This window comes from Mesoplodon mirus, assembly GCF_964341445.2.
Source record: "Mesoplodon mirus genome assembly, chromosome: X".
Taxonomy (NCBI): Eukaryota; Metazoa; Chordata; class Mammalia; order Artiodactyla; family Ziphiidae; genus Mesoplodon; species Mesoplodon mirus.
Window position 1 is genome coordinate 2,019,919 of NC_138981.1, and position 144,179 is coordinate 2,164,097.

At 45.9% G+C, this 144,179-nt stretch overlaps 1 protein-coding gene across 2 annotated transcripts; it reads right to left on the bottom strand.

The window, feature by feature from the left end:
• Positions 1-33,316: 33,316 nt before the first annotated feature.
• Positions 33,317-115,363, bottom strand: PRKX (protein kinase cAMP-dependent X-linked catalytic subunit; the record flags this gene model as incomplete). 2 transcript variants are annotated; one of them, XM_082610652.1, is made up of 9 exons in its annotated part: positions 33,317-33,449; positions 35,961-36,108; positions 37,893-37,970; positions 41,260-41,317; positions 46,852-46,947; positions 54,137-54,256; positions 65,882-66,145; positions 83,138-83,306; positions 115,198-115,363. In XM_082610652.1, 8 exons carry the CDS (start codon positions 115,361-115,363, stop codon positions 35,983-35,985), a joined length of 1,077 nt encoding a protein of 358 aa, XP_082466778.1. In that variant the 3' UTR covers positions 33,317-33,449; positions 35,961-35,982. The 2 variants fall into 2 exon arrangements, with proteins under 2 accessions (XP_082466778.1, XP_082466779.1); XM_082610653.1 differs by lacking the exon at positions 115,198-115,363 and adding an exon at positions 105,843-106,548.
• Positions 115,364-144,179: the final 28,816 nt, after the last annotated feature.

Genomic DNA, 144,179 nt, shown 5'->3' on the forward strand with positions numbered 1-144,179 from the left:
AGCTCTGAGAGTAGGCTCCAAAGAGCTCAGGGAAGAGCCTGGGTATATAGGAGATTTTGCTGGAAAAAAAAAAAACACCCCAAAACACATGCAGTTGAACATCATAATTACATCTAATCACAAAAAAAACAGACATCTCAGGTTAATGAGTTTTGCACTTTTCTATGTACGGGAAGATGCAAGAGTCTGCAGTGGCTGATGGCTTGATGGCAGGAAACATTCATTGTTTATCAGAATGGCAGGTGGTATTCTTTGTTCACAGTGGTCCTTTGAAAAAACAATTCAAACACATCCTATATTTGGAAACTAAAAATAGAGTTGTCATATGATCCAGCAATCCCACTCCCGGGCATATATCCAGATGAAACTCTAATTCAAAAAGATCCACGCACCCCCATGTTCATGGCAGCACGATTTACAATAGCCAAGACATGGAAGCCACCTAAGTGTCCATCAACAAGTGATTGGTTAAAGAAGATGTGGTACATATATACACAATGTAATATTACTCAGCCATAAAAAAGAAGGAAATCATGCCATTTGCAGCCATGTGGATGGACTTGGAGAGCATTATGTTCAGTCAAACAAGTCAAAGACACAGACAAATACTGTATGATCTCACTTATACATGGAATCTAAAAAATACAACAAACTAATGAATATAACAAAACAGAAGCAGACTCACACATATAGAGAACAAACCAGTGGTTCCCAGTGGGGAGAGGGAAGGGGGGGCAGGATAGGGGGAGGGGAGTAAGAGGTACAAACTATTATGTAGAAAATAAATAAGCTACATGGATCTATTGTACAGCACAGGGAATAGAGCCAATATTTTGTAATAACTGGAAGTAGAAAGTAACCTTCAAAAATTACATAAAATTTAAAAAAATCATTTTTAAAAAAAGTGAAGTATTCAAGGGCATTTAGCACATTCACAATATTGTTCAGCCACCACCTCTTTCTGGTTCCAGAACGTGCTCATTCCCCCAAAGGAGACCCCATCCCCATGAGCCGTCACTCCCCATTCCCCTGCCCCCAGCCCCTGGCACCACAAACCCACTTTCTGTGTCTGTGGACTGGCCTGTTCTGGACGTTTCCTGTCAATGGAATCACACACTGTGTGTCCTTCTGGGTCTGGCTTCTCTCGCTAAGCATCATGGATTTGAGGCTCACCCACATGGGAACAGAGATCCGAGTTTCATTCTTTCTTTTTAGGAGGCTTGGTAGGGAAAGGGCTGCTGGCTGCTCTGAGCCTTCCAGGGGAGTGTCTCTGGATCCCTCTGGGGACCGATCATCCCCACATGGCTTGACTTAACGTGGATGGTGAAAAGACTCTCATCTCCACTCTGGAGCCATGGATCCACTTCTCCACCCACTTATGACAATTAAGAGAAAGGAGGAAGCTCTCGTCAGATCCTAGAACATTCTACTCCCTTCCCCTAAATATATCTGGAGGTTTGAATTGGTTTCAGCACATCGTTACATGTTTCCCTTACACACACCCATCTGTTCTCTGCATATTTTCCCTTAACCTGCCACATAATAAATTATATGACTCTTGAAAACTTAGGAAACAGAGGGAAGCACACATGTTAGAAACCTCTGTGTGAAACCTGATTTTGCATTACATATTGCTGGGAAGGGAGATGTTGGAAACCAACCGAACCAACAGACTTGCAGTCTTCCGAGGTTAAGGGAAAAGTGGGAAAATACATGCAATATCTTCCCCCAGTGACGATCTGATTGCCGAAGGGTTTATAAGAACATATAAAGAGAAGCTCAAAAACGTGAGGCATTTCTATAGGGATGTCAAGGCAGGTGTCTGGAGTTGTCATAATATTAGGATTCTGCGTCTACACAAAAAAGCATTGAGGAAAATGCCATGTTTTCACTCGGATTTCGTTATCCTACTTTGGAGGAAGTTAACCACGTTTTAGGGAAAAAAATATTTCCAAAAATAGGGGCTACAAATGGCTATCTGTTCCTTCAGCGCTGCACTGAAGATAAGCGGCAACGCTTCCAGGGGTGAGGACGGTGGAGGATGTTATGGAAACAACTGCCAAGGACAAAGCAGCCAAGGCAGATTTCTGGATTGTCAAAGCTACGGTCAAAACTCATCTACCCCCTGTTTTATTGTTGTTTGCCCTGTATTGGAAAGGAGACGTTTTAGATAGATAGCAAATAGATATAGATAGACAGGTAATCGATGAAGAGATAGATAGATGGTAGAGATGATAGATTGATAGATGGGTACGTAGATAGATAGATGATAGGTAGGTAGATAGATAGATGATAGATAGATAGGTGATAGATAGTAGATAGATGATAGATGTAGATAGATGATAGATAGATAGATATAGATAGATGATAGACAGATAGGTGATAGATAGATGATATAGATAGATATAGATACATAGGTGATAGATGAATAGGTAGATAGATACATACATATATAGATATGTAGGTGACAGAGATGATAGATAAACAGAGAGATATTTACATGTATAGCTAACACTTTATCCGCTGTGGCAATGGCAGAGGTATCAGCCTGCTTATTTTTTTTCTCAGTATAGAACCTGACGGTAACATGAGCACATGGCTACAGGGATAACTTCCATTTGTTAATAACACACCCCAAGGCACCTGCACGAGACAAGCACACACTGCGTCTTCCTTCCTGAGTTTAAGAGAATTTCTCTTTTTTTTTTTTTACTTTTACTTCACTGTGGTAAGAACACCGCTTGAGACTCACCCTCTTTAACACACTTTTAAGCATACGATTCGTCAGTATTGAGCATAGGCAGGGTGTTGTATAGCAGAGCTGTAGAAGCCAGTCATCCTCCTAATTTTCCCCAAAGTCAGCAGTTTGGAAACCTAATTAATAGGTCACCAAAATATATACACAATGGAATACCACTCAGCCATAAAAAAAGAATGAGATAATGCCATTTGCAGCAACATGGATGGACCTAGAGGTGATCATACTAAGTGAAGTAAGTCAGACAAAGACAAATATCGTATGATATCACTCATGTGTGGAATTTTAAAAAATGATACATATGAACTTATTTACAAAACAGAAACAGACTCACAGACATAGAAAACAAACTTATGGTTACCAAAGTGGAAAGCGGGGGAGGGACAAATTAGGAGTTTGGGATTAACAGACACACACTACTATGTATAAAATAGATAATCGATAAGGACCTACTGTATAGCACAGGGAAATATATTCAATATCTTGTAATAAACTATGATGGAGAGAATCTAAAAAAGAATATATATACATGACTGAATCCCTTTGCCGTGCACCAGAAACTACCACAACATTATAAACCAACTATACTTCAATTAAAAAAAAAATTTAGAAAAAGGTCACTAAAGACCATTGTCTTCAGGTGGCATCCACCATGCTTTCTGTGTCAGTGAATAACCTAACAAAAACTCAGATGATATCCACCCGACTGTATTAATTCTGCATTAGTCGTCACAACATTCCTCAGCTACATATGTCGGGGAGAAAACACTGTTTTATGACCTAAAGGGTTAATCAAGCAGTGGTCTCCAAAGAGGGGTGATTGTCTTCACCAGCGGACACTCGGGCAACGTCTACAGACGTTTTTGGTTGTCCCACAGTGGGGAGGGGGTGCTCCTGGCACCTGGCGGGTGGAGACCAGGGATGCTGCTCCGCCCCCCACAGGGCACAGCACGCCTCACAACAAGGAGTTCCCTGGCCCAAAATGTCAACAGCACTGAGACTGAGAAACCGTGACCTAAAGAATATATTTAGAAATAACTGGAGCGTGACATTTATGCAAAGGATGTTAACAAAAGAGCCAGCTTTAAAACTTCCTTTATTTTTTGAAGTGAATGTTATTCTCAGAAAGGCATCTCAGATTTCTCTGCAAACGTACCTCAATTCTGGAGAGTTCAAAGCAGAAGTGAACTACTCAAAGGAAATGAAAACAGGATCTTGAAGAGATAGCTGCACCCCGATGTTCACGGTGGCCTTATTTATTCACAGTAGCCAAGATATGGAAACCACCTAAGTGTCGGTCTCGAATGAATGGATAAAGAAGATGTGGTCTATATACAATGGAATAACACTTGAGCCATTAGCAAGAAGGAAATTCTGCCACTGGTGACACCACGGATGGACCTCGAAGGCATTATGCTAAGTAAGGTAAGTTAGGGAGAGAAAGACAAATACTATCTGATCTCAGTTACGTATGGAATCTCAAAAAGAGCTGACCTTGTAAACATACAGAGTACAACGGCGGTCATGAAGAGCTGGGAGGGTGGGTGAATTGGGGAGATGGTAAAGAGTATAAATGTCTGACCAGGAGATCAATTAACTCCTGGAGATCTAATGCAAAACGTAGCGATGACAGACAATACGGTGTTACAAACATCAAACTTGCTAAGAGACTAGATCTTAATATTTCCATCACAAAAAAGAAACAATCATTATATGATGATGTGATAAAGTCACTAACTGTGCCTCCAAGGGCAGAATGTGCGATACATGTGTCAGGTCAACATGTTACACACCTGAAATTCACGCAATGTGACATGTCAAATATATTTCAACTTAAAAAGTGTGAGTTGAAAGGCGGGAATGAAAGCGTCCGGGTCACCAACCTGGAATATTAGGGTATTTGGGGCATGGTACATAGCAGGCAGCACGCTCCTTCTTAGAGAAAACGGAGAAAGTTATAACAGACACATCTGATGGTGCAGGGAGGGTCCCTCGGACCCATCCAGGTCCCCATCATTTCCAGAAGGAAGCTGGGTTTCTCACCCAGACCCCGTCTGTCCCCGCAGGCCACAGCCCCACCACTGATCGCAGCCCTCAGAACGGCTGCCTCGGACCTGCCGCATCTTCACGTCCCCTCCTTCCTGGCCTCAGGTCAAGGCTCCAAAAGCCAGTTCATCAGAGGGTCGATTCCTAGAAACGATCTGTTTTACTGACTTACCAAAAACATGTTCCTAGGGTAGCCCTCACCCCCGGGAGGCCGAGCTGCAGGCTGGGCTGGGTGCTCATTCACCTGACTGTCTGTCTGTCTCTCCTGGGGCAGTGGGACGGTCTGCCCCAGCTCACTCCTTGGTAGCAGCTGAGAGCTGGGACACAGATAATCAGACATCCCTTAGAGAGCTTTTAGGAAAATAAAATAAAACCGGTCAAGGAACAGCTACTAGGCTTCTTCATCTTAAATCATCCGATGTGACAGGAATTGCCATACACTTCATGAACGGTAAAAATGGTCAAACATTCACCAAAATCTCTGAGAGCTGTTAAAATCATCTATCTATCTATCTATCTATCTATCATGTATCTATCTCTATCATCTTTCTATCATCAGTTTCTATCATCTATCACCTGTTTCTATTATCTCTCTACCTATTCTCTATGTAGGTAGATGTATTTCTATCATCTATGTACGTATGTATGTATGTATGTATCTTATCACCTATCTTTTTCTATATATCACTGATCTATTTCTATCATCTTTCTATCCATCATGTTTCTATCATCACCTACATGTTTCTATCTATAATCTATCTGTCTACCTGTTGTCTATTTCTATCATCTACCTATCTACCTATCTAATCTATCATCTATCTATCTATCTATCTATATTATGCATCTATCTACCTATCTACTTGTTTCTATTATCTAGGTAACTAGATAGCTGGCTACCTAGCTAATATCTGTCACCAATCTGCTATATATCTATGTCTATCTACCTATCTACAATTTATCTAACCTAGCTACTCTCTTTCATATTATATATTATGATCTATCTATTCTATTTATCCTTATTTATTATTAAATTATATATACTCATAGATAGGTAGGTACTTATAGATAGATAGATAGATAGATAGATAGATAGATAGGTAGATAGATAATTTGTAAAACGTAGAAGTACTTAAAATGCAACATTTTTGGGGGGTGAAATGGGTGACTTGGTAATTGCCGAAATGGCTCTTGGAGGACTTAGTGATGGGTCTGATTCCCTTTTGATTCACTCCTGCACCCAGCCCTGCTGGGGGCATGCCTGGGACACCTCCCCCATTCGCTCTGCCCACCTCAGCCTCCCATCCCTGCACCCTGGCCAGCCTGGCTTTGCAGAGCCCCTGCTCCCTCCCTGTCCCCCCAACACCTCTGGTTCCATTCTTTATCCTGTCCACTCTGGTTGGCGGTCGTCTGTCCATCCCTCCCAAGCCCCCCCACCCCGAAACCTCTGGAAAGCACCCCAGAGGCACACAGGTTTTCCTCAACTTGTTTTCCCCATACCGGGCCCAACGTTGTCAACAATGACCACGCTGTAAACGTCCAAGTAAATGCTCTCACTACTTAGTTCTTTCTACAGCTGCCACTGAAGGAGTCATAAATGACGGTGCTCATTTCTAACTCCTATGATCCAATCCACAATACACAGGGAGTATACTTCCAGTTCCAGAAAATGGCTTTTAGGCAGCCCATTCCTAAAAGTCCCTTGAGCATAATGTGCAATAAAATAGAAGTCCTGCAGTGTCTTTTCAGCCAGACCTTCCCCCACCATGAATCCAGTGCATCTGGTTCTATTTCAGGGCGAAGGAATTTAAGTGTGCTTTGTTAGAAGGCTTCACGGCACACATGTGTACGTATCAGGGTGCTTTGGGGGACTTTTCTGATATTTGCTAGTGGAGGGGGTGGGACAATTTGTGTCCCTGATTCCGCAGGTCTCCCCCATTGACATATGTGTAAAGAACTGGATGTAAATTTCATTTTCATATCTCTGTTTTTCCTTATTTTGTTCAATTCCTACTTTCTCACTGGAAGAAACACGATCCAATTTTCCTGAAAAATCATCACGAGATTTAAATCCTATATATCTTTTAAGTATCTCCTTATGTCCAGGGGGAAAAAAAACTTAAAATTATCATTGAGATTATTTACATATTTTTGAATGTTTTAATGAGGTTACATAGGATTGGTAGGAAAAATCAGGGAATCGTATGCAGATTTTTGAAAAAAAAAAGAGTGTACATTTCGTGCAACGCCAGGGAGTCCAAATCCGACTTTCTCCTAAAATAAAAGAGACTCCAGAAATTCTTTTCTCCAAGTTTAGAAACCATTCTAAAACTTCATGAGTTTGCTGTTTTGATCATAATTTAAATTTCTTCCAGATTTGTACCCTTAGGAAAAAAAATATGGCTTCATGCTTTTAGTGAAGAAAGATCAAAATAGTATATTAAATGCTCTCAGAAGACTTTCTGTACATAGAAAAGATATTCAGTGAGTTAATATAAAATAAATTAGAAACAGACTGATTCTCCCTGAGATTACACAAGCATTTCAGTGTTAAGAAGATGAAGGATAAAAATGAGAAGCTCAATGAAAAAATATCGATTACCCAAGAGAAACATTTTAAAGGCTTTAATTACGGTTCAGACACCCAACTCCCAACAAAAGCCAAAACGTCGTGTCTTTGTTCTTTAAACAAGGTGGAATCTTAACCAGGTACATTTTCAGTGCTTGGCTGGAAAACCTAAGGCAGGGGAAATTGGCTGGGTCACCACCTTGGATTAGGCAGCAAAGTCATTTTACAAAATCCAAGTCAAGTAATAAACAAAATCTTGTCTAAAACAAATACTTTCTTTTCCCTCTGTCCAACTTCCCCTATTCTAAGGGAATTCCCTTCAGAAACCCAAGCTGACCTTGGTCCAGCTCTACAACTGAGCCACTTTGGAGGGATATGCCCACCCATGAAGGTACAGCAACTAAAACGAGCTTCTACCTGCCCCAAATCTCCCCTTGACCCTCATGGCACTTCCAACCCCACGAGATCCAAGGGTGACTTCTCCTCCATCTTAGAATTAATTATAAACAGAAGGCATGAGAGCTCCCAAGTTTCCATGAAATTAGCTGCTTGTTCGTTAAGGATCCTTATGAGATCACCGGGTAACAACCAACCCCAATACTTAGTCACCAAAGATGACCACCATTTTACTTGCTCACGTTTCTATGGGTTGGCCGTTTAGACTGGGCTCAACTGGGTTGCCTTTCTCTTGGTCTTGTCTAGGGTGTGTCACATGGCCATAGTCACCCGGCAGTTTTAACCAATGATGGATGACCCAAGCTGGAGCCCCTTGTCTAGGCTGACGGATGGAATCACCCAATAGGCGTATGTGTGCATCTATTCTAGACCATCCATTCTCATCCAGACCATCCAGAGGATGGCAGCTCCAAAACTGACCCCAGTCCAGACCAACAGAAGGACGTCCCAGTGGACAGACCCAGTTGCTGATTCACAGCATTACAAGCAAATCCAGGATTTGTTATATTGAGCAAACTGGTGCTCAGGGAATTTAACTAACTGGCCCACACTCACCAAGACCAGAAGCGATATTAGTTTCTTAGAGCTGCTGTGAGAAATGACCCCAAACTTTGTGAGTTTAAGCAACACAGAGTTATTATTCTGCAATTGTAGAGGTCAGAGGTCCGGGACCGATGTCACAGAGCTAAAATCAAGGCGCGGGCAGGGTTGCATTCCTTCTGGAGGATCCAGGGATCAATGTGTTCCTTTGTCTTTTCCAGCTCCTCGAGGCTGCTGGCCACTTGCTTTGGGGCCCCTTCCGCTGTCTTCAAAGCCAGCAGTGGTGGGTTGAGTCCTTCTCACCTAGACTCACTCTGGTCTCCTGTCTCCCTCCTCCCCTTTTAGGAAGTGATACCGCCGAGCCCACGGGATGATCCATGATCATCCTATTTTAAGGGCCAGTTAATGAACAACCTTCACCCCATCAGCAGCCTTTATTTGGTCACATAACCAGATATATTCACAGGTTCTGGGGACAAGGAGGTAGACATATTCAGTGGGGAAAACCATCACCGCACCCACCACAAAAGCAAAGGAATGGAACACATCACCAGACCGTGAGCTGTGTTATGACTGCCAGGCAGGGCAGTGGCAGGGATTTGGGTTAGAGCTGGGAGAACCAAGGGTGCCCATCTCTCCCCAGCTCCCTGTTCCATGACGTCACGTGGGTATCCTGGAGTTGGCCATGGTGCAGGGAAATTGGCACGAGCTCTCAACCCCAGTTCCCCAGTACCGGCTGAGAACAGTTCCTAGGATATATCCACACATCACTGGGTGTGACACAGAACAGGAGAGCAGGGTAGTGTTCTGGGGGAAGGTTTTATCCGAAAGCTGAGACTTGCTAAAGAAACCCAAGGGAGGCTCCCAGCCATGCATTGGAAGGCTTGGTGGAAGAAGTCAAGAGTGGAAGGAGGGGAAGGGGTGAGACAGGTGGAGGGGTTCGTCCAGACAGGAGATGTGAACACTGCACATCTGGAAACATGGTTCATAGATTTACAGAAGTGGCTGGTAAACGGGGAACAGAGGGGGAACAGGTATAGTCGCCCTCTTTAGGAGCCTGGGATGAACGAGCAGGAAGTACGCATTTTCGTCACGGTGACCTGAACGCATGTATTTTAAGAACTCATTGATACAACATTGTAGATCAAATGTCTTGCAAACAGGAGGCATGAAAAACCAAAAGTAGTCGATTACGTCTTGTGGTTTTTCCATTAAGATGTGACAGCTCATCACGCCAACTCTATTCAATTCACGATGGTCCTGAACACGCAGGCAGTGTGGTTGCCCGTGAAGAATTCAATGTTGCTCAAGATATAGAAGATGCACACAGAGTCTGGTCTAGATTTTAGTCCACTTTTTCTTGACCCTGAGATTCATCATGCCACAAGAAGGGAGAAAAATCCCACAACTAAATCTAACACAAAAGCAAGAGAGCTCTTGAAAGAGAAAGGAGAAGGAGTATTGTGTGTTTTGTCAATACAGAGGGTGATTCTTCTCGACAGGAGGCTTGTCTGGGGCTGTCAAGGAAAGGGCCCCAACAGGGCAGAGGAAAGCTCACCAGGGAGGAATCCAGCGGCCGCTCTGCCGTTCTCATGGCTTGGGCGGGACACGTAATAGATCAAGTCACCTCTCTACATGGTTGAACCCACACTGTTGGCAACAAACAGGCTCCCCCTACGTTTCAACCGTCTGAACATTCATTTCCGCCACGAAAGCAAGTTTTAAAAATGGAAGTTCAAGCTGCTGCATCTGGACACCACGTGTCCAGAAGAATGACTGTTCTTAGACATGAGTTATGTCTTCAATGGCTTCAGCTGGTGGAATGTTTGTCCTGATACTCATGTACCTTTGGGATTCACAGTCCACTGGGGAAATAAGGTACTAGAAGCTGGCAGGTGATACCTGGGTACAAGCTATATAAACCACGCATGATGGGAAAAGGAGAGAGCTTCCTAGGAACCCAAGATGGGTCTATGGAGGAAGACCCATGCATACCCGGTGTTGAAAAATGGATTTTATTTGCACACAAGACACAGAGAATCATCACTCTTGAGGAAACTCATGGGGACAAAGCAAGGCATGAAGCATGTTTACAGAAAAGTAAAAACATCGAATTCAGGTGTCATGGAGGGCAGGTTACTGGAGTAATAAGTCAATAATAATGATGAATGGATAAAGATGTGGTGTATATATACAAAGGAATACTACTCAACCATAAACAAAGAATGAGATAATGACATTTACAGCAACATGCATGGATTTGGAAGGCATTATGCTAAGTGAAATAAGTCAGACAGAATCTAAAAAATAAAACAAACTAGTGAATATAACAAAAAAGAAGCAAACTCACAGATACAGAGAACAAATTAGTGGTTCCCAGTGGGGAGAGGGAAGGGGGGAGGGGCAAGATAGGGGAAAGGGATTAAGAGATACAAACTACTATGTATAAAATACGTAAGCCACAAGGATACATTGAACAGCACATGGGATATAGCCAATGTTTTCTAATGACTACAAGTGAAGTATAACCTTTAAAAGCTGTGAATCACTATATTGTACACCAACTATACTTCCACTGAAAAATAATAAAAATTTTTAAAAGAATTTATAAAGAAAAAATAAGTCAATAATAATGACAATACTAATAATACGTATAGGAAGGAACCCATTTTCGAAGGCTTTGTCACTGAAACTAAGAGGTACATACTCGATTCTGTTGAAACCAGAAGCCATTGACGCATCTGGACAGAAACCTTGTCTTGATCATGTGAACTTCTGAGAGATGAAACTCTTTCCAGTGTTTCTCACACTGAATATGTGGGGATGCATGTATACGTATAGCTGATTCACTTTGTTATAAAGCAGAAACTAACACATCATTGTAAAGCAATTATACTCCAATAAAGATGTTTAAAAAAAAGTATTTTAATTCCACTCCAGATGTTAACATACTGCAAGAGATGATATGGAAGGAAAACAATAATATTCCAAAGAAATCTTCTGATGCCCACATACAACCCTGTTTGAGTCTGTTCTCCTTTTTGAAACCCACACCCTACACATTTGTTGGTGCAGACAGATCGTGTGACAATCAGTCCCAAACGCACATACTCTAGAGATGAGCCAAAGCGCAATTCATATCAGCTTCTTAAGTACATTTTTAGTATGTCAAAGTCTTCAGCAAATGTTACCTTCTCGAAAGCAGCGAGAAATGTGCTGTGAATATCTCCAGCATGACCGAAAAGGGGTTTATCGGATCCTTGTCCAATCTGCCCCTTGAAATCTTTTAGGGGATGCTGTCTAGCCACGCGTGTTTCTCTCTGCAGAAGGGAATCCACGTTTTCCAGAGAGGAGGATCAACTTGGGTTTTCTGTGCAATTTGGAGCCCCCTTGAGCATCAGATGAAGACGCCTGTGGGATTCACGCCCGGATGTTGCAGCTGATGGGGAAACAGATGGTGGGGCTCAAGCCGTCCTTTGGAAAATATCAGTAAAATCGCTGCAAACACCACAAAGCGAAGTCGGAGAGATGTTTGCAATCCGTGTCAGATACTGGGTCTTTCTAGTTCCATATGGCCTTTGACTTTTCCCAAGAATCGTTTATAATAAAGTCAGCATGATGCCTTTTTCTGGACCAACCACACCTAACATTTGCAAACTGATGACCATCGCCCAGTGGTCTGCAAAGGACAGCTGTTTGCGGTTAAAGGCAGCAACGGCATTTCCACGGGTGTCATCCTTTTCCTCGGGCTCCATCCCTGCAGCTCGTTTTCTCAAGTTTGGGACCCAGCCTTTACGTTTCAGGTCTCAGCCCACAAAGGTCGCCCCGTCGGACACGAAAAATTACATTTACATTGGATCAATTTTGAGAAAAGAAAAAAAAGACTTTTGATTTTACTCTTTCTTTAGCAAATTTGTCTTAGTTGAGGTAATCCACCCTCCCCTGCCCCCCTTGCTTTTGTTCACATCAGCAACTTTCCACCCAGAAGGATCTCATCAAGAACATGCTGCATTTTCTCGAGTGCAAGGATGAAGTGGAATATCTTGCTGGGGTTTTTTGTCTGCTGTTAACAAGAAAATTTAGCCTTTTCTAAGCCAAAGTAACAGACAAATAATTATTTTTTTCTCTTTCTAAGAAATTTTTTTATTGCAGTACAGTTGATTTACAATGCTGTGTTAGTTTCTGCTGTACAGCAAAGTGAATCAGTTATACATATAGATATATATCCACTTTTTTAAAGATTATTTTCCCATATAGCTCATTACAGAGCATTGAATAGAGCTCCCTGTGCTACACAGTAGGTCCTTATTAGTTATCTGTTTTATATATAGTCGTGTGTATATGTCAATCCCAATCTCCCAATTTATCCCTCCCCCGCCCTTACCCCCAGTAACCATAAGTTTGTTTTCTACGTCTGTGACTCTATTTCTGTTTTGTAGATAAGTTCAAGAGACGAACAATGATTAAGCCTTGCCTTATCTTGGGCACAGTGTGAAATAAACTTAACAATAGCAGAACGAAGTCAGAAAGAGAAAAAACAAATACCGTAGGCTAACACATATATATGGAATCTAAAAAGAAAAGGTTCTGAAGAACCTAGGGGCAGGACAGGAATAAAAATGCAGACGTAGAGAAAGGACTTGAGGACACGGGGAGGGGGAAGGGTAAGCTGGGACGAAGTGAGAGAGTGGCATGGACATATATACACTACCAAATGTAAAACAGATAGCTAGTGGGAAGCAGGTGTATAGCACAGGGAGATCAGCTCGGTGCTCTGTGACGACCTAGAGGGGTGGGATAGGGAGGGTGGGAGGGAGACGCAAGAGGGAGGAGATACGGTGAAATGTGTATATGTGTAGCTGATTCACTTTGTTATAAAGCAGAAACTAACACACCATTGTAAAGCAATTATACTCCAATAAAGATGTTAAAAAAATGCTTTTAAGACCTCATCCTGTAGCTGAAACTCCAACTATGGTAAGATATATCTGTCTGTAGCATGTGTCTACCGTGTTTTACGAGCTTCATGGGGTGATGACCACCTAGGACAGCCTGGAATGCCCTAAACCACATGAAATACCTGAGATACGTCACCTTACACACTTCTGTAAGAACTCCTCTGGGATTTATACCTACAATGGATAGGGCTGGGTCATGAGATGTCCACGTATTTATTGAACATCTAAAGTCTGGCCAGACGCTCTTCACAAGGTCAGCTACAAGAAATGCAGTATCCTGCTGGACCCCAGTGGTTGTGGTCTCACACAGATGAGCGTTTCATACTATTCTGTACTGTGGAATCACACACACACGATGAAATACACAATATATGCACGGTTGCTAAAATTGTAATTAAACCTTTCATTCGTTTTTTCAATCATTTTGAAACTATACCATCTCTTCCAGCCATATATGAACCTATGTTGTGCCATCTCTCTTACACAACGTATTTCCAAAAAGGGTAGAGACGTAATATTATTATTACCTTCCTCCCACAATAGAGGTTTTCGGTGGCATATATGTTGGGTACCAATGGTCACGATGGCATCGTCTCAGACCAGAAAAAGAACGAAAAGGAAAAGAAGGTGTGGTTCGCTAAACTAGGGCAGGGGTAACCTCCCCACCTCCTCCTCTGTGGGGCTCATGGCTTCTGTCCATCTTTCTCTGTCCTTCCTCCTTGGCTTCCTAAAAACTTGCTTCTTTTCTGGGGCTCACGGCTCCCCCTGCAAATAAAGTACCGTCACATAAATCCTCGAAAACCCGGTGTCCTCTGGTCCCAAAATAGCAAGAATCTAAGGTAACCAAAAGGAGGATTGATCCCGTTACCTCTGGTTCAAGCTTCCTTTCCATCAATTAAAACCACGTGTGTGTATTACAGCCATGAGATCCAGATGTCCGTGCGGTAGGGGATCTCTGTAAGAGCCACGCAATCCGCTATAGTCCCCGACGTGGTATTTCAGCGCATATGTGTCTACAGAAAACTGCCACAGGTGATGGTCAGCTGGTAGGACTTTATATGAACACGGAGCCACACCCTGGACGCAAGGTTCCGACGTCCCGAACCCATAAAGGCAAGTTCCCTAAGTGGTGACACAAACGCCCCCTTAGCCCATTCACCTGACGCTTCGTCCGTCCATCCGATGAATTTTGGAAGTCTGTGAACCACCATCATCCCGTCAACTGGACCCTGAATACGCCACACCAATATTCATCTCCTTTCCATCTTTTTTTTAAGAGCAGGAAAGCAGGCAACAGACAGTGGGAAGACACGTACTGTGGCTTGCCTTCTCTCTTTTCTAGAATCTCGACGAAAATTTGGTTGTCCCCAAAGTCCCGGGGATACATACATTTCAATCTGTTGTAACGATTTTGTCTGCAAAACACACTTCACCAGGTGCCCTACATGAATGAGGAGCCAGTGCCTAGTGCATGTCCACTGTGTTGGCAGCCACTGTGCTAGCTGCTGGTTTCAAGGAAAAACAACGTTAAAGCACTTGGATTAAATGTAGACTTTTGCTTTCTAGGTCATTGTTTCATGAAAATAAAATGTCACAGAAGACAGAAAGCCACAGCCTGCATTCTTTCAAAATGTTTGCCTTTGCCCAGAGAAACAAGCTCCATCTGTATAAATATTAGGTGGCCAGGAAAGAACCGTTTACTTATTATTATAAAGCCTTAAAGGCAGCAGGAAGAAGAATGTCGTGTTTATTTTTCAACACGAAATAATATTTAAAGCCACTGCAGTGACAAGAGGAGATGGGAGAATCTAAGTCGATAGGAATAGTTATAAAAGTGTTACAAGTGCCCAGATGTATCATCTGGTAGCTATTTTGCATAATGCTGACCTCACTTAGGGTTTCTCATGGGGTAGGACTGTCGGTGAATGGTCAGCTCAGACACAAACTGAAGCCCAATCTAGTTTTTCTCTCCAAGGTTCACAGAGCTGCCAACGGGGATGAATGCCAGCCCAAAGAAGAGGAGGACACTGTTAGCAAAGAACCACGATGACATCCTGGGCGGACTGACGGACGGTGTCATTCTTCAAGCTATTTTAGAGGGTCGTTTCTTTGTCTGCCAGTCCTCCCTCTTTCGAGAAGGAGAGGCTTGTCCTCTTATTTGTTAATGTTTGTTATCTTTAAGTCGACCCTATTTAGACTTCTTTCTGAGTAAAAGCATCTGGGGATCGCTAGATGATTATCCCTCTGTCACAAACAATTTGCAACAGTGCCCTTTATGGATGGCTGCTGCTTTAGCAAAAAAACAAGGGACAGGATGTCCGCAAGTATAAGGATGTCCCAGATAGTGCCTTGGACACGCTTAACAGTTACCACTAGTCTACTGACCAGCGACATTTGAAGCTGGGGCAAATAGTGAATAGTTTTTTTTTAAGTACATACGTTAATTGGGGACAGGCTTATGCTTTAAAAAATTATTCAGCATTTACCCCAACTTCAAATGTAACTGGGCTTCCTGTATTTCATTTGGCTACCCTGCCTTTAGGAGCCCTTTCTGGGAGCGGGGGGGATGTGCAGAGCAGATGGTACTATAATAATAACCATTTTGGTCTTGAGGAAATAGTTAAGCCTGGTCCTTCTGAAGCTACTTTTGAAAGCCAGCCAGGATGCTGCGTTAACTATCTTTTACTTTCTAGCAGCGATAATTTGCTCGGGGCGTGGATGGGGGTGGGGGGGTCACCCGCAGCTTTGAACGTCCACGCCAATCACCTGTCACTAAACCAACGACCATCTGACTGTGGAGTACAACCTGCAGCCGTTTAAACTCCCTGAGACAGGAGACGATGGGCAACAATAAATCTTTCGAGGCCGTCCACAGGCTGGCCCGATGCGTACGGAAATCCTGCCCCGCATTCCTGATACCTTCCTTCCCGAGACATCCACCCCTCCGCCCCCCGCCCCCCCAATCTACCAGCAACCTCTTCGCAAGCTTGTCTACGCGGGTCCCAGACAAGAGCAGGCTCAGAACATCCAGTTGTTCTACCGCGGAAAGAAAAACGGGTGCTGGCCTCAGACCCAAGGTTAACAGCTGACTGGGTCCCATCCTCACCCTTTGGGGGCGTCACCTTCATTCTCTGCGACTGGATAAAGGTTTGTGCCCTTTCCAGAGCGGGCGCTGGTTACCGGGGATGCTGCAAACAGGCGAAAAGAACCTTGTGGGGAATGTGGGCATTGCTGAGGCTGTGGATTCCAGCGAGCTTGGCGACCTAAGCTACACATAAACGCCAGTTGGATAACAGTCCCTACCCGAGAGGCTCCGGGTTGGGGCAGTGGGGGTTGTGGTGCAAGAATAAAGAATTTAGAAAATGCCTTGCCCCCCCCCCACCCCCCGAGCTCGGATGCCGTGGCTGCCCATTCACAGCGGAGGAGTATTTGAGGAATAAAAGTTGCCCGAAGCCAGCTTGACATGGGACAAGAGAAAACAGAGTTACTTCATTGGTTCTGACTTCTCTTCTTGGGTCTGGACACGTTAAATTACTTTGTTTGCTTCTGTGGCAGATCCATGAAATGGAAGCGATACTTCCAATAAGGTTTTCACCCCAAAACAGTGAAAATTGGTTTTGGCATTCGAAGGGCAAGCTTTCTAGAACTGGATCCGATGAGAAAGAGCACGTTTCCGAATAAAACAGGAGAAATGAGGTTTCAGTTCCTGCTTTACATTCTTGGATAACAACACGGGCAAGGCGGTGGGTACGCACATGCCCTGCGTGACATTAGTGACCATACAATGTCTAATGGAAGAAATATGACTCTCGCCTTTTATGGATCCCCAAAGCACCGGAAATACCAACATCCCGCCGCCATTATAAATAATTATAGGATGTATTGGTGACGTTGAAATTACTTATTTACAAGTCGTCCTAGCAGCCTGGGAGTCCATTCCTGGTCATAGCTAATACTTTTAAAATTAACTACAGAGACCTCTTTGGACCAGCCCTGTCTGTGAACTACACATACAGTACAGTGTCCTGTGGTTTTAATAATTATGGTTCTGGTCTCTGTGATTGATGTTTGGTCTTTATTCTTTGCTATCCATTGTTTTTCAATGAATAGCGCAGAAGAGAATTTCAGGTAGGAAGGTCTTTTACCTAATGAAAGATGAGAAATGCAATCGTGGAAGGTTTGGCATATTCCTTTCGCTGGTAAATACTCTTTTGAAGTTGTGTTCATTGTCTATTAACTGTTAAATTGCTCAGCTGGGTTTGGCTTGAAAATAAACGCTTTACTAGCTACTTCCCTAACGAGAGACTCTGTGGCCCAATTAAATACTGAGAGTCTTACATTTCAGTCTATTTCTCCAGAAATAGTAGCTCAGAGTGTGATCTCACATTTTTTGGTTTTTCACACCTGAACAGTGCGTTCTCCTTATTTGCAGGAAAGATGGACTTTAGGATCCGCTCAAGCCCAAACCCATGTCAATTTTTAACTCAAATCTCTGTTGGTTGGCCCAACCACTGTGAAAAGAACACATCTTTTAAACACATGAGTGAATACTTATGATGGAATCAAAATGTGTTTTAGAAATGCACATTGCCTTCAAGTCCCAGAAGTTTCTGAAATAAATTAAAACATGAGTTTGTCAGATGCCACAGACACCACATTATAACCCCAAAATAGATCCTACAGCGATCTGGCATGAGGCATTTATGAAATAATGAACAGACCTTAGATCTGATAGCCCTATAAAAAAAAAGAAATCATAAAAACCTATAATAATAATAATAATCATTCTCCCTTTCATGAGCCAAAATCAGAATGGAATCACCCCTGATAATCTGTAATTAGCTGGTTATAGAGCAAAATGTTACAAACTTTATACTCTTGCTCGGAATCTGTAATTATTTGGACTGAAATGTTTAATAATAGTCGTTTTCCAATTATTCCGATTTAAGAGGAGTCCTATGCCTACTTTTAAGGATTGTAATTTATCCTTTTCCTCAATAATTTCCTTGCGCGTGCATGATTATAATGCTTAACACGTGTGCCTCTCGCCCAGTGATGAAGACAGGGCTGTAAAAAAGTAGGTATTCCATCTAACTCTGCTGACATCAAACAAACAAATCATCCAAGTGAATGCACAGGATATTTTTAGAACGCACAAGGGGTCCACAGCACCAGGCCGGGGCCACACAGCTAAAGAGCATGTGTGATATCTTCCTGTAAAAAGTTTGCAATCCAAGACAAAGATCCCTCGACCCAAGTTGAGACAGCCTGGCATGATGGTGATAAGGGAGGGGCAGAAAGCAGGGGAGGTGTTTCAAGGCAAAGAGAGGCTTCATCGAAAAATGCTACCAAGAAAGCAGCCTACCCAGATGGCCACGCATGGGCAGGGCTGCATGTTGGAATCCTACACGCCAAGACAAAGGAAGCCACCAGATAAAATCAGAGATGTGAAATCTCAGGCACTTCGAATGCTATGGTCGTTTCAATTCTGGCAGTCATATTTAATTTGGGGTTTGGTTTCAAAACTCAAACCACGGAGGAATAAAAGGGAATAAATCCAAAGTTTTTCTTTACAATCTCCCTCAATTTCCCTCAGCTGTTATCTGTTTGATGTGTATCTTTCTAGACCTTTTCTATGGATTGGGGTCCATAAATATAGGAACGTGCTGAAAAATGTGTCGTTTCCCGAGGTGCATCATTTTCACCCCCAAAACGAAACACAACGGATTCGCCTGAGTAAATTCTAAATTCACTTTTCCACATACCAATATATCTTAGAAATCTTCCCTTGACCCAAAATACAGGCCTTCCACGGCTTTTTTTTTTTTAACCCCCCTGAAGCTTATTCTGTATATGGCTGTACTCTGGTTTATTTTCAAATCTCGCCCTAATTTTATGATTCTTTCTCAGGCCCCTTTTTTCTTGTTTTGGTTGTTAGTGTATTCCTTAGTACGTTTAATACAAAAGACTCAAAGAACCCAAACTATCTGGTAATTCCAGCACACAGAAATGTGTGTTGCCATTCTCTATAGTAAGTTATGTACGCCCATGGCAAGAAAACTCAAACCATATGGAATTCCCACTTTATCGTATGTTTTGCATATATAAATTATTAGGAAAAGATAACCAAAAAAGAGGCAGATGGTATAAGTTATCTCACCCATTTCAAAGCAACATGAAGAACATAACATATAACAGATGGTCAACTTGGTTCCTTTAAAAATGCACATCAATGACTTGGAGGGCACTGTGCTTGGTGAGATAAGTGAGACAAAGGCAAATTCTGTACGACACCCCTTATACGTGGAATCTAAAAAATTACAAGAACCTAGTGAATATGACAAAAAAGAAACAGACTTGCAGAGATAGAGAACCAACTAGTGGTTCCCAGTAGGGAGAGGGAAGTGGGGAGGGGCAAGATAGAAGAAGGGGATTAAGAGGTACAAACGAGTAGGTATAAAATAAATAAGCCACAAGGATGTACGGTACAGCACAGGGAATACAGCCAATATTTTGTAATAACTGTGAATGGGGTGTAACCATTAAAAATGGTATAAAAAATAACAATGGAAAAAAGAAAACCAAAGAGGTCACCCGACAAAAAACATTTTTAGATGCGTATCAAGGTGAAATAGATTTTACCTACGTAGTTAGCCAAAAAACCCTTAAAAGGAACTTTAAAGTACATGGCAGTAAAGATCCGAAGAAAAGCTTTTTTTTTTTTAATGACTGAATGAGTAGAAACAGGAAGAATATTTTCTGAAGGCCAATTTGCCAAGCTGTATCAGAATTTAACATGTAGGTGAGCAGGAAGTTTGGAGGAGGAGAGATGAAGAGTGAGGCGTTTTTCTATTTCCCCTTCGTGTGTTCACGGTTCAAGTTAAAATCCTAGAGGTAGAGAGAGAAGGAAAGGGTGGGAAAGGCACATTTGTGCCCCAGCCCTGGGGCTCCTGCACTGGGGGGAAAGGTGCAGACTGGCTCTGCCTACCAGCGGGTGGGACATCTCTTCCATGGGGGGGGGCAGGCAGACCCTATGTGAAGCCTCAGGAGCTCCTAGACCCACCAGGAGAAGGACAAGCAGAGGAAGACAAGTGTGGATGGAGGTTCCTCATCCCTCCAGAGACTCTAAGTCCATCCAGGACGCCTCCTTCTTGGAGCACTTGTGCTGGAGACAGTAAGAGCTGGCTTCTTCCAGCTCTGGGAGGTCCACCTTCTCCCCCAGTTGCCACCATCTGGACAGGAAGAGCTGGCTTCTTCCAGCTCTGGGAAAGGGACTTAAATTCTGAAGAACTCTGTGAGCCAGCTCTTCAACTGTCGGCAGCTTGAAATCAGTCACGGCGGGTCAAGTACTGACATCACGAACATTGGCAGAAGCTACGCGTCAGGGCCTTATTTCCCCCCGTAGAACTGGTTTATGAAGCACATCACCACCTAAGACCTTCTAAGCCTCTGTAGCACTGAACCAGAGCAAGACCCTAAGCGGCCTTCTCAGGACAGACACTCCCCCACCCGATGTCCTCCACCTGCCTCTTTTCTGTAGAAAAACCTTAGCCAAAGAGTGACTTTAATCAGAGAAGTGAGAAAATGTAGAAGCAAAGGAAAGCAGTCAAACAACACCAGAAAATAACAGTTGAGCCATTAAACAAAGTCAAGGACGTTCAGTCCCTCCTCAGGGACTACACATCGTATTCTGAGCCACGTCCTGTGAGCTGTTTGGCAGATACTGAAAACCCCCCACCCCGGATGGAAGAAGTGAACTGCACGATGACCAGGCTGTAGCCATGACATAAGCTGCCACCATTCCGAGAACTGGTCTCAAGGAAATGGGAACAAGCTGACCTCGGAACTGAAGACCAACTGTACGGAAAACAATCAAGAGGATACTGATCCGACCACCGATGACCAATTTCAAGATGACTATCAGACCTGACTGTGCTGTTTCTGCATGGAGCCCCGTCCCTCCACCTTGAAACTCCCCTTTGAAAGCTCCTGTCCACTGATCAGCAGGGGAGAGGTGGCTTTTAGACATGAGTCCACCTTCTCCCCCAGTTGCCACCATCCGGAATAAAGCAAACTTTCCTTTCTACCAATGCCTGCCTCTCGAGTACTGGCTTTAGAGTGGCAAGCAGCGAGACCTGAGTTTGGTTAACACCACTACAGCTGAGTTCTGTATTCTTGGTCTCAAGGGATTAGAGCAGCAGGCTATTTATGGGATTCATTACGCCTGTCAAGCCACTAAACGGTTTTCTAAGTATGATCAGGATACAGATGGTGGGGACTGATGGGAAAATAAATGTGGAGTGAAAATCCAGAAAGACATATTCTGAGCTACTAAATGGTGCTTAAAGCAAACTAAAAGACCCAGGAGCCTATGTGCAAATTTAGGAGACAACTGCCTTCCACTGGCAGCTTTCGGTTAAACAGAAAGCAGAAGAATAAACTTGAGAATAGGAATATTCTCCATGCGGAAACAGAATACGCTGCAACCCCCTAATGTTCAGAACAACTGGCCAGAAGAACAATAACATGCTTCAAAACCCCTGTTAGTTTACTTTCAGATGTTAGAGAAACATTGTAGATCTACATCTGCTAATGTATATGCAAACACTGCACACGGATGGTAAAACAAAGTATACAGTGGGCACTAATAAAAAAATAAAATTAATACAAGTTTTATGTGGTCTTACTAACCTAAAATAATAAGAAAACCCCTTTCCATGGGATTATTTGCTAAGTTCAGAAGTTGAAGAAACGGTGAAGGGTGATTTATAATGATTTGCTAAAAATTAAGCAAAGGACAGGCCATTCAAAAAAAAAGAAATGTGAAAGTCCAAAACATGTGACTATGTGCAAAATCTCACTCATAAATGTGGATTGAAAATATTGAGATATCACTTCTTTAAACCAATCCAGTTATCAAGAACTATAAAACTGGCCTGTCCACTTGCTGTGGACAAGGCTATGAGAAACTTTTCTATTCTCTGTTGATGGGTGTAAATTGATAAAAGTGTTTCTGGGTTGCAACGGGCAGTATCTGATCATAATTTAATTGAGCAAATCCTTTGGATCCAGCATTTTGTTTCTAGATCCTTTTCTAGAAACGACTGCTACACACACACACACACACACACACCCCAGATACACACACACACGGACCCCAGATATACACACATACACACATCAGATACACCAGCGGTCCCCAACCTTTTTGGCACCAGGGACCGGTTTCGTGGGAGACAATTTCTCCACGGACCAGGGGTCGGCAGTGGGGGGCGGGGAGCGATGGTTTCAAGATGATTCCAGTACATTACGTTTATTGTGCACTTTACTTCTATTATTAGTACGTTGTAATATATAATGAAATAATGATACAACTCACCGTAATGCAGAATCAGTGGGAGCGCTGAGCTTGTTTTCCTGCAACTAGATGGTCCCATCTGGGGGGTGATGGGAGACAGTGACACCCGACGTGAGTGGCTTAGGTCCCGTCTACTCTGTAAGACGCAGCTTCATTGTCACTTGCCCCTCACTGACAGGGTTTTGATATGAGTCTGCAAGCCATTGATTTATGATGGTCTCTGTACAGTCAAACCTCTCTGCTAATGATGTGTATTTGCAGCCGCTCCCCAGCGCCAGCATCACTGTCTCAGCTCCACCTCAGACCATCAGGCATTAGAGTCTCATAAGGAGCGTACAACCTAGATCCCTCGCACGCGCAGTTCACAGTGGGGTTCGCTCTCCCGTGAGAATCTAATGCCGCTGCTGATCTGACAGGAGGAGGAGCTCAGGCGGTAATGCGAGCGATGGGGAGCGGCTGTAAATACAGATGAAGCTTCGCTCACTTGCCCGCTGCTCACCTCCTGCTGTACGGCCCGGTTCCTAACAGGCCACGGACCAGTACCGGTCCATGGCCCGGGGGATAGGGACCCCTGCCCCACACCACACACACACACAAAGATGCAACCACATGTGTATATACATGCACGCTATTTTATATAAAGCATGGTTTGCATTGTACAAAATGCAAAAAAATTCTCTTCTTTTCAGCAATTAAATACATAAATTACATAAGGGCACCTTGCCCACGGTAGGAGACCATCTCCTCACTGCAAAGGAAAGTGCAGTAAGTTTCTCTACACGTAGTGGCAGAGAAACGACACATAACAGAGTTTTACGTGAGGATGTCCTTGCATGTACTGAGAACTGTTCCAGGCACCAGACATACAACACTGAACAAAACCAGAGACCAACGTCCCTGCCTCCATGGAGCTTGCATTATAATGGGGAGAGACGGACAATAAAGATAAGTAAGAAAAGTGTACATAACCCATTAGAAAAGAAAATATGAGTCCAGAAAGACAGAGCCTTGACAAGCATACTGTAAAATGCACAGATGAGCCTGAAGGCTGGTGTGGGCCATGGTGAACAACGGAAATGAAAGGGTAGAAAAGAGGGTCAAGTTTTAAATTCACAGACGTGATGGGAAAGAGAGCTACAGCTTTCTTCTAACCCCTCCCTAGTATTCGGTCCCTTGTGAAATCAGCAACACAGAGCTTGGAGTTCATGTGAGAAAAAAAAAGGGGGATTCAGAGCAGTCACCTATGGGTTTCCCACAAGAGACCCAAGCCTGAAATCTGGTTTCAATTCTGGATGGTTCTGCTAAATATGCCAAATAGGTTTCCCACCATGGCCACCGTAAAGGCTTGAAAAGCACGAATTAGGGGATCTCTGCTAAAGCCCCAATTCTTTAAGATGACATTCTGAAAGTGGCATAAATTCCCCCAAATAGGTCACGGGGGCTCCTTCCCTTAGGAAGGAAAAGACAACAGATTCCCAAGAAAAAGCCAAGGATCTAAACATCTGGCCAGGAAGTTCCCTGGTGGCGCAGTGGTTAAGCATCCGCCTGCCAATGCAGGGGACACGGGTGTGAGCCCTGGTCTGGGAAGATCCTACATGCCGCAGAGCAACTGAGCCCGTGCACCGCAACTACTGAGCCTGCGCTCTAGAGCCCGCGAGCCACAACTACTGAAGCCCGTGCTCCGCAACGAGAGAAGCCACCGCGATGAGAAGCCTGTGCACCGCAACGAAGAGCAGCCCCCGCTCGCCGCAACTAGAGAAAGCCCGCGTGCAGCAACAAAGTCCCAACACAGCCAAAAATAAATAATAAATTAAAAAAATTTTTAAATAAAAGGATATCAGTTTAAGAAAATAAATAAATAAGCATCTGGCCCCCGGGAAATGGAGAGTTCTCGGGTATTAGGATGTACTCTGCACAAGGCCAATCCTCCCCCTTTGCCTTTTAGGCATTGGGTCGTGATTCTCCAGCTTGACAAAAATAAGCACAGTGGATAAGAACTGCCAAAATTCCGATCTCCGTGGGCCAAATTAACCTTTGTTTTTTCCCACTTACTGAAAGGACATCACTTTAAAAACTTTGCCTTTTGTGGATTTTTGTTTTTGTTTTTTCGCTTTCTCTAAGGCACTGGTTTTAAACAGCCTGCACACAAATTCTGATTCATGAGAAAGAGCCATTGTTCAGCCAGTGGCTTCCCGAGACATCGCCCTCCCCGGGGGACTATAAAAGCGGACTGTGCAGCGGGCTCCAAGCCAGACCTTTCTCACCAGATACCAAAGCCTCAGTCTATTCTCCATGATGTTCTTGAAAACTGGAAACATTTCGGGTGAAATTCGAGACCCAGCCCCAAAGGTGGGGGCCAGGGGCAGTGGGGACAGGGGAGCAGTGGGAGGCAGTCACTCACTGTTCAACGGGTATACAGTTCGGTTATGTGAGAGCAATACGTCCTAGGGAGCTGCTGTACTGGACGGTGCCTGTGTAACAGGGAAAAGCAGTTACCTGTTCCTGGGACCTTTGTGCTCTGTTGCCTGTGCTCAGTGATGCTGGCTGCACACCTTTTGTAAAAGAATGTTGCCTGTGGCCTGAAACATACACAATGGCACAGTCTCCCGGCTCTGACCTTTACCAGTAAAACACTTTTCGGTTCATAAAGAGATAAAAGGTTGCAGAACAGAGAATAACATGTGTCTTGTTGGAGGTTTTACAGGAACATGGTGACCTAACCTACATGGACAGATGCAAGAACAGAGGATTCCAGCTCCAAGAAGGTGCCACACCCCCACCCCTCCCTCCCCTTGCCTGAAACCCTTCAGGGAGTATGGGATTTTCTGAGCACGAGCCACCCGTCTCCTGGCAAGCCCTGCAATAAACCTTTCTCTGCTCCAAGCTCCGACGTTTCGGTGCGTTTGGCCTCGCTGTACGTCGGGCACACGAACTTGCGTTCAGTAACATCTATACTTGACAATACTGTACTTTGCACTTAAAATTTGATTGAGGGTAGATCTCCTGTGATGCACTTTTTAACCACAATTTAAAAATAAAAGTTTATCTGTGCTCGTAGCTTCACAGGTTTATAAAAGGGTCTCTTGCCTGCATTTCTGGAAGGTAATTTGCCTGTTAATAACTTTGACTTTCAAAAGGATTCAAGTAGATCATGGTTTCCTGCCTTAAGACAAAGCAAAGCATCCAATTGTCCATGCTCTTATCCATCCACTGACCGGAGGTCTTCAGCATTTGACAGTTTGCCCGGCATCCAGTGTTTTCCTCCAAATATAGAGAATCTGGTTCTTTGTTTCTTCAATGACGGTCCTAATATTTTTATTATTGAAATGTCATGTGGTGCATTGGAATGAGCAGGAATCAGATGGAGTTTGAATCTCAGCTCCATGATTTATTAACTAGGAGACTCTGTGTGAATAACTTAGTCTTTCTTGGCCTCAATTTTGTTACCTATAAAGGAGGGGGCAGATATATCCTATTTTTTTTTTTTTTTTTTTTTTTTTTTTTTTTTTTTTGCTGTACGCGGGCCTCTCACTGCTGTGGCCTCTCCCGTTGCGGAGCACAGGCTCCGGACACACAGGCTCCGCGGCCATGGCTCGCGGGCCCAGCCGCTCCGCGGCATGTGGGATCTTCCGGGATCGGGGGCACGAACCCGTGTCCCCTGCATCGGCAGGCGGACTCTCAACCACTGCGCCACCAGGGAAGCCCCCTATCCTATTTTTAAATGTTAAATGGTAGCGCGGGCCCAGGAGTGGGTTTGCTGGATCATTTGGTAATTCTACTTTTAATTTCGGAGGAACCTTACCTCCATGTTGTTTTCCATAGTGGCTGCACCAGTTTATATTCCCACCCACAGCGCAGGAGGGTTCTCTCTTCTCCACACCCTCTCCAGCATTTGTTTGTTACCTTTTTGATAATAGCCATTCTGACCGGTATGAAGGTGTGAAGTCGTATCTCACTGTGGTTTTTTTTTTGTTTTTTTTTTTGCGGTACACGGGCCTCTCACTGTTGTGGCCTCTCCCGTGGCGGAGCACAGGCTCCGGACGCTCAGGCTCAGCGGCCATGGCTCACGGGCCCAGCCGCTCCGCGGCATGTGGGATCTTCCCGGACTGGGGCATGAACCCACATCCCCTGCATCGGCAGGCGGACTCTCAAGCACTGCGCCACCAGGGAAGCCCTCACTGTGGTTTTGATTTGCATTTTGAAGAGGTATCTGCACCCCCAGCATTATTCACAACAGTCAAGACGTGGAAACAACCTCAGTCTCTGTCAACAGAGGAATGCATAAAGGAGATGTGGCGTAGAGATACATACAACGGAATATTACTTGGCCATAAAAGAGGAAATCCTGCCATTCTGGATAACATAGATGGACCGAGAGGGTAGTATGCTAAGTGAAATAAGACAGACAGAGAGAGACAAATAGGGAATGATATCACTTATTTGCAGTATCTAAGAAAGTCACATTCATAGAAACAGACTTAAAAGGTGGTTACTGGGGCTGCGGGGTGGAGGGGTAATAGGAGAGATGTCGATCAGAGTATAAAGTTGCAACTAGTAGGTAAATAAGTCCTAGAGATTTAATGCAGAGCACAGTGATTACAGACAATAATATTGTATAATAAACGGCACCCTTACTAAGAGACTAGTTCTTAATTATCCCCACCACATACACACACACAAAAAAATAATTAGGTAACCTGATAGAGGTGACAGCTATCGCTACAAGGGCAATCATACTGCAATATATAAATGTATCAACCAACACGCGGAACACCTATCAGAATGTTATATGCCAACTATATTACAAAAAAAAAAAAACCCCCAAAAAAACCCTGTAAACCAGGTATCTTACTGTCCTGTATGGAGAGGAGCTCCAAAAACAGAAGAAAACCTTTTTTTCTGCAGGCGATACCTGAGGCAGCCTCGGACTGAGACCACACCTGTTTTTCCTTCATGTCTTTGAGACAAGGTTGTTGGATTCTTTAACAAGAACGCAAAATGAGATTGGCTTCCAAACTTCCATGAACAGAGTATGGTTAAGGAAAAAAAAAAAAAAAAAGGAGAAAGAAAAGAAAAGAAACCAATGAGGGCATCCAAAATGGCGGAGGAGACAGGAGAACTTAGCTCCTTCACAACACAGACTCCGTGGACAATCTCCATCCGTCCCTCAAAAACGCTCTTTCTCATTTTCTCCCAAAATATGCATGGATGTGCACGTGCGCGTACACACACTCTCTCTCTCTCTCTCTCTCTCTCTCTCTCTCTCTCTCTCTCTCCCAAACCAGAATGTCACCCCCTAAGCACCTACTCTATAGAAATTCTAGACCGTCATTCCCAGAAGGTTTGCAGCCAGACCGTAAGTTGCCGTGCCTGTCTGTGGAGACGTTCCCAAAGGAATTCCATGAGCAGAGGTGGACAAGGGTGGTCACCAAGTAATAAACAGGCTCTTATGTGACCCTCATTTTGCTGTGATGCTTGGTAACCTGGCTGTGCCAGTGTGCTATGGATGTTACAAATCACACACGGGTTGACTTACAGTGAGGAACGGGAATGCAATTTTAAAATATTTTCGTCTTTGATGACAATGACGGAGGCACATTTTGAACAAACTGCAAAGGCGACTGGCAAAGGCACCCTCGGGTACTAGATGAGAGGTTGGCAAAGCATGGCCAAATCCAGCCCCCCAGCCTCTTTTTATAAAGAAAACTTTATTGGAACACAGCCACGCCCCTTCATTGACATACTGTCTAGGGCTGCTTTTGCACACTGCTTGTCCTGCAATGCGAAAAACATTAACCATCTGGCCCTCTGAAGAAGAAAATACAACAATACTGTATCATATATTTGAAACTTGTTTTAAGGGAGAATTTGAAAGTTCTCAGCACAAGAAAAACATTTTGTAACTATGTAAGGGGACGGATGTTAAATAGACATGCTGGGGTGTTTTTCTACTACATACACATATATAGAATCATTATGCTGTAAACCTGAAACAAACATAATTTTTTGGTCAATTATATCTCAGTAAAATATAAAAAATTAAAAAGAAAAACAAAGACTTCCGACACCTAGGCTAGATGAAAGCAGAAAAGCTACAGCTTTCCCTGTGACCAAAGAAGCAGACCAGAGACAGACTTTATCTTAAAAGATACAAAGTTTTATTAAACAAACCTGGAATCAATAGTATTATTCCATAAATTAGACAGCACTAAAATTTTCCTAGGGTATATATACAAATCACAGTGATTTTCATTGTGCAAGGAATTGACAGGGATTTTTAATCCACACGAGAAGCTGGGATGACCCGGCGGGGCTCCCAGTGTGACTCACTGGGGACGTGCCACACTGGCCCAGGAGCTTCATCCCGCAAGAAGGAAGGAAGCTCTGACCGCCCTGCAGAGCTGGAAAAGCGTCTCAGGGAACCAGGAAAGACGGCCTGCAAGCAGGAAGGCTTCAAATCCCAGTTGCAAAAACAAACATGTAATGACTTGTACTTAAATAACAGAGGAGTCCACCATGGAAGATCAACAGAACGTCTTAAGACACAATAATTTAGAGGAAACCGTTACAGAGTATTTCCTTTTGATTATGAAGCACTGCTCCTTGGATGCAACCCCACAGGGTGTGCAAAAACAAGCTTGATATGAACACATTATGCTTGGTGAAAGCATCCCCCCCCATTCCACCTGCAACAAGACAGACAGACAGACAGACACACACACACACACACACAACTACTCAAATATATTAAGACAACCGTGCATGTGCTTTTCTCTGTTTTTGGTAACTCAACAACATCCACGGAAGTTGAACTAATTAGTCAGAAACAGGGATAGAGGGTACGTACAGTAGGTAGGATGTGCCCAACAGGTGTAAAATACACGCCAGGGAGACGGACCCCTGGAAAAAGAATAATGCAGGCATGTCCCTTCAAATCTCAATTGAGAGCCATCAAGGGCTTCTGTGATGGTGTGAATTTCGTGATGCAAAATCAAAGGGCTGGAAAAAAAAAATCCAATCTTTCCTGCTCCTGCAGCTAACGTGAGGATTTTGATGTCCTGATGGGATTTGGTGCAGCCTGCAGAGTTCACCTGGGTGGGCGGCCCTCGGTGCCTACAGGGCGGTGCGTCGGGGTCTCGCGTGAACAGGATGGAGCTGTATTTCACAGTTAAAGTGGTTCCAAATTGAGAGGCAACTTAGGTTGTACGTAGAAAGGGCAGATGTGTGTCACATCACTCAACTGCTCAGCGGTACGGGTGACGCTGTGGCTGGCAGGTCAGTCCCGACATACAGACGGACAGAAGGAAACAAAACAGTGCACAAGACATTTATAAACAGCTGATGGTGCAGCCGCCCCAGGAGCAGAACAGGAGGTGGTGTTTTCAAGCATGGTGATGGTGTGACATGGACACCTGTTACCTGATTACTGGAGTTTCTTTTGCCTATTTTGACATGTGGAGACCACAAATCACGATTTTTCCATTGCCGGCAAACGATACATGTCTGCTGAGTGCGATTCCAACTTCTGTGACCACGAACATTAGGCTGTATGATCAGCTGTGCTTTTATCACCTCCTCAGCTTTACAGATGCCTATGAAAGCAGGCTGGCGACAATCCCCTTAGGAAAACGAGACCCGCCTCAATCCACCTCTTGCAATAAATGTGTTTCCTAAAGACTTTTGAACTAGCATTGTCATTTACCAACTTGTCAAACTGCAGAAAACAAAAATAAATCTGTCCTTTTCCGGCTCTGAATGTTGTACTGATGGATATGAATTTTCTTCAAAACTTTGCACCCTGATTATCTTTGATCCGATGTGTGAACACCGCAGAAGGCCTCCAGGGAGTGAACTATTTTTCAGTCATACATCGGGAGCGTGCCATGTGCTTAAGACTCATTTTGATCACACCCATCTTTGTATTACGTCAGACCATTTAATTTATGCCCTGGCCACCGGCAGGGAATGCTCTGTATAATTAAACGGGCATGAGGATCTGGAAGGTGAGACAAACACCATCTGGTGCTCTTGGAATTCCTCTTCATTTTCAATGTTTTGCATGGCTGATGGTCAATGACAATGTTTTTAAAGAATCAAGTCATCAATGTATTTGAACTTTTGTTTTCCCTGCATATTTGTTCAAAATTAAGGCAGTGTGTTTTCATGCATTCTTGTACGATTTCCATCTCATAAATTAAATCCTGGACAGGTAGAGCGAACCCAAAAAAATATGCATAGGGATCGTGTGTATGTACAATTTTGCATTGTGTTCAAGAAAGGTGTTTCATTTATTTTGTATTTTTTTAAGCATAAGGTTCCAAATAATAATTTTTTTTTTTCCGGTACGCGGGCCTCTCACTGTTGTGGCCTCTCCCGTTGCGGAGCACAGGCTCCGGAAGCGCAGGCTCAGCGGCCATGGCTCACGGGCCCAGCCGCCCAATGGCACGTGGGATCTTCCCAGACCGGGGCACGAACCCGTGTCCCCTGCATCGGCAGGCGGACTCTCAACCACTGCGCCACCAGGGAAGCCCTAATTGTTTATTTTTATAGTCAGAAGACACAAGACATGTTTTTCCTCATGGGTCTACATCTCCGTGCAGGTCTGCTTTGCTGATTTGACCTTCTGACATTCAACGATGAAACAGTGCAGAAATTACATGGTAAAATGTTAGCCCCTGTTGGCCCATGGCTTCATCCAAAGAGCACAGTGCCTGAAAAGTACAGACTGAAAATACAGTTCTGTGGGAACATTTATCCAAGCGCACCCTTGGAAAATAAATTTTTATTGAGCTACTCATTGTAAAGGGTTTATTTCACTAAATTTTGGACTCACTCTCACCTATGGAGTTGGTTTCTATTTGAAGACCAGGTCATTTATGAGAAGGGGGTGATTTAGTGCCTTCAATTTAAAGCTTTTATAGGTTTAAGTTGCCTTCATGTCACCTTCAAATACACACAGCCCTTGTCTTTGGATTTGTGAGTGGAAACTGGACAAATCTGAGAGGTGACTGCATCTCCTTTGACATTTTTGCTACGGTAAAAAAAATGTATGATTTTTTGCAAATGGCAGCTCTCCACACCCCCAGATGTGCCTGCAGAAGAGAGAGGTAGGCAAGGGCTATAGGAAGAAAAGCCTTCCTGGCCCAGCACAGGAAAAACAGTGTTGATGTCAAAGAACCTGCCAGGTAACCCAAGAACACATGAGCTGCAGAGGGCTGGCAGGGGGCTGAGAGCTCAGGGGGCACCCAACACTTGACACCAACACACCTATGGGGCATATGCTGCCCCATGCCGGCGGCCCAAGGAGCTGGACCTTTCTTGGCAGGAAAAGGGAGGATGGAGGAGAGGAGATCTCGGAGATCTATTGGGTGCATCCCTGCAGCCACTGAAGGCGCTGGAACCTACATCTTAAATGCCCAGACCTCCATGGAGAAGGCCGTGGTTGAGCCGTATGATGGGATACATAACAGGTTTGAGCAATGTTGTGTTTCCAGCTGACTCACAGCCAACAGAATATGGGCGGCGCCTTTAGATTTTCTCAGCAAAATTTAGAATCAGAAAGCAGAAGCAGAGAGTAGAGAAGGAAATGCATGAGGGACCAGACAGACACCAAGGACCTCTGCCCAGGCACTGCTTCTGGGAAGACCCATATTTAAACAGCAACACACTCATGGCGACCCACTCAACACTTGGTTTTCATGATCAGTGCTAAGGGGAAGGCACAGCACAGCACTCCTCAGGGGACCCTCACCATCAAGTCCAAAGAGAAACGAATCTCATCCAATGGTTATTCTGCACAAGCCAACCAGGTCTATGAAACCAGATGAACTGAACACTGACAAGAAGTAAAACTAAGCAGAAACGAGGGAGGTTCAAACACTTCCATCGTACCCATTTTGTTTCTTACTTTTCCTAAAACCAAAGGGAAAAGAAAACATTTGCATAAGTTCACTGAGCCAATATAGAAAGCTACTAGTTTGCTTTGGGAGATGCATTATGGTCCACGGATTTAACCTGGAATATTAATAGATAGCCATCCCCCTACAGAGTATGAAATTTTTTAATGCAATAGAGAAAATTCCTTGAATAACATTCATGGTCAATGGCTAGTCTTGCACTAAAGTTCAAACCCACATCTCCCTCCCTATCGTCCTGGATTCATGACCCAAGGCTACCAGACACAAAGCATTGAAGATATTGGATATAGACCGTCGTATGATATTTTCTTCACATTAACCATAAAATGCATATAAGATGATAAAAATGCACATATCATACTTTTAAAATTTGTCCCCAAGAGGATAGATTCTTGAAAAAAAATCTGAAACATAAACACCATAGGCTCTGGAAAGTAGGAACATTTACTTCACTGCACAATTTCCCTGCTGCAGGCACACCGTCCTTTTTATACACACACACACACACACACAGGCACACACACACAATTTGTGGTTGTATCTGAACAAGTTCAGCTCACACTTATAAAGTCTACGAGAAAAAAAACCCCCAGGATATCCCAGTAGGAACACGAGCCTAAAAAGAAGATAAAATCTACAACCAAACAATTTTTCAAAATGTCCTACTGTGCAGTCGATTTCCAGTTGCTTAAATAATTCTAGGTCCACGAATGTCAATGGCTCTGCAATCTCTTTATATACATCCGGGTGTATATATATGTGGCAAAGTCCTTATCCCATTAAGAAGATGTTTCTTCAGGTCTGCCTGGGGGCAGCCATCTGTCCTAGGCAGGCTCAAATCACCCTGTTTCTGGCATGAAATTAGACAAAGGATTTTGTTAGTTTTTAAACACCTGGGTAAAGTTTGTCATCCTAAGAACAACAACAACGATAATAACGGGAAAGAAACCAAACCTTCCTTTGGAATTCTTACTGCAAAGACCCGCAAGCCTGAATGCTAAGGAGAGAAGACGCCTAGTAAGAGAAAGGGAACAGTATTCGAAAGGTGGGTTTTTAATGTTCTATGGTGTTGACAGCCACAGAACGAGCCCCTCCTCACACACGATGAGAAGGGAGATTCATCACTCAGGCAGAAACAGATCCTAGGGCTCCCCTGGTGGCGCAGCAGTTGAGAGTTGGCCTGCCAGTGCAGGGGACGCGGGTTCGTGGCCCGGTCCGGGAAGATCCCACGTGCCGCGGAGTGGCTGGGCCCGTGAGCCATGGCCTCTAAGCCTGCGCGTCCGGAGCCTGTGCTCCGCAAGGGGAGAGGCCACAACAGTGAGAGGCCCGTGTACCGCAAAAAAAAAAAACAAAAAACAACAACAACAAGAAAAAACAGATCCTAGTTTCAACGTGCTTTGCTGTAGGATTATACAACCAGAAAAAACATTTTATTTTGAAGAAAACTACAAGGCACAGAGAGGTGAGAGGTCCCCTGCCAGCTGTCTTAACATCCATCTCCACCTGCTGAAAAGCAGGAATCCACACAAAGATGCACGATTCAGTCACGTAGCTCCAGAACATAGCTCCGGAATCCTGTAATGAAGCTGAACTTGGGTCTCACCTATGGTATTAGATTTCGCTTCGTTAAAGAATATCTTTTCGCATAGAATCATCACACCTAATCGCTCAGCGGAAAATACCAGCCAGTAAAATGACTGAGATAGATTCAAATATGAATGTGTCTGGCTTTTAGAAGAAGCAAAATGCAAGCTGGTTGAATAAACAGAAAGCAATGTGATCATGAAATGATCTCCTGACTTCCAAAGGTGCATCAAGAATGTCATCAAATACTGCCCCTGCCATTGGCCAAATTATTAAAAATAATTCCACTATAAAGCTAGAAAAAAAATGATACAAATGAACTTATTTACAAAATGGAAACAGACTCACAGACACAGAAAACAAACTTATGGTTACCAAAGGGGAAAAATGGGGAGGGAATATGTTAGGAGTTCGGGATGAACAGATTCACATTACTAATGTATAAAATAGATAAACAACAAGGACCTACTGTACAGCACAGGGAACTATACTCAATGTATTGCAAAAACCTACAATGGAAAACAATCTGAAAAATATATATACATATATACAACGGAATCACTTCGCTACACCTGAAACTAACACAATATTGCAAATCAACTATACTTCAATAAAAAATAAAAATTAAAAAAATAAAAACCAACCCCTAGATACCGGGGAGAAAAATAAAAGGCAATTAAACTAACTCAAAAACTAACTAAATAAACTAGACCTTCAAAGTCAGAGAGTCATAGATCTTCAAAGGTTCGTAGAAATAAGAGACTCAAAAATCATTTCTTTTAAATCTCAAATTAACTTGAGCAAATTTCCTACGAGGTGTTCTCAGATGATTCCTTTCTAACAAAAAGAGACCCAAGAGCCCTTCTGAAAATACTTGGGAAGTATTGTGGTCTGGACCTCAGGGATTCCAGGAAGGAGCCACAGGAGCTATGCTTCTTAAATGTGTAGGCGCACCGGTCTCCTAGGAGGTGTATTTATTGGTGCAGACCCTGCCCCGGCAGGTTGGTCCGGGGAGTGAGATCCTGCTGGTGCGGCCCACACACACCGGCTGTTTCTTCTGCTGCCCTGGAAAGGGCTCTGGCTGGTTCTGCTCCAACGCTCGTGCCCGAAGTGGGGAGAGAAGCCCCATTCGGTCTATGCAAGACCTCCTGCACGTGACGTTCTGTCAACCTCGCTGATTTTTTTTTTCTTTTTTTGCGGTACGCAGGCCTCTCACTGCTGTGGCCTCTCCCATTGCGAAGCACAGGCTCCAGACGCGCAGGCTCAGCGGCCATGGCTCACGGGCCCAGCCGCTCCGCGGCATGTGGGATCTTCCCGGACTGGGGCACAAACCTGTGTCCCCTGCCTCGGCAGGCGGGCTCTCAACCACTGCACCACCAGGGAAGCCCCCTCGCTGATTTTTAACTACTAAAAATAAAGATACACCTTGTCGGTTACCCATTTTAAATACAGCAGTGTGTACATATCAATCCGAACTCCCAAGATATCCCTCCCCCCTCCCCCCGACCCTCCCCGCCTCGTAACCATAAGTTTGTTCTCTGAGTCTGCGAGTCTGTTTCTGTTTTGTAAATAAGTTCAACCAACAAGGACCGAATGTACAGCACAGGGAACTGGGCACAATATTATGTAACAGCCTAAATGGGAAAAGAATTTGAAAAGAGAATAGATACATGTATATGTTAAAAGAAAGAAAGGAAGAAAGAAACAGAATTCAACTGATAAAATTAATGAATGAAATAAGAGATGCCTTGATATTAAAAAAAAAAAAAAGATATACCTTCCAGGTGGGGAGCCCATGCTCAGAAATTCTTGAAGACTTCCAGATCTTTCTGAGACACCGGAGGGGCCGTGTTCCAGTCGTTCTCGGGATAAGCTTCGAAGTTGGAGGTGTCACCCTCGCTGCCCACTTTGGGCACGATGGGAGGCTGGGGGATTAACAAGACACAACACCGTGTTACAGACGAACAGCGCACGCCAGGATGTTACTACGCTCAGTGCACATTATTGCGCTTTGCACAGACTGTGTTTTTTACAAATGGAAGCTTTGCAGCAACCCTACCCTGAGCAAGTCTATTGGGATCCTTTTTCCCACCACACTGGCTCACTTCGTGTCTGTGTCACATTTTGACAATTCTCACAGATCACACTTTTCCACTATGATTATATTTGTGATGTTCATCTGTGACCAGTGATCTTTGATGTTACTACTGAAATTGTGGTTTTTTTTGTTTTGTTTTGTGCTTTTGAGTTAAGGTACGGACACTTGGTTTAGACATAGTGTGACTGTATGCTTAATAGACTACAGGATAGTATATATTGTACATAACTTAATTTTTTCTTCTTCTTTTTTTAAAATTTTTGGCCACGCCTTGGTTTGCGGGAATCTTAGCTCCCGGACCAGGGATCGAACCCTCACCCTTGGTAGTGAAAGCAGAGTCTGAACCACTGGACCACGAGGGAATTCCCTATACATAACTTTTATATGTGCTGCGAAACCAAAAAATTAGTGTGACTTGCTTTATTGTGCTGCTCTGGAACCAAGCTTACAGTATCTCTGAGGTCTACCCATACATCCCTCTATGTCTACAGCTTTATGTGAAAATGTAAAAAGAACTGGAAAACAACAGAGCTGCTTTTCTTTGTTTAGGAACAGGAAAAGCTTGGAATTAAGGTATTGCAAGTGACTATCCGCCTTCCAATGCAGGGGACATGGGTTCAAGCCCTGGTCAGGGAACTACGGTCCCACGTGCCGCGGGGCAACTGAGCCCGCGTGCTCTAGAGCCTGCATGCCACAACTACTGAGCCCGAGCACTCTGGAGCCCTTGCACCACAACTAGAGAGCCTGCGTGCCACAACTGAAGACCCGACACAGCCAAATAAATAAATAAATAAAAACAAATACTTTTTTTTAAAAAGGGAGAAAATAAGAATATGTGTATCCACCTGGGTTTACATTAGCATAAAGAAACTTTTAAAGGATACACAGAAGAATCTAATAAAAGTGGTTACCTATAGCCAGCTGGGAGGGGACAACCTGGCCATGTCTACATATTAATATTGATTTGGGTTTTGAACAATGCGAATATATTACCTAAGCAATTTTGTAAGTCAGTGTAATAGAATAAAATACAGAAAAGTTAAAACCTTGAACAAAATGAATATCAGCTCCGCCCCTAGAGTCTGGGCTGGGGGCCAGGCATTAGCATTTTTTACGTCTCTCCACTGGCGCCCAAGTGCAACGTTGGAAACACTGCTGTTGAGGATACCCATCAATAACATATTCAGTTCAAAGAAAGATGAGGGCTTCCCTGGTGGCGCACTGGTTGAGAGTCTGCCTGCCGATGCAGGGGACGCGGGTTCGTGTCCCGGTCCGGGAGGATCCCACATGCCGCAGAGCGGCTGGGCCCGTGAGCCATGGCCGCTGAGCCTGAGCGTCCGGAGCCTGTGCTCTGCAGTGAGAGAGGCCACAACAGAGAGAGGCCCGCATACAGAGAAAAAAACAAAAAAACCAAAAAAACGCTGGGGTCTTAACCCCCCATGAGGTGACTCTTTAGCTGAGCTCTCCCCTGAATCGGGAACTTGGCTTATTAATGATTTGGGATGGTCGCTCATATAGGATCAATTCATTATGTGTCCATGCTAAGTAAATGAGCGCTCAGGAGAGCTCCAGGCTGCCCAGGTACGAACTGCCCATTTAAATATGTTGTACCTTCAGTTTCCTTCCTGGGACAGCCTCCCAGTCCATGGTCCGGAACCACCGATGCCGTTTCACATCTTCCGCTCCGTTCTTCAAAAGAAACATGCATCATCAGTGAACAGAAGGTTGACAGGCTAGGCAAGAAAATATTCCCAAAGAATCTCTACATGCTTCCCTACAGAGAAAAAACAAGAGTTTGCTATGTTTTGAATCACTGTCCCCAGAGTGTGAGCTATTAGGGCAAACTACAGATGAAGGCATTTGAGTTTCATTTGCTTTCCTTCAGCGTAGAAAGAAATCCAGTCACGAGGTTCACGTGTATACTGCTCTGGACCACAAAGACCGAAGTCTAATTATGGTTCAGCCTCTTGACATAAAATTAGACTGACACACTGTCAGGTCTGAGTTTGACACCTGTTTTCATCTTGACAGTTTCCTCAGGTGAAATGACGCTCATTTTAGAAACGTATAAACTGAGATTCATTAAATGATGTCATTTGCTCTGTACTGCCCAGCGAGTAAGTCTATAACTCAAACTGAGGATGTCAAACTTCAGAGATTTGAACAACTACCCAACGTTGCCTCTTAATTAACAATGTGTACAGCACAGGGAACACTACTCTATACTCCGTAATAACCTATGTGGGAATACAATCTAAAAAAGAGTGGATACGTGCATATGTATTCACTTTGCCGTCCAACTGAAACTAACACAATACTGTAAATCAACTCTATTCCAAAAAATTCTTTTAAAAAACAAGACACAAAAACCAATGTGTACTAAGGTCTGTCTAGTTCATCCTCAGCTGTGGTGTCAATAGCTGGACGGGAGACACCACCAACACCAGGACCTCTGAAAATCCCTTCCAAGTTCTCAGCCTTCAGCGGCACCCTTCTCCTTTTTTGAGACACTTGTAGCAACTCTTTAATCGATCAAATGTGTGAAGTTATAAGACAGAAACATGTGAAGTCTGTGACACAGGAGCCAGTACATCTGAAGTTAACTTTTTAAAACGTGTATCAGTTCATATTTTTTAAAGTTTTAAATGATTTATCCACAAAAAAGAAAATTCTCTGTAACTGTATCTCCAAAAGGAAGGAGATGGGGACGTCAATGTTCTCTACTTTTTTCCAGTCCTATTATTTTGAAAACTCTTTTTCTTTTCCTATTTCTTTCCACCTATATGTACGTCAAATAATGACATCTGATATGAGTGTTACCTTGAGGGATGCTGAGAGAAGGTACATAAGACTGAAGGTTCACTCCCTAAAAGTTCAAGCTCAGTATGGATACTAAGGTATTATGACATCTAGATAGATGACAGATGCAAGTTAGGTAGATGGGTGTTCAATAGATAAACGACAGATAGATGATAGACAGATGATGGAAGATAACAGACAGATGATAGGTGATAGATACATAGGCAGATAGATGATAGATAAATCAATAGATAATGGAGAGATAGATAGATATCTAGATAGATGATGGATATATAGGTAGACAGATGATGGAATATGACAGACATTAGATAGACATAGATGACAGACAGACAGAGACAACAAATAGACAAAGAAGTGAAGAGGGAAAGTAAGTGCTAGAAACTTTGCACGTGTGGAGGACACAGCAGTGTCCACAGAGGAAGAAGGAGTTAAACACAATGGTCTGGTTTGGAAATAAAAAGAGAAACACTCCAAATGAAGGAGTGCCAGGAGGAGAAAAGCAGCCCGTTACTGGATGGACAACCATCCTGTTTCTCAGATTTCTTCCTTTCACCAGTGACATCCAACCACTTAGCATTCACTTCCCTCCTTAAGGAGCTGAACACATGAGCCCATCTGCATGAGCAGCCTGAACTAGCCACCCAATTTAACTAGTTAGGTACTGAACTGTGCTCCCCACGAAAGGACACGTTGAGGTCCTAACCCTCAGCACCTGTGAATGTACCTTTATTTGGAAACAAGGCTTCTGTAGCTGTAAACAAGTCAAGATGAAGTCACTGGGGTGGACCCTAAATGCAATGACAGGGTCCTTACAAGAGACAGAAGAGGAGAGACCCAGACACATTGGAGAAGCCCCGGGAAGACAGAGGCAGAGACGGGAGGGATGTGGCCACAAGCCCAGGGACGCCTAGAGCCCCCAGAAGCTGGAAGAGGTGGGAAGGACCCTCCCCAGGAGCCTCTGGAGGGAGCGCAGCCCTGGGACACCTCGACCTCAGACGTCTGGTCTCCAGGACTGGGGGTAGGATGGATGCCTGTGGTTTTAAGCTCATGGTTTGTGGTCCTTTGATACAGCTGCCCCAGGAAATGAACACACCCACATAAACAGAGGGCCCCAAGAGATCTGCGGGGTTCAAGTCTCACACATAGGTTGGCTTTGTCCCTCAAGACTGCAACTGACAGGGTCAATGCACTGGTCCACGTCTAACTTTATCCACAGACATCTAGAGCTAGAAAGAGCTAAGATGTCCCTGGTTTGTGTCAAATTCAGCAGTGCCATAACAGAACCAAGACAGGCATATATAATATCATAGTTTACACAAGTCAGCTCCTTACATGTATTTCCCTCCAGATGAAAAGTCTGACAAAATCACACACGGTGTACAACTTCTCAAATGATGATGAATTCACACAAAAACCTGCACATGCGTGTTTATAGCAGCACTATTCGTAACAGCCAAAAAGTGGAAACAGCCCACGTGTCCATGGATGGATGGATGGATGGACAAACAGCATGGGGGCCAACCACACAGTGGAATATGACTCAGCCATGAAAAGGAGTGAAGCTCTGACACAGGCTACCACGTGGATGGACCCTGAACACAGGATGCTCAGTGAGAGAAGCCAGACACAAAAGGTCATGTTTTGTATGATTCCATTTCCATGAAAGTTCAGAATAGGGCAATCTACAGACACAGAAAGTAGCCTAGTGGTTGCCTACCACCAGGACGGATAGAAGGATAGAGAGGTGATAGCTACAGGATACAGGGTATGGGTTTCTTTTGGAAGGGATAAGCCTGTTCTTTAAAACTGTGGTGATGGTTGCACAATTTTGCAAAGACATTACAAGCCATCGGACTGTCCACTTTAAACGGGTAAACCGGATGGTATGTGAATTATACCTCAACAATGTTGTTTAAAAATATAAAAGTAAGTAAAGTCATGATTCATAACCCACAGATCACTGTTGAGTCACTGGCTCCTTTGGAGAGACAAGGAGATGGGGTGTAGACCCAGGTTGATTCCGCATGCCCCAGAAACCCAGATTTGGAATTGGACCAAGGACTGAACATGAATGGTCTGCCTTTGTTGAAGTGTGTGACGTCAAATGACAGGCACTTATAACGAACACCACTTAACACATACGGACGGAAACGCTCACCTTCATGTTTCCCAGTCTCCTTGTTCTGTCGACAACAAGCAATTTCTTAATGAGGTCTCTGTGTGGGAGACGGAGACAAAAACACAGCCATGTTGATATGGACCCATGCAAACACAGCAGGTCAACAGCAGTAAAATCCACACCGTGCAACGTGGACACTGGCGCGATGGTTCACACTGGCTGAACGCTCTCTAACGCTTCTTTCTAACCATTATCTGTTCCTGAATAATTTCTGCGGCATAGAGTTGCGAGAGGGACCTAGCTAAGGGGAAGAGGTTGATTAAATCATCATAGAGAAGAATAGCCTTTGAGCCGGAGCCGGAGCAAGAGAAAATGCGCCTGCCCTGGGGATGGTGAGGCTTCATTTCAAACATACGAGTCAGGCTATCCCCACCGACTACAAGACATGCACTTTTACCAAAATCGATGGTCTTGCTTTGCCCTGTGGGTCTGCTTATTTGTGGGATTCTTGTCTGGCCATCCTTGCCTTCCCGTAAGCACGTAAACTCATTGGATCCCTTTCGTGTGTGCTGGTTCACTTAGATCCTCCCTCTAAAGAGCAGATGGGGGACTTCCCTGGTGGTCCAGTGGTAAAGAATCCCCCTTCCAGTGCAGGGGACACGGGTTTGATCCATGATCAGGGAACTAAGATCCCACATGCCGCGGAGCAACTAAGCCTGCGTGCCACAACTACTGGGCTCGCACACCTCAACTAGAGAGCCTACGCCCTTTGGAACCCGCGCGCCACAACTACAGAGCCCACGCGTCCTGGAGCCTGCAGGCCACAACTAGAGAAGAGAAAATCTGCACTCCACAACTAGAGAGAAGCCTGCACGCTGCAACGAAGAGCCTGCGCACTGCAAGAAAAGATCTTGCATGCCTCAACAAAGATTCTGCGTGACGCAACTAAGACCCGACACAGCCAAAAATAAATTAAATAACTAACGAACTAAATAAATAATCTTGTTTAAAAATAAATAAATAAATAGCAAGCAGTATCAGAATACAGCAGGACGGTCAATTATGATGGGAAACTGGAGATGGTTTTCAAGACTTCCAGAAGATGGGCTAGCTTCTCAGAGTAACAGTTAAGGAAGTAAAAAGTATAATGTGTGTGTTTAAGTATCCAATACGCTGAGTACGTTGTGTATAATAATACCCAGGGACTTCAAGCATATAAGGATGTTTTCCAGGACAATCAAAAACCCCCGACTCAGCTTTAAGCATCTCAGCTTTCCTGAATCCAACGATGCCCCGGGGTGAGTAGCACAAACCCAGGCTCCAGCTACGCCCTGGGCGCTGTGGGACCAGCTAAGGAGGCTCAGATGCGTCAGGTGATAAATATGAGGGACCAGGGACCCAGGGTTCCTCACACGTGGACTGTGAAATCTCCCAGGTTCCTACTGATGTCCAACTCTGTCAAGGCATCACTGTAACACAGAGTTTCCCAACACTGTGTATCCTTAAGTAGAACTGGAGTCCCTCTAGACGTTTTCCCAAATCCATCTCAAAGAGAAAACCCAAGAACACTGGCTCACCTAAGGCTAGGATTTAGCCTTAAGGCTAGGATTTTGATGTGTCCATCGAAAACAGAGGAAATTTACTCCTGTGCAAGGCAGAGGGATACAAGAGTGCTGAGAAATGAAGGTAACTTTCCCATACTTAGTGAGTCACCCCTTCATTATTTTGACATACCAAAGAAACAAACCGAAAAAAACAAGGTCACCAAACACCACACTCCCAAAACATCCCCAAATCCATGTGTTTTTTCTTCTTTTTCCCTATTATTTACAGCACCCTCAGCCCTATGAGTGCATATCCTTAAAGCTGCCTGTCCCAGGATCACAAGAAAATCAAAGATTTATTTAATATATAAAATTAGATCTTTGCAAAACAGCTTGATCCTGAAGGCAGAAGGTGCAAAGGAAAAGGGGCCACCCGATATGGCAAAGCCACACAGGAACTCTGCAAGCATCCAAGACGTGACAGGTGGGCACCTCCATCCTGGAATGGCTGTGAGTCCACTGGCAAGCCCTTGATTCACCGAGGCTGAAATTCTGAATCCTACTGACTCCCCGGGTGCCAGCTGGCTTCTCCTCGGCCACTTTCAGGCACAGAGAAACACTTGTAAATAAATATGAGTTCTACCAAGTTGGCACCAAGCCCCAAAGATTTTACTTTCTTTTCAATTATATATATTCCTGCAAGGAATCTTAAGCTTCATCCAAAGAGACATTTGCCCAGGCCAACATGCTGACACGGTCCAATGCTGAGGTTGTAGGAACCCACAAAGGACCTGAAAAACTTCAGTCAAAATTCTACCCTCAGGGTCATGAAGATCTAGGCAAAAACATGAAGAAGTAAAATTTTACTCAACTACGATCTGCCATCATTAAGGGCAGCGAAGGGTCCCAGGTTTCTGCCCTTGCTGAGCCCCCTCATTGGGGATGTGAGAGGAAGTGCTTGGAGCTGCATACGTGAGCCTTAACACTAACCCTAACCCTAGCCCTAACCCTAACCCTAACCTGTACCCTAATCCTAACCCATACATTAACACGTACCTGTACCCTAACACGTACCCTAACCCTAACCCATTGTCATACCCTAACCTGTACCCTAAACCGTACCAATTCCCTAACCCATTCCCTAACCCTTACCCTAACCTGTACCCTAATCCTAACCCGTACACTAACACATACCCATACCCTAACACGTACCCTAACCCTAACACATTGTCGTACCCTAACCTACACACTAAACCGTATCCATTCCCTAACCCTAACCCTAACCCATACCCTAATTCTAACCCGTACAATAACACTAACCCATACCCTAACCCTAACCTGTTGTCATACCATAACCTGTACCCTAAACCGTACCCGTTCCCTAGCCCTAACCCTTACCCTAACCTGTACCCTAATCCTAACCCGTACACTAACACGTACCCGTACCCTAACACGTATCCTAACCCATTGTCATACCCTAACCTGTACCCTAAACCGTACCCATTCCCTAACCCTAACCCTAACCCTAACCCTAAGGATTCCAGAACAGTCTCTGCTGCTTCTCTCCTGGAAGTAAACTATGAGAAAAAGACGGGGAGTTGGCAGGAGACCAGACGGAGATTATGCTTAGGTGTGTTCTCTTTCTATGACATCTTCTTGTTCACAAAACGTTGGAAACGTACTCAATATATGAACATGAGTGTAAAAAAGAATGAAATTGTGCCATTTGCAGTAACGTGGATGGACCTAGAGGTGATCATACTAAGTGAAGTCAGTCAGAAGAGAAAGACAAATATCATATGATGTCATTTGTATGTGGCATCTAAAAAATGATACAGGGACTTCCCTTCCAGTGGTGAGGGCTCTGCACTTCCAATGCAGAGGGCATGGGTTCAATCCCTGGTTGGGGAACTAAGATCCTACATGCTGCGCTCATGGCCAGAAAAAAAAAAAAAAAGATACAAGTGAACTTATCTATGAAACAGAAACAGACTCACAGACATAGAAAATAGACTTATTGGGAAAGGGAGTGGGGGGAAATAAATTAGGAGTTTGGGATTAGCAGATACACACTACTGTATATAAAACAGATCAACAACAAGGACCTACTATATAGCATAGGGAATTATATTCAATATCTTGTAATAACCTATAATGGAAAAGAATCTGAAAAAGAATTTATATGTATATACATATATATGTGTATATGTATAACCAAATCACTTTGCTGTACACTTGAAACTAACACAATATTGTGAATCAACTATACTTCAATAAAACAAAATGGATGAAAAAATCGTGGTAAAATAGAAATAAAATTTACTATTTTAACCATTAAAAATACATATAGTAACGTAAGCAAATAAATGACCTAAGATTTATGGATCTTCCCTTCTCTTGGCGAAACATCTCCTGGAAGAATTTAAGTCCTTCCTAGAAAGAGCAAGGGGATGCAGTCTGATGATCTTCTGTGTTGCCTAAGACCATCACACGTTTACAAAAGAAGGAAGCAGACTATGAGGACACGGGAGGTTGTTCATATTTATCTTGCTTGGAGCACGCGCACCCACGGCAACAGCGAAGTCATACCCATCGTGGGCAGGTCCCACCAACACGCAGCGGGTGTTTACAAGCCCCAGGTGTACCCAGGGGAATTCCAGGGAGTCTACAGGGGCCGTCAACTAGCAGTGCCCATGGGTGTGAGTAGGCGCTAATCTGATCAAATCATTGGTCAATCGTTGATACATTTATAACTCAACTTTATTTTTTTCTCTTTATTTTGCCTTCTCTTAATACCCTCCCCCTGTCCTTCCTCACCCCTCCTCACCCCTCCCCTATAACTCAATTTTTAAAGTGTTTTGCCATCCATTTGAAACAATGTCACTCAACACTGATGGGATTTGGAGCCTGGGAGAGAAATCCTAGACCACATTTCTTCATTTCTTTCTAGAGCAATAGACTTTTGAGTGCTGTATTACCCTTGTCACCTTACTGTCGGACCATTCATGACACAGAAGTCTCCCTTCCGGATAATTCATGTCTAACTGGAGCCTCCTTTTCTGGCTAAAATCTTTTAAAACCTAGCTGGTGGGTCAAACACGACACAAGCTCCAGCCCACACGAACCAAGAAGAACACCATCCTTGATTCATACTGAGAATCTCTATTTAAGGTAAGTACATTGATCACTAAGAAACTAGATGCAGCCAGTGGCCCCAGGATCTAGAAAACTAGATGCATCTAGAAAACTAGATGTAGCCAGTGGCCCCAGGATCACAGCTGATCACTGTCATGAAGTAAGTTTTCTCTGAACTTAATTTCCACAAGTTACTTTAAAAATATGTAGCAAAAAAGAGAGAAAAATTTAGTTCTCAACTAAACACAATTAACCCCATTTGGGGATCAGCAGAGGTTTGAAGCACCTATCAATGTATCTGGGAAATACAGTAAAAGAGCTATAAATTAGGACTCACAACGGTGTAAATGGCTAAAGGCTGACACACAGAGCGAGGTCGTTGGAAAAATCATTGGAAAACCTAAAGCATTCTTATCTTTTAAAAAATTTGGCTTTTTCCCCCATTACCACAAAAATGCACACCCAAAGTTTAACACGGAAGCAATGCAAAAGTTCTTGAAACAACGAGGGCGTAACTCAAAATTCTAGCAGGAGAAAAGGACTTTAAGAATGAAAATAATTTAAGCAGGAGAGAAAAGATAAACTCTGCTAAAGCCATCAACACTTGGGCCAACCGCAACTCTAGCTAGGAGGAAGGACACCCTTCTTGTCAAATAACAAAACAGCTCTCTTATTAAATACGATAACAAATGCCTTTATTTGCTAATTGTAAGTGTCCTTTATTTTAAACGGTATAAAATAGGGCTGAGAGTCGTTAAAAGGTGAAGTCTCATCCCAGCAGAGTCATGAAAACCTTTTCTCTTTTGGTGGAAAAAATGACCAGTCAAAACAGCTTCAGCCCGGCACAGGGAATAACACAGGATGGTACCCTGCTCGGCAGATGCCATAACTGGGGTTTCTTAGATGCTTTCAAAATAAACACACCCAATGAGGAGGGAAACGGTTTACTTACTTGACACTGAAGTCCAAATGCCTGGGGAAATCTATCTTGCCTGCAAGAATTTTTTGGTAAATGCCAAATGCGTTGTCATCAAAAAACGGAGGAAACCTGTTAGAAACATAAACATCTATTTTTAGTGGCGAGCAAGTGTGGAAAACATCCCTGCTTTGTTAAGGATGACTCTTTCCGCCTGACCCAGGCAGAACAGAATTCATTTCACGGCAGCTCTCTCCTCGCATCCTGGAGTCCATGGATGGCTCCAGACCAGCTTCGAAGAGATGGTTCCAAGAGGCCAAGCGTGAAGCACTGCAGCCCAAGTACAGAGGATGGGCCAGCAAAGAAAAGGCAATGACCATGAGGCCATCTGACCAACTATGAGGTCACTAGGGAGACATTAAAAATGTCTCCCCAACTAGATCATGAGTGGACCTCTTTGTATCCTTGCTGCATACTGGAGTGTGTAGCACACAGTAGGTGCTCAATTAAGTGTACACAGGCCAAATGTAAGAGGATAGGTTACACTGTATCATATTTCTTCCTAACTTTATAGAAGCCAGTATGTGAATCTCCACAGTCAATGAATTCACCTCCATCCTACTTTGGGAGGTGAGTGACAGCAAGGCTGGTTTCCAGTTTGCAATTTTAGGCACAAAAATCTACACCAGGGGTTGGCCAGTGACGGCCCACAGCCCCTTTTGGTCAATAAAGCTGTACTGGCACACGGCCATGCCATACACTTATGTATCATCTGCAGCATAATTAAAGACTACAGTCTAGTTATAGAAACTGACAGACCTAGCTTTTCTAAAATCTGGAAATGGAAAAACAAAAAAACATGACATAAGCTAAAGAAAAAATATACTTACAACTGCAAAGACCAAGAAAAATCCAAGAAACTCTAGAAGTAAACCACTAAATATATACTAGATAGCCACATGTCCCTGGGCACAAGGTATACTTTTGATACTTCCTCAGAGCGCTCAAGGCAAAGACCTTCAACTCGAAAGCATAACCTCTATTTACTTTCTTTAGAAGGAGGTCTTCTAATTCAGTAGAATAAGCAACTGAAATATAAAGGGGAGTTTTCAAATGATGGTCTGACTGAGGATGGCAGATCTCAATGATCAAAAATAATTCTTGTGTTGATTCCAAATCAACTCCTCGTGTTTTTTTTTGTTAAAGAGAAACAGGGTATCATGGGTGGAATGGTGGCCTCGAAAGTTACATCCCTGTCCTCACCCCGACTACCTTAAATGGGACCTTATACGGAAACAGAGTTTTTGCAGATGTGATGAAGTGAAGGGTCTGAGATGAGGTCCTCCTGGATGAGGGTGACCCTACATCCAATGACAGGGTCCTTATAAGACACAGAAGAGGAGAGACCCAGACACAGAGAAGAAGCCCTGTGAAGACGGAGGCAGAGACGGGAGGGATGTGGTCACAAGCCCAGGGACGCCTGGAGCCCCCAGAAGCTGGAAGAGGCGGGAAGGAGCCTTCCCTGGAGCCTCTGGAGGAAGCTCAGCCCTGGGACACCTCGACCTCAGACGTCTGGTCTCCAGGACTGGGAGGATGGATGAATTCCTGTTTTAAACCCCCCAGTTTGTGGAAATTTGTTACAGCTGCCCCAGGAAACCAATACACAAATATATTACAGAGAAGAGAGTCGAAAAATATTTTAAAAATAAAGAACAGAAATATGAAGTACAAAAACAGAAATGAATGGGAAAGTGGAAGGAAAAGAGGTAGGTTCCTCAGAAAAATGGAAGATTCTAAATAAATGTAGAAATGCAGCTGCGTGTAGCATAAAATAGCCTTTTTTCCTTATGTGATACTTTCGTCCCTCAGCTTTACACTTGGGCGTGAATAGGAGCACAGGGTCCGTAAGACCACAGCTGTACCTCTTGGGGTCACTGGCTGTTACGGTCTCATAACTACAACTACTCTGGCCAGTTGTGCTTCCAGAGTTACCAGCTTCCACGGATTGAGAAACTAGCCAGGCCGGGAGACACCCAACCCTCGCCAACCGTGAACGCCTTGAAGCTCATCAATCCCAAGCTAGCCCTTCGCGTGCGTCAGGCGTTTCCTCCAACAGTGGTTGGGGGAGTCATATTCCTATCTTGGGGGGCGGCCCTGTCTGAGTACAGGCAGCTGTATGATTTCACTGGGGGAAACAGATACACATTCAGAAATGGGGCCACGAGGAAATGTGTCACACATACCTACCCACGTGCATGGAGAATGTGGCACACAGTGCTCTGGGGGAGCTGGCATTACAAGACACTATCGTGGGAAAGGTATGTTAGCAGAAGTTGAACAAGCGGGAAAAACAATACTAAGTGAGCACGAACAGATCCTGCCTGAAGGAAAAAGCACGCAGAAGGCGTGTCAGAGAACTCGGCATGTGGAAAGTAGCCAGAGAAAGTGCCCTCAAATCTCTGCCTTTAATCCAACAGAATTCTTCCAATTATTTTTTTTTAAGGGCTTCAAATGCTTGGCTTTTTAAAAAAATTTCTTTCTTTCTTTCTTTCTTTCTTTCATTATTTTTTGGCTGTGTTGGGTCTTCGTTTCTGTGTGAGGGCTTTCTCTAGTTGTGGCAAGCGGGAGCCACTCTTCATCGCAGTGCACGGGCCTCTCACTATCGCGGCCTCTCTTGTTGCGGAGCACAGGCTCCAGACGCGCAGGCTCAGTAGTTGTGGCTCACGGGCCCAGGTGCTCCGCGGCATGTGCGATCCTCCCCGACCAGGGCTCGAACCCGCGTCCCCTGTATTGGCAGGCAGATTCTCAACCACTGCGCCACCAGGGAAGCCCAAATCCTTCCAATTCTTAATAAACGGGTGCTCACCATACAGAAGTGGGCATTATATGCACCTTGCATTGTCCGTGGTGAGATGTAGTCAGAAGGACAACCTGCTCATCTCCATGAAGGCAGGCTCAAGACTTTCGTCTGAAAAATTCATGCCAATTTTGCCATTTTCTCCATCATCTTTCTGGATTCTTTTTATAGATACCTTCGACCTACCTAAATCTTCCAGTAAAAAAAATGGATTGTCCAGAAACAGGCACCATCATTGTTGTGACCTCGTGTTCTTCATCAGACACCCAGAGACCCCTGTTACAAAATGATGGTCCTGGGACGTCCCCCGTGATTTGTGACTCCCTTTCTCTGACTATAAATCTGAATATGGCTGCATTTTCGTCATATACCTCAACCAAAACAACGAATCACACCAGACAGAGTATGAAAGAAGGGAAGAACGCAGTGGCCCGCAATTAAGCTGGACATAAAAGAGACTAATGCACATGGGAAACAACATCACTCTTTTCTCTAAATATTTTTAATACTAGGACATAGTTATTTTTTTCATTAAAAATTTGATTTATGTTAACCATTATTTTATCACCTTATGTATAAGATATGCTTTTACATATAAACTTATATACTTATATATATAATCTCAGTTTAATTTTCAAATGTGGTGAACGTTGACAGATATAACCTGCATCCATGAGAGCTCTTTGGGGTCGATACTAATATTTAGGGGCATTTTCATAACTTTTAGGAAGGGAGTAACTTTTAGGGCAGATGGGTTACTGGAAATTTTTAGGGCCCTGCGGCTGAAATGTTTTGAGAACCACTGCACTGCAGCTAATGTTCCACATGGATGCAGCTCCAAATGCAGACTAGTTCCATCTTCCTGAAAAACAGGCGTGTGACTGAAACACTCCACATGGGTGGATATGAAAGGAGCCGATGATGGAAGACATCAGGGCCGAGCTGGGTGCTCCTGGGAAAGCCCATGAATGGGCCACCTATTTTCAATCCAACCGAAACATTTCTTACTCAATGAAAATAAAATCCCAGTTACGACATGCTCTCATACCTAATCATGTAGCTGGTTGTACCCAACAAATGTACTTCTTGTACTTCATGAAACATTTCGCCCGCCAATGAAAGCAATAAGCAAAGAGACAAGACAGAGTCTAGCCTGATCTTGCTAAAGGTGCCAAAACAGGAAATGGAAATCCAACAAGCAGGCGGGAGACGGGGACTTGGAAGAAAAGGCCATCTCCACCATCTATATGATAACTCCCTCCCACTGGCCACAAAAGGCGTCTGGGTTCAAGGGGGTGAGAAGAGTAGCTTGCACCATCCAGTGATCTCGTGGGCAATCAACACACGGAACCAGACGGTTTCAGATCCACTGAGCGCTCCAGAGAGAACAGAAAGGGGTGCTCGGGCGGAGCGTGGCTGGGAGCAGCGGAGGAGGGCTCTGAGGGCAGGTTACAGGTGAGCCTGAATCGTGAGGACCAGAAGAGAAGGGACCAGCCGGGGGGATGCCCTCAGGAGGCTGGCAGAGAGAGGGACAGCAATGCCTCATGGGGTGCTGGAGGCACAGCAGGAAGGCCTGCGATCCCAGGAGAGGGGCCAGGCCTCCGTCTAAGGTGGGCAGGTCTTGTACAGACCGACTCAGAGCCTCGTATAATGAGGAGCTCTGGGTCCTTCCCCTCGAGGGCTGCTAGGGAGAAGGACGTGGCCTGGCGGGTGTCGGTGAGGGACCCCTCCAGTGGCTGCCAGGGGGAGGTGTCATGGGCAGGGGGCAGCTGGAGGAGACATGAGGACACTCGGGGCTGGTCCAGGCGAGAGCAGAGGCTGGCCAGACTTCAGGGACAGCCCAGGGTCAGCCAGGCGTGCAGTGTGGGCAGGGACGGATGTCTCTGAGAATACCACCCAGACAAGCCTGACTCTAACTGGAGATGTGGAAAACAAAAATATGCTGAATGTGAACAAACAGTTCCCTTTTATGAAATGCAAAGTTCAGCTTACGGTGTTCTAGGTTAGGAGAGGGTTTTAATTATTAATCTCCAAATATTCTAATAATAGGACCTAGTAATAGATTCTAATTACATTATTTTCTACTGAATTCCCAATATTCTCTGAGACTACTAGAACTGTATGGCTAACATTCTACTGGAATAGAATATTTTCTATTTTCTAATATTCTAATATTTTAATATACTACATCCCAATAGTAATTAGAATATTATTTTAATATATCTTAAGAGTATCTTAGTTACTGTTAAAATAGCATATTAAATTATTAGGATTCTAATATTTATGTTTATATAATAACCCTTATAATAATTCTAGTATATCCTAATATTATATTCTAATTCTACCCTATCTTACTTTATTCTACTCTATTTTAATAATTTTCTGTTATAGTCTATCAATACTGTGTTCTAATAGTATATTACATTCCAACGTTGCCTTTCCTAATGCTATTCCCCATTATTATATTCTGTACTATTATACTCCATCCGAACAATAAAGACAAAACAGAGGACACATGGACCCCATTCTGCTACACATGACTGGGTGCCGGGATTCAATTCTCCTCGGGCAAGGCTGCCCTCTCGTGGTCAGCAATGTACAGGAAAAAAGATATGCTGCTGGCCTGAGTGTGGAAGCTGATCAAGTACGGGTGCAGAAAGATGTACAATTTCTCTACCTTCTTGGTGGATTGACCGTACATGCCATTTATTTCAGCGTTCTGCTTTGATTACGACTTCCTGGGCTAGGGTGCCTATGAAGAAATTTGGGTGTATGTGATTTGCTAGAGGTGTTTGACTAAAGAGCAATGGAAAATGGAAAAGATTAGATAGATTGATAGATATTGATCTATGATTGATAGATATTGATCTATGATAGATATTGATTTATGATTGATATTGATCTATGATAGACAGATATTGATCTATGATTGATATTGATCTATGATAGATATTGATCTATGATTGATAGATATTGATCTATGATTGGTAGATATTGATCTATGATATTGATCTATGATAGATATTGATCTATGATTGGTAGATATTCATCTATGATAGATATTGATCTATGATTGATAGATATTGATCTATGATTGATAGAAAGGCAGACAGCTAAAAATTAATAGATATACAGTTAGAGATAGATATAAATAGATGATAGGTAGATAAAAATAAATATATAGAGAGTTAGAGATCGATACAGGTCGATGATAGGATAGATAGATGACAGATGATAGATACATAGAATAGATGACATATAGATGATAGATAGCAGATATACAGTTAGAGGTAAATAGGTACAGATAGTAAAACAGACAAATAGGTAGAAACATGATGGATATAAATGACAAACTAGATGACAGGTAAATATGACAAACAGGTGACAAGAGTGGGGAGACAGGTATATTATGTAAATAGATGACAGAGCTGACAACAGATACTGACAACAGATACAATAGAGAAGATATACAAAGATGACAGATAGATACAGATGATAGATAAACAGACGATAACTAGATATAAATGCCAGATAGACCATAGATAGATGATGAAGAGATGGGATGACTGATAGACGAATACGGACAGGTTTGCACAGATTCCCCCCTGGCTGCTCCCACACTCAAGGCAGGAGAAGGCCGCTTTCCGTCCTTCTCTCCAACTGAAAGCTGTGGACCAGCCCTGCAGGGAACCAGACAGGCATGGAACAGGCTCCGGCTTTTATTAAAACCAGAGTAAACTCAGTGTCTGCAAAACTTACCAGCAAAAAGCACAGCCGCCAAAGAAGGCAGGAGAAAGCGAAGGGGCGGGAGTGTGGACGGAACGCTTCTGTCTGCACGTCAGACAGAAGAGCTTCGTGCTCACAGGACGAGGAGGAATCCCCAGGTCCCCAGTTTCTACGAGGGGGATGCCTGCTTTGTGTGTCCATCCTGCACGTCTCATGCAGAAGCCACACTTCAATATTTAATCATGCCGACCCCTTGAGAAACAGTCCGACTCTCGGCTATCTGGACCAGGGGCAACGTGATTCCTAACCTCCCCCGAGGCACATTTCGCATTTCAGGGAAGAACACCCCCTTTCCGTTCTGGCACACTATACGTGCATAATGTACTCAGTTGCGTTATCCAACATGTATGTTACCCAGCTCTGGAAATCACCCCAGAGTGTCCGTGCAGGAGATGAACAGCATTTTCTTGGGAGACAGGGACACTTAGAGACAGGATAGAAGACCTCGACAGCTGTGCCCTGCGGGTCCTTCAAGCCTGCGCTTTTACTCTTAGGAAATCAAGCCGAACGGTCAGTTCATATATCACCGTCACCAGCAGCGGGAAACTGCCGTGCAACCCGACCCCGAGAATCTGCCCCCGACCCCCAATGCCCCATCCTAGGGGCGGGCTGAGCACCCCAGGGCCAGCGAGTGGGGCAGGGACTCGCTGCAGACTTCTCCATGGAAAGCCAACTCACCCCGAGAGCATCTCAAATATCAGGATGCCGAGCGCCCACCAGTCCACGGCTCTCCCGTGGCCCTTGCTCTGGATGACTTCGGGGGCCAGGTACTCGGGGGTCCCGCAAAGGGTCCACGTCCTGTGGGCAGAGAAGGGGGTCCACAAAACTCAGCTGTGCTTGGCCAGTGCATGCGTCTCAGAAGCACTGAAGGTTAGTCACTGAATGGATCAACAATATGCCTTAAACCCTCGCCCGGTGGATAAAGACAGTAACCTTGTCTCCCCTGACTTATGGCCTTTATAAACACTCTGTAACCGAAAAAGAATCTGAGTAACGGCCCTGTTATCACGGCTGTGTCTTGTTCTTGGTGCTTACTTTTGCTGCTCAGAAGCAAACCCCCCAGTCCCTGTTTTCCCATAAAATGATGGGAAAAAGGATTCAAGGACTGACTCAAGGGAACGACCCTCAGGAACCCACACGTCTGCTTTATGAGTAAATGAGCTGGTTCTGTCCCCTCAGAGGAAACACAAAGCGACAGCTAAGTGTCTTTTCCACCTGCTCTGCAAAAGGTCTGAAGTGTTTTTGTGGGTTCGCGGTCATTTTAGTATCCGTGGTGGCTTTTGGAAATCCTCAGGTTAAGGGGCTCTGGGATGTTTGGGGTTTAAACGGGGTGGACAGCTTTGGAAAAGATTTTCTCCCCAGGAGTTGAGACTTGTAAAAAAAATTAGCTTTTAGCCCCACCTAGAGGACAGCTGGCTGAAAGCAAGAGATTCCAACCAGCCAAGCCGGATCGTCTGGGTGGTTGTTTTTTATTTGGGTCATCCCTTCCCTGTGCTGCCTTAGACCTGTCTTTTTCACAACAGATAGGAGAAGCAGTCTTCTCCTTTTAAGAGAATTCTATTTGTACTTTAAGAAGCCCCAATGTTTAATTAAAACTTATAATTTGTAACATTTCTGCTGAAATATCTAAATTTTTATGCCCTATGGAAAATAAAGACTGATTTTCCTAATTTTCTCTTTATTTGTATATCTCAGTATGGAGAATTCTGCTAACAAAAATTCACCCATGAAAAGATAAAAAAGGTACAGACTTCTAGTTGAAAGATTAAGTCCTGGGGTTGTAACATATGGCGTGGTGACTATATAGTTAATAATACTGTATTGTACATTTGAAAGTTGCTAAGAGAATAGATGTTTAAAGTTCTCATCAAGAGTAAAAAATTGTAGCTGTGTGGTGTGGTGTTGGATGTTAATTATAGAGTTACGGGGGAAAATCATTTTATACTAGATACATATATCCAATCGCTATGTTGTACACCTGAAACTAATACAATGTTATACGCCAATTATACCTCAATTTAGAAAAAAAAAGATAAAGAGCCATCAGTGGATGATGGATACACAGCATGGGGTCCATGCACACATTGGAATATGACTCAGCCATGAAAAGGAGTGAAGCTCTGACACAGGCTACCACGTGGATGGACCTTGAACACAGGATGCTCAGTGAGAGAAGCCAGACCCAGGAGGACGTGTATTTTATTATTCTATTTATATGACATATCCAGAATCGGCAAATCCACTGAGAAAGAAAGGAGATTAGCAGTTGTCAGGGGCGGGGTAGTGACTGGTAATGCGTAGGGGGCTTCCTTTGGGGGGGGGATGAGAATGTTGTGGAACTAAACAGGTGTGATGGTTGTACAACCCTGTGAATGTGCTAAATGCCACTGCATTCTTCACTTTAAAATGGCTAACACAGTGGATTTTGTGTTATACGAATCTTAATGGAATTTTTTAAAGCCACATAGTTTCTCTCTGCCATACCCCAAGGATCACATATTGGGTAACCCGGTCCCTTACACCTCCTGTTGCATTTAAGGCAGCTCTGATCACCTCAGGATCCCGTTCAACAGACTCTGCTTGAGGTCTGCAACCTCTCAGGTCCCTGTGTGCTCCAGCCCGTCGGCTAGAAGAGGGAAAATTAAACTTTTAAAAACCCCGTGTCCAGGGCTTCCCTGGTGGTGCAATGGTTGAGAATCCACCTGCTGATGCAGGGAACGCGGGTTCGTGTCCCGGTCTGGGAAGATCCCACATGCCGCGGAGCGGCTGGGCCCATGAGCCATGGCCACTGAGCCTGTGCGTCCAGAGCCTGTGCTCCGCAACGGGAGAGGCCACAACAGTGAGAGGCCCGCGTACCGAAAAAAAAAAAAAAAACCTGTGTCCAAAGCATAGGAAAATAACACGCTAAGGTCATGTTCACATTTTATATGACAGATCAGTAACAGTGATTAACATCCAAAAGGGCAACCACAGACTTCCCTGGCGGTCCAGTGGTTAAGGCTTTGCCTTCCAAGGCAGGGGGTGCAGGTTCCATCCCCGGTCAGGGAGCTAAGATCCCACATGCCTGGTGGCCAAAAAAACCAAAACATAAAACAAACAATATTGTAACAAATTCAATGAAGACTTCAAAAAGGGTCCACATCAAGAAAATCTTAAAAAAAAGGGGGGGGGCAACCAAAGGAGATGCCAGGGAACATGCTGCTGTGACACATGAGCTATGTATGAGCTCCATCGGAGCCTTTAGCAAAAGTCAGAATGGTGACTTTCTCTTCCCAAAAGTGCAATTTAGACAGCTAGGCTGTTAAACCACAAAGAAGATCTGGAAATCGCTTGGTTCCATCCCATGTTCTTACATTGGGTAAAAGTCCAAGGCAATCAATGTCATCTGCCTGTTTTGTGTTTTCGGTGTGTGTGTGTCATCATAATATACACTAAATCCCCAGAACATATTTATCATATAACTGGAAATTGGTACCTTCACCCATTTCCCCTTCTGCTCATCCCTGCTCCTGGCAACCACCATTCTACCCTCTGGTTCTATGAGTTCAGCTGTTTTTTTTAAAAATTAAAGTATAGTTGATTCACAATGTTGTGTTACTTTCAGGTGTACAGCAAAGTGATTCAATTAAACACATATTTTTTTTCAGATTCTTTTCCATTATGGTTTATCATAGGATATTGGATATAGTTCCCCGTGCTATACAGTAGGTCCTTGTTGGTTATCTGTTTTATATATAGTCGTGTGTATATGTTAATCCCAAACTCCTAATTTATCCCTCCCCAGCCCTTTCCCCTTTGGTAATCATAAGTTTGTTTTCTAAGTCTGTGAGTCCATTTCTGTTTTGTAAATAAGATCATTTGTATTATTTATTTAGATTCTACATATAAGTGATATGATATGGTATTTGTCTTTCTCTGTCCGACTTACTTTACCTAGTATGATCATCTCTAGGTCCACCCATGTTGCTGCTAATGGCATTATTTCATTCTTTTTCATGGCTGAGTAATATTCCATTGTATATATGTACCACATCTTCTTTATCCATTCATCTGTCAATGGACACTTAGGTTGCTTCCATGTCCTGGCTATTGTAAATAGTGCTGCTATAAACACAGGGGCGCATGTATCTTCTCAAATTAGAGTTTTCATCTTTTCTGGATATATGCCCAGGAGTGGGATCTCGAATTCAGCTTTTTTAGATTCCACACGTAAGTGAGATGCTACAGTATGCGTCCTTCTGTGACCGACTTATCTCACTTTCATGCCCCCAAGGTCCAACCATGTTGTCCCAAATGGCAAGATTTCCTTCTTTTTTATGGCTGAATAATATTCCATTTTATACACATCTCCTATCTTCTTTATCTACAAGCCAAGAAACACGTGAGGCTACCAAAAGCTAGGAGAGGGGCACAGAACAGATGGTTTTCTAGAGCCTTTACAAGGAACATTGCCCTGGCAACACCTTGATTTCCTACGCTGGCCCCCAGAACTGTGAGGCTGTAACATTCTGTTGGGTTAAACCCCTTAGTTTGTGGTACTTTGTTATGGTGGTCCCAGAAGCCAAACACCCACCCCATGTGGGCCATATCACATCAGCCCTCACCCAGTTCACCTCCGCTTCTAAAGCACCTGGGGTTTTCACACTGCACACCGGGTATTATAACTTGTGCTATGTGACGGGCTACAAGCTAAATGATGGCCAGGGAAACACAACATTTGGAAACACAGCTTTGGAGGTCCAGAACATTGTCATAATGATGTCCATGTTTATCTCTTCAAACAGGCTGACCACCCAGTTGCCCCCTCAGGCTTGGAGAGATGACATCATGTCACGTGGACAAGCAGCTACAGCTCAGAAAGGGGGTGCGATGGGGTTTCCGTGAGGAAGAACTTCAGGTTCTCCTTGTGACTTTGCCCTGGGATCGGCGAGAGGAAAGAGTCAAAAGTGCAGAGGTGACCGCTACACCCCGTGCAGATGGCTACTATCAAAAAACCAGAAAACAAGTGGTGACGGGGATGTGGAGAGAAGGGAACACTCCTGCACTGTAGGTGGGAATGTAAAATGCTGCAGCCACTACGAAGAACAGGATGGAGGGTCCTCAAAAAGCTAAAAATAGAATCACCGTTATGATCCAGCAATCCCACTCCTGGGCATACACCCACGAGACATGAAAGCAGGGTCTTGAAGAGATATTTGTACACGTGGGTTCGTAACAGCACTCAACAGCCACAAGGGAGAAGCAACCCAAGTGTCCCTCATGGATGAATAAACAAAATGTAATATATCCAGACTGTGGAATATTATTCAGCCTTGAAAAGGGAACCCTGACACCTGCTACAACATGGAAGAACCCTGAAGACATTATGCTCAGTGAAAAGGAAAAGCACCTAATGATGCCACTTACATGAGGCCCCAGAGGAGTCATACTCATAGAGACAGAAAGTAGATGGTGGGTCCAGGGGCTGCGGGTGAGGAAGCAGGGGAGCTGGCCCATTTTAACATGGACAGAGTTTCAGTTCTGCAAGAAGAAAAGAGCTCTGGAGATGGATGGCGGGGACGGCTGTACCACGTACTGAATGTAATTAATACACTGAATTTTATGCTTAAAATGGGTTAAGATGGTATCTTGGATGCTATCTATATTTTGCCCCAATTAAAATTGTATAAAGTGCAGAGACCCAAGAGGCTAAGAAAGGAGGGTGTCCCCATGCGCGGGAGATCCAGGAACAGGTGTCTGATACCCAGAGTCAAGGTAAGGTAGCCAGGACCTCAGCAGAAGCTGGACCAAGGGCAGGTTTGGAAAGGATCCGGGACCAGTAAGTCCAGACAGAGCCGTGTGGGAGCCACATCAGCTGGCACGCTTCCGCCAAGGAGCATGTTGCTGGGGCAGCCACTTAAAAACTCCGGGCTGCAGCCCAGGTCCAGACCACGTGTGCCCAGGTTGCCTAGTGTCGCCGTTGTGTCTGGCACCTGTCCGTAGACAGGTAGAAAGGAACGGCATCTTAGGAGGGAGAAAATATCCTTTGCAAGGAACTCCTCCAACAAGAGATGCAATGATGAAGCATTGATAGAAGAAACCCCTATCTTGCAGGTTTAATGTAAAGAAAGTAACAGTGCCTGCTCACTGATATGTATGTCCACTCTCTCTGTTTCTCTGCCCACCATCGAGCTCACGCTGACCCTGCTGTGTAAGCAGTGCATCTGGTCCGAGCCCTCCCCAGGTCCACTGGAGTGTTGGGGGTCTTGGGCTCTCTACAGGAACCCACCCAAAGGTGCTCTTGGGTCCCTGCTTCCCTCCTCCATGGCACCTCTCCATTCCCGATCTCTGATTCTTTCTTCACACGACAGACTCTTTCCCATTTCCCTAGAACCCCTGGTGATACAAAGTACCATTCCAATTTCAAATCCTATGGAAGTAACGGAGGGTCACATTACATTGGCTCAGACAGAGACTGTATGGTCTGGTAACCAGCCAGGAATTCGGGTGCAACAGGTGGCCGTAAGTTCAAGGAAGGAAAGGAGATGGGAGACGTGGGTTCTTCCCACACGGAGTCGAGCGGGAAGGGGCACACACTCCCTGCTGGGCTTTTTCAAGTGACGTCCCGTCAGGGTGCCCAGAACCACCTGGCGGTCCAGCTAGGAGTTTCTTGTCCCCAAGACTTAAGCTTAGGAGCATCTTTCTTCCCGCCACACCCAGCTGAGCCAACTCAAAGTCAACCCTTGTTGCTTCGGCTCATGAAATTCTTTAATTCTGCTGAACGATCCAGGTACTGGCCCGTTAATGCTGTATTCCCAGGTGGGGCACATCCACGGTTGGCTGAATCTAGCTGGAAGCCTGGCGCTTAGCTGATGTCCTCACCAGGTGGAGGTGGGTGCAGATAATTGTATCTGTGTTAGGTGTGGTGTCTCCGCTTACATGTGGAAAGGTGAGTCTCTTCCTGGCTTCATCCTGGGGGTATGGGGCACAGATCGAAGGCCGTATGACTTTCCAGTTTCTCAGTAAACTCAGGTAGCCTGACCCCCTCATTCAAGTAAAAGCTTTCTCCAAAAAGCCCCCAGGCTTCTTGGATGTAGAGAGGCATAAACTGCTAGAAAGAGCTTCAGACTGCAGTAAACGTTCTTAAAGCCTTAGTTTCAAACAGTACTGCAGTTCCCTAAAACGTTAAAGAGAATTTCCGTAAGTCCCAGAAACTTCAGTCCTTGGTTAATGCCCCCAAATAATTGAAAGCAGGGGCTCTAACAAACATTTGTACACCCAGGTTCATAGCAGACGATTACTGCAAGGAGGAAGCAGTCTTTTCCTTTTAAGAGAATTCTCTTTATATTTAAAAAAGCTTCCTGCAAAAAGCTCCCATGCTTCTTGGATGTAGAGAGTCATAAATTGCTAGAAAGAACTTCATACTGCAGTAAATATGCTAAGACAAGACAGACAGTGGGGGATGTTATTGGGAGAGTGCTGGTCCAGGCTGTGAATTATCGATGCCCCTGGTCTTATCATTTCTGCTCACTTGGCTCTTGAAGAGAGGGCAAAGTGACACCCGCCCTTCTCAGTTTTCTCACAGTTATCAGGTCCACCACAATTGGGGGTGGAAGACCGTTATCCAAGTATGCTCTGTAAAATACACGTCCAATTGCTCATGTGTTCCGACTCCCCCACTGCCTTCCATGGCATCCCCACTGAGTTGAATTGTGTTCCCCTCCCAAAAGGCCTAGACTCCGGTACCTGTGAATGTATTTGGAAATAGGGTCTTGCAGATGTAATCAGGTTAAGACTGGGACTAATCCAATGACTCGTGTCCTTAAAAGAAGAGGAAGAGAGAGAGATCTCTCTACTGTATTAGAAGGAGGCCACCTACAAGCCAGGAAGAGAGCCTCACCAGGAACCAAATCAGCCAGCACCCTGGTCATGGACTTCCAGAACTGGGAGAAATACATTTCTTATAAGGTCACCAATCCTATGGGATTAGACCCCACTGTCATGACATTATTTGACCTTAATTACTTCTTAACAACATGATCTCGAAATAGAGCCACAGTGGGGATTGGAGCTTCGAGACATGAATTTTGGAGGAACACAAGTTCAGTCCAGAGCAATGGTGGTGATCATGCAGGTGATGGTGATGATGGTGATGGTGGTGATGAAGGTGATAATTATGGAGATGATGATGATGGTCATTACAACGTTGATGTTGATGATGGCGATTGTGATAACGGCGATGATGATGGTGATGATGATGATGGTGATGATGGTGATGATGATGAGGTGAGGGTGGGCATGATAAAGTCAGAAGCACCTACTGTCTACTCAATGCTTACTACATGAGAGGAACCGTTCTTAGGAAATACTTTCCAATGAGCAGACCCATCCATCGTTACCAATCACCCTACAGGGTACGAACAATTCTCATGACATAGATGAGCAAAACCAAGGCACACAGGTGGTAACAACATACAACGTACTCAATCTCGCCAGCTGGAGAGTGGCAGACACAGGGGTCCAGCAGAGGCAAGTGGTCCCCATATCCACTCTTCATTCCTAACTGCCCCTCTGAGGTGCTTCCGTTAACAGAGGCTCTTGCTAAGGGAAATAAATTTAACCTGGAAGCCCTAAGGTACTACCGCTTGGCTATTGTAGGGATGCACGCAAACCATCTTACCTCTCAGGGCCTCAGATTTCTCAGCTGTAAAATGATGATGGTTGGTCAAACTTATCACCGAGTGAATTTGTGAAACATTTTAGTGGTGGTTTGTTTGAATCAGGGCTTCCAAATAAAATGATTAAAAAAAAAAAAAGAAGCTACCAGGTGGACTATATACCACATGTTACCAATAGGGGGCAGCACCAATGCCATAAAACCAATTTTTAAAACTATATAAAGTCTTCACACTCTTCTACGTAAAACCATCCCATTTTATTCTTAGCCATGCAATAGATGAAATTCTATAGGGGAAAATCAGATTGCATTTAATAGCATCCTAGAACGAAATTGGGTCATTTGTAGAGAGATGGATGGACCTAGAGACTTTCATACAGAGTGAAGTAAGTCAGAAAAACAAACATCGTATATTAATGCATATATGTGGAACCTAGAAAAATGGTACAGATGAACTTACCTGCAAAGCAGAAATAGAGACACAGACGTAGAGAACAAATGTATGGATACCAAGGGGGGAAAAGGGGGTGGGTGGGATGAATTGGGAGACTGGGATTGACATATATACACTATTGATACTATGTATAAAATAGATAACTAATGAGAACCTGCTGTATAGCACAGGGAACTCTACTCAATGCTGTGGTGACCTAAATGGGAAGGAAATCCAAAAATGAGGGGATATAGGTGTATGTATAGCTGATTCATTTTGCTGTACAGCAGAAACCAACACAACACTGTAAAGCAACCATACTGCAATAAAAATTAATTTAAAAAAAATAACTGCACCATAAAAGTGATCCTAGGATAGCCCCTCTCTAAAAACCATCAGAGATGAATCATTTAGTGTAAAACAGCTCCCAAATCGTTTCCCACAAATGGGGCTGTTTCTACGCGTGAGGGACACAGGTATCACGTGAACCAACCCCATCTCGTCATGAAACAGGACGTTATGGATGTATTTTCCAGGTCTGCTTCCCAAGATGGGAGCTACTGGCTGCATGTGGCATCTGAGCACTTTTAAAAGTACAGAGGAACTGAAATCCTAATCTAATTTTAATTAACTGGAACATTCAATTTAACAACCCATACTCGAGGCAGTGACTGAAAAACTTTTTAACTATTTCTGGAGAGCTTGGTCACGTGAATCTACTTTCTTTCCAGCTGTTAAGTGTTACGGACGCTAAATACAAATCAAGTGTTTCTGATGAACATTTAGCACCCTCCTTGAGATGCACGCACCAAAGAACAAAAGGCACGTGGAATTTCAAAACCTCAGTAGCAAAAATTCATCGTAAAGTCTCTCGGTGCTGATACTTATGATACGTTGAAGCGATCCTATTTGGGAGATACTGAATTAAATCGACTTTATGAACAAAATAATCTATACCTGTTTTACCTTTAAAAACATGGCTACTTAAAAATGTGAAATAATACACGAGGTCTGCGTTGGACTTGTATTGGACAGCACTGCTCTAGACAGAAATTTTAGGAACTTAAATTACTAAAATTGTCCGGAGGAACAAAACATACATCTTTGTCCCTGGAAAGGAAGTGCTTTAATGACAGCCGGTATTATCAGCAGCTGTGACGGTATCAGAAAAAGTAGAGTCCACACAGGCATAAAGAACAGACTGGTGGTTGCCAAGCGGGAGGGGAGTGGGGGAGGGATGGATTGGGAGGTTGGGGTGAGCAGATGCAGCCTCGTATATATAGGATGGATAGACAACAAGGTCCTACTGCAGAGCACAGGGAACTCTATTCAATCTCCTGTGATAAACCATCATGGAAAAGAGTATGAAAAAGAATGCATATATATGTAGAACTGGAATCACTTTGCTGCACAGCAGAAATAAACACAACATTGTACATCAACTGTACTTCCATAAAACAAATTTTTGAAAAAAGAAAGAAAAAGTAGAGTCCATTGTATCTCCCCCTCTGTCTGGGTGTCTCTACTCAATGCCTAATTGTATCAGCTGATGGGGTGGGCAGCTGGGGACACAGGGAAAAAAGCTTACGTTTTATTAGAGGATTACAAAACAACAATAGAACAAAAACCACAGCAAAATCACCCAAAACCAAAACAAACCAAAAACCTAGAAAACAAATGTGTGATGTAAAGGATGAGAGACTGCCAACATAGACAATAAGAAAGTTCTATTTCCCCCCTAATCCTGCCCCTGGCCCCAGCTTTAGCCACTTGGGGTCTTACTCCTTTCTTTGGAATAAAAATCTAGAATTGAACTCAAAACCATACCTTTAGACCCCGAGAGAAGCCCCCAGTGCTTCATGTAAGGGGTGCTCCTCACTTAACTGCATGGGATTTAAAATACTAACGGTTAACGCTTTTATTCTCTACATCATAGGCAGCGTTGTTCCCAGTAGAAAGAGCATGCTGTTTATACACTAAAAGAGTTGTGAAAACGCAACACATACGGCTTTGCAAGTACATCAGCCTTACTTATCCTGCATGCTGTCCTTTCCTAAGCTCTAAATTATAAGACGATACACATTCATTATTAACACTTCTCCCCAGGTAAACCGAGCATTCAGGATCCTTGGGGCGAATTCATCCGAAAGGTATTTTACATTGAATTATGTAAGATTTTATTTTATTTTATTTTATTATTCTTCGTGACATCAACTTTTCGGTGCTAACAATGTTTCTCAGAATATTTGCCCCAGTAATCCCATTTTGGGAAATCTATATTATAGCATTCATCTCAAGCACGTATTTATAAAGAGTGCATGTACTGCACCTGTATGGACACAGGAGAACAGTCACACTCATCAGGCATGTGCTCAGCCAAAGGACTCTTTTGGTGTTTTGTTGTTATAAGAAATGAAAAGATATGTTTAAAAAAAAATCCGACATGAAGACGATGTCAACATGTTTAAAGGCATAATCCTTCCTGCCCAAAGGCGGTGGATTAAAGGAGTTCAGCTCTGCCTTCTCCCAAAAAGACAAAGAAGAATGATGGGAGGAAACTGTACAACATGTGATCCACCAGGACTAAGAAGGAACCAGGTGACAAGAGCAGCAGCAGCTTGGAAGGTACCCAGGAGGTGAAGCTCTGTCTGAGCAGAGCTGAGTGGAAAATGGAAGGGAGAGTGCGGGGAGAAAGCTCCTGGACTCCACGTATGTGCGTGGAACATTCGATAAAAAGGAAAGCTAACTTGAGAGCTATGCCCTCACACCTGTCGAATGGCTCTTATCAGAAAGACAAGCCGTAACGTGAGTTGGTGAGGGTGTGGAGAAAAGGGAACGCACGTGCACTGCTGGTGGGAATGTAAACCAGTGCAGCCACTATGGAGAACAGGATGGAGGTTCCTCAAAAAACTAAACATAGAGCTACCCTGTGACCCAGCAATCCCACTCCTGGGTATATATCTGTAGAAAACTCTAATTCGAAAAGATACATGCACCCCAATGTTCACTGCAGCACTGTTTACAATAGCCAGGACATGGAAGCCACCTCAGTGTCCATCGACAGATGAATGGATAAAGAAGATGTGGCACATATATACAATGGAATATTACTCAACCATAAAAATGAATGAAATCATGCCATCTGCAGCACCATGGATGGACCTGGAGATTGTCATACTGAGTGAAGTGAGTCAGACAGAGAAAGACAAATACCATACGATGTCACTTCTATGTGGAATCTAAAGTAAAAGGAAGTCACAGTGCAGAGGACACAGAGCATGCTGCCAGAGGCAGGGGTCGGGAAGATGGGAAGACGGGGGAAATGTTCACTTACTTGTCCACCAGTTTCTTGGCGAACCCGAAGTCAGTGAGCTTGATGTGACCGTCTCTATCCAGCAGGATGTTCTCCGGCTTCAGGTCCCTGTAAACGATCTCTTTGGAGTGCAGGTACTCGAGGGCACAGACGATCTCCGCGGCATAGAAGAGCCCGGTGGAGCTGGAGAAGCGGCCCTGGTTGCGCAGGTAGCTGAAGAGCTCACCACCCGGCACAAACTCCATCAGCATGTACAGGAAGCGGTCATCGTGCCCCGTCCAGAACCTGCGGGACCAGAGGGGGAGTGAGGGCTGCGCCTCGGATGGACAGAAAGGGACGGGGACGGACGGATGCTGAGATGGCCCTTAGGCCCTGAGGTCGCATTACATGAACAGGTCGTGTTAAGATATATCTCTAGGTAAGACATGATCATACTAAGTGAAGTAAGTAAGACAGAGAAAGACAAATACCATATGATATCACTTACATGTAGAATCTAAAATGAGACACAAATGAACTTACCTACAAAACAGAAACAGACTCACAGACACAGAGAACAGACTGGTGGTTGCCAAGGGGGAGGGGGTGGGGGAGGGAGGAATTGGGAGTTTGGGGTCAGCAGATGCAAACTACTATATAGAGAATGGATAAACAACAAGGTCCTACTGTAGAGCACAGGGAACTCTATTCACTCTCCTGCGATAAACCATATGGAAAAGAATATGATAAAGAATGCATTCATATGTATAAGGGAATCACTTTGCTGTGCAGCAGAAATTAACACGACATTGTAAATCAACTATACTTCAATTAAATCTCTAAAAAAAAAAAGATATATCTCTAGGTCCATGTTAGGATACTCATATACATGAACAGATGCAAGACATGTGTGGACACGTATTAAGATTTGGTAGAGATCGATGTTAAGATATGTCTATAGGTATTAGAACAGAAAAACCAACACATACACAGATGATTACTTTGTAAGTCATCTTACAAAGATTACTTTGTAAGAAAAGATCCCTAGGTAGATGTTAAGATACTCATACAAATGGACTGATGCCCACATCTGTGTGTGGGGCGATGCTAAGATTTGGTAGAGAGCGATGTTATTGGTACAGATACATGTTAAGACATGGCACAGACATGTCACGTCATGTGTATACATACACGTTAAGATCGATCTCTAGGTGGATGTTAAGATACTCGTATAGGTGAACAGATGTTGAGATATGTGTGTGGACCCATGTTAAGGTTTGGCAGAGATCCATGTTATGGGTACAGGTACTCATTCGATGTGCTAAGATGTGGCACAGATGATGTTATGTTACGTGTACAGACACACGCTTAGACACGTATAGGTAGACGTTAAGATTCAGGTACACGCACATGTTAGGATACAGGGAGACACAATGCTGACGGATGGCTATCCTGTCGATGTGCAAAGGTCTCAGAAGGGCCAAGAGTAAATACCAACTTCTGATGATAAACTGGTGAACAGCTTGTTATGGGCTGAAATGTGTCCCCAACCCCCAAATTCATATGTTAGGTCCTCACCCCAGGACCTCAGGAGGTGATTCGATTAGGAAATATGGTCTTTAAAGAGGGGATGAAGGTACAGTGAGGTCACTAGAGTGGGCCCTGATCCCATAGGACAGGTGTCCCTATAAGAAGAGGAGATCAGGACACAGACACACAGAGAGGGATGACCCTCGGAGGACACAGGGAGGAGACGGCCGTCTACACAGTCTCAAAGGGCACCCACAAGGCCAACATCCTGACCTCAGACTTCCAACCTCCCCAAACATGCGCTAATAAATCTGCTGCTCCAGCCGTGCCATCTGGGGCGTTTCTCTCACAGCCCGTGCAGACTCACACGGGGTGGGCACACCTCAGGGATCACACCTGGTTCAGTGCCCCCAGGGTTGTCATCAAGGCTGCAAATTTCCAGTCCATTCACGATGGCCTCCCAGACACCTGCTGGGAAAGGTGGCCATGAACAAAACCCCAAAGTAAGAGATTTCTAAGCAACGACGGGTAGGAGATGTCCCCAGAGAGTCAGAAGAGACACATCATCCTTAGAAAGGCGCTGATCGGCTCTATTAATGGAAGAAAAGGCAGCAGCGAGAAACTGAGGAGAAAAGAAGAATATGGATGCAAGAAGAAGACAGAGTCCTGAATGAATTTTAGAGGTCATGGCAAAGAGGAAAAGCAACAACTACATCCGGGGGAGATAAGCACTGATGGAGAAGAAAGTTTGCCTGTAAAGGAGATGTAGCTATGTATGGCTGATTCACTTTGTGATACAGCAGAAACTAACACACCATTGTAAAGCAATTATACTCCAATAAAGATGTTTAAAAAAAAAGATGTAGAAAAAAAGTGAAACGCTCTTTGGAAGTAAGGGCTCTGTTTTTGAGCGGATTTAGGACACAGAAGCGTGACTGATGCACAAGCATATAAAGGTCCCCCTGCAGGATCGGGACACACAGAGGATGATGTGAAACAACGTGCCAACGGTGCCTGATCCCCGAGCCCCCAGCCCGGGCGTCTTCTCTGCTCAGGACACTGTGCTCCCCTCCAAGGCTGACCCCAAAGAGCTGCGTCCATCTGGGCTTCCACGAAAACAAAGGATGCTCGGAGCACCCGGCATCCCTGGGGGAGGATGCTCAGGGCATCAGCCACCAGATGGTCTGCCTGCTGGGATAGGCTGTTCCAATAAAATAAAGAAAAATACAGGCACACCTCGTTACAGTGTGCTTTGCACACACCGCGTTTTTAACAAATGCAAGGTCTGTGACAACCCTGTTCCATGAGCAACTCTATGGGCACCATTTTTGCAACAGCATTTGCTCACTTTGGGTGTCTGGGTCCCCTTTTTGCTAATTCTCGTGATACTTCAAACCTTTTCGTTATTGTGGCGATCTGTGATTTTAGATGTTTCTATTGCAAAAAAGCAAGTCACGGAAGGCTCAGAGGATGGTGAGCAATTTTTTACCAATAAAGTGTTTTTCACTATGGCACCCACATTGCCTTTTTTAGACATAATGGTACTGCACACTTAACAGACTACAGTCCAGCGTAAACATAACTTTTAGATGCGCTGGGAAACCAAAAACTTCGTGTGGCTCGCTTTACGGCGATATTTGCTTTACTGTTGTGCTCTGGAACAGAACCCACCGTTATCTCTGAGATCTGCCTGTAATAAACCGTATCAATATATACACAAAGCATTGGAGGAGATAGTTTGCAATGACCCAAAAACTAGCTGGAAGGAAAACCACAAAGCAATAACCAAGTGTGGCAGTGGTCAGGAAGGTGTAAGTTTATGCAATAAATAAAAAGATGGGGGACTTCCTGGGCGGTCCAGTGGTCAGGACTTGGCGCTTTCACTGCCGAGGGCATGGATTCAATTCCTGGTTGGGGAACTAAGATCTCCGTAAGCCTTGCGGTGCGTGTGGTCAAATTTGAAGAAAAAAAAAAAAGATGGGCTGCAGAGAGGAAAAATGCCCCCGTGGTAGACGTGAAGAACTTTTCTATGCCCAAGGGAAGCCTTTTAAAAACAAAAAAGGACAACACGCTCTTCTGCTGTTCAAATGAATGGCTGTTTTGTTAAGCAGTATGGTTTATATGTCTTCGCACAATACGGGGCACGCGTTACAAAAGGGTTTCTCTACATGCGCGTTTACACGTGCAGACTCTTTGCACGACGGGTGCAGGTGGGGGATGACGGCTACCCTCCGATAGGGTTGCTATACGTGCCATTCTTTCTCGGTGTTGCTCGTTGATTTCTGTCTCTCGGAGTCAGAGACGGCCCGGGATCCTGTCTGTAAGAAGCACGGTGGCAGCCACGTCTAGGCGTTGCTTTTTCCCCAGTTCCTGAGAGCCGTGCATCTCTGTCCTGTTCCCCTTCTCACATCTGACAGCCCAAAGGCTCAAGATTTGCAGTGTTGAGACTTGAGGGAACACAGGACGCAGAAAGAGAGCTTTGGGGTTGTGGGTTGTGGCTATTGCTACTGAGTGAAACACAACTTTGCCCCCCCAAAGTATCTCTTTGGCACGCGGATTATTTCGAGCTGAAAACAATCAAGGCCCAAAGACTCAAAAAAGAAACTTTGACCTTCTCGCTAATAGCCTAAAAGAATTTAGATGGAGGAGCTGTTCCTGGGACCGCTATCCTCACCAGAGATGTCTGCCCGTGGTATGGGCCACCCGTGGTGGGGAAACAGCAGGGCCTGGAGATCAGGGTCCACCCTGTGTCCCATGGTCTCTGCAGGCTCAGCAAACACTTGTTTTCCAACCTTTTTCTTTTCCGTCTCCATGTCAATAGCCTTCCTCCCCTTTGAAGTCCCAAGCTACTACCCCAACAGGCTCTTTCGTCTTTAGCTGAAGAGGACAGCATTTCAGATGAGGGTTTGGACCATTTTTGTGAGTGACTCCGTTTTCCTGGGTCTCTCCCGTGTGCCCAGGGGATGCAACTTTTGTGTAACTTTCTCCTGTTCACCTGTCTCATGTCCATTTCATTCTTAGACCAGCCAGAAGAGCCTGGAAGGATAAGGAAAATGTCTTCCTCCCCGACATGGCTTTCTGGAGAAATCATCTGAACAGACGCCCATCTTCCTTCCATCATTTAAAATCGAGATGAGTCATTATCTTTGGGCCGCCCGCCCTCCTTCTCCGGTCCACATACCGACGTGTATAGCATGGACGTTCCGTGCCGTGATGCTTGAATAGAAGTGCACGGTATCCCAAACGCACGACAGCCTCGCTGTGTTTTGTGGGCGAGCTCAGAACCCAGCAAGGGCTTTGCAGTTCTGAGGGGGAAATGTGTTCTAGGGCAGGGGTCCCCAGCCCCCAGGCCACGGTACTGGTCCGCGTCCTGTTAGGAACTGGGCCGCACAGCAGGAGATGAGCTGCCGCTCCCCACCACTCCCCATCGCTCGCATTACCACCTGAAGCCCACCATACACACACACCTTCCGTGGAAAAACTGTCTTCCACAAAACCGGTCCCCGGGGCCCAAAAGCTTGGGGACCGCTGTTCTAGGATCCTGATACCTGACCGGTGAACTTGTACACTGAACCTCTACGTAAACTGGTGACTTGCTGAATTTCTCTGGGGCAAGGCGGGTGGCCAATCTAGAATCCATGTGGAAAGCCCTGGTATTCTGGGATTTCGAGGCCAAACTGAGCCCTTAAGAAGACGTGAAACAGTCAATAATATCTAAGCAAGGGCACTGTCTTCTACAGCTGTGAATTGGGTTGAAAAGGTAGGAGAAATATATATAAGCCTATCTCTCCTCTGATCCAATGCACAAACACGTGCGTGTACACACACACCTGGAAGTCATCAGTGAGCTGCTAGGCAACTCATTCTTTGTGTATCTTCTGTAACTGCCCCCACAGACCCACCATCAGGATAAGAAACTGCCCTGACGTATTCTCAACTCTGGAAAACAATGCGTCACGAGGTTCCAAGGCAAACTCATCTCAAGTCTCAGGAGCATCAGATAATGAACAATGCGGGGAGGTGAGCACAGGACCCAGGTGGGGTTAGCAGCGAGGAATGAGGTAACTGTCAGGGCTGAGCAAGTGAGTGGAGTGCGTCAGTCCCGAAAAACAGCGTGGCTGGACACCAGGTGATTCGGGACGGAGGCCGGGGTCACAGTCTCTCTTTCCGTCACCTGGGCTCCAGGGGAATTGCAACTTCATCCACGGGTAGGTCGACCGATACAGGAAGCAAATGAGGGTGACGTGTCTATTATCCGGCTCAATTCCTCACATGTCAAGCCGTTCTCGGATACCAGCTGGGTGTCCTAGAATTCAACTCAGCTCTGGTACTATGCCCCCAGAGTTAGCATCAGACCCCACAGGGTAAGGGCTCCGTCCCACAAGACCCCAACGGCCAGTCCAGGGGGTCACCTGTGCTTCTGACCGACCGGCTGCAGGTGGAAGGTTGCCACGACCTCTCCTTGGGTTTCATCTGCTAGAACGGCTCACAGAAGTCGGAGGAACATTTACGCACTAGATCACCGGTTTATTGTAAGAGGAGCTAACTCAGGAACAGCCAGATGGGACCGATGGAGAGGGTGAGATGTGGGGAGGGGGCAGGGGACCCCGACACCCTCTCCAGGCTGCACTCTCCCCAAATCTCTACCTGTTCACCAACACAGAAGCTCTCTGAACGCTACCTTTTTGGGGTTTTATAGAGGCTTCATTACATAGGTCTGATGAACTCACTGGCCATTGGGAAGTGAACTCAACCTCCAGCCCCCCTCCGCTTCCTAAGGTCAGGGTGTCGTTCCAACCCGCTAATGGTTGGTTCCCCTGGTAACCAGCCCCCAGCCACAGGTGACCCGGGGGCTTTCCAAGAGCCACCACTTTAACCTAACAAAAGACACCTTTATGGCTCTGGACACTTAGGAAATTTCAAGGGTTTTAGGAACTCCATGCCAGGAACTGAGAGGACGACCAAATAAACAGTTCTTACGATAAATCACTGTATCACAATCTCAAATGTCACAAACAAGGGATAGAGTGGGGAGAACTATATCGACCGATAAAGACGGATGAAGATGTTTGTTCCACAAATATCTAATGAAATCAAACAAAACTTCAACCAACCATCATACCTAAGAAAGCCACTGTATATTAAGCGGATAAGTCATTTTCACCTATGTAGATCACATGCAGAAGTGATCCGTCATCAGCTTGCTTAAGCAACAGTTTTCAAATAAAGGCACCCATAACAAATAGAAATTATGGCTAGAAGACAAACAAAAATCCTGAGGGCCCTGATGCCACTTTCCTTCTCCAAATCACGAAAATCAAATAAATTATAGAAAGAAAAAAATTCCTCCGATACATCTTTGTTTCAAAGCTCCACCAGTTCAGAGGTTGCTTATATGGAAAGAATTTGTAAAGAGCTGGGTATTATTAATGATCAGAGCTAAACAAATATCCAAACAGTTCCTGACACCACGATTCCAAAAAGTTACAGTCATCACTTGGTGCTTGTGGCTGACAGGAGGCGGTCCATGTGACCACAGAGGAATTAAGCCCTTGAGTTTAGAAAATCGGAAACAGGATAAACCGCATCAGCCAATCTGTTCATCCAGTCACTCTCATCAACTGCAGGACACTCACTGTCTTTTGCACCGAGTCTATAAGAAAAATAAAAGTTTGAGGGCAAAAAGCAAGATGTATCACATCGCTACGAGAAAAGCACGCACGTAGTGGATCTAAAAGGTGTGGGACCCATGGTTAGCATCACTGAGCAACATCTCCAATAACTCACGATCACCCGTCTTTATTGACCTCACCACCCACTGGTTTTCTCTTTGTTTAGTGGATACATCTGGACAAGGACCCACTTCGGGGACTTCCCTGGTGGTCCGGTGGTTGAGACTTCGCCTTCCAGTGCAGGGGGTGCGGGTTCGAGCTCTGGTCGGGGAACTAAGATCCCACATGCCTCGCAGCCCAAACACCAAAACACATAAAGCAGAAGCAATACTGTCACAAATTCAATAAAGACTTAAAAAATGGTCCACATCAAAAAAAAAATGTTAAAAACAAAAAAAACAAAGGACCCACTTCATACCTGGCAATGTCCTATCTTGGACACATTGGAAAGGGCATCTCCCATTTGGCCTGTCATGAGCCTTGTGGGAAGCAGGGGAACTGCCTCTAAACACCAAACACAAAAGGGGGGTGTGTCCCAGCAAGATGGGAAGGGTTGGCCAGGTGTATCTGGGGTCGAAGGAGGCTGGGGACAGGCACACGGGGAAGTTGGAAACGGAGGCACCAATCAAACCCTGGAGCTGTGGACGCGCCGTAGAGAATCTGCATGTTGCCAAGGGCAGGAAGGAAAGTCACTGATGGGATTGGAAAGCAAAGGAGGACAGCTGGGTTTTCGTGTCAGAACGAAGCCCCAGTCTCCAATCAAGAGGGGATGAGCCCTGGGGAGATGACTGAGAAGAAAGAGGGGACCCAGATGAACAAAGTTGGACGGACTTTGGAGATGTGATTTAGAAGTGGAAAGGGCAGGTCTGGAAAAGATGAAAACTCTAACTCAAAAAGATACATGCACCCCTGTGTGCACAGCAGCAGTATTCACTACAGCCAAGACGTGGACGCAACAGAAGTGTCCATCGACAGAGGAATGGATAAAGAAGATGTGGTACATATATACACAATGGAATATTACTCAGCCATGAAAAAGAATGAAATAATGCCGCTTGCAGCAGTATGGATGGACCTGGAGATGATCATACTGAGTGAAGTCAGTCAGACAGAGAAAGACAAACGTTATACAATATCACTCATATGTGAAATCTAAAAAGTGATAGAAATGAATCTATATACAAAACAGAAACAGACTCACAGACACAGAAGCATGGATGGACCTAGAGATTATCATATTGAGTGAAGTAAGCCAGAAAGAGAAAGACAAAATACCATGTGATATCGCTTATATGCGGAATCTAAAATATGATACAAACGAACTTACTTACACAACAGAAATAGACTCACAGACACAGAAAACAAACTTATGGTTACCAAAGGGGAAGCGGGGGGAGGGGTTAAAAACTAGGGGTTTGGGGTTAACATATACACACCACTATATATACAATAACCAACAAGGACCTATTGTACAGCACAGGGAACTGTACTCAATATCTTATCATAATCTATAATGGAAAAGAATAGGAAAAAAGTTTTATATAAATAGATAAAACTGAATCGCTTTGCTGTACACATGAAACGAGCACAATATTGTAAATCAACTATAGTTCAAAGAATTAAAAAAAAAAAAAGCAAGAGGAAAGGTCAGAAGCCCTGGTTAGAGTGAACACAGAAGCAAAGAAAAGGAAATCAACAACAGTGCCCGGGGGTGGGGGGCGGGGAGACCCAGGAGCCGGAAGGGCCATTTGGGGGGAGTCCAAAGGAGGAACTGATTGGAGGTGTGGGGCAAAGAGGAAGGTCAAGAATTCCTTTCCAACATGAGGACCCTGAACTGCTTGCAGAGACATCTGAGCAGAAGGGACCAGGTGCCAGGTGGGCGGATGAGTCTAGCTTGGAAGGAGCAGGTGTGAGTGAGAAGCTGAGCTGAGGAGTCTAGCGTGTCTAGTGTGCAGCAAGCGCGACCACAGCGCATGATTTTGGGAGCACGCGCACACGTTCACGCACGTCCGTCCCCTAGACCACGTCCGCTCCCTGGTCCTCCCACCTCTACCTTGCATGGCCCATGGCCCGGCTTCTCTCCAAGGAAAAGCTAAGAGACCTCCCTCCCTCCCTCTCTGTATGCCCTCACCCCTGCCCTGCTTCCTGGAACGCGTCCACCCAAAATGCCCAGGAGGGACCTCTATGAAACAGAGTTAAAAACAGGGAGAGGCAAAAAAAAATGTGTATAATATGCTGTAAGGATGCCACACTCTGCGTGAGCGTGCGTGTGTGCACAGAGCTCTTTAAGTACGGGGAGAAGGACACAAGGCATCATACCAAACTGTCCACGTGGTGACCTGGTGATGGTGGAGGGACAAAGGAAGAAAGAAAAGGGAATGAGGCAAGCTGAGAAAAAAAATAAAAAAAGAAAAAAAAAGCAGAGAAGAGAAGAGAAAATGCTTAAGCACTCTCCACGGGCAGGAAAGAGAATGAGATGTCGAAAATGCACTCAAGGAGTTGAAGCAGGGACTCAGACGTCTGTACACCTGTGTTCACAGCAGCATTACAACAGCCAAGAGGTGGAAGCAAACTAAGTGTCCATGGATGGATGATGGATATAAACAAATGTGTTCCAGTCACACGATGGAATATTACTCAGCCATGGAAAAGGAAGGAAATTGTGATACAGGCTACAATGTGGATGCACCCTGAGAACATGATGCTCAGTGAGAGAAGCCAGACCTAAAAGGATACACGGTGTGTGATTCCACTCAGAGGAGGTACCTAGAGTTGTCACACTCATCAGAAAGTAGATGGTGGGGCTGGGGGAGGGGGACGCAGTGTTCCACAGACACCATGAGTTCCAGTTTTGCAAGATGAAAAGGTTCTGGAGATGATGGTTGGGATGGCTGCACGATGTGGATGGACTTAATGTCACTCAATTATACACTTAAAAATGGTCAAGAGAGGGCTTCCCTGGTGGCGCAGTGGTTGAGAGTCCGCCTTCCGATGCAGGGGACACGGGTTCGTGCCCCGGTCCGGGAAGATCCCACATGCCGCGGAGCGGCTGGGCCCGTGAGCCATGGCCGCTGAGCCTGCACGTCCGGAGCCTGTGCTCCGCAACGGGAGAGGCCACAGCAGTGAGAGGCCTGCGTACCGCAAAAAAAAAAAAAAAAAAAAAAAAAAGGTCAAGAGGGCAGACAAATGGATAAAGAAGATGTGGCACGTGTATACAATGGAATATTACTCGGCCATAAGAAGAAATGAAGTTAAGTTACTTGTAGTGAGGTGGACGGACCTAGAGTCTGTCATACAGAATGAAGTAAGTCAGAAAGAGAAAGACAAATACCATATGCTAACACATATATATGGAATCTAAAATGAAAAAAAATGGTTATGAACAACCTAGGGGCAGGACAGGAATAAAGATGCAGACATAGAGCATGGACTTGAGGACACGGGGAGGGGGAAGGGTAAGCTGGGACAAAGTGAGAGAGAGGCATGGACATATATACACTACCAAACGTAAGGTAGATAGCTAGTGGGAAGCAGCCGCATAGCACAGGGAGATCAGCTCGGTGCTTTGTGACCACCTAGAGGGGTGGGATAGGGAGGGTGGGAGGGAGGGAGACGCAAGAGGAAAGAGATATGGGGATATATGTATATGTATAGCTGATTCACTTTGTTATACAGCAGAAACTAACACACCATTGTAAAGCAATTCTACTCCAATAAAGATGTTAAAAAAAAAGGTGAAGATGGTAAATTTTATGTGACGTACATTTTACCATGCTTAAAAAATTAAAATTGAAAAAATGCATTCGAGAGGACATATTAATCAATTATTCCATAAACAGCAAAAAGAAAATAAAAAAGTGGCCGTCGTTGACAATGACTACGAAACACACCGGCAGAGACGTCAGCTCTGAGCTCAAAGAAGCACTTTCCACCTTTGATTATTGTCTTTTATTTGCAAAGTCTGCAGTGAGCACCTCCCCTATGGCATTTTAATTAACTTAAAAGTCAGCCTCATTTAGCTGGAGACACCTAACTTTAAGTTGGTCACAATTTCTCCAGATGCTGCCGTAAAGCTGGACTTCTGCCATGAAAAGGAGAAAATGGAAAGTCACTCACGTCACCCTTTCTTGAGCCCCAGCGCCCAGCGCGATCTGAGGTTCTGGAACATCCCTTCCAGTTTCCGAACCGGCTCCATGGTAACCAGTGCCCCGCGCCTGCCCCGCCGAGGCGACCTGAACTTGTTTCACTGTCCCCAACCCCAGGATCCCCCTGTTGTGGTCCCCAGGGGTCCCAACACTCGGTGGCTCCATCTGATGTCTTCCCAAGGACGACCACTCGCTCGCTCTATCTTCCGAGACGGCTCCCTGGAAACTGCCCCACCTGGAACCCTCTCTCTCCCGTCCAACTTCCCAGGAGTGTGCCAGGCCAGTACACCGCTGTGGAAGGCGGGGACGGGGTGATCTTGTGCTCCATCCTTGCACCCCAGTCCCCAGGTGAACGCACAAGGAAGCGCACCCTCCGAGGTACCCGGGCACACAGTGTGTCCATCTAACCTCCCCAGAGGTGCCCTGGGGGCCCGTTCCCATCTCCTCCCCCTCCTCCTGAGTTACACACCAGCATCAACGCTGGAGCTCCCCCCCAAGCCCAGTCTTGCATCCAAGGTGGACTCAGATTCCTCCCCACGTCCCAGCCTCTTGGCTGACCCGTGGCCCCTGCACCAAGAACTCGCCCCACCTGTCAGCCAACAAATGCCTCCTCCTTCTGCGAGATTCCGCTGCAGCATCCTCAGCAGCTTAGGATGTCCCGCCCCAAAGGGCGGACGATTCCATCCTTACCAACCATGCTGGGATCTACCAGAGCCTCATCGGGAACTTCACAGTTTCCCTCCATCAGGAGAATTCAAACCTCCCTTGTATAAGCATCCATCTTGCCACACCCCCCAAAATTCAAAATGGACATTTCATGATGTTTGGACAAAGAACAGAACAAGGAACTGGGAAGTGGCTGTGTTCCTTCTGTCACAGCTGTCCCTTGCAGGCGACAGTGAAAGAGGAAGGAGAGCTATTTCTGGACTTTTGCTTCTGAAACTCAAGTGCAGAGGGGTCAAGGGAAGTCAGAACAGGGTGTTCTTTCCTCCTTAACTATCAAAAAAGCCAAGGAACAGTTTTGCTAACTACCTGTCCATGTGCCAATGGAGATGCAGACCAGACTCAAGTCTGTGGGCAGGAAGAAAGACCTTTCCTTTAGGTCCTTTAGGGCTCGTCCTCTCCAGACTAAGACCCAAGTTCCTCTACGTGGAGATCCAAGCTGTCATTTCGCCAATAATGAGAAGGATGTGCCCCACGGGTGATGGACCTCTGAGTTCTTTCATACCCAGATCTGTACGGGAAAGCCAATGAAACATGGCTGGCTAGCTGGGTCTTCTACTGCACAATGAGTGACACGGCACTGGGACTGTCATTGGGTCCACAGGCTCATCACCAAGACGAAATGATGGAACTCCACGTGCAGGGGCTGGGCCAGGAAAGTGAGAATGCACCCACACCCACCTAATCTCTGTGTGTGCCCCTATCACAGGCGTTATCAACCGATAATCCATCCATCCAGTCAACTTATCTATTTGTCTGCCATCCGTGTATCTATCCATCCATCCACCCACCCACCCACCCACCCATCTATCCAAATATCTATATCAATCTATTTATCTCACTATCTATTTCTATATCACCTGCCTATTCATCCTGTCTTCCTTTCTTCCTTCCATCCATCCATCCATGCATTCTTTCTATCTATCTATCTATCTATCTATCTATCTATCTATCTATCTATCTATCTATCCTGGCAGTGGTCTGTAATCAGGACTATTTCACTCCCTGGGACATTTTCTGTCAACGTCTAAAGACATTTTTTGTCATCACACCAGGGAGGGAGTGCTCCTGGCATTGAGTGGGTAGACACCAGGGGTGCTGTTAAACCTCCTTTACTGCACAGAAAAGCCGCCACCACAAAGAATTTCCTGTCCCCAAGGTCAGCGGTGCCCAGGTGAGGCCGCCTGTCCTGGATCCCAGCAACTCTAAGATGCCAGCGATTTCTATACGCACAAAGGGCGGGGAGCAGACCCCGGGTCATGGTCTAGGGGCAGGACACGAGCCTTCCTCCCCGGGATATCTTGACTGTGTCACAATCCTTCTACACTGAGTTTGTCAGCTCTTGTAAAATTATCTCTACGCTGGCTGAACTGGCCTTCAGGATGGCTTTATCGCAGAACAGAATGCATTCTCTGATGTGTGTGTAACGAACGTCCTGGCCGACTTTCAACAACACAACCACAGTAGCACCTCAAATACCGGACGCTAATAACACTGTGGGCGAACTTGCCAAATCGTTCAAGTGGAAGTTGAAACTTGAGTCTTTGTTCGGCGTGATACCCGGAAGCACTGGTATTCCCTGTGGCTTCATGTGAATGCAAGTAAGGCTCACTGAACACTTCTGGATAGTATGAAAGGCAGATGTTGGGAGAAGCAACTCATTTCCAAGAGAAACTGCACCGCTGGGGGGATTCGATACCTGCTTCCCTCACGGTCTCTTCCCACTAAATCCGGTGCTCCATCCAGTGGCCCCGGGCACCCTACTCCTCCCGTTTGCGGGGCTGGTCAGATACAGCGCTCTCCCCCTGTTACGTGTGGGGCACCTCTGGAGTCTGCTGACCCTGGATCAATTTAATCCCAGTTTTCAAACACCGCCGGGTCCCTCAAGTGATAATGCACAGAAAACTTCCAAAGGCTACAAGTACTTTATAATAAGACCCCCGTGCACTGAAAGACCTGCACTTAGCAAGTCACTAAGTAGTAGTGTCCACCCCAAAATCTATATGCTGAAGTCCTAACCCCCAGGACCTCAGCATGTGGCTGGATTTAGAGACGGGGTCTTTAAAAAGGGGATGAAGGTGAAATGAGGTCACTAGGGTGGGTCCCGATCCCGTAGGACTGGGGTCCTGTAGGAAGATGAGGCCAGGACACAGACACGCAGAGGACAGCCTTGTGGACTAAAGGACCAGGAAAAATTCCTGCCTGTTGGCCATAGCACAGTTGGACCTGACATATAAAAAGACCACATTGAGGTGTGCCTGCACCCAGTGAGCTGTATGGCAACAGGAATATCAAGGTGGCAAAGAGACTGCCAGATTATAGAGCTACCACAGTGTAGAGAGATCACACTCTTTAAAAGAGAAAACCCGATTTAGATAATCTGGGGTCAAATTCCATCCCACTGAAACTAGGGCTTACAGCCTTTGTGATGGAAACAATTTAGGTACTTATCCAAAAGCAAGGAACATCGGAATACAGAATCCGTGTCCCTCTGGATCCAGCAGTCTACCCTACCTGGTGAGGAAACCGCCTGATTAGCTGTCCAGGAGTAAAGGACGCAGAGTTATCTGACTACAGCTCTGTTTATCATGGTCCTCCTTTTCCCTATTCCCTTTTAACTTCCCAAAGCTCAAGGATTCTATCCTGGGGACTCCTCTGACGTAGTTAGAAAGCATCTCCAGAGCCCATCACCTAGGCTGGTCCCCACTCCAGGAGACGACGGGGTGTGTGTTACTTTGCTGGGGCTGCCGTAACCAAAGACCACAAACTGGGTGGCTTAAACAACAGAAATGCATCCTCTCATAGTTCTGGAGGCCAGAAGTCCAAGATCGGGGTGTTGGTGGGCGTGGTTCCTTCTAGAATCTCCAGGGAAGGATCCATCCTAGCTTCTTCTATAGCTTCTGGTGGTTGCCAGCAATCCCGGGGGTTCCTCGGCTTGTGGCCACATCACCCCCAATCTCCACCTCTGTCTTCACGTGGCCTTCTCCTCTCTGTGTCTTTGTGTGTCTTCTCCGCTTGTTACGAGGACACCCATCACATCGGATGGAGAACCCAGCTTACTCCTATAGGACCTCGACCTACATCTTGATTACACCTACAAAGAAGACCCAACTTCCAAATAAGGTCCCATTCACAGGTACTGGGGGTCAGGACATCAGGACATCAACATATCTTTTGCGGTGGCACACACAATTCAACCCACAACAAGGTGGAGCTCCCAGAATGGAAGCCATCCCCCAAGATTCCCTACGGCATCACCCTAATGTTTCCAGGGGGATGTGCCTGATCCCAGAAAATATGCCTTGAGGTGACCTCAGCAACCCCGCTGGGTGGCATGCCCACCACCCACGCACAGCCCTGGAAAGCGCTCCTCCCACTGGCTTCTTCCCCCTTCTCCAAACTTGTGTCTTCTCAACACCAATGTCTCTGACTTTTCTTTGTCACCATCAATTCCACCTGCTTCTCTTCCATGTTCTCCTAATTTCATTGCAGACACATAACAGATCACGCCACTTGGTTTCCTGAGCAAACCGGAACCCAGCGGCCAGGTGCCCCGTCTTCCTGGGAAAACTCAGCCACAAAGCACCCTTGGGGACACACCCTGGGGTTCTGGCTTGAGACTTCCTGTATCTGGTAAAAGCCCAAGACCGTTCTCCGAAATCACGTGAGAATGACTTGGCAACAGATAAAGGCGTCCACATCTCCTTTATAACGTGTGTCCTGAAAACCCTAGCCCACTGAAGTCTTTACCCAGAATCACTCTTTCAGTTTCTAGAAGAGACACCAGAAGTAGAAGCTTTTCTTCTTTCCAGAAGGAGATCTACACGCGTGAGATTTTCTACCCATCTTCCCACCGCTTCCCAGCGAGGAGGAGACTCAGACCTGGACAGGGAGGGGTGGGGACTCTGCTGCATCGGCTACTTTTTTGTTTGTTTCGATTTTAATGACTCACCACCATGAGACTCTACTGACCCGTCCACACGGGCCCAACACGGCCACTGGGCTTCATAAAAGGAAAGTGAGACACGAAGTCAGCTCCTTCCCTCTGTCACCCACCCAACATGCCACCCGTCCCTGCTCCGAGTGACACGCTGTTTCGGGCCCTGGGGACGTTGCTCCGGTGGCTGTGAGTCGACAGGTGTTATCTCCCTGCACAGGGGGCACATGCAAGATGCTCCAAGAGCAGGGTGGAGGCGCCTGTCTTTGTGTACAGGCAGGTGTACCGCAGAAGAAAGGCAGGTGAGGGTGAGGTGGGAGAGGCAGGGGGTGGGGAGAGGCACCAGAGGGGGGCGGGTGGCCCTGGGGTGACAACATGGATGGCACCTCCCACCTTCTACTGCAGGTCACTTTCCTGGGGTGATGGAGGGAAGAACATCTGAAAAGAGCCAGAGCCAGAGGCAAAGCCAGAGCCAGGGGCAAAGCCAGAGCCCGGGATGAGCCGTTTCTAGGACACTGAGCCCCTGGGGTCATTCCCTACGGATTTGTCAGCAGAGTCGCAGATCATCGGAGGGCCGTGCGGGTGAAGGGATCACTACGGCTGTAGTTAAAGCAAAGAACGCCTTGAAAGAGGCAAGTCTGGGAGGCCAAGAACAGCTGGGCACTCGGGCCAGAGAGGGGGGCCCACGCCAGGCTGGGCGGGGAGGGGTCGGGGGCTGAAAGGGGCGTGAGGAAGGCGGCGGAACGGGTGGGAAGCAGTGGAAGGCCCCCGGGGATGGGGACGGAGAGCCCTCTGTGGACGCCCGCACCTCTGGCCCCTGAGTGGGGTATGGCCTTACCCTCCGCCAGCAAAGAGCGTGGCAGAAAGAGGGATCCGTTTGGTCCCTATTGGGCACCTTCAACTGGAAGGTTCTATGAGGCATCGACATGGGGACACTGAACGGTCAACTAGAAACCCAAGAAAGGATGTGAGTGAGCAGAGGTGAGCAGGTGACTGAGGTCCCAGGAAGACCGGCTGGACGGGGTGTCCAGGGAGCTGGGGGTGGCAGTAGGGGACAGAGCCTCTGGCGGGGCCCCAGGTGCCCCTGTGGACACGCAGCTCGTGCAGGGGGCGCGGCACCAGGCGGGCCACCCTGGGCAGGCACGTGTGGGAACGGCGCCTTTCTCCGCGCGACCGGGTGCTGAGATATCTCAGCGAAGTGTGACCCGCCGTGACTGCGCTCCATCCCACCTCCCGCGGGAAAATGCACCTGGGGCCCGGGAGGGTGGGGACCCAGAGAAGGGAGACTCACAGCTTGACCAGGAACGGGTGGCTGACTTCCTTCAGCACGGATTTCTCGTTGTGCACGTGCTGTTCCTGCTTCAGGCGGATGACGTCCGGGATGCTCATCACCTTCAGGGCGAAGAAGTGTGTGCCCTGCTTCTCGCGGACCAGCTGCACGCGGCCGAACGTCCCTGTACCTGCAGTGGGGACAGGCGGTGTCAGCAGCCACGGCCCCCGGGATGGGGGACCAGTACCCCGACCTCAAGAGAACCTGGAGGCTCGGACAACTCAGTACCGGGCGATACATCTGGTGCGAGGGCTGGGTGCCAGGCACCTGTCTGGAACAGTCAATTGAATTGATAGACACACAGGATCACTTGCCCCCGAATTGTTCTTTAATAGGGGCGACGGGCCATCCTTTCTGAAAATGAGTCATCCCAGAGGAAACACACACACAAACACGCACACAGGGAAAGGCAGAATGGAAAAGGATGCTAAATACGTTCCTTCAATGTGTGTTTTTCTTTAGGTCTTCTAAATCAAGACAAGACAGAGAAAATAAACTTACGGTTGCCAGGGGGGATAGCAGGGGGTGGGGAGAGATAAATTAGGAGTTTGGGATTAGCAGATACACACTACTATATACAAAACAGGTGAACAACAAGGACCTACTGTAGAGCACAGGGGACTCGACTCAACATCTTATAATAACCTCTAATAGGAAAGAATCTGAAAAAGAATAGATATGCATATATATAACCGAATCACTTTGCTGTGCACCTGAAGCTAACACAACATTGTGAATTAACTATACTTCAGTTTAAAAAATTGGATTAAAAAAAAATCAGAAGATAACTCTTTCCACAAAAAACTTGTGAGCATCCCTGCCAGGTTTCTATTTATCCCACGAAGCACTGTATGAGAGGCTAATAAACTCAAAACTGTAGTACACGTGTTGGTGATTGCCACTGTCCTGTTAAAACAAAACAAAACAAAACCAAAAAGGCTAAGCGTAACACAGCCGTCCTCACAAGCTTCTTCCTTGAACCCATTAATGCCAGCTAAACGCACTCAGTGTTTCTGTGAAAACTTGCCAAGGGTTCGCATCAAGTGATGCAGATACACGTAAAAGGAAATCAAACCCTCTCGTGTACCATGCTGTGACACGGTCAACCCAATGTCTCCTCCTCTTTGGCCTCCCTCCAGCCGGCAATCACTTAAGGCGCCTCTGAGATGAAAGCTCCAAAGGACTTTTATCTACGGCCAGAGAAAAGGTAAAGTTGGGCAGAAAAATGACATCTGTATGTGTGAGCCTCTGGAAGCTTATCCAAGACGGCTGTCCTTCCTGCCCCTATCGAAGAAATAACGCAGAGGACAGGCTCTTCCAGGGGAAGAAGGTGTGGAAAACGGCCAACGAATTGGGGCTCCCTGGCTGGAAAGATGGTAATCAGCGTGATGAGAAAGCAGGAAAAAACGAATTCAAGGATGGCTCGGAGAGGAAAAAGACCTTCAACACAACCATACAGCCACCTTCTCCTCTTTCATAGAGTCGGGAATGCCATTTACGGCACATGGTAAGATGGAGAGGAAAAGAAAGTTATACCTACGCCATAGGTTTGGGGGGAGGGCATTTTCTACATATTAACATTCTCAAGCTGCAAAATAAGTCAGTACATTTACTGGCTTAATGCAGCTGGGGTGAGGGACACTGATAAGTCACCTTGGCTTTTTCTTTTTTTTTTTTGCAGTACGCGGGCCTCTCACTGTTGTGGCCTCTCCTGTTGCGGAGCACAGGCTCCGGACGTGCAGGCTCAGCAGCCATGGCTCACGGGCCCAGCCACTCCGCAGCACGTGGGATCTTCCCGGACCGGGGCACGAACCCGTGTCCCCTGCATCGGCAGGAGGACTCTCAACCACTGCACCACCAGGGAAGCCCGTCACCTTGGCTTTTAAAGGAAGTTCCCAATCGTGAATATTTTATTATTGCGGAAGTAGACAGTGATGTACAAACGTGAAGGAAAGAAATTGTGCCAGAAGAAGCAAATGATGAGCCCCAATACATTTTTTAAAAGTACATCCTCATCAAAAGATAATTCAGAAGTAAATACAGAATTGTATCACAGTTAGGCGGTGTTGACAAAGTTCTGTGGAATCAGATCGACACAGAGAGGCAGGTAGGGAAAGGGCGCTGAGGAGAGTGAGTTGATACAGTCTAGGTGTTTTCATGAGAACGCTGGTGTTTCCGTTAGGTAAAGGGCGGATGAATGGGAACCGAGGACAGTGGCATGGCATCTAGTGCACGTTTTGCCTTTGATTTGTCCTATGCACCCAAAGGCAAAACAAGTTAACCCGTTTGGACCCATACGGTTTTCATGTCTCTGATAGAACAGGTAGATTACTATATAAACGTTATCAATTGTCTCGCCACACGCCAAAATTCTAATGATGAAAAGAAAGACGGCACAGCTATGACTCAACAGATTTCTTTTTTTTTTTTTACCTTTCTGCCTGCGACACCGTTCACGCTTGCTCTGAGCTGCGTGCGCTGTAAACACTGAGAACGCAAAGCAGAGTGTCTGCAGTGCAGACATGGGGGAAGTCCCTCAGCGCCACAGCCAGATTACAGGATGACACAGGGAAACCATCTTGTTGAAGGCAGATGAAACCAGCACGCTGTAAGTTTTAAGCTGACTGGCTTTAGTGCACTGAAGACAAAAACAACATTCAATGCTGCTGGTATGAAGCTGTCATTGCAGGAGAAAGAAAAAGGACACACATCTTTTCCTGCTCGGTGCTGGCAGGCTCGCCAACATACATCCCCAGCTCTCAACACCTCCCGTTAGAAAGTAGAGAAGCCCGCCTTTTAGCTTTGCTGCGGGTAAGGACCCACCTCTGCCCAATAAGAGACGAAATGGAATATTATTCCGCGTAAAAATGAAGGAAAGCCTCGTTGATTATCTATTTTATATACACTAGTATGTGTATGTTAATCCCAGGCTCCTGACGGAGCCCTCCCCGTCATGTTTCCCCTTTGGTAAACATAAGTTTGGTTTTCGAAATCTGTGAGTCTGTTTCTGTTTTGTAAGTAAGTTCATTGATATCATTTTTAATTAGATGCCACAGATGAGTAACAGCATGTGATCTTTGTCTAACTTACTTCACTTAGTGTGACGATCAACTATACTCCAATAAAATGAAACAACGAAGGAAATCCTGCCACTTGGGACATCACGGAGGAGCCCTGAGAGCATGATGCTAAGTGAAATAAGTCCAACAGAGAAACACACACTGTATGATCTCACATATATGAGGAATCTAAAAAAAGGCAAACTCACAGAAACAGAGTCGACGGTGGTCGCCAGAGGTGAGGGGAGAGCGATGGGGGGAATGGATGACGGGGGTTAAAAGGTCGAAGGTTACAATTACAAAATAAATAAGTCCTGGGGATGTCAAGTAGGGCATGGTGACTACGGCTGGTAACACTGTATTGTTTACTTGAAAGCCGCTAAGAGAGTAGATCTTAAAAGTTCTCATCACAGGGCTTCCCTGGTGGCACAGTGGTTGAGAGTCCGCCTGCCGATGCAGGGGACACGGGTTCGTGCCCCGGTCCGGGAAGATCCCACATGCTGCGGAGCGGCTGGGCCCGTGAGCCATGGCCGCTGAGCCTGCGCATCCGGAGCCTGTGCTCCTGTTAAAAAAGTTCTCATCACAAGAAAAAAATGTGTAACTATGTGAGGTGATGGATGTTAACTAGATAGACTGTGGTGATCACTTTGCAATATACACGAATATCCAATCATTGTGCTGCACACCCAGAACAAATACAGTGTTATACGTCAAACACATCTCAAAAAAACGGGGGAAAAAAAAAACTATTTCTCAACTACACTCCAATAAAAATTTAAAAAATAAATAAAGGGGTCACCTTGAACACAAGGTATCTCTTTACTGTGAAGTCACAACAGAGGGGAGAAAAGAAAAAGAACTGCAGAGTGAGGTGTGGGAAAGTGCAGAAAAAGCATTTCGCATGGTCAGAAGGGACTGACCGGCCCTCTTCCTCAGCCCCAAACCCACAAACTGTCCCGAGAGGAGGGAGGTCACACAGGGACCATGGGAAAGCCTTTGCCCTGCAGACTCCAGGTAAAAAACGCGACCGCCTTATTTTGTCTTTGAAAGCCCATAATGTAAATGAAGCAGATGGAAAATCAAAGAAACTAGGATTTAAGTCTGTGGGGGTCATTTTAAGTTTGCTGGACCTGAAAACACTTGGGGAAAATCCATACAGAATGAGCACGGGAAGAGTACGGTGGAATGCCAGGTAATTACAAAAGGAGAAAATGGAAACCACTCTGGGTTTTATTTCGGGGTATGGGGATCAGAGGGGTAATGACAGAAATGACAGGGAGGCCACTCCCTCTGATTTCACCCTTCTTCCCCCTCTGGTCTCCCCACCTTTTCCCGCAGCATGTTCTATAGAAAAAATCCACTAATGGACCAACACGCCAGAAAACCGACATCGCCCACCTGGACCCTACTCAACCTCTGTGCTGGGAGGGGACCCACGGTGGGCCTGGTCCTGTCTGGGTCACCTACACACAGTTTTTCTAATGCTCCTCCCACCAGTTGAGGGTTGAATTGTGTCCCCCAAGAGATAGATTCAATTTCTAACCCTGGAACCTGGGAACGGGACCTTATTTGGAAAAAGGTCTTTGCAGAGGTGATGAAGTGAAAGGTCTGAGATGAGGTCCTCCTGGAGGAGGGTGGCCCTACATCCAATGACAGGGTCCTTCTAAGAGACAGAAGAGGAGAGACACAGACACAGAGGAGAAGCCACGTGAAGACAGAGGCAGAGATGGGAGGGATGTGGCCGCAAGCCCAGGGACGTGTGGAACCCCAGAAGCTGGAAGAGAAGGGAAGGACCCTCCCCTGGAGCCTCTGGAGGGAGCGTGGCCCTGGGGCACCTTGACCTCCGGCATGTGGTCCCCAGGATTCAGAGAGGATGAATGCCTATGGTTTTAAGCTTCCCAGTGTGGCGGTAATCTGTTATGGCAGTTCCAGGGGTACAAATTCAACCACGCGATGCAAGGATTCTTCTAGCACCCTTCTTATTTAATCACCTAATACTATGTGTTCATGTTTTCGCATACAGAACCTAACAGGATTTTTACTTGTCTTCCTCCTGTTTGAGAACACGTTTGGAAATGAAAATTTACATTTTTCAAATACCCCAACAGGGATCTGCTCAAGTCTTTTGATACACTGATGTGGTTTGGGAAATCCGGGGAAATTTAAAGGCCAACACGGAGGACACTACACTCCATTGTCTTTGGCCAGATAGTTGATGAGGAGATAGTCAAGGAAAACAATCAGAATTCATAAAAAGAAAAGCCGCTCTGTTCTGGAAAAGTGATGAACTTTCCAAAAGCTTATCAAAAGCAGCATGCAAACCATGAGTCTGCTCCAAGAGAGAACAGGATGATAGCTAACAATAGCAACATTTTCTGGGCAAAGGAAACACTGCTGGGTTTCTGCTCCGGTGGGGTAAGCCCCTGGCCTGTCCTCACCAGGAGCACGCCCCCGGCAGAAAAGGGAATTTCTCTTGGAGACTCTGAAACAGGAAGTTTCACCAGAAAGAAAGCCAAATTCCACATTCCCTTTTATGAATTGCATTTGCATTTCATGTTTTAATTACTGGGAAGTGAGAAGATTCCTCCTCTTACAAAGGTTTTTGTAAAAGTGTATACGCATAATGTCTCCTGTGAAAAATGGACTTAATTAAGCTTACTGTTATGACATAGAAGTCTGGCTTCCCACTGACTATTTTTTTTTATCCTTCAGACTGCAGCAATCAAATGAAATATGCAATACCCCTCTATCTATTTCTAGATACCTCTGACAAAATTTAACCTTGAAGAAACACACTGCTTTTTTATTACTTTACATCATGGAGACCATCGGCAGTGACGTTACCTTACACACTTCCGTCTTGTGCTTTAAGGAAAAAAGACTCCCCAAGAAAGGACGTATCCACCCTTTGATGATGAAAGGGGGAGAAACAAACCCTTTGAGGACATGTTTAAGGAGAACATTTATTTCACAAATACAGGAAAAGACAACTTGAAATAACAGGATCATGATAACAACCCATGGAGCAGAATCAAGATAGAAATTCCACCAAGGTAGAAATTAGCAAAGACTGGTTAAACGTGCAAAGGGAGTCCTGTACGTAAAAACCGTATTTCCTGTGTTCTGTTGAAAATTAGGCAACTGAACCATTTTTTAACCTGACGAGAAATCACCTTTTCTTTTCTTCCTGTTTCAGAGATTCAGAAATAGTATTGGTTCCCTAAAAATGACTGAGTTCGTGCTTTGAAGGGTCTGCTCTAAATAAGATGAAGTCTGGGGGGGGAGGGATAAATTGCGAGATTGGGATTGACATATACACACTACTGTATATAAAACAGATAACTAATAAGGACCTACTGTAGAGCACAGGGAACTCTACTCAATACTCTGTAATGACCCATATTTTAGAAAAGAATTCTATTTTTCTATATTTTAGAAAAGAATTCTATTCTTTTAGAAAAGAATCTAAAAAAGATATATGTATTACTGAATCACTTTGCTGTACACCTGAAACTAACACAACGTTGTAAATCAACTATACTCCCATAAAAAGTTCAAACAATAAATCAATAAATAGGATGAAGTCCCGTCCACACAGCAAGGGAGGGGCAGTTATTTGATTATGCAAACAATTCTTAAACACACACACACACACATTTTCCATTCTGGGTCCACGCTGGGGATGAAACAATTCTGAACAGGAGGTGCCACGGCTGTGGGGATGGATTCGGGGGTCTGAGGTGTCAAGACCTGTCTTTCACATCTGTGGGCCTAATCCAGCAATGAAAAACATCAGCTTCATCCTTCTAGTCCATTCTTTACCCAAAGATCCCAGGGTGGCCTCCCGGGTGTTACCTTCTTACAAGAGATTAAAAGCACCTTCTGGACCCAGAATCCAAGCTCTGATTTCGTGCAGAAAGCCTTTCAGTTACCTCCACTGTTACCCAAAGAAGGCCCACTCGGGAGATCCTATAAAGCCAGTTCTTGGTTTTAACTCCGTCCTTTGTTTACGGATGTTATCACTGGGGGTCCCAGAGGAGGGCACGTGGGGACTCCCCTCTGTGGACTCTTCTACAACTTCTCCTGCGTCTCCAACTACTGACTTAATCGTCTTAAACTATGTTATAATAAAAAGTTCTTGTAAAAAATCGCGTCTGTCGTACACCCTAGAGGATCCAATGCCCCACGTGACCATCTTCAAGAAGCCCTGTGTCCGAAATCCATAGATTCCAGATTCGACCAGAGACACTTTGCTAAAGGCATCGGTAGAGACGGACCGATTGTACCAGCTCACCTGCCTTCTTTTTCTTAACCTGACTGTATCCCCCCAACCCCTGTCAAAAACAGGAAGGAACGGATACACAGATACATGGACAGATAGAAAGAATGGAGAGATGGATGAAGGATAGACAGACGACAGACAGATATGGGCTTTGTAAGCCTGTTTCCCAAAGAGGAGATAAAACCTCATCACAATCCATCTGACAATTACCTGTAATCTCCATCCTCATTTAGTAACAGCTGATGCAACTTTAGGACAGTCCAAACCACTCCGTCAAACCTTAAAGCACAGAGAGCTGGGAAGAGGATTAAATACACCCGTCACCTGGTTTCTGACGTCAAGAAACCTCACTCCCGAAGACTCCCGGGATCCGGATGCCAACCAATTTCAACTCACTTCCCACAGCCGTCTGATGGAAAGAAACCATTTTTTGTTTAATATTTATTTTACTTATTTTATTTTTGGCTGCGTCGGGTCTTAGTTGCGGCATGCGGTGGGCGGCGTGCAGGCCTCTCTCTAGTTGCGGCGCGAGGGCTCAGTAGTTGTGGCACGCGGGTTTAGTTGCTACGCGGCATGGGGGATCTTAGTTCCCCAACCAGGATCGAACCCACGTCCCCTGCACTGGAAGGCGGATTCTTAACCACTGGACCACCAGGGAAGTCCAGAGAAAACTATTTTTTTTAATGGAACTATAGGTAATTTACAGTGTTGTGTTAGTTTCAGTTTACAGCAAGTGATTCAGTTCTTTACATATATATATATATTCTTTTTCAGATTCTTTTCCATTATAGGTCATTACAAGATATTGAGTACAGTTCCCTGTGCTCTACAGTAAGTCCTTGCTGTTTATCTATTTTATATATAGCAGTGTGTACCTGTTAATCCCAAGCTCCTAATTTATCTCTCCCTCCCAAGACCCACTATCCCCTTTGGTAACCAGAAGTTTGTTAGAGGTAAAGCTTTTTCAGGGGAGCATCTCATGATCACAAAGACACCAACTGCAAGAGTTCTTAGTACGTATCCACCCCATCCCGAAACAGTCTGCACCCACCCCTTATATATTGCGCATAATCATACCCAAATGATAACGACAATTTTTCAATACCTGTTTCTACTGGTAGGAAGGGAGCTGAGCTAAAGCTCAGAAAGAGGTGCCCCAACCATCTCTAAAGAAAGACCTGCCTTACTGGCCATCCCATCCCCTGCACCCTCCACTTCTTTGTAACCTGCGATCTCTCTTGAAGTTACGATGGATGCTCAGTGTGCCCTGCACTGGGGTATCCCAGATGCTAACAAAACAGAACCAGGCGCGGCCAAGGGGAGAGAGAGTGTGGGTGGAGGAGACCCAACCTGCCCTGAAATGCAGGATAAAAGACAGCCGACAGGCCGGTGGTGGGTGGAAAACTGCCACAGCAGAGCTTCCAAGAAAGGCCGGCATCTCTTCCCTGTGACGCTGGGAAAGAGGATGCGGCGGATAATGTGCTTCAACCCAGGTCCCCTCAGCGGGAGCAGAATCTCCACACCCCGTGTATCACCTGCTGGGCCAGTGGGTTGAGCTCTGCGTTGGGTTTCGAGGGAACGCTCTTCTTCCTCACACTTATATATGGTCCAAGTAGGTTAAGGTACAGAGGTTAACACAGGATGTATATAATATTAAGGGTTGCAACTGGGAGACTCCTGAGCGACCCAGTGACCCTCAAGGGGCTACAGAGGGGTCTGGACCACGCTTCGGAGCGGAGGCTGCCTGAGGATCACACACCCCCGGCCTCGTCGTGCCGTGGCCTCTGATGCAGCAATTCTGCAAGATGGGGGCCAGACAGAGGGGGACATACCCCCAATTCGCTAGCATTCCCAGAAGTGGGAAGAATTCAGCAGACCCGTAGGTGAGCCTGGGACACGGCAGGCAGCCTCAGCATCAGCAGCGTCACCTGGCCACCTAGGGGGATCCTGGGGTCCCTTCCAACACCCTTCCACCACCAGTGGACCCCAAATGCCATCAGCAGGCACCCCCTTTGCCTGGAACCCCGCCTGCAAGGTGTCAGAAATCACTTGTCTCCTCCATCCAACAGGAGCAAAGGTTTTATCTCCTTAACTGTTTAGACAAGTGAAATTAGTTTGGAGATGTTTAAACCAATTGAAAAAAGGATCTATAATTTCTAAGGAGGCTGAAAGAAGGCAGTATGTGAAGAAAATGTCAGCCCACTCTTGATAGTGATATGTGCTTCTCTATGTTGAAAAGACTTTAAAAAAAACAATAAATTTATTTATTTATTTATTTATGGCTGCATTGGGTCTTTGTTGCTGCGCACGGGCTTTGTCTAGTTGCGGCGAGCGGGGACTACACTTTGTTGTGGTGCACGGGCTTCTCACTGAGGGGGCTTCTCTTGTTGCGGAGCACGGGCTCTAGGCGCGCGGGCTTCAGCAGTTGTGGCCCACAGGCTCAGTAGTTGCAGCTCACGGGCTCTAGAGCACAGGCTCAATAGTTGCGGTGCACAGGCTTAGTTGCTCCACGGCATGTGGGATCTTCCAGGACCAGGGCTCGAACCGCGTCCCCCTGCACTGGCAGGTGGACTCCCAACCACTGCACCACCAGGGAAGTCCCTGAAAGGGGCTTCTGCAGACAGATACAAGATACTAAGGCTGGGTACCTGGAGTCAGCCAGGGATGCAGTGATGGAGGCAGATGGGGGCCAAAAACAGGGATGCATTTCCATGTATAATTTTCATTTTTTAAATCTGTGAGCTATAGAAATGTTTTAGGTACATGATAGTTAAATCTATGTTAAGTTGATCAATTCAATAAACATACATTATATAATTATTGCAAGATAATTACTACGCCATAATGAAAGAACGTATCGTTGTAAAACCCAGTTCTTTTCCTTGAGGTTTCCCCCCTTAAGGTAACATCAGAAAAGCTTATAAACTACAATACATGACATCATGTGTCCCAAGCCTGCAGTTCTCCTTTTCAAATTTGGCTTTTGGAAATTATGGCTGCAAACTAGTACAAACTTCTGTTTTACAGGGGGAAAAAAAAAACCTTTAGAAGGTGTTTTTTAAAGAATGTGTGCTAACTCTGGTTAAAATTAGAATTGTGGAACTGTACACTTTGAAAGGGTGAATTTTATGGTTTGTGAATTATCTCTTAATAAGCAAAATTTACCCCCCAAAAATGTGTGCTTTGGATAAAGTTATGAGGATTTTTTTTTAACTTGGAATCTTTTATTTCAAAGATCAGCTGATTAAACTGGACCCAATTCATCTGAGCCTGGGTGGGAGGTTAGAGTTGTGAGTTCACTAGTCTAGACAGATTTAAAAAAAAACAAAAAACAAGCAATTCCCTCAAAATGTTGCTGAGTCAAGCCACATTCCATTTCCCAGTGCCCGATGGTAGAACAGATATTTCAGAACCACAATTCTTCTATTTACAGATTAATTACTAAGTTACAATCTCTCTTAAGAAAGATACAAAGTGTATAATCACGAAAGAAAAAAGAAACACAGAAGTCCCTCCCACCAACCCCAAGGCTAGCGAATGTGACACAAGGAAACGCCTGGAATTCCTGGCCCTGCACTGGGCTCCCTAAGAGGAGATATGAGGGACTCTGAGCCGCGCTTGGTGACACTTCACCCAGGAGCACAAAGGCTGGTCTTGGTCCTCTGACAACACAAGCCCGGCAGGTTAAAAGTCACAGCCCGGTACTGCATCCAGGGTGGGATGGGATGACGTCCTAGCAACCCCCAAAGTTACGAACAATGAATGCACTGCGACGTTTCTTGACCTCAGCATAATTGACACTCTGGATTAGATAATTCGGGGGTTGGGGGGGAGGGCGTGTGCTGGGCACCGTGGGGTGTGGAGCACGATCCCTGGTCTCCACCCACCATATGTCAGTAGCCACCCCCCCGCATCTGTGACACCCCAAATGCCTCCAGACATTGTCAAGTGTTCCCCCAAGGAGCAGAATGCCCTTGGTTGAAGACCACTGGTATAGACAGATGGATGATGGATGGACGACACATAGAAGATAGATAATAGGTAGGTGGTAGATAATAAGAGTGGTGACAGATGATAGCTAGATAGAAAAAGGTGATAAACGGATGGATGGATGGATGGATACATGGATAGATAGATATAGAAGATAGATGATAAATGGATGGATGGATAGATATAGGTATAGATGGATACATACATACATAATAGAGAAATAGAGAGATGGTAGATAGATGATAGAGAAATACAGACAGATAATAGATGGGTAAATAGATAATAGGTAGACTGGTAGATGAGAGATGGATAGATAGATATGGAGAGATGAAAGATTTATAGATTTGATAGACGGTACATAGATATAATAGATTAATGATAGGTGGATGGATAGATGATTGATAGACAGACAGACAGACAGGGTCTCTCATGTCAACGCAGAGGTTCCCTGCCTCAGCACTACTGACACCGGGGCTGGATGAGTCTCGGATGCAGGGCGTGCTGGGCCCTGTGGGCTGTGGAGCAGCTTCCCTGGTCTCCACCCACCAGGTGTAACAATCAGTAATGTCTCCAGATGCTGCCAAGTGTCCCGTTCTGAAGCACCAACTTGGAGCAAGACAGCCCAGTCAAACTTTCTGTGGTGACAGAAACAAACAGTCTACGTCCGTGCCGTCCAACTCGTGGCCACGAGCTCACAGCGGCTCCTGAGCCCGGGCGACTGGCTTTGATCGTCTTTCATGTGGCCAGCAGCTGGTGCCGCACCTCAGCTCACGCTCAACTCTTGCGTCAAGTGTCAATTTGCCCCTCTGGAAATGTAGAGAATGCTGAGACTCTGACAACATAGTTTATGCGGCCCACGCTGTGAAGACCACCTAGCTCTCTAAGCAAAAATGGGGTCAGGGACTTCCCTGGTGGCGCAGTGCTTAAGACTCCACACTCCCAGTGCAGGGGGCCCGGGTTCGATATCTGGTCAAGAAACTAGATGCCACATGCATGCCACAACTAAGAGTTCACATGCTGCAACCAAGGAGCCCACGAGCCGCAACTAAGACCCAGTGCAACCAGATAAATAAGTATTAAAAAAAAAAACAACTGGGTCAATCTAATGAAGCGAGGCATCCGTCCCACCACTACTGATATACTGCTGTGTGCTGGACGCTCTGCACGATTCAGAAACAGCCACAATCCACACCAGGCTGGTCCCTGGTATCTTGTTTTGTTACCATCGTGTGGGAAAGGCTGGCAGTAAACCTTAACGACAACAGCCATCCTGACTCTGATGCGCTCATCTGTGTTTCATGGGCCTCTAAGGCTGCAAGACTTCAGAACACAGGTGTGTTGAGGAACATATGGATGGACCTCACCTTGGGGTGAAGGTCGGGAAAGACGTTCATTTTTGAGGAAGGGAAGTTTCCAGTGGAAATTGGAGGGTGGGGTGGACTGGAGAGTAGACGCTCACTGAAATTAAGGACGGGTGGGACTTCCCTGGTGGCTCAGTGGTTAAGAATCCGCCTACCAATGCAGGGGACACGGATTCCAGCCCTGGTCCGGGAAGATCCCACATGCCGCGGAGCCACTAAGCCCGTGCACCACAACTACTGAGCCCACGCGCCACAACTACTGAGCCCACGCGCCACAACTACTGAGTCCACGTGCCTAGAGCTCGTGCTCCTCAACAAGAGAAGCCACCGCAATGAAAAGCCCGTGCACCGCAACACAGAGTAGCCCCCGCTCGCCGCAACTAGAGAAAGCCCGTGTGCAGCAACAAAGACCCAACGCAGCCAAAAACATAAAATAAAATAATTAAAAATTTAAAAAAAAAGAAATTAAGGATGGCAAAGGCCACAGAGAGAATGGAGATTCATGAGGATGGAGGAAACAGGGCAAGAGAAGGCAGGGATTCTGAAATCCTTTCATCGCGTTCTTTAGGCAACGGATTACAGGAAATCACGTGGCGGGCAGGGGGGAAGTGCCTGGCTGATCTGAGTTCGGCGTGTTTTCCGTTTTGTTTCAGAGATTTCCCTGCGGTTGCAGAAGCCAGTAGGAAGGACGAAAGATGAGTGTGGAGTGAAAGAACAAATCCTGCATGAGGCTGGAGGGGACGGGCTAGGAGAGGGAGGGAGGAGAAGCCCACAGGGTAGCGCTGAGGCATCTGAGAAAGTCATGATTTAAAACTTGAAAAAAGATCCTGTACTTTTATGAAGATGTATTTTATATAACTTAACAACGCTAAAATATAGTAGGATTTTTTGAGAATGTTATTGTAATATATGTTATTGTTTGCACAGACTTTTATGCATAATTCACTCTAAAAGTATACAGTGTATGGTCTAAGAAAGAAAAAAAAAGACAGGAAACAGGAAACCCTGGCAGGTGTCCAAAGGGTCCACTGAGTTGTTCTGTTTTGGGGAGGGTGGTGACAAGTTCCATGTTGGACCCTGCGGATGCCTGGAGGAGCAGGGATGTACTGGGTTCAATCGAGCCCCCAAAGATTCATGCCCACCCAGAACCTTAGCATGGGACGTTACTTGGAAACAGGGTCTTTGCAGAAGTGATGAAGTGAAGGGTGTGAGATGAGGTCCTCCTGGATGAGGGTGACCCTACATCCAATGACAGGGTCCTTCTAAGACACAGAAGAGGAGAGACCCAGACACAGAGGAGAAGCCCCGGGAAGACAGAGGCAGAGACGGGAGGGAGGCGGCCCCAAGCCCAGGGACGCCTGGAGCCCCCAGAAGCTGGAAGAGGCGGGAAGGACCCTCCCCAGGAGCCTCTGGAGGGAGCACGGCCCTGGGACACCTCGACCTCAGACGTCTGGTCTCCAGGACTGGGGGAGGATGGATGCCTGTTTCTGTAGGTCACCTGGTTTGTAACGATTTGTAACAAGAGCCTCTGGAAATTAATATAAGGGGCCCCTGGATGTTGGGGGGAGAGAGACAAACCCACCCAACAGGCACTGCCTTGGAGACCAGCCTGCAAGCTCTCAAGAGAAAGGTGCAGGTGACAGCTGTGCCTTTGGCAGCCACCAGCTCCAGGATGGTAACTAAAGTCACAAGCGTGGATCAGATCACCCTTTGGACTTTAGAAAATCCTCCTTTGTGATACCCAGCCATCCTGGTGAAAACTCTTTTGTTTCTCTTTTATTGGAACTTCCTATTGTTGCTGATGGATACAGTATCTTGTCAAACTTCTCTGAAAATATGACTCAAAGTGAGACTTTAAAAAAAATTCCTCTTATGTTCCCTTGTTTGTTTTCACCTTCTCTTAGGTTCCCTGAATTATTGGCTTTCTCTGGGATCTCAAGTCTTCTGCTACCCTGATGTCTCAGACTGTGTACAGCTATCGAACAAGGCGAGTTTGGTGGCTGTTTCCTGTTAAGAACAAGGGTCTACAGAGGACCACTCAAGTTTCCACGTGTGAGCGAGGCTGGGACCCTCGGCGTGAGAGAATTAGGAGAAGGTCACCCTTAGACAGCAACCACTGCCTTCCGTCTCTTTACTAAATAAACTGTTCCGACAGTGCTGATGGTTTTCTGGGCACCGTGCTCATCACGGGGGCTGTGGAGTTCTCCAGGGATCCCTGTGCTTCGTTACTCAATCCTAACTTTTTTTTTTTTTTTTTTTTTTTGGCCACGCCATGCGGCTCGCGGGGATCCCAGTTCCCCGACCAGGGATCGAACCCAGGGCCCTCGGCAGTGAAAACGCCAAGTCCTAACCACTGGACCGCTGGGGAAGTCCCACTCAATCCTCACTCTTGTTAGAGCTCGTCTGGGGTCTGGCGTGTCCGGCCCTCCCCACGCGGCTTCGTCCACACTATCCTACACACTGCCGTCTGCTCTTGGCTGTCCAGAAGTCTGATGCAACTTGTAACCTGTGCGTGACACCTGCAGCTCCTTCGTGACGACTGTCTGTATCTACGTCATTGCTGTGTTCCTGAAAATAAACTGTATTATCAGTTTAATGGAAACTTGGGAGAGGGAGATTATGAGGGGGGTGTGTGTGTGTGTGCGCACGTACCAGCAAGCAGATGGCATCCGCGGGCAGTCAGGTGGCCACATGACATCAGAAGTCTCTGCACGATTGATACTATGTATACAATAAACAACTAATGCGAAGCTACTGTAGAGCACAGGGAACTCTACTCAGTGCTCCGTGGTGACCTAAATGGGAAGGGAATCCAAAAAAGAGGGGACAGGTGTATAACTGATTCACTTTGCTGTACAGCAGAAACCAACACAACATTGTAAAGCAACGGTACTCCAATAAAAATTAATTAATAAAAAAAGTCTCTGGCAATATTTACAACGGGGAGAGGCTGGAAATTACACACACACACACACACACACACACACCCCTCAGAGACACAGCTTGGGTTCCAGACCAACACAATAAAGCCAATATGGCAATAAATCGAGTCACAGGAAATTTTTGGTTTTCCAGGGCGTATAAAAGTGATCTTTCCCAGTTGATAGACTCCCCTGTAGTCTATTAAGCGTGCAATAGCATTCTGTCTAAAAAACAATGTACAGACCTTCATTTTAAAATAGCTTCTTGCTAAAAACTGCAAACCATCCTCCGAGCCTTCAGGGACTCGTCACAGTAACATCCAAGTTCCCTGGTCATAGATACCATGACACATATAATCACAATGAAAACGTGTGAAATATGGCGAAAACGACCAACATATGACCCAGAGACACAAAGGGAGCAAGTGCTGTTGGAAAAATGGCACCCACAGGCTTGCTCGAGGCGGGGCTGCCACAAACCATCAATTTGTAAAAAACACGCGGCATCTGCAAAGTGCAATAAAGCAAGCTATGCCTGTGTGTGTATCTATTTAAACCTGTAACTTTCACTGCATCTTCTCAAGGAAGATGTAGTTTGGCTTCTGCCGACAAACTCAATGTTCCCATCACTGAAGATGTGTTGCCCGTTTGAAAGTGTTTTGTTATGAAATCCTCAAGTAACCATAAGAATGTGGTTCATACAGAAACAGAAGACATGCTATAAGGGGTCCGTGTGGAACATGCAACCAGAGATGTTTAGAAAATCGCAGCTGACATTCAACCACTTTTGGAAAATATACGTATGCCTCTGGACGTTTACTTATACTAGGGAAAGAAGGCCTTTTGGACGTGTAATTTATCTCAGGTGTCAAAATGAATCAGGGGACGGCCGAGAATTTTATTAAAGAGCTGTTTCCATTGGTATCACTAAGAGTGTCTGAGAAGTCACTCAAAACCGATCCTGAGGTAGTGGCACCCCAGAAGGAAGGCATTCTGATGTCTGACTTTGTTTCCCTATACGACTGCTGGGATTCTCAAGTGTGTAAGCTGTGCTGTCCAACGCAGTCGTTACCAGACACATGTGGCTTATCTAAAGTCCAACGAAGTGAGGTTGAATCAAATAAGGAAGTTGATGATGACCCAGCAATCCCACTCCTGGGCATCTATCCAGACAAAACTGTAATCCAAAAAGACACATGCACCCCTATGTTCATAGCAGCTCTATTTACAATAGCCAAGACATAGAAGCAACCTAAATGTCCATCGACAGAGGAATAGATAAAGAAGATGTGGTACATATATACAATGGAATACTACTCAGCCATAAAAAAAGAATGAAATCATGCCATTTGCAGCAACATGGATGGACCTAGAGATGATCATACTGAGTTAAGTCAGACAGAGAAAGACAAATATCATACGATACCACTTATATGTGGAATCTAAAATACAACACAGATGAACTTATTTACAAAACAGAAATAGGCTCACAGACATAGAAAACAGACTTGTGGTTGCCAAAGAGGAGGGCAGGTGGGGGAGGGATGGATGGGGAGTTTTGGATTAGCAGATGCAAACTATTATGTATAGAATGGATAAACAACAAGGTCCTACTGCAGAGCACAGGGAACTCTATTCAGTATCCTCTGACAAACCATCATGGAAAAGAATGTTTCATATGTATAACTGAATCACTTTGCTTTGCTGTACACCTGAAACTAACACAATATTGTACATTAACTATACTTCAATAAAATAAATTTTTAAAAAAGAAGCTGGTACATCAGCTGGTCATCACAGCAACACAGATTATAGGACATGGTCCTCATGGCACCAAGTTCTGTTGGACCATATGCTGCTCTAAAGAATCCAAGAACAGGAGAAGAAGTTTGCTATGAGAGAATCCAGGAGAGGCAAATGACTCAAGAACTAGGCATACAAACATGCTCAACTAGTCACGCTCAACTAGTCTTGTTGAGTCTACTCGGAAGCCTGGCTCATTTGCATAATAGGGCTGAGGCCGCCATATTGCTCCCAAACTGAGAATCACCCTTATTTCCTGATAGGGGAGGATCAGGGCTCAGCCCTAAACTTATCCTTGGTAACAGAAAACAGGACTAAAGTTGCATAATAGTCTTTACAATGTTTAGACCATTCACGTGATGGTTAATGAAAAGCATGGATCCTGCTGAAATATCCCCCAGCTGACCAGCCGCTGGGTTCTCGGGGCACAAGAACCTTTCTTCTTCTAAAGCCCCTGACCCCGATCCTTGTCTCTTCTCTCTCTTGCTGATCACATCCCTGAGAGGTGACCCTTCAATTCCTCAAACTGACCTCACGCTTTGAACTCTTGCTAGGGTCACCGACAGCCAGCAACACATCCATTCTTCCAGTGCCTGGCTGGACAAATATTCTTGGGTCCCTACTGTGCCCCAGGGTACAGAGTGATACACAGTGTGGTAGACATAGACCCAGGCCACCTTCAAGCCCCTCAATGTCCACTTCAGAGCCCCCCACGCTCAAAGCAGCACCTCTCAAACTCTCTGATCTCAGGATTTCTGGATGCACTAGAAATCTATCAAGATCCCTGAGGAGCGTTTGTTGGTGTGGGGCTTGGGGGTGCCTCTCGATAGCAGCCATACTAACAAGTAAAACAAAAATACAGAAAACACAAGAGCCCTCGAGGATGCATTTCACTGGTGATCAAAGAGACAACCATCATCCCATGTCAGGTGGCTACTGGAAATTCCACCCAACACTCATGCGAGAAGGAGAGAGGAAAAAAAAGCAGACTATGCTTTCGTATTCTTACAAAAGTTATAGCGACCTCACAGTCCCACAAGGAAATCCCATGGGCCCCAGGACCCCACTTTGAGAACCACTTTCATCTCAGCTATGGACGGACCATAGCAACCCATCGTGTAACCGACGCGGTCTTTCAAGAGGCATTTCGTTCTTCCTCTTAAATAGACTATTTCTCAAGACCCAGCATTTTCCAAACAGGATAAAGAAATATTTTTACAGTCTTTTTAGTTTAGGCTCTGCAAAGGAGACATATTTCGAATGAGCCTGTTAGGTATTACAATCCACCCTTTACATTCTCATTTAGTATCTATTTTGTGATCATTTAAGAGCTCACGGCACTAAATACGGGCATTCTGAAAACCTGAACAAACGACACCTGGTCAAATATAACTGTCTCCCATTCAAAGTCTTTCTGATGATTCCCACTTCAAACCACAACCTTCTCACCAAGATCAAAGGTGTCACTTGAGAATGTGACAAAGACCCACTTTCCCTCAACACTCTTCCTCCAGGATTTCCTACCTGTCAAGGATATCCAATTCCCACAGCATAACCCTCATTCCCCAAAGACAAAGGACGGAGACCAGGGGGTCTGGGAGGGAGCGACCTAAGGGTCCCCAGGAGTCATCTTAAAAGTCCCCCGTGGCCGCAGGTTGGGGTAAGCATGCACCCTTCATCTTTGTGCGATACACGCAAACCACATCCTGGGAAAGCCCATGGAATCCAAACATCGACTAAGAAGAGAAAAACGCGTGTCTCCCAATGCCCGTGCCTCAGTCTTCCCAGCTGGAGCCAGAGGACGTGTTCATAACCCAAAGTACACTGGTCTACAAGCCCGGGCACGGCCAGTCCCTGCAGAGTCAGGACAGCCAGAGACCTGTTTCACAGGGCATGCCAGCCACTTGGGAAGTCAAGTTTAATGCTGGCAACAAATAAAATCGATAGACAGACAAGGTCTCCATGCCTCGAGGGCCTTGAGAAAAGCTGCTCACTCCATCTTGAAGGCCCTCCTGCAAATCTGCCGTCTTTCAAGAATCCACAGGCAAGACTCCTGCTGTCTGTGCTGCTGAGTGATTCCTGGACTGGACTGGCGGCCTCACTTTATACTAAGCCTACCTTCTACTTTCCTTTCACTGTGTGATGTCTGTCACGATTCATTACTCTTTCCTGGGCTGCAAATGAAGCAGCCTGGAACCCGGACCGTCAGAGGTTGCACTGTTTCCAGAACAAAAACGTTCTGAAGGGACAATTCAGAAACCACCTTCTGGGGCAGACTCGGGACTGTCTACCTAGGAACTACCTGCCCTGCTGACTTAACAGGAAGGCCAGGCAGCGGGCCTGGCAATGGGAGATGGCTTTTCCCATCCAAAGAGGTTGGCCGGTCTCAGGTTTCATCAGAGTATTTGTCAACGTCCGAAGAACTGGAATGTTTTCAACAGCCAGAAGGGTTCTCACCCCCTCAGCCAAAAACTTTGCAGTGTACATGGGTGTGTGCACACCTGTGTATGCAGTAGTGCAGGGAGAAACAGAAACACGGAAAACCACTGGACAACTACAGAAAGAAGTCGGTTTCCCCTTGTACAAAGGTAGAAGATCTCCCACCGATAACCCAGGAGGTAAAGAGACCAGTCCACACACCCACCCCCCACCCTTCCCACGGATGGTTTTGCCAGTGGCATCTAGACAGGGATTGTAAAGCTGATGTCTAAAGCTGACGGCACCCTTGTTTTACTTTTGCTTTTAAGGAAGCCGAGCAGCTGTCCTGAAATGCACTGCACTTAGAAACAGGCTTCTGGAGCAGGTGGCCGCTGACTCGTTTTTCTCCATGCTTATTTCTATGGCTTGTTCTCCCCAGGGAAGCAGCTGGGGCTTTTCATTCGTGGAGGGGGAACTGTAACGAAAGCAGCAGCAGCTGGGAGAGGGAAACAAACCTGTAAGAGGGTCAACCAGCCACAGTGCATAAAACACAAGACTCCCCCAATGACCAAGATGAGGCGGTGAGCCTTTGGGCTGCCCTGGGGTGGTGGGAAAAGATGACGCCGGCTTAGCAGTCCTCCTGGGTCACGATTCCATTTCTTCCATGGCCCTCTGGGATGCTCAGAGGAGCAGCCCAGAATGTCAATCAAAATACAGCACTTTACTACCAGGAAAAGTAAATAAAGACCAAAAAAAGAAAGAAAGAAAAAAAAAAACCCTACACAAAGAAGAGTAACATAAACCAAAAGCAAGCAGAAATAAAGACCTAACCCGGGTCTTTGTGTTAGGTCTTTACTAACTTTACAAGCAGAAAACAATGAAATTGAAAACAAGAGAGACTTCCCTGGTGGTCCAGTGGATCAGACTCCACGCTTCCACTGCGGGGGGCACAGATTTGATCCCTGGTCAAGGAACTAGATCCCCCATGCCACGAGTAAGACGCAGCACAGTGAAATAAATAATAATAATAATAATTTAAAAAGAAAACAAGAAATCAATAGAGAAAAAATAATCAAGGCAACAAGAAGCTGCTGCTTTGACCCAAATCAATACAACAGATACCTCAGAATCTGTTACCAAAAGAACATGCTAATTAATCTTTTGGAGGATCAACTAAATGAAGGTCTTGGTGAGTAAAATCACTGCCAACAATGACTATTTATATTCAAGAATCCAATACTCTGACTCACTGGTGTTTTGGTTTTTTCTGGATAAATGTTTTTTTCCCTTGAGGTGTAAGGATAAATGGAAACCAGCACCCAGGCAGAATTTCCAAAAGAGGAAACTCTAGATAGTTGGCCTTCTGGATGCCCATTCGATTTGGGGGGGCGGCGGTGGGGGACACTCCAAGCTAGAGTTTTCAATCTGTGCTGAATGATTTTTTTTGGAATTGTCCCCAAACATATGCTGGGTAACTACCCACCTCTCCTCGCTCCCTGCTAGCCCCCCGCCCCCCCGACTGCACACACCCAGGCACAAGCTTCTGTCTGCCCCTCCAACCTCAGACCCCAGGTGCCCTCAGCATTACAAAGGCCGTCCTCTGAGCAGCGGAGCCCTGCCCGCCACACCCAACCCTCAGATCTGCCAGGTCTGGTCTTTTGTTCAGTGAAGTGGCTCCCGAGATAATGATCCAGCAGGGTGACATCATCAACCGAATAAACTGTCAACTGTTTTACAGGAACCCTGGGGAGGCTGCCCTCGGAACGCCTTCGATGAGCCGCCTCATCAAAACCGTGTCCAAAGGAGCCACGTCCAGAGGACGCACATAGACAGCAGCTCACGACATGGGAGCGCTGGGTGCAATGATTTTCAGGAACTCATGCGTTTGAGCAGGGACTCTGGGAGACGGTTTGTTTTTCCTGTACCTGCAGGAAAAGCCAGCGTGAATTTCCAAATGGTAAGTGGGGTGAACAGATGTGCAAGGTGCCAAAGGTGGATTTTTTTTTCAAGCGTGGAATCACCCAGTGGGAGGGGACCTCGGACGCCCAGGGTCTAGTCTTGACAGTCCTCCTCGACTAAGCGGGCGGCAATGGGCCAAGCAGGTGTTGGGGAGGCCACGGCAGCACGTGGCATGAAACAAAGGCCGCAAGGATGGCCCAGAGGGGTCCGACGGGAGCCCCTACATGGGGACAAGGGGACTCACAGGACGGGTGACAGCCACCCACATGGAGAATGTCCCCTTCATGTTCCTACGCCCCAGGGGAGCAGGACCCGCCCATGCCCGAGGAGGAAAGGATCTGCATCCTAGAACACACGCCCTCACTCCATCAGCAGCCTTGGCTGATACAGGGCGTTCCAGGGGCAGGAGCCTTGGGGACACTCAGGATGCTTGCCTGGAGTTCTCGATGGCTAACTCCAAAGGCACTGAATAGCTCTTTGTAACATATGCTCCTATTTGGACGCAACCCAGACGTTTACTGAAGTGCCCTTAGGGTGTAGCAAGAGACGCAGCATCCTGTGCACCCAACCAGCGTAGTATCGGAGATCCCTCCTCCCCGTGAAACGCAGGGGGGGCATGACGCTGCTGGAATTAGGAGCTGCTTAGATGCATTCGTCGTGTTGCTTTTATTATTCTTCCAAGGGTAACCTCAGGGTGGCGGGGGGAGAGCCTGCCAAGTTCCTCAAAACAAAAGATTAATAAACGTACCCCTGTTGTCCAATCAATCAACATGCTCAAGCCTCCTCGAGAACAATCCGCCCGCCGCCACCTTTACCTCCCGCCTCCGGGTGGGCACAAGCTTGGTTTCTGGGATTCCACGTGGCTAACCATACCTGCCTCCGCATGGGTCACAGCCGTGCGTCTAAAGGTCCATCCTGGGGCCAGAAGCTCCTCGAAGGTATAAGGCTTTGTCATCTCATCTTGGAGCAGTCCCGTCACTGGGGTTTCTCTTGCAACACGAGAACTGGTGCTGCTTCCCCGGGGAGGTGGAAGTTAGTGGTGACACCATTCCAGCCCCTCAAAAGAGGGCAAAGATGTGACAGCCTCAGGTAACTCAGTAATCCCTTCCCCAGCGTGCACAGCCACGCACACACACACACAATTTCCAGACCCATCTGTTGGTCAGTGGATCTCCCATTTCCCCTCCCAGGTAGTAACGGAAGAGCTTTTTATTGTTACTGTGGTCCCTGCATCTGTGGAAGTCAGTGCCGTCAGACCAGGGCTGAGGCCAGGCTGGGTGCAACCATCCACCCGTCACGTTCTCCAAAGCGGTGCCGTGTCTCAGGTGAGGTGTACACAGTAGATTAGAAGAATCAGTGCACGATACACAGAATAAGATGTCCTCGTCCTAATCCCCAGAACCTGGGGACATGTTCGTTTACATGGCAAAGGGGTGCTAACCACAGACTTGAATCAGCAGAGCCTTAATAGCGAGATGCCCCTGGGTTAGTTGGGTGAATCCAGTGGAGTCACCAGGGTTCTTAGAAGTATCCGAGAGAAACAGGAGAGAAACAGCATGAGAAGGGTTTGACCCGGCAATGCCGTCTTCAGTGATGAAGGAAGATTATCATAAACAAAGGAATGCGGGTGGCTTCTACAAGCTGCAAAAGGCCAGGAAACGAATTCTCCCCTGGAGCCTCCCAAAGGCACACAGCCTTGCCCACACCTTGGTTTTTAACCCAGCCATACTGGGAATTCCCTGGCGGTCCAGCGGTTAGGGCTGGGAGCTTTCACTGCCGAGAGCACGGTTCCGTCCCTGGTCGGAGAACTGAGATCCTGTGAGCTGCACAGCACGGCCAAAAAAGAAAGAAAGAAAAAAAAAAAAAAACAACCAGTAATACCATTTCCAGACTCCTAACCCTTGGAACTGCAGGTTAATCAATGCATGTTGTTTTAAGCCACTGAGTTTGAGGTCATTTGTTACAGTAGCCAAAAGGCGGGAAAGGCCAGGAGAGAGATCACAACAGAAGACCAAGGGAAGAGAAGCTTGCGCTGGGCTTCCTGTGTGGGCCCTGCCCTCCCCCCACCCCCCGCACCTGCCGGCTCCCTGACTCCGGAGTCAGAAGAAGGAGGTGCTCTGAGCACCGGAGGGGTGGATGCACGCCAGGTGTGCTAAGAGGAGCGAGCGCCAAATCCACGCAGACACTATCGTATGTCCTGGAAAACGAGACGAGCCTGTGTTTGGAAAAGATGATGCTGGTGATGATGAAGGTGATGATGTTATGGTGCTTACCTTGGCTGCAATCAGCCAAGTCCACCTGGGGTGAGGTTCAACTAGTGCATTATGGGAACTCCAAAGAAGCTGAGGTACCGTATGATGCATTAAAAGGTTCATGGTGTGATGGGCTGAATTGCGTCCCTCCACCCAAAGAATTTCATCTAGAAGTCCTGACCCCCAGCACCTCGGGATGGGGCTGTATTTGGAGATGGGGTCTTTATAGAGGGGATGAAGGTAAAATGAGGTCACTAGGGTGGGTCCTGATCCCATAGGACTGGTGTCCTTATAAGAAGAGGAGACACACAGAGGGACGACCACGTGAGGACACAGGGAGGAGACGGCCGTCTACACGCCCAGGAGAGAGGCCTCGGGAGGGACCAGTCCTGCCCACACCTGGATCTCAGACTTCCTGCCTCCAGGACTGGCAGACATAAATGTCTGTTGTTTAAGCCACCCAGTCTGTGGTACATTGTTTCTCTAAGCAAATGAATGCAACAGGAGAAACAAAATGGGGTCCATCCAACACAGTGAAATATGACTCAGCCATAAAAAGGAATGAAGCACTCACACAGGCTACCAGGATAAAATTCAAGAATGTGAAGCTCAGTGAGAGAAGCCAGACACAAAAGGCCAGACAGTGTATGATTCCACTGATGTGAAATGTCCAGAACACGCAAAGCCATAGAGACACGGGTTAGTGTTTGCCAGGGGGGCCGGGGAGTGACTGCTTAATGGGTAGAGAGTGTCCTTTGGGGGCTGATGAAAATGTTTTAGAACCAGATAGAGGCGGTGGTTGCATAACACTGTGCCACCGAATTGTCCACTTTAAAACATCCTTCTGTGCATTTCAATTAAACGAAAGTTTCCCAAGTGTCAGAAGTGATGCAGAGGATGCTGGTGGAGGGTGGCAGGATGTGGCGGAAGGCGATGGTGATGATGTAGGTAACGACACAGACGTCCCCCAGGCGGATCAAACTAACCACGTCCCGAACGGTACTCCTGGTCTTTCCCCCCAAACACTGCTCCATCCCTAACCCCCTCCATGTCTCCAAGTGGTGGCACAGCTTTCCAATCATGTAACCCCCACACCTTGGAGCTACCCCTGATTCTTGTCTCAGCCACTGTTAGGGACTCTGCATGTCTGTGTCTCCCCCAAATTCATACGGTGAAGCCCTAACTCCTGGTGGGACCGTATTTGGACATGGAACCTCTAAGGAGGTAGAATGAAGTCATAGGGGTGGAGTCCTGATCCAAGAGGGCACTTCCTTCTCCCTGCACAGGCACCCAGGAGAGGACGTGTGAGGACATGGCAAGGAGACAGCCACCTGCCAAGCAGGACCCCTGTGCTCTCACCAGACACCCCATCAGCCAGCACCCTGACCATGTGTGGAGAAGACCCCCAAATGCCCCATCCTACCTCACTCCTCCCGGGGGTCCTTGTGAAAAATCAAGGGAGATGATTGTGCTCTGACCAGAACGCTAAGAATGATCTTGAAAAAGTGAACCTTCCTTTCTCAGTTCTTTACTGTTCTTCCCAGCAAGAAGGAGCATTTGTAGTTTGCAAAGCAAAGAGGAAAAAGGGAAACGTTTTAAATGGTGTGAAGGTGGTGGTGACATGTGGGTGTTTGAAGACAAACAAACAAACTTGGAGGAAAATACCAAGAAAGCCCCAAGAAGTTGCTCCTGAGACTGAAAGAGATGGACTGAGAATCGTGAACACGTGTTTCTCGGGAAGAACATCGTGCTGACAAGCTTCAAGTGACCCCAGAAAGGGGAAGCGTGTGTCCGTGTCACGTGGTGCTTCCGCCCTTTTCTTCCAGTGACAGACACGGCCTCCTTGGTGGTCCCCGACTGCGGAGAGACCCATCCCGGAAGCAGGTCTGAGACCAGCATCATGGCGCCATGTCCTCGTCCCCATGGATGAGCCAAGTCGGGACAAGGAGGGTTGTCCCCAGATCCAGGGAGAGAGGTGTCCTCCTGTAAGGAATCCAGGATGCGACAAGGTGAGGCTGCTGCTCGGGCAGCCACCTGCACCCCAAAGGCAGAAGCTCAGGAGGAAGAAGGCAGGGCGACATGGAAGGAGAAGTCAACCCAGTGTTATGGACTGGATGTCTGTGCCCCCCCAAATTCCCATTTTGAAGCCCTATCCCCCCACACCAATGGGACGGTACCCAGAGGTGGGTCTTTGCAAAGTAATCAGGATGAGATGAGGTCACGAGTGGGGTTCCCAGGATGGGATGAGTGTCCTTATAAGAGCTTTGTACTCACCACCATCTGAGCACCCAGCAGGAAGACAGCCAGTGCAACCCAGGAGAGAACTCTCACCAAAAGCCAACCACGCTGGCACCTTGATCTCGAACTTCCAGCCTCCAGAACCGGGAGAAATCCATCTGAGTTGTTGATAAGACACCCAGTGGACGGTATTCTATTATGGTAGCTGGCGCCCATCAAGAAAACAAGGTCGGGATGGATTCAAGATGGCGCCCCTTGGCCTGACCACATGGGAACTCACCCTGCCCCATCCAGCTCGGGGGATGACCTCTGTCAAACAGTGAGCTCTGCTTTAGCCACACCCACATGCTGTGTGAGATGAGGACACCCTCGGAAAATACATGTAAGCTGGTGTCCTCCACCTCCAAGGATTTGGGGAAACTGCTTCATGGACCAAGCTGTAAAGCCACGTAGAAATCAGCTCTGCAATCCTCTCTGGCAGGTGTATTCGTTTCCTGGGGCTCCCGCAAACTGTGAGCTTAAAGCCACAGGCATCCATCCTCCCCCAGTCCTGGAAACCAGACATCTGAGGTCAAGGTGTCCCAGGGCTGAGCTCCCTCCAGAGGCTCCTTGGGGAGGATCCCTGCCTCTTGCAGCTTCTGGGGTTTCCAGGCGTCCCTGGGCTTGTGGCCCCATCCCTCCTGTCTCTGCCTTCATCTTCCCAGGGCTTCTCCTCTGTGTCTGTGTCTCTCTTCTCCTCTTCTGTGTCTTAGAAGGACCCTGTCATTGGATGTAGGGCCACCCTCCTCCAGGAGGACCTCATCTCAGACCCTTCACTGCATCACATCTGCAAAGACCCCATTTCCAAACAAGGTCCCGGTTCCCAGGTTCTGAGAGGACATGAGTTTGGGGGGAGAAGGGGGACTCTATCCGACCCAGGACAGCAGGTTCTGTGTGCACGTGTCTGTGACCCGTTTGCTCATCCCTGCCTCTCTCACTGACTGCACATTTCTCCTCCTGGCTGGTCCTCATCTGACACACACCCCCCATCCCATACTTTCTATCCTCTGGCCCATTTTCCTTTTCTCCTCCCGAGCAGGGACCTATGGGCTCTGCATCTCCTAAGCTTCTCTTCCCAAAGCCCCACCCTCCCCCGGCCCCGCCGGCCCCTTGGAGATAGAAAGTAAGAAGGCTGAGTGTGTAAGAGGAAGAGGACGTGGAACAGGCGGATCCACGGAGACAGAGAGCAGACGGGGGTTCCCAGCAGCCGGAGGAAACAGGGGGTGACTGCTCACAGATTTCGGGTCACCCTGCGGGGGCAGCAGACAAAAATGTTCTGGAACCTCACAGAGATGAGGGTCGTGCGACTTTGTGAATGTGTGAAGCGCCACGGCATGGTTCCCTTTGAAATGGTTCCTTTTGTGTTATGTGAATTTCACTGCAATTTTTTAAAAATGAGAAGGAACAAGGACTTCCCTGGCGGTCCAGTGGTTAAGACTCCGCGCTTCCACTGCAGGCGGCTCGGGTTCGATCCCTGATCAGGGAACTAAGATCCCGGGCTTCCCTGGTGGCGCAGTGGATGAGAGTCCGCCTGCAGAGGCAGGGGACACGGGTTCGTGCCCCGGTCCGGGAAGATCCCACATGCCGCGGAGCAGCTGGGCCCGTGAGCCATGGCCGCTGAGCCTGCGCGTCCGGAGCCTGTGCTCCGCAACGGGAGAGGCCACAACAGTGAGAGGCCCGCGTACCGCAAAAAAAAACAAAAAAACAAAAAAGGGACCTAAGATCCCACATGCCACTTGGAGTGGCCAAAAAACAAGTAAACTTTTTTTAATGAGGAGGAACAGCCTGCAGGATTTCTGTAAGACGAAATATTCTTTTCTAGTATTTTCCGTAATTTTATAAAAAGAAATATTCTTCTCTCGTATTTTACCTAACTTTCGAAGTTCCTCTCATGCTCTTAAGTTGAAACTACCATTCACACCCACTCAAGGTAAATCAGATTAAAAGGTGAACACGATTTTCTGGGTATCATTACACAATAAGCAACATTCCCTGCTAAAGGCTTCTGTCAACATCGCCCCCGAGAGAAGTCATTCACATGCAGTGGGACATCTCCCCAGGGCGGATTCCACCCGCCTCCAGGGCGTGCTGCTCCTGTGATGGTTTGGGAGTCCAGGTGGGAGGGAGAAAACTTAGGGCCGGTTCTGGGGAACCAAGGGTGCATGAGACACTCTTATCAGCAGGGAGGAAAATGAACGTAAGAGACAAACAGTGCAGGTTTAATTAATCACTACAGAAGGTCTCCTCGGTCTAAAGAAAATACAACTTTCTGACAGCGCGATGTGATAGTAAAAAAATACCAGTGTCAGGCGTCAGCGCGTCTCTGTGGTCAGGGAACGAGCTCTGTGCCTCGATCTCAGTGCTGGTGGCTGCCCAGATGGATGTACAGGATAAAACTGCACAAAACTACACTCATGCCCCCTCCTCACAAACTCAAACGAGTGCCCATGAAAAGTGGGAGCACTGATTAAGGTCTGTGGTCTCCTAGCAGGATGGACCCCACGCCGGCGCGCGTCCTGGTTTTGATATTGTGTGACACCTACAGAAGATGTCACGGGGGGGAACTTCATGAAGGGTGCAGATTTTGGAATCTCCCGTGCGCCTATCGTTATTTCAAAACATTTATCTTTAATAGCACCAGTGTTCGTGCTCATAGCAAGAAATCAAGCTTGGTTACCGGGACCAGGAATGTGGACCGGGGGCTGCACACCATTCCTTCCGTAACTGAGCCTGGTTTTCAATCTACGAAATCAGTTTGGCCAAGACAGGACCCAAGGTCCCTTCCATGCTCTTTAAAAAATGCCCATGTGATTTTTCACCGACACTAGCTGAGCTTTCTTCCAAGCTGTCTGAATTTGTGGAGAGCTAATCAACCTCGAACACTGACAACTTCCTATAGACCGTTTATCCAGGAGCACAGAATAAGGACATCTCAGACCTCACTGGTCACTGACTTTCCTGCTTATTCTATCTCCAAGGTGTCATGGCCGCCCCGTGAACTGGGCCATCTGCTTCCAGCTGGGTCTTGGTATCCCGGTGCCAACCCTCCTGGGGGGTCCTGCCGTCTGAATAGCCACTGCCAGTTTTACTAAATCATGCAGAAGCACATCTGTGCCCACCTGCCGCGTTCCACCTGCGCTGATCATCACAACCGTCCTTGGGGGATTGTGAGTCAGCAATTCTGTCCCACGGGCGCCTCCCCCGGGGCCCAGCTCACAGGCAAAAGAAAAGGATGAATAAAATGCCTGTTGGTGAGAAAAAGAAGAGCTCACACACCGGAGTGGAGATCAGACCAGGTGAAAATGCACCACTGTGAGAGGCCAGAACTTCAGAACTTCAGGGTGGAGGACAAGCCCAGCCAGCCTGGTCCTTCCACCCTGACTCATTCTGGAAGGTTCCAAGGGCGTGGGGATTGTGGTTATGTTAAGAAAGGCTGAGAGGTTTGTCAGGGTGTTTTGTGGTTTTCTGTTTTGTGTGTGGGTTCGTTTCAAGTTGTGGAAAACAGCCTTGCTCAGCTGGAGAAATGCATACAGATGGCCTCAGACGATTCAGACCCACTGGAGGTGCCTGTTTGTGATGGGGGACAGTTAGGAATGGGTCTAGGAGGAGTCAAAAGGGAACTTAGGTTTCCTGGGCCCGAAGCTTAGGAGGAAGAGGCACCATACTGGCCCCAACTGCGTTCTAACTGTGGGAAAAGAGCCCAGCGTAGCCCCTCACTTTTGTCCATGACACCTCATGGTCTAAACTTACTGGAAACTCTAACACCTCTGATGGGTTTGGGACTTTTTACAACCTTGTTCTTAGTTTCTTAGATGAACCATGCGCAGATAAATCTGGAATATTAAAGAAAGTTCTGGCAAAAGGTGATTTTAAAAAGCCACCAAAACTACAAAGCCACACACACACACACACACACACACACACACACACACACACACCCTGGGTCCCAGACCCCTGCTGGTCCAACATCCTGAACTGTGTGACCTGGCTCTCCCTTCACACCCTTGGAACCCACAGGAAGTTATCCTTGAAGACCAAGTATCTTCTGCATTAAGAAAGGGAAAGAAAACTGGAGAGCTCATTTCCCGCCCCCCACCCGGCCCTGCTCGGTCCCCAGAGGCAGTGACATTCTATTTTTAAGGACAAGACGACCCACTGGGCACCCTATGCCCACTAGGCAGCGCCCAAAGGGCCCCCCAGGCAGCTGCAGACACCAGGCTACGTCACGTCCGCAGCCCACCTGCCAGCCCATGCCCCGCCTGATGCCCTGGCACCTTTCACAATAGACTTGCTTAAGTGCCCAGAACAGATCCTGTTGCCAGCGCTGCGTGCCAAGGGCCGCCGGGTCCTCCAGCAACTTTCCATTGTTGAATTGTGTTTCCACCTACCAGTGTGACTGCACTGGTCTAGGTTTCTATCCTGGTCTCCTACCCTGCAAAACACAGCCAGCTTTTAAAGCAGCCCTGCAGAGCGCCCCAGGGGGAGGGAGGGAGGGAGGGAGGGAGGGAGAGAGAGAGAGAGATGAAAGAGGAGATGGACAAGAAGGCTCAGAGGGAGAGGAGGAGAGAAACAGGAGAGAGGGAGGGTGCTTTCTTTCCCCTCCGTCCCAAACCAGGCTTCCTGGGCACTCCTTCCTCACAGCCAACTACACACGGGCAAAAGGCTACTGACGGAAAAGGGAAGGTTTCAAGGTCACTCTGAGTGGTTTTCATGCCACTCTGAGTAGTTTTCATGCCACTCTGGCTGTGCCCCTTGGTCATATGAAGCCCCAAGCTATGCCCTTGAGGCCAATGCTTCCTCCTCCCTTCCAAGAGAGGGTGGGGAAGGGCCCCAAGAAGTACCTGGGTACCCCTGCTCCAGGGTCATTTACGGTATGTGCCCCCTTCCCCACGGATTCTTTCCCGACAGGTTGGGACAACTTCCTTAGCAACAAAGAGTTGCTAAGAAGCCACAGGCTGGCTTGAGCCCACAGCCTGAAGGCAGCACCCTTGAGGAGTTGGGATATTCTGACCCACTCAGGGCGGGCTCCACACACCCACACGTTTTGGGATCCAGGCACTCAGGGGACTGCAGACTTCACGTTTCCAGCTGCCTAGGAGCGGTCAGGTTCATAGGAGGACGACAAAAAGGAAATCAGTGCCGGATAAAAGAAATGCCCAGTTCCGGATACACGGACGGAAAATGCGGCAGGGTAAGGATATGCGTAATTCAGCCGCCCCGCGCCCCTAAAACGCCACGGGACACCTGACCTCCCAGTTCTCAAGTCCAGGCGGGAGCCTGGCCAAGGTGAGGTCTGCAAGGGTCTCCGCGGCCGCCGCCGCCTCCGTCCCCGGGAGCCCCTGCCCGCGAGGGCGCGCGACGTCCTCAATGCGACGTGACCCCAGCAAGTTCTGGGACGTCGGGGGGGCCCAGACACCGGGGAGGTTGTTGGGGGGCGGGCGGGAAGGTCTAAATCAGGAGACTTTGGAGGTGCGGGGCAGAGCGCCCGCAGGTGGGGAGGCTATTGGGGGCCGGAAGAAAGCCCTCCAAGTCTCGGGGCGTTCGGGGGACCCAGGGCGCACGCGGAACCCCGCGCGGAGACCCCGAGCAGGCGGGACCAGGCAGGGCCCTCCCCGGGCGGCGGCCGGGCGACCGCACACAAGCCTTTTGTCTGGTGCCGGCTTCCCGGGCGGCGCCGGGCCCCCGCGCGTCGCACTCACCCACGGTGGCCAGCGTGTCGAAGTCCTGCGGGCGGTAGGCGGGCGGCTCCGGCTCCGGCGCCCCGGGGCCGGGGAAGTGCGCCGGCGCGCCGTCGGGGGTCTCCCCCGAGCTCTCTCGGGAGGCGGCGTCCGCCGCGGCCGCCTTGGCCACCCCGGGCGCCTCCATGGGGGCGCGCTCAGGTCCGGGTCGCCGGGCCGGGCCGGGGGGCGCGGGGGGCCGGGCTTCCCGGGACGCAGCCTCGGAGGGCGGCGCGGCGGCGGCGGCGGCATCAGCGGCGCCCACCCATGCGCGGCCCCCGCCTCCCGGTCGGCGGCCGGGCGCAGCTGGCGGCGCGGCGGGGACAATGGCGGGGCGCGGGGCGGCGATCAGGGCAGGAGCGGCGGCGGCAGCCGATGGGAGTAGCCAGCGGCCTCTGGGGGCGGGCGCGGCGCGGCCTGGGCGGGGGGCGCGGCCCGGGCGGGCGGGTGCGAGGCGGGGTCCTGGCCGCGGCCGCCCGGCTGCCTGTTCATTCCTCTCGTCCCGCGCCCGCCGCCGCCGCCGAGCGGGTGCTGCCTGCAAGCTGCTGGGGGGCCGGGCGGAAGCGGCCTGGGCGGGGCCGCCCGCTCCCTCAGCCCGCCCGGGCGCCGGCCCGGACTCCGCCCGCCCGGCTGGGGGTGTGGCCCGCGCGGCTGGGGGTGTGGCCCGCGCCGCCGCGCCCCGCCGCCGCCGCGCCCCGCCCCCTCCGCGCCCCAGCCCTGGGACCTCAGGGCCCGGGCGCCAGGGGCCTCTCCCGCCATTCTGGGGCGGGCGCGTGCGGGCGCGGGCAGGGGGGTGCCTGCGCGGCCTCCGCGCCCCGGGGCGCCCCAGGGATGGGGTCTCGGCCGAGCTCCCCCGGGAGACGCACGGGCCTGTCCCCGCGCCCGCTGCGCCCCATCCCGGAAGGCTGCGGGGAGGCGGGACCGGCTGGGGAGCGGGAGGGCGTGGCTTAAAGAAAAGTAAAGTTAAAAAATAAAGCTGGAGTTGGATGCGGATGGGGCGCGCTCCGCCGACCTCGCGGTGCCCGCGAGTCCCGGCGGGCGGCCGCCACGTCTGGCGAATAACCACCGGGACCGAGGCCGCTCCCAGCCCCGGCTTGCTGGACTGCAGTCATGTAAGAGACGCACCATGGGGGAGGCGCGGAGCTGCGCTCCCGGAGCGTTTCTTGACAGCTTCCGATAAATCTTTAATTATTTCAAAGAACCATGTTTTAAAATACTAAGAGGCAGCTAACAATCAGACAACTGCCAAATGCGGCGCACGCAACTTGACGGGCAGCTGGTGTAAACACCAGGGACGATTTCGGAAAAGAAACGCAGGACGGTCACAGACAACTACACAACGGTAGCGTTAGCGAACGGTAACGGTAGCGAAGTGTGTCCCAGGCCATCTTTGGTTATAGTGATACCCCCAAATGTCGGGGCTGTATCTGAAATGCAGATGTAACTAGACGGATGCGGCCCCTGTTTTTCCGGGGATCTGGTGAAAGTGCTCCTTGGACCACAGCGGGCCGGGCAAGGAACGCCTGGAATCGGTCTTTCAGAGCAGCCCCCAGGGCTATGCGGGCCGCAGGTCCGCGGACCACAGTTTGAGCAGCGAGAGGGCACCGTGCCTGCCCTAGCCTCGGGTCGGCGTGGGGACGGTCTGTCGCAGAGGCCAGAACTTCAGAAAGGAGGCGTTTTACGGGGGACCAGGCCGGGCCTGCCTCGCTTGGCCAACTGGAAGGGGGTGACAGGAAATCAGAACCGGCTCTGGGTGTGGTGTTCTGGCCCCCGGCTGCCAGCCGCGCCCCAGCCCTGCTCTGCACATTGTGGGTGGCTTTTTCCCCGGGCGAGACGCCTGCTCTCTGCTGGTGGCCAGATCTTCACCTGGAATGCGAAAAATGCGCTCCAGGAGCGGGCCGCGTGCGCCCCAGCGGCTGCTTAGACAGACAAGGACTGGTCCCCTGCGCTCAGGCCACCAGGCCGTGGCCCGCGGAGGGGCGACCGGGACGGTCCACGCCGGGCAAGGGCGCGACTCCACGCGGAGCGCGCGCCCGCTCCCCGCGGACGCGACCTTGTGACTGCGGTCGGGCTGGCTAATTAAGGTCCATGGTCAAGGCTAGGGTTTCACGCCCAGTGAAAGGCACGCCCTGCCCTTCTAATGGCAGCCGGGGAGGAAAAAGTAACAGAGACGCTCGCAGAGTCAAACTCTGGGTGGCGGCGTGGATCTGATCCTTCCTCGCCCGCCCGGAGCTTGACCGCATACCTACCTGCTCCTATAAATATCCCGGCGGGTTTCACAACACCTTGATGAACAAAGCCGCTTTCACGTGGAAGGCTCATAAAAATTCTTCAGAAACCACAGCATATTTCTTGAAAGGCAAAAAAGAAAAAGAGTCCTGCAAGCGAGGCATTACAGGATCATTTGTACCGCCTTTGTGATGCGCATTCGGTGGTGATGGGACAGGGAAATACCGAACTCTAACCCAGCGGACTAAATGCTCCCCGTACGCAGAATGAGCTCTGAAGTCAACGCCGAAACAGGTGTAGGCGGTGTTGGATGAGGGAGAGATAAAAAGGGTGGTCCCTGAGGGCAGCTGGACACTTCTTTTGGAATTGTATGCAATTTGTAAATGTGTACGTCTATAAGTAGATATGTAGATATGTGTGCGTGTGTACACTGAGTTAAAATAAAAAGTGTACAGTTGCCTTCACAAAGTTTACAATCTCTCTATATTATTATATATATTACATTCCAATGTGTTCTGATATGTATTCTAAAGTGTTTACCAGCCTTCACAGACTTTACAATTTATATGTGTATAACAGATATTAAATATCACATATTATATTCTAATCTATTCTGTGATACATGTTTTACAGTATATATTCGATTTGATTATGTTCTTATATATATTCCAAAAGAAGTGTTCAGCTGCCCTCACAGACTTTATATTTTTATATATATTAGATATTATTCTATCACATATATTCTATTCTGGATATATATTCTAATATGTTTTACTATATGTTCTAATATATATATTCCAAAAGAGGTTTTCAGCTGCCCTCACAGACTTTACATTTTTTATGTATATAATATTAGATACTATTTATACCCCATATATTCTAATCTATTCTGAGATATGTATTCTAACGTTTTATTATATGTTCTAATATATATATTCCAAAAGAAGTTTTCAGCTGCCTTCAGATGCTACAAGTTATATATAATATTAGGTATTACTTATGTGATATTACTACGTTCTAATATATTCTGGAATATACATTCTAATATATTTTATTATATATTCTGATTCAGAGAAGTGTTCAGTTACAGGAATACGGTTTCCGATTTCCGAGGTTAGACTTTACTGCCATTCAGATGAAGCCGTGGTTTACTAGGAATAGCCTAGGTCATTTCTCATGCTCAGTGATTTTGTTCCTATTTCTCAGGTGAGCTGTTGCATAGCCACGTAGCGGGGGGGTTTGTGCTTTCATTCGGCACCAGTGAATGTTTTCCTGGCAAGGAGTGATTCAAGTATTTATAAGCACTCACTTTTAGTAGGTTTGCAATCCTCCGCTTCTTCTTTTTCCCTTGTCCGGACGGCCCCGTGGTGGGTTTGCGTTGGTTTAACACGCTAGGAATTCATGATAACCTAGTTAGTTGGCTACGTTCTATTACAATCCTGGGCACTTCTGCCTCCACGGATGGACCTCTGCTGTCATGACGAGTCACAGATGACGGTACTTATTTTATCATTATGATCAGTACACCCATAGGCATCAGAGGCCTGCCCCGGTGGGAGCCCAGCTGAATTCCCCCCACTCACAAGGCGTCTCCACGCACCCCAAGGGCTGTATTTTGGCACCTGGCTCTCTAGAGATATTTTATGCAAAGCGGACCCCCTTTTCAAACAGCTTCAACTTCATTTGTTGAATAAGTGTTTGACCCAACATACGCGGATAACTTTTGATCTAGCAATGGCCTTCCTGCTGATGGAAATGAAGTTTTCACCATGGAGATGTCACACACACTGCCCTGGTGAGGGAGGTCATGAACTCCAAATGGGCTGAGAGCAATGACCTCATCCAAGGTAGAATCCTGGATGGTTAAATATGTGCACATTTGGGTAAAATCAAGCAATCCACCATCACTAAAATAAAACAAAACCCTAAGCCACCCTCTCTACAAGCTGAAGTTTGAAAATCTGAAGAAGTACAAGGACATCTGACTGTCACACTGCTCTTATTCATGTATGCAGCTCCAATGTCTATGAATAATGTTTTTATCCGTGTCTATTTACTCGGAGGCTTTTCTTGAGAGATTTCAAAGGAAACTGTAGAGGAACGTGTTGAGAATAGACACATTGCCTGGGATAGACCAGCCTGTAATTAGAAGATGGTGCATTTACTCATCACCAAAGATACGCAGGAAAGTTTTTACTTGTCAGATGCTGAAGCGATTCATGGAAGATCTAAGCTGTGATGCTGGAGGAACACAGGTGGGTCATGCTTCCCAAAACGTGAATATATATGGTGGATAGAAGCATCCTTCATCCAAAAGAGAAGTTAACGTTCTGTGCCCCTGTGGCTGCTGTTTAACTGGATTTCTGAACTTGAACTTTAAAAGTTATATTTTACCCAAGGAATCATAGTGATGATTAGAAAGTAAGGATGATTAGGAAGTAAATATGATGACATAAGAGAGATTTAACCAAGGGCATCCATCATTCTGTTCCATCATATGTTAACGCAGTTTCCTTTCCCTACCTAAAATCTCAAGTTGTGAAAATTAATGAGTGGGGTGGACCCCATGAGCCACAGTGACCTGCATCCTAGAATCCACAAACCAGACCTTGTCACTTGGGTCAGGCGGTGATCACTGTCCTTTTAGCTCATGAGCTAGTGTCTGGAGCTTTCCATGAATTCCAAATACCACAAAGTAACATGAGAAAAATTATATCAAATCAAGTCATACATGTCTCTAGACATTATAAATAATATTCTAGTACCAACTGTTATCTACTTTGGATTAAAAGCTCCTTCACATTCTCACCTTGTATGCTATTAAAAAGTACCACAAAGACATTACCACAAAAGAAAACTAAAATCCATTTCAGAAGGACTAGATTTAAAGACCGGGGGAAAAGTATAAGACAGGCTCAAGGCTGTATTGTACAACACAGGGAATATAACTAGTATTTTATAATAACTGCTAGTGGAAAGTAACCTTTAAAAACTGTATAAACATTAAAAAATTTTTTTAATTAAATAAATAAATAAATTTTAAATAAAGAAGCGGGAAAACAAACTTAAAACAACAAGACTAGGGACTTCCCTGGTGGTCCAGTGGTTAGGAGTCCGCGCTTCCACTGCAGGGGGCACAGGTTCAATCCCTGGTCGGGGAACTAAGATCCCCCAAGCCGTGTGGCATGGCCAAATAAAATCAAACAACAAGACTAGAAGATGAGAGTGGAGTGGGGTCAGTTTTCCAATCCCTGGATGGTCATAGGAGGACCTCCTAAACTTGAGAAAGACAGAATCACAGGGGTAAACAGATAAATAGATCTGACAACCTAAAAATGTAAGAACATTATGGAATTATAAACAAAATAAAAACACATTTACAACAAGAATGCAAAGTGCCTAAGAAAAGTACATGAGCCAAACTGATATATGTTCAATGGGCATTAACAGACAATTAACCCAAAAAAGGGCATAGCTACAGGTCATTCACACAGGGAGGAAACAAAAAATCTTTAAAATAACTAATAATCAAAGAAACTGGACTGAGAACAAATGTGACGGCTTTTTTCTTTTTGTTTTTAAATCCACCTGACATCGTACCGGTGAAATGTTCCATGCTAATGAGGGAATTCTTATACACTTTTGGTTGTAATGTTACGAAATGATCATATGTTTTGGTGCAGTCATTCTACGTCTAGAAATGTACTTTTCAGAATTCAATTTTGGAGAATATCAAAAGCCTCATGATCAGAGTTACCCATGATTATGGGATGAAATGTGCTCAGCAATCTCACACAAATTCAAATGTTGAAGTCCCAACCCCCAGGACCTCAGAAAAATGAGGCTGGATTTGGAGATGGGGTCTTTAAAGAGGGGATGAGAGTACAATGAGCTCACAAGGGTGGGTCTTGATCCCATAGGACTGGTGTCCTTATAAGAAGAGGAGATCAGGACACAGACACACACAGAGGGACGACCACGTGAGGACACAGGGAGGAGACGGCCGTCTACACGCCCAGGAGAGAACCCTTGGGAGGAACCAGCCCTGCCCACACCTGGATCTCAGATTCCAGCCTCCAGGACTGGAGACCATAAATTTCTGCTGTTTAAGCCACCCATTCTGTGATATTCTGTTTTAGTGACATGATCTGACAATGACACCAATGATTCAAGGCAGTTTTTATTATAGAGAAATAAATAGACATACTTTCAACACCCAGAAATATGGGAATGTATACTGGTCTGTTTATGTAAGGGGATTTTCAAACTCTTCAGAATGGGAGCGTTATGACCAAATTTTAAGTATCATAGGCAGTCATCCAAATTTTGTAACACACTCTGATCTTCATTATATAACAAGATGATGCCTCCCCCGCCCCATAAAGGGAAGAAAATGTCCCAAAAGGTTGTGTCTGGATTAGGAGAATCTTTACAAAGATTTTTCTAATGTTGTGTGCCAATTTTTTTTTCATAAGGTCAGAGACCTCAGAACACACAAGATTTCACAGGAGATACAGATTGAGAGTTATCTTAGGGCTTGCCTAGAAACTGTGGTTCTGTAGTTTATCTTAACTTCCAGGAGGGACGTAAGAAAACATTTATTAATTCTTATCGGAGAAACAGATTGCTGTAGTTGGTCATCAGTACTTATCAGTAGGAAGAGGAAAGTTGAAAACTCGTGAGGGACGTAAGGAGGATGTGACTATAAGTAGAAACACACGCCCCGATCTTGGAGGAAGGCATTTGTGGCTGGAATTCTTCCTTAATGGAGGATTCAGGCCAGCATCGCAAAGCATCACAGCATCATCGCCTCCAAGGCGTGGTGGCGGGGCTCTAAAATCCAGAAAAATAAGACTGGGAATGAGGTGGCAACTAGCTTTTCTCATGATAAAGCCAGGATTTTAAAAAATAGTTTCCTGTTGCAGAGGAAAGAAAGAGATTGAGAAACGCATTTCACAGGACTCCAGAATGCACATGCTGTTTTAACAGGGCAAAGAACATGGGTCACCCAGTAAAAGTTATTCAGAAAACTGCAGGGTGACTTAAATGTAAATAAGGCAGGCCTCTTTGTCTACTCTTCACCCGGAAATAAATCCTTCACGTGTCAAAAGGCATGTGCAACAATAAAGCCCTGAAGCATTAGATGAGAGTTTGGATTTTAAAATATGATAGTCATAATAAATACATTTGTATAATCTGTATAATGTATATGTTTTACATAGTATATATATAATTTATATTGGGTTGGCCAAAAAGTTTGTTCAGGGTTTTCCCTAAGAACTTTTTTTTAATTAATTAATTTATTTTTATTTACATGGCTGCATGTATCTTTTTGAATTAGGAAAAAGGGGGTGGGAGGGATAAATTAGGAGTTTTGGATTAACAGATATATAAAATAGATAAACAAGGACCTACTATACAACACAGGGCTCTGTACTCAGTATCTTGTAATAATCTATAATGGAAAAGAATCTGAAAAAGAATATATATATATATATATATATATATATATATATATATATACACATACATATATATATAACTGAATCGCTTTGCTGTCCACCTGAAACTAAAACATTGTAAATCAACAATACTTCAATTTAAAAGTACGTAAGTAAAGGGGGAAAAAAGAAGTGCTGTTCAGAACAGTCTTAGAAAATGTGGATAGACTTGAATAGAAACAGGCAATACTGGACATATCCAAAAGGAGCCCTAAAACATCCCATCCCATAACCTTGAACGAGCAGAGAGATTCCACCCATCTCCAGAAAGCAAGGATGCCACCAACACCTCATGCCTGGACTTAACATCAAACACCTGTCCACAGGATAAAAGGCACAACAGGTAGTATCCATCTCGCATACATGGGGTATATATTTGGGGTATTACCACCACCAAGAACAACCACACAACCATGTGCTTGTATAATGAACAGTGGAACTTTATAAGAAAACAAGGGTTTGGTATCACTTGTTTTGAATTTTGCTGAATTCGTGGCTGCCCTCTCGGGCAAAAAGAAAGATGATACAAGTGTGACAGATAAGCTTGAGGTTAAATACAAAAAGACCTTCAGGGGATAGGAACGTTCTGTGGTGTGAAATCTTTGAGGGACACAGAACTAAGAACAATTCAGAAACAAATTTAATCTGCTGTGTGGACACACACAGAACTGGCGTTCACTGAATATCAGACAGAGCGCTTTAGCTTTTAAAAGGGGGGGAGTAGGTGTGGGCTTGTCTAGAGACAGTACAAAGAGTTTCAAATTTCCAGAAGAAACGATATTCAATATCCTGGGATAAACCATAATGGAAAAGACTATTAAAAAGAATGTATATATATATGTATAACTGAGTCGCTTTGCTGTATAGCAGAAATTAACACAGCACTGTAAATCAACTATAGTTAGTTCAATAAAAAAATAAATTTAAAAAAATGTCCAAAAGATTCACAACAGAGTGTTCAATGGATGAAACTGTATAGTTTGGGGGAAAATTGATCCCTCAATGGGCCCAGCCTTCTGTGGGGCATTTTAATACAGACCGTGAAGCCATTTAGGCTGGAGTCTGTGGGTCTAAATTTTAGGATTTGAAAATGTCAATTAGTCTAATATTTCTACCGTGTGATCATTAAGGAATCTGAAGGTATCTGGATAAATGTGAATTCCTGGTAGGGGATTCCACAATCTTGGGCCAAAATGTTGAGATTCCACCATATTTTTAAAAAGCCAATGGCCAAGAAGCTTAGAGGTTGTCTTTCATGGACCAGGTACTGGGTTCCATGGTGGCCCCCCTCCCTCTCCCCCCCGCAAAATGATATGTCCTCTTACAATCCATCAATGGGATGTTATTTGGAAGAAGAGTGTTTGTGGATGTGACTGAGGATCTTGAAATGAGATCAGCCTGGATGAACCAGGTGAGCCTTAAATCCAGTGATGCATGGACACATGTCCCTACATGAAAAGGAAACACAAAGAGGAGAAAGCATTGTTTAGAAGGAGGTAGAGATTGGGGTAATGCATCTACAAGCCCAGGACCACCAGAAGCTGGGAGAGGGGATGGGACCGCTTCTCTCTCAGAGCCTCCAGAAGGAACCAGCCATGCCCACACCTCATCTCACACTTCTGGTCTCCAGAACTGTGAGAGGATACATTTCTGTTGTCCTAAGTCACCCCAGTTTGGGGTAATTTGTTACAGCAACCCCAGAAATCCAACATATCAGCTTGTCTTATTTTAGATCCCCGTGAGAATTTGATGAACTGGAGGTCGTACTGTGGAGGGTCTGTTTCTGTAGACACTCCCATTTGTTGCCACAAGGGCATGGGATAAACCTTTTACAGAAAAACTCTAAAAATATGTATATAGCTGTCTACCTTTAGCCAGTTGGCAGGTTGCCTTCCTCTTTGCAAAATGACAAGGTTGTACTGGCGGGGGATCTGTCAATGTGTCCCATCCCAGACTGATGGTGCAGGAATGTTCCACAGTCCAGCCCACCCAAGATAAACTGTGCACTTGCCACAGAATGATGGCTTCAATTGGTGAGGATGTGGAGAAAAGGGAACCCTCGTGCACTGTTGGTGGGATCGTAAATTGATACAGCCACTATGGAGAACAGTATGGAGGTTCCTTAAAAAACTGAAAATAGAGCTACCATGTGATCCAGCAATCCCACTCCTGGGCATATATCCAGAAAAGACAAAAACTAATTGGAAAAGATACATGCACCCCAATGTTCACAGCAGCACTATCTACAATAGCCAGGACATGGAAGCAACCTAAATGTCCATCAAACAGAGGAATGGATAAAGAAGATGTGGTACATATATACAATGGAATATTACTCATCCATAAAAAAGAATAAAATAATGCTATTTGTAACAACACGGATGGACCTAGAGATGATCATACTAAGTGAAGTCAGTCAGACAAAGAAAGAGAAATACTGTATGTTATCACTTATATGTGGAATGTAAAAAACATAACAAAGTAGTGAATATAACAGAAAAGAAGCAGACTCTCAGATATAGAGAATGCAGTGGTGGTTACCGGTGGGGAGAGGGAAGTGGGGAGGGGCAGTATAGGGGGAGGGGAGTAAGAGGTACAAACTATTAGGTATAAAATAAGCTACAAGAAAATAGATAGCCAGTGGGAAGCAGCCGCATAGCACAGGGAGATCAGCTCGGCGCTTTGTGTCCACAAAGAGGGGTGGGATAGGGAGGGTGGGAGGGAGACGCAAGAGGGAGGGGAAATGGGGATATATGTATATGTATAACTGATTCACTTTGTTATACAGCAGAACCTAACACACCATTGTAAAGCAATTATACTCCAGTAAAGATGTTTAAAAAAAAAAAAGCTACAAGGATACATTATACAGCACAGGGAACATAGCCAATATTTTATAATACCTGTAAATGGAGTACAACCTATAAAAATTGTGAACCACTATATTGTACACCTGTAACTTCAGCAACTCTACTTCAGTAAAAAAAATTTAAATTTAAATTCAAAAAAAAAGAACGACCGCTTCAAAACTCTGACCTTCTCTTGGAGCTACTGCTCCCGATTTTCTTGCTCTCAAAGATCTTTCCAGAAATTTGCAAGGAGCAGTGAAAGCAAGACACAGAGGGCAGAAGCAGCATCCCTCATACTAGCTGCCAGCGTTCGTACGAGGGGCGTGTTATTGTTTCCTGAGTTGGGGGTGTGAGATGGCCGCAGGCTTTTGTGGTTGCAGGCTGGGTGTTTGTTCTTCTGAGTTCCTGCCGTGTGAGCTGGGATGCTCGCAGGTAGAGCCTATGCATCAGAGCTTTGTGGAGCCAGAGGGAGCCGTCTCTGTCAAGGCTACACCTGGTGCAACCCCAGCTTGTCAAAAGTAAAATAAAGGCTGCCGGGAAGTGGAATCTCGGAAAGAGCTGAATGCAGTTATTTCAGAAACAAACTGGATTTCTGACCCCCTCCTGCATAACGAATATGAATGAAAAAGCACAACTTCTGGCCTCTTTCTCTCTCTTCCCAATTTTCAGGTTTACTTCATGGTTTTCATAAATGGGATGAGGTCAGTTGCATATTTAGGTGGATGGGGTGCTATCTTGGAATGAGCACGCAGAGGTCATCAAATCGAGAGCTGAAGAGGGGTGACTTGAAGCTGGGTTCCGCTGGGGCTGTCCGCAGGACCACGACCATGGGGCTTGGGTTTCCTCCCAGCCCTGGGGCTGATTTCCACCAGGGAGCATCCCTGGAGAAATGGGAGGAAGCTACAATGGCTTTCCTAACCTCGTCTTCAAAGTGTCCCTTCCACCCCCATTCTGTGGTGACATGGACTGCATTACGTGCCTTCAAAATCCATATGTTGAAGTCCCAACCCCCAGGACCTCAGAATGTGGCTGTATTTGGAGATGGGGTCTTTAAAGAGGGGATGAAGGTACAATGTAGTCATTAGGGTGAGTCCTGATGCCATAGGACTGGTATCCTTATAAGAAGAGGAGATCAGGACACAGACACACACAGAGGGACGACCCTGTGAGGACACAGGGAGGAGAGGGCCGTCTACACGCCCAGGAGAGAGGCCTCGGGAGGAACCAGCCCTGCCCACACCTGGATCTCAGATTCCAGCCTCCAGGACTAGGAGAGATACATGTCTGACGTTTAAGCCCCAATCGCATGACGATTGGGTGAAGCCCCAGTGCATCACCCAATCAGTGGTGTTTTGGCAGCTCTAGGGAACTAAGACATGTGAGACATAGTAAGTTTATCTCAGATGCAAGGGGAAGGAATTTAGGCTCCATTTCTTGGGGGAGGGGCAAGATAAGGACCTGTGGATGGGAGATGTCAGGTCACCTCTGGAGAATGCAATCAGTTGCGCCATCTTTAAGGTGCTTGTTTTGCGGGGACAGTGGGAAAAAGGTGATGTCATTCGTTTGAAGTACTGTGACTGCACTCTGACATGCACCGGATCAGCTGCCACAGAGCACTGAAGCAAGAATCTTCATCTGATACCCCCCCCCTTTTTTTATACCCTTTTCTTAATACCATCGTCTTGACTTCTCAAACCACTTTTGGCCACCAAGCCCCAGCCCCACCCATAACACTTCCTGCTTCAGTTTGCAGTCAAAAGCCATCTGAGTGTTTTACTAAACCTTGGTGTGTAAACAATGCATGCTCTGAGGTTGGAGGGGTTCCGGAGAGGTTCTTTAACATTTTTATGCCGCCATAAAAAAACAACAAACTTTTGCCATTTGCAACAACGTGGATGGACCTGGAAGATATTACGCTCAGCGAAAAAAGCCAGGCAGAGAAAGGCAGATACTGTAGGATCTCACTTATATGTGGAATCTAGAAAACAAAGCAAACTAGTGAATATAGCAAAAAAAGAAGCAAACTCACAGATACAGAGAAGAAACTAGTGGTTACCAGTGGGGAGGGGCAAGATGGGGGAGGGGATTAAAAGACACCAAATATTACGTATAAAATAAATAAGATACAAGGGTATATCGTACAGCACAGGGAATAGAGCCATTTTATCTTGTAATAACCTATAATGGAGTTTAATCTGGAAAAATTGTGAATCACCATGTTGTACCCCTGAGACATATAATATTGTTTATGTATATCAACTCTATTTCAATTTAAAAACAAACCCCATAAAGCCCTGGCTCATCCATCCCCCCACAAAAAAAAAGACACTGTAAAAGAAAATACATACTTTATTGGAAAATTCATTAAAAATTGTTTAAGGACTTTCTATTCTATTTCTCTTCTAGAATAGGTGGTACCTGGAGTTATGTTCAACTCCATGTAAAGGGCATGCCACTGGGTACAAGGACCAGAGATGCCAGGTGAGACGTACACTAATCAGATCCTTCTACAGCGTTTGTGTTGTTCTGTCTATCACTCTGTGGGTGCCTTCCCTGGTGGGCACATTTAACGGGTCCCGCTGAAGATTTCCTAATCTATATCCCAGGGTGTTTCTTCCCTGGCACTGTGGATATTTGGACCAGATACTTCTTTGCTGTAGTGGAGCTGTCCTGGGCACTGCGGGCTGTGGAGCAGCATCCCTGGGCTCCACCCACCCCATGCCAGGAGCATGTCCTTCTCCCCAGTGGTGACAACCAAAAATAACTGCAGACATTGCCTCTCTGCAGAAGGAGGGCATTGTCTGTGGTTGAGAATCACTGTCTTAGCACAATGTATAGTTGCTATTCAACACAGATGATAGATATAATTTTTGTATGTGGGTGTGTATATATAGGTTTAGATAGATAGGTAGATCGATGCTAGAAGGATAGGTGGACAGATAGATAGAAATTATGTACCAGACACTTATTATATAATAGACAAATTAGATAGATAGATAGGCCCAAATTTATCTTTTTTAACTTGGCTACAATTTTCATTTAAAGAAAACACCTCTAAAATTGATTTGTCTCCATTTAATCTTTTTTTTTAATTAATTAATTTATTCTTATTTTCGATTGTGTTGGGTCTTCGTTGCGGTGTGCAGCTTCTCATTGCCGTGGCTTCTCTTGTTGTGGAGCACGGGCTCTAGGCGTGCGGGCTTCAGTAGTTGTGGCATGCGGGCTCAGTAGTTCTGGCTCGCGGGCTCTAGAGCGCAGGCTCAGTAGTTGTGGCGCATGGACTTCACTGCTCCGCGGCATGTGGGATCTTCCCGGACCAGGGCTTGAACCCGTGTCCCCTGCCTTGGCAGGTGGATTCTTAACCACTGCACCACCAGGGAAGCCCAGTCTCCATTTAATCTTAAATAATAATTCTACAAACTTAGCTACTTTCCTGGGATCTGTTCCATGACAATAATACTCAACCAATTTATCATGATAGCGTAGACGGAAGCAAGTTTCACGTGCTTTGTGAAACTCTCCAGTTTGAAAGAAACTCCATTCAGGGAAGCTGAGATGATATTTGTATAGAAAACAGTGCAGCAAGAAATCCAATGTGGAAATCACAGTGACCAAAACAAACAAATTGTTGCGTTTGTATTTTTTTAAGTTGTAAAGGCTCTATAAGCATAAAGAGTTTTTTGTTTTGTTTTTTTGTTTGTTTGTTTTGCGGTACATGGGCCTCTCACTGTTGTGGCCTCTCCCGTTGCGGAGCACAGGCTCCGGACGCGCAGGCTCCGGACGCGCAGGCTCACGGGCCCAGCCGCTCCGCAGCACGTGGGATCCTCGCGGACCGGGGCACGAACCTGCGTCCCCTGCATTGGCAGGCGGACTCTCAACCACTGTGCCACCAGGGAGGCCCAGGAGCTTTTTTTTTTTAGACCTATTTTTGTTTGCACCTACTTGGGTAGCATAATCCCAACATTGCATATGTGGGAATTACTCGCATTTGCAAAGCTTTCTCACAGAAGTTGAAGAAACATTAGCTTGACACTTCTAAAGCTCTCTCAAGCTCATTTCATTAATTCCCTAAAATGTCACTGGGCTAGTGCAAAAACTGGAACGCATCTTTGAGAAAGCATAACCAAATGCAGCTTTTCTCTGGAAATTGCAGCTTCAAAATGTAAAAAGTCCTCTTTCCGAAATAACAACTCCTTCCAAACAAACCTTGCCTCAGTGGTGAAATTACTTTGTATAAAAGAACAGCTTAGAATTAGGTTGAAGCCAGGTAATGATTACTCTTGAGAAAATATTTAGACGCTGATGCAGAAATTTTAGGTATTTTTAAATGTTTGAGCTGACCTCCCCTAAGGCATCTGTGGACACGTCCATATTCTTTTGCTCGTGTGTGTTTGTTTAAAATTGAGCAATCTGGGCTTAGAGGGGGAAAACTGTGTTCGTCCCGTGGAATTTTGATCTTGTCTGTCTAATCAGACGTCACTGGGAGAGTCTGTTCAGTTCCTGGGGGTTGACAGGGTTTACGTCAGCAGACCTCACTCTTCCAAACGTTACTGCTTATCTCAGTGCCTCAGACGGGAAAATCTGGGGTCAGGAATCTCACTCATCTGTCTTTTATTGACCTGGAGGTTCTTTTAACACCCGGACCAAAAAAAAAAAAAAAAAAAAAACCCAAATGGAAAAAGCACCCCCAACTTCTATGAACAAAGAGATGTCACCGCCTATATTCATTTAACGTTTTGTTTAAACATAGTTTTTAAAAGGAAGAAGACTCAGACATAAGTTATGTTGATTATTGTAATAAAGGATTTTAAAAATACAAAACAATCTATCGTTATGTCTGTACTATTTAAGTAGACTTTTATGAAGACACGGGGGAGGTGGGTGTTTTCCTAAGCATAGAATTAGCAGCTAGAATGAATACTCCTTCCTTGATTTAAAATGGAATTGAAACATGTTGTAGTTTTAATGCTGAGTTTAGCTTTCATCCTCTCAATTTTCCCAAGATTTCTGGGACTGCCGTGTTCCTTCAATCGCTTCTGAAATATCCTCTGATTCTAATAAGAGGTCTCACCTTCTGTTTTTTTTTTTTTTTTACCTAGAGAAATACAATCGTGAGCTCTATTCCAGAGGCACTTATCCATATTACAAAAACACATTTGCAAACCCAAATGCATTTCCTAAAATACGGTTTGGATATTGGAGTGGAATAAAATGCTTCAAACGAATCAAGCCAAAAAAAAAAAAAAAGTCTAAAGTGTACATCCTTAAGAATAAAAATTTAAAGTATTTTTTGGTACGGTCCATTTGAAAGGCGTTTTATGCTTCAAATGTTGTCTTTGTCCTCTGGCAAGCGATGGAGAAAATTGCACAAACATTTTATCTCTGGACAAGAAGATCTAAAACACAGCAGTTACTCAAGGGAGGAGACGTGAGCACAGAGAAATTGCACGTGGTTCACTTCCCCACAAAGGACACTCATTTTACTGTGTGGGAGATCACTGTCTTCTAGCCTCAGTGTCACTGACTTTTGAGGCTGTGTAAGTCTGTGATGAGGGGCGTCCTGGGCACTGTGGGCTGTGGAGCAGCGTCCCTGGTCTCCACCCACCACGTGCCAGGAGCATCCCCTCCCCTATAGCTGTCACAGCCAAAATGTCTCCAGTTGTTGCCAGGTGTCCCCTGGGGAGGCAAAATAACCCCCGGGTTGTGAATCACAACTCAAGAGACATGAGGACGATACACAAACGATCTGGAAATCGTGAACACTGATCATAGCGGGACTGACTTGGGTTCTGCTCGGCTGGATCCCAAGTTTCTGGTTGGGTAACTATCTTCCCCATATGGGTCTTCATGCTGGGGTGCAGGCCAAGGGGCAGCGGATACTTGGGGTGTCCTACTCTTCTGGCCGAGAATGGGAGCTAAGAAGGTTAAACAAACGAGGCTGCCGCATTTACAGCCCACGCTTTGGTCACCTGTTACTGATGCATTGGCCAGTAACATGTGTGAACCCAATACGATGGTTTAGGAATAGTTCCTGTGCTATAAAAATGATTCTAGTACCAATTCCAAGGTGTATGGGTGTGTGTGGGGAGGGTTCCCCACAACAATTCTTGCACACCCGTGGGGTGTCCTACAATTCAACTCAATTCTGACACATCTACCTGGAGAAAAGGTCGGACCCCACAGGTGAAGGGCTCAAGTCCCGCGAGACTTCCTTCACTTCAGATGCGAATCCCAAATCCAGGGTGTCACCTGTGTTTCTGAGCGACCACCTATAAATGGAAGTTTCCCACCACCTCCTTCTGGGATTCTATTAATTTGCTAGAGTGGTTCACAGAATCCAGGAAACCCGTGTATTCTCTAGATTACCGGTTGGTGACAAAGGATATTAAAAGGTGCAAATTCACAGCCAGATGGAGAGGTCCCAAACAAAGGAGCTTCGGTCCCTGTGGAGTTTGGGGTCTGGCACCATGTCACGTGCAACTGACCTTGCTCCCCAACTGGGAAGCTCTCTGAATTCCATCCTTCTGGGTCTTTAGGGAGGCTTCATTACTTAATGATGATTGATTCAACCTGCAGCCCTTCTCCTCTCCCCTCCCTGGAAATCAGGGGGTTGGGACGGAAAGTTCCAACCCTCTAATGTCAGGGTTGGTTCCCCCGGCCCCCATCCTTAGGCGAGTTAACAAAAGTCACCTCATTAGCATAACAAAAGACCCCTTGATCTCTCTCCTCACTTAGGAAATTCCAAGGGTTTGGGGAGCTCCATGCCACAAAGGGGGGTGAGGACCAAAGACATATTTCCTATAAATCACAATATCACACCTACTTTTGTGGGAGACCCTACAAAGTCCCTGAGTCTCTGAGTCTCTTGTTTCTGCCTTTTACCATCTTCGTTAATATCTGGGCAGCCTACTGCTAAAATTACAGGAAGCTGCCTTCGGCTTTTTTTTTTTTCCACATCTTTATTGGAGTATAATTGCTTTACGATGGTGTTAGTTTCTGCTGTATAACAAAGTGAATCAGCGAAATGTACACATACATCCCCATATCCCTTCCCTCTTGCGGCTCCCTCCCACCCTCCCTATCCCATCCCTCTAGGTGGTCACAAAGCACCGAGCTGATCTCCCTGTGCTATGCGGCTGCTTCCCACTAGCTATCTATTTTACGTTTGGTAGTGTATATATGTCCATGCCACTCTCTCACTTCGTCCCAGCTTACCCTTCCCCCTCCCTGTGTCCTCAAGTACATTCTCTAGTAGGTCTGCATCTTTATTCCCATCCTGCCCCTAGGTTCTTCATGACCTTTTTTTTCTTTAGGTTCCATATATACGCGTTCACATACGGTATTTGTTTTTCTCTTTCTGACTGACTTCACTCTGTATGACAGATTCTAGGTCCATCCACCTCACTACAGATAACTCAATTTCGTTTCTTTTTATGGCTGAGTAGTATTCCATTGTATATATGTGACACATCTTTATCCATTCATCTCTCGATGGACACTTAGGTTGCTTCCATATCCTGGCTTCAGCTTTGGTTTCTTGCGGAAAGACTGCACATTCCTTTCAGGGATGAATTCCACACGGAACTTCCCTCTTCCGACAATCAGGGGTCCTCAAAGCCAGCCTGGACCAGCAACGCTGCATCACCTGGGGATTTTTTGGACATGCAGAATCTGGGGTCCATCCCAGATGGGATGAACAGAAAGCTCTGGGGTGTGGCTGTGTTGAACGAGCCTTCGGGGAGATTCCCAAGCACGCGCCAAGCTAAGAGGAGAAGGCTGCTTCTTCACAGAGACCCCCAAGCTTCACCACCTGAATCCCTGGGGAGGATGGGGCCCTTCCTCTGGAGCAGCATCCTGGGATTGGATATAGGATGGGCGAAACCCCTGACAGTCTGGAAGACGCTGGAGCACACCCACCCCTCCCCGGTGATGGCTGTGGGCTGGACACCAAGTCCTGGGGTCATGCAGAATCTCATCCCTTCCTCGGGTCAGCTCACGTGAGGGCACGGGACGCTGTCCAGGCCAGTGAGACTCAGTGAGGCTTCTGCTTCTTGGCAGAAAAGGTGGAGCTCATTTCTGTTGGACTCAAACCTGGACTGTTGTAGGCTTAGAGTCGGGCTTCTCAACCAGGGGTGATCCTGCCTCCTGGGGGGACCACTGGCAATGTCTGCAGGTGTTTTTGATTGTTATGATTAGAGGCCAGGGGTACCACTGTATGAGATATCCTAGGGCTGCCTTCACACATGACCAAAACCAGATGGCTTAAAACAACAGAAATGTATCCTCTGTCATTCCTGGGGACCAGACGCCAGAGGTCAAGGTGTCTCAGGGCCGCGCTCCCTCCAGAGGCTCCAGGGGAGGGTCCTTCCCGCCTCTTCCAGCTTCTGGGGGCTCCAGGCGTCCCTGGGCTCCTGGCTGCATCCCTCCCGTCTCTGCCTCTGTCTTCCCAGGGCTTCTCCTCTGTGTCTGGGTCTCTCCTCTTCTGTGTCTTAGAAGGACCCTGTCATTGGATGTAGGGTCACCCTCATCCAGGAGGACCTCATCTCAGACCGTTTACTTCATCACGTCTGCAGACAGAACCTATTTCCAAACAAATTCCTATTTGCAGGTTCTGGGTAGACATACATTTTGGACCCACTGAACCCACAACTGGGCCCATCTTAGAATTCTACCCACCACACTCACGGTTTTCAATATATTTCCTAACAAGGAAGCACAAAAGTGTAGCTGAAACATTCCCTTTCTGTTAAAGAATAAAATACATGAATATGTTCTTCAAATAGCCTTCAGTCAAGTCAAACCTCTGAAATATTGACAGTTTGCCTTTTTCCAACCAACCAAACATTAAAAATACTCACGCAAAACTCTTTTGCATCTGCCGATTTGGTTCTTTCTCATTCTATGCTTTACCAGGAAAGGCGCCTCTGAGCTACCTTTCAATGCTTTTTAAACAGCTGCTTTTTCTGAAACAACATGTTTGAAGTGAGCTTTCAGTGGACAGGGAGAAGGATTTATTTAGCATCTATGTTTTCCAGGGAGCATCAGCTCTGTTCTGTGTCACCCAGCCTCGCCAAACAATTACATGGTTTTAACACAGATCGAAACGGTTGCCATAATAATGCTAACCATCTAATCCAACGCATGATAAAAGTGCCATTACAAGCCTAATTAGTATATAATTATATATAATCAGAAGTTTTCCAGCTAATAGGAGCACATTCTTTGCAAGGAAAGGAGTGTGTGTGTGTGTGTGTGTATTTGCATTAGTAATTATAGTGTTGTCGCAGTGGTTTGAAAAAAAAAGTGGCTTTGGTCTTGCTTTGTTTTACTCTAGGTACACTTTATTAAATAAAGTCTGAGGTGTGTTTGTCACAAAGAGAAGTGAAGAGTCATCCGAACTTTTTCTTTATGATTAAATGAATATTATTTGCTGTCAGCCAAGTTGTATGATGAGAATACTAAATTGGAAAATAATTACATTTTCCAAGTTCAAGGGTTTAAATTGTTTATTCCTTGGAAACATTAGGAATGAGACGTCTTTCACAGAAATGCTTTGAGGCTTAAACAACGTATGTGAAAACATTTTGTCAACCAATGATCAGATGGAATTGTTATTAGAGTATGAAGTGTTGAAATAAGTAAAAACCAGAAGATCTAATACAGCTGGGCAAATGTCTCATGATGGTGTCAGGCTTGAACTGGGCTGAGTTTTGTCTTTTTTTTTTTAAATTAATTTATTTTTTTTGGCTGTGTTGGATCTTCATTGCTGCGCGCAGGCTTTCTCTAGTTGCAGCGAGCGGGGGCTACTCTTCGTTGCGGTGCGCGGGCTTCTCATTGTGGTGGCTTCTCTTGTGGAGCACGGGCTCTAGGTGCACGGGCTTCAGTAGTTGTGGTACGCGGGCTCAGTAGTTGCGGCTCACAGGCTCCAGAGAGCAGGCTCAGTAGTTGTGGCGCACAGGCTTAGTTGCTCCACGGCATATGGGATCTTCCCGGACCAGGGCTCGAACCTGTGTCCCCTGCATTGGCAGGCAGATTCTTAACCACTGTGCCCCCAGGGAAGTCCCTGAGTTTTGTCTTTTTCTCACTTTTTCTAAACCTTTTTTGTCGTCCAATGATTTGTGTGCACTTCAGAGAACTGAATTTTTTTTTTTTAAGCTCAATTCCGTAAAACGTTACTAAGGGTTTATGATGTGTGAGGGGTATAAGGATCGGGGTTGGTCTTAAAGATGCAAACAGGCGAGGTGCTTTGTATTTGTCAGGTAGGGCTGCAATAACAGAATACCATGGGTTGGGGGCTCCAGTAACAGAAATTACTGTTTCCCAGCCCTGGAGGCTGGACATCCCAAATCAAGGTGTGGGCGGGGCTGGTTTCTCCCGGGGCCCCTTGCCTTGGCGTGTGGACGGCCGTCTTCTCCCTGTGTCTTCAGCTTGTCAATTCCCTGCACATGCCAGTAGACAGAGAGGGAGAGAGACATACCAAGAGAGACAGAGAACTGTGGTGTCTCTTCCTCTCCTTACAAGGGCACAGCCCTGTGGGGTTAGGGTGCCACCCTGATGCCCTCATTCAACCTTAATTACTTCCCTGAAGTTCCTGTCTCCAAATATGTCCTCAGAGGGGTTACGGGAAGACACCGTTCAGTTCATAACAGCCGTACTCAGAATTGCATGCTGATTCCATGGGACCTAACAGTTCTCTCCTTCCTTCCCTCCCTCCTTCCCTCCTGAAGAAAAATTCAAATATATATTACATCACTCATTATTACTAATAATGGACGCTATGGGAGAAAATCACCACGACTCTATAAAGATAACTAGTAAGTAACTTATTTTCTTCTCATCTTGTTGTCAAACATAACGAATTGGTCTTGGCTTGTAAATTTGTGATACACGTGATTTTCATGCTGATTTGTGGTTAGCTTGCTTCTCATGGTCAGTGGTTCTAAATGTCTCACTTCATTTTTCTCAGGGATAAATAGGCTAAGAATGTATGGAACAATCAGATGATTTTATTCCTTGCTTTTGAGTGAAGGTCACTGGGGGCCTTTGCCTGGGAGGCTGAGGGAGACACTGAGAAAACAGAGCAAGGCCTACATACTGGTCATTTTTCCTATATCCCCAGAAGGGGTGGAGGAATGACATATTTCAAGGTGATGAGCACAAAAATGGGACCGCCCAAGCCTCAGAAAAGTAGCCACGATCCCCTGCCTTACTGAGTGTGGCCAGATGTATGCAGCAGTCATCAGGCTTAGACATTTCCCTTCTTTGGGGTGAGTTAAGGATTGTGGGTGGAAGTCCAACTGGATGATCTTAAACGCCAGTTTCCTGTTCAAAGAATCGTGTTCCAGTGACTGCATCTGTCCCCGTGGGGTGGACGCCCCCCTGGAAGGGCAGGTTGCAAGACAGGGAGGTACCGACTTTCCCCGCAGGTGCTCCGTGCAGGAGGGCCCATTCCCGAGCTCATCCTGGGCACAGCCCAGATGCCCGCCAGCCGAGCACCCAGACCTGCCCAGGAGGCAGCCCCCTGCTTCCGGGCTCTGCACAGCTACTGGAAGCAGGTACATCCAGCCCGCAGGGATCCCCCCGCCCCCTCTATTCCCTCTGGATGTTTTTCCCTAAAGAGACAATCTGCGCCTGTTTTGGACACAAATGCCACCTCCCTCAGTTGTAGCTAAGCCAGTCTGGGCTCATGTCGCTGAGAGATGGCACGGAATCATCTCCGCTTATCGGTTAAAGGCTGCAAAGCAGTAAGAGAGTCTGATGTGAAGTTTGGATCAAGCCTGTGTAGCCTCAGCTCTGGATTCCCTGGGGCCTGTCATTTGAAGGCTGATGCCTTCGCTTCATCTTCTGGGCCTTCCTGCTCATGTTCTGCGTTTTGATCTGTTTCCCGTTGATTACTTTTTATTCTGCGTTTTGATCTGTTTCCCGTTGATTACTTTTTATGACTTAGAGACGAGGCTCAATGAAAAGAGATACAACCAAATGTATCTGGTTTTGTAAGAGCTCCAGCACATGCTGAGGAATAGAAGGGAAGTAGAAATAAGGGAATAGAGTGGGATTTTTAGATTTCCTGTAAACTTTGTTCCTACAAATTCACATTGTTTTACACACACACACACACACACACACCACACACACACACACCATCCATCCATCTTTTATTCTCGGTTTCTCTTCATTTGTGTATTTTGAGGCCAAAATTGAATTTAATACTCCTTTTCTTCTGCCTTCCAGGGAAGGCGGAGATAGCTTACAATGGAGAAACGCACACACTTTTTCTCTCAGCTGAAGCATCCCATTTGTAAACAGCCTTTGGCTTCCTGAAGTGCTTCTCCTTCTCCACTGATTCTGAAAATCCATCCTGCTCTCTCCAAGGCACATATCCAGGCCCTCCAAAGACCCAGAAGAACGCCAAGATTTCTATTTAAGGAGCGTCCCTCTTCTTCAAAGGTGGCTGTGGTTATAAATAGCAGCACTTTAAAAATTGAATGTTTATGTTTTCATCAGACTGTCAAGGTTAGGAAAACTGGCCTTCAAATCCAGCCACCCTGGAGTTGGATTCTGGCTATGCCTATGTAACCAACTCATGTGATTGTTGTGAAACCAGCACAAGATATTTCATGTAAAGAGCTTATTATAATGTCTGTCATTTAGTGAGAAGCCAATAATAAGCATTGTTTAACAATAACAATGATAATAGATCTTGTCTTTTGTATACTGAATAATTAATAATAAAAAATTTAATGTTTGGTACACTGCTTAATAATAATAAGGAAAACTTCTTATGTTTGGTCATTAGTAAATAATCAATAGTAGTTTAATTCAGATTTATAAATAAATTTAATGATAACATTTATAACTATTTTATATATTTGTAATAGTTCTATGTGCCTAACATAAATCGATCCTATTTTGCTGGGTGTTGCAGAATATGGCATCATTTTGGGTAGATATGGGAAAAGAATATTGAAAAAAAATGATTTCTCCATTTGCATGAAGAGTCATGAAAATGTTCAATTTTACCATCCATGATCATGCCCCAGCTGACTGCGTACACCATTACTCAGATCCTGTGAGCTGCTTGGTGATTTTCTGTTTTTAAAAAATCTCAGCATCTAACTAAGTAAATCTACTTCGGGTTATGCAACTCTGGATGTTATTTGTAATTAAGCTGTCATCTGTTTTCCCAATATGTATCAGTCCCTTTCATATCACTAAAACCCACATTTGGCTTGTTTGTGGAAATAAAGAACACTGGCTAAGGAGTTTCCAATAATTTTAGATAAATACTCTGGTTTATCAAAAGATTTTGTCATTCTTAGAAAAAATAATTTTAAAAACAGATCTCTAAAAACATATATAGAAAACAGCGTGCAGTATGCCCTAATGAAATGGAAGGACATTGTGTGCTAAGCACATTTTCTTTTAAAGTTCATAGAGACTTTAATATTTTAAAAAGTGGATGATATTGAGAAACACCAACATTTGCAGAACCCTAATTAATGTATTTGCTATGAGATGTCTCCTTTTAGGATGTCAGTTCATTCCGACATTGCTGTCAAACTTCTGAGCATCCAGTATTTTTTTTCCCTTTACTGAGGTATAATTGACATGTAACATTATGTTAGTTTCAGGTGTCCAGCATAATGACTTGGTATATGTATATCCTGATAAATGGTCCCACAATAACTGTAGTTAACTTCTGTCATCACTAGACAGAGCTACAATTTTTTTCTTGTCATAATCCAATATGTTCTTTTTTATTGAAGTATAGTTGATTTACAATGTTGTGTTAATTTCTGCTGTGCAGCAAAGTGATTCAGTTATACATATATATATACATTCTTTTTCATATTCTTTTCCATTATGGTTTATCACAGGATATTGAATATAGTTCCCTGTGCTATACAATAGGACCTTGTTGTCTATCCATCCTATATATACTAGTTTGCATCTGCTAACCCCAAACTCCCACTCCATCCCTCCCACCCCCTCCCCCTTGGCAATCACAAGTCAGTTCTCTCTGTGAGTCTGTTTCTGTTTTGTAAATAAGTTCATTTGTATCATATTTTAGATTCCACATATAAGTGATATCATATGGTATTTGTCTTTCCTTGTTTGACTTACTTCACTTAGTATGATCATCTCTAGGTCCACCCATGTTGCTGCAAATGGCATTATTTCATTCTTTTTGATGGCTGAGAAGTATCCTATTGTGTATTTCTACCACATCTTCTTTATCCATTCATCTGTCGATGGACACTTAGGTTGCTTCCATGTCCTGGCTATTGTAAATAATGCTGCTATGAACGCTGGGGTGCATGCATCTTTTCGAATCAGAGTTTTCTCTGGATATATGCCCAGGAGTGGGATTGCTGGATCATATGGTAGCTCTTCTTTTAGCTTTTTGGGGAAGTGCCATACTGTTCTCCATAGTGGGATAAGCCAATATGTTGATTTCAACATTGAAGGAGTTGTGAGGGGCAAATAGAGGGGGCAATTCATAACTTAAATTTGCAGAGCAAGAGGTTTATTTTATTTCATTTCATCTTTATTTTTAAGCTTTATTCTATTTTTAAAAACTAATAGAGTTTATTTTTTAGAGGAGTTTCAGGTTCACAGAAAAATGGAGCAGGAAGTAGAGAGAGTTCCTATGCACCCTCTTTCTTCCCACTCAGGCACAATATCTCATATTTTTAAAATTTAGTTTACTGAGATATAGTTGATTTACAATATTGTGTTCATGTCTGCTGCACAGCAAAGTGATTCAGTTATACAGATATATATGTATATATATATACACATTCTTTTCCATATTCTTTTCCATGATGGTTCATCACAGGCTATTGACTATAGTTCCCTGTCCTGTACAATAGGACCTTGTTGTTTATCCATCTTACATATAATCATTTGCATCTGATAATCCCAAACTCCCAAGCCATCCCTCCCCCAACCCCTGCTTGGCAACCACAAGTATGTTCCCTATAACATTTCATACCTTTAACATCTTGCATTCGTGTGGTTCATTTGTTATAAGTGATGAACCAATACTGCTACATTATTATTAATTGAAATCTGAGTTTACATTAAGTCTCACTCTTTGTAGCGCATATGCTGGAGGTTCTGACAAATGGATGATGACATCATCTACCATCACGGCATCATACCGAATCATTTCAGTGTCCTAAAATCCCTCCCTCCCCAAGACCCCTGGTCACCCCTGATCTTTGACTCGCTCTGTGGCTTTGTGTTTTGATGGTTTTACATTTTTAATCTATACCAATTGGAAAGTCAATTGGAATTACTTGATTCCAGCGTGGTACATCGGTGGCGTATCTATACCCCAATGACTGTTTTCCCATAACTCTCCAACGAAGGAGACTATAAAATACACAGTGTCTACCGCAGCTCGTTTTCATTCATTTCCCTGCACTTGTAGGGGTGGGACAGTCCATCTCACTGAGCCAGACCATGGGCTCTCAGCCCACTATGGGCATCTTTGCCAACATGGCAGATGGAAATCCTGGCAATTGCACAAGCCCTGCTGTTTCAGGGTCTGTGGGTGGGGCTGCCACTTGCCTACGATATATGGAAATTATATGTAATTCATGAACGCAGTCAGGATAAATATGCTGAAGCAAATGGTTGACGGATTTGTGTTTCATACCCGCTTCTTTTGATCACAGTTCCGGACAAGGCAGGCATGTAGTGTGTCACTCCTTTTTCTTTTTTTAAATCGAAGAGACTTTCACATAATATGTAATTAACCACTGTGAAGGGTACACTTCACTGGCATTTAGTAAGCTCATGACACAGTATCACTGTCCCCTCTATGGAGTGCGAAAGCAATTTCATTCCCCCAAAGAAGACATCCATCGCACCCATGGACAACTCACTCTCCATCCCCCTTTCTGCAGCCCCTGGCAACCACTGATGTGCTTTCTGTCTTGACGGATATAACAACAGAATTCAATTTCTTTTTGGAACCATTAACCTTCGACGAGTTACAGGATGATGACCGTTTCTCTATCTGGTACTCAGTGTATAGATGGCAAAAATGGATATCATCTACCTGATACATATTTGCATTACAAACTGGCTTATAGGAATAGTGAAATTGCCACATGGGATTATTTCTTGGAGTCTCGATGTGGATTAGCTAATCTCAGCAACACTTGAATCTCACAGTCTTTTGGTCACGTTTTCAGCTCACACGAAGATATTCAAGCTCAGATAGAATCAAACAAGTTTTTTTTTTGTTTGCTTGTTTGGTCGTGCCGTGAGGCTTGTGGGATCTTCGTTCCCCGGCCAGGGACTGAACCCTGGCCCCTGGCAGTGAAAGCACCGAGTCCTAACCACTGGACTGCCAGGGAATTCCTTCAAACAAGTTTTTTCTATAACTTATTAGTGCACAAGTATAGTATTATTGAGATCAGCATGTAGACACACTTATTGTAGATAAGCACCCATCCTTGGGGAGACCTGGTTGAAATCACAAATTTAAGGGGTACATCCACAGCCCCGAGAGTCATGGGGCCAGGGGTGGACTGGAAGAATCGATCATTTTGATTGAGTCAGCTGATAAAAGTCACATGGTTCTCTGGAGTTGATTTGGTGGCTCCCACTGTTGGGGAGATCATTGCCTGAGTCCCAAGAAGGGATGACTGGGCAGGTTCTGGCTCATGTTCCTTTACTGATGCCGGCAGCACAGGGTGTCAAGAACCACCACTGAGGTATTCCTATGGATATCTGTACTTCAATACAAATACTTGTGCTCAAAACTAGAGAGGAAACATGTTTGCTTGGAGAGAAAGGTGTAAGCCTTACAAGACAGTACAGATTCTGGGCAGTTGAGTGCCTGACTTCTGGATCTGAGAAAGTAAGATGTCACCATACTTGGGGTCTTCTACTGGCAGAAGCCCCTGAGGATGGGGATGTTTTGGGGGGTTAGATAATCTGTCTCTTGGTCGTGTTGAGAGTCTTCAAGGTGCCCATGGATTGCTACCTTCTCTCTCCCCTCACACTCTTCTAAATTCGTGGTTTAAAGTACAGAGTTTCCTTAAAAAACTAACAACAGAGCTACAATATGATCCAGTAATCCCACTCCTGGGCATATACCTTGAGAAAACCATGATTCTAAAAGATAGTGCACCCCACTGTTCACAGCCGCGCTATTTACAGTAGTCAAGACATGGAAACAACCTAAATGTCCGTTGACAGATGAATGGATAAAGAAGATGTGGTAAATATATACAATGGAATATTACTCAGCCATAAAAAAGAATGAAGGAATGCCATTTGCAGCAACATAGATGCACCTAGAGATGATCATACTAAGTGAAGTAAGTCAGACAGAGAAAGGCAAATATCATATGATATCACTTATATGTGGAATCTAAAAAAATGGTAAAAATGAACCTATTTACAAAACAGAAATAGATTCACAGATGTAGAAAACAAACATACAGTTACCAGGGGGGAAAGGGGGAGGGATAAATTGGGAGATTGGCATTGATACATACACACTATTATATATATAATAGATAACTAATAAGGACCTACTGTCTAGCACAGGGAACTCTACTCAATACTCTGTAATGACCTGTATGGAAAAAGACTCTAAAAAACAGTGGATATATGTATATGTAATTCACTTTGCTGTATACCTGAAACTAACACAACATTGTAAATCAACTGTCTCCAATAAATAAAGAAATAAATACTATAACATCTGCTATTGAACCACAAAAAAATTTTTTTCTAATTTAAAAAAAAATTAGTGGTTTAAATAGAAGAGTATGCACTCTGCCATTGAGGAAGAAAGACAATTTATTTGGGTATGGAAGAATATGATAATTTCTATTTCTATTTATTTTATTTACTAAACGGGAGAAAATAAACCTTATTCATATGTAATATGTTGATAGGTACATTTGCATTCATATTGAGTGTGTGCTTAAAAGTTTTAACATGTTGAGCGTAATCCAAAGAACAAATGTCACCACCCTTGCTCCAGACTTTGGATTTCATGTCCTCACTTCTTTTTTCTGTCTCTCAGAAAACAGTCGACATTTTTTATTTTTGGTAACCTCCTACTTCCACCCACATGCTTTTTTCACCGTGCAGGATTTTTGTACTTCCATATTTTCATTTCAGGGAGGCTTTTGGGGATTTTTGTTGTTGTTGTTTTAATTAATTAATTAATTAATTTATTTTTAGTTTTGGCTGTGTTGGGTCTTCACTGCGGTGCACAGGCTTCTCATTGTGGTGGCTTCTCTTGTTGCGGAGCACGGGCTCTAGGCACGCGGGCTCAGTAGTTGTGGCTCGTGGGCTCAGTAGTTGTGGCTCGTGGGCTGTAGAGCACAGGCTCAGTAGTTGTGGCGCACGG